This window comes from Antechinus flavipes, chromosome 6, assembly GCF_016432865.1.
Source record: "Antechinus flavipes isolate AdamAnt ecotype Samford, QLD, Australia chromosome 6, AdamAnt_v2, whole genome shotgun sequence".
Classification (NCBI taxonomy): Eukaryota; Metazoa; Chordata; class Mammalia; order Dasyuromorphia; family Dasyuridae; genus Antechinus; species Antechinus flavipes.
This window is the reverse complement of record NC_067403.1, coordinates 39,180,416-39,324,594: the sequence shown is the minus strand read 5'-3', so window position 1 is coordinate 39,324,594 and position 144,179 is coordinate 39,180,416. Positions and strand designations below refer to the sequence as shown.

General features: G+C 37.1%; 1 protein-coding gene across 2 annotated transcripts; it reads right to left on the bottom strand.

The window, feature by feature from the left end:
• Positions 1 to 53,840: 53,840 nt before the first annotated feature.
• On the bottom strand, positions 53,841 to 137,168 carry KIT (KIT proto-oncogene, receptor tyrosine kinase). Of its 2 annotated transcripts, none has more exons than XM_051964306.1 (21): positions 136,975 to 137,168; positions 99,894 to 100,166; positions 96,415 to 96,696; positions 95,143 to 95,279; positions 90,833 to 90,995; positions 85,931 to 86,120; positions 85,215 to 85,330; positions 72,807 to 72,924; positions 70,541 to 70,734; positions 68,131 to 68,237; positions 67,911 to 68,037; positions 67,294 to 67,398; positions 67,098 to 67,208; positions 66,015 to 66,156; positions 63,503 to 63,591; positions 62,645 to 62,772; positions 60,878 to 61,000; positions 58,484 to 58,595; positions 58,199 to 58,298; positions 57,500 to 57,605; positions 53,841 to 56,185 (listed from the first exon to the last, which is right to left on the bottom strand). In XM_051964306.1, exons 1-21 carry the CDS (start codon positions 137,036 to 137,038, stop codon positions 56,060 to 56,062), a joined length of 2,913 nt encoding a protein of 970 aa, XP_051820266.1. In that variant the 5' UTR covers positions 137,039 to 137,168; the 3' UTR covers positions 53,841 to 56,059. The 2 variants fall into 2 exon arrangements, with proteins under 2 accessions (XP_051820266.1, XP_051820267.1); XM_051964307.1 differs by having other exon boundaries at positions 70,553 to 70,734.
• Positions 137,169 to 144,179: the final 7,011 nt, after the last annotated feature.

Here is a 144,179-nt window from a genome sequence, read left to right as displayed (position 1 = left end):
CCAATTTCCAATTGATGGTCATCCCCTCAATTTCCAAGTCCTTACCACCAATAAATGTAAAAAAAATCCCCCTCCTGCTTATGACACCAAGTGACATTAACCTAGATAGGATAATACTATAAATGGCATTTTCTGTCCTTGTCCCCACTTCTCCGCAGAAATCATCCCAAATGAGGGAGAAGACTCTTACTTTAGCATTCTTGTTGCAATCGCTTGAAAACACCCTATTTAAAGCTCTTGTCTGACCCTTCCACCTTTCATTCTTCTCTGTCTTTGGAAATCCAATTCCTACATTTTCTTCATGCTCCTATTTATCCCAAGGGGATAGTGTACCTAAGTAGAGAAGTGGCTAAAACAGGATGGAACAGATAATTCTGCATAGGAAAACACATTTAGGAAATAAATTGATTTTAAAAATCCAAGTGACATTATAACTATGGCTGTCTTACTTTTATTTCTCAAATAATGTTCCATTTATGTAATATACATTTTTTTCACCTGATACTTAGAGCAACAGGATGAGAGCTCAAATACCAGCTCTTCCCTTGATTTTGTCACTTCAGATGAGTCACTTAAACTCCCTGTGCTTTAGTTTCGTCAATTGTGTTGTTATTTGTAGTGCCGTTCAGTAGTTTTCAGACGTGTCTGACTATTTATGACCCCATTTGAGGTTTTCTTGACAAAGAAACTGGAGTGGTTTATCATTTCCTTCTCTAGCTCATTTTACAGATGAGGAAATTGAGGTAAACAAGATTAAGTATATTTGTCCAGGGTCACACAGTATCTGAGGCAGAATTTGAACTCACTTCTTCCTGACTCTGGGTCTGTTATCCATTGGATTGTACATTGTTCTCAGTGATCTTTGAGGGAGGTCCCTTCTAGCTCTAGGTAGGAATTGGGGGGTGTATGTGTGTGTGTGATGTGATCCCTTTGGTATCTGCTAAAACCTATGAACCTTTCTCTGAATGTTTCTGAATAGCTAAAGAAAATACTAAATTTAATTTTGAGATTAGTAAAAACAAAGTTGTATTTTTTCCTTATCCAAGTTTCATCCCCTTTAAATTGATCCACAACCCCATATTAAGGACTCCAGGACCAAAACTATGATACAGAGCCTTGCACTTCAATCAAGTGGTTGACTGATAGTGCTAAAAAATAGAATAATAGGGGAATAGTGGTTAATCTGGCCAATTTCGTCAAAGTAACCTCAACTGACTAGCAAGAGACATTTCTGGCTGGAAACCTTTGTCTAATACAGAAAGAGCATGTGTAGGGCTGCGGTTGATGTTCTCACCGAGGAGGACGAGATAACCATCAAGACCAGTGAGGCTGAGAACCAGCCGGCATCATCTTTACTGGTTGCGAGGTCCAGCCTCTCCGAGGTTGTTATTGGTTACCAAGCCCCAATAGACACAGACACCAAGAGCAACTCTTAACGAAAATAAACTTGCCATATGAGGTTCTAGAACATATTCTGGGTTACAGTATTGTTCCGTCCCTACCCCTAACCTTCATTTCACCCCAAAATAAAAACAATTTTTTAAAAATAGGATGATCGCTCAAATGTATATAGTTCTTTAAATTGACAAAATTGACTTAATTAATTAATTAATTGATGGCTTCTTTTCCATTTCTTTTTGAGATCGGGTCTCCCATTCTTGCTTTGGGTAAAGGTGCCGTAACAACTCGCTGACTTGACCCCACTGACGAAAGACAAGGGAGTTTAGACCTGCTGTTCTGACCCGAAGGGATTTTTCCTTCCTTAGGCAGCTTGGTGGTTCCCCCCTCTTTCCCAGGAGTTCTCCATATTGGTACCAAACTTAATACAGACCCCCCACTCATATGAGCAGGAGCCCCGGTCTCAAGCTCCCTCAGTGGCGGGGGTTTTGAGTCTTTCTCTTTCCTAGAACCCACAGGGATTGCTTGATAGCTAGTTAGGAGTGGGGATTCCTTTCAGGGACAGGTCATACTCCATGGCCACCGAGGTCCCTTCCATCTCTTCAGTTCTGGGCTTTGGGGATACTAAATTATCCCATAGGCAACATATCGTAGCATTGAGAACAGTGAGTTGGAGGTTCTGTCCACATAAAAGCATCCAGGTGGTGTAGACAGAGAGTCTATCCTAAAGTCAGGAAGACAGGTTTAAATCTGGTCTCAGGTACTAGTTGTGTGACTGTAGGTGAACCACCTAACTTTTGTTCTGCCTCAGTTTACTCAATTGTAAAATGAGGATAATAATGGCACCTGTTTAGCAAAAGGTCTGGCACACGGTAGGTACTACAATAATAATTATTTCTTCCTCCTTCCCTTCCTTCTTCATTCTCTTTCTTTCTCTCTTTCTTCCTTCCTTCCTCCCTCCCTTCTTCCTTCCTCCATTTCTCCCTTCCTTTCTTTTTTCCTTCCTCCCTGAATCACATAGAACTTTGGGCTATCCACTCTGCTCTGCTCCTCTGTTGGTCTGGGGTTACTCATTTGCAAATTGTAGCTCCAGCTATTACTCCCACGTGTAGAATCTATGTTTATTTGATGTCAGCAGATTGCCTAGTGCCCACAAATACTCCGTACTCAGTGGGAGGATGCAGTGTGCTTTGGAAAAGGACCTAGAAGGAATACATGCATATCAATGTAAGGAGGGCCTGCTGCTGCCAGAGTGTGTGTGTGTGTGGGGGGGGAGACAATCAGCGATTCACGCCTCATACTTCTGCGCAGCCTCCCTGAGTTCAAGGCTTTCCTGTCCCTTCTTCCACTTTCTTTAGAGGGGACAGCCCTGATAGGGCTGTCTTCTGCACCGACCCGTGGCCGGCTTCTACAGGAAGGGGGGCAGGGACAGGCAAGGGGCCAGGCTTTTGTGTGAGTGAATATGGGCTTTGAGCATCCTCTGATCGTGGTCCCTCCGTGAGCCGCCTGGGCCCTTACAGGAAACACAGAACAGGGTGACAAGTGGAACTCCAAAAGATTTGTGGGTAACAGAATGAAAAGGGATGACCTTCTGGAGAGCCTTGGGCAGCCAGGAGCACGGAGGCAGAAGGCCAGTCAGGATGATCATCCCCCTAAGTGCAAATCTCGCCTCGGAGACTGCCTAGTGTGTGACCCTGGGCAAGTCACTTAACCCTGCCTGCCTCAGTTTCCTCATCTGTACAATGATCTGGAAAAGGAAATGGCAAACTTGTATCTTTGCCAAGAAAACCCACATGGGATCACAAAGAGGTGGCCATAATTGCAATAACTCAACTACTACATAGCATCCCTGATTGGAAAGGGGAACGTCCCAAACTGTCCGTTCCTCTGCCAATGGAGTTAGGCAACTATAAGAAGTGTGTGTATATAATGGGGGACAAGAGACAAACAAAACTATACAGATGCTCCATCTATCCAGAAAGCCATTCTCCTAGGGGAGAAACCCTGGGATAGCGCTTCATGAATAACGCACTTATGATGCTTCTGGGGAGACAAGTACCAAGGGAAAGGGCAGGATGTGGCTCCTTCCTAGCTCATCCGTGGGCAGCTGCCAGCCCGGCAAAGGAGGCTTCAAGCTCCTACTGAGTGTCTTCTCTAACTGGTACTCTGGGATAAACCTCCCGCCCTTGTTTTATATATATATATATATCCATGTACAACTATGTGGAGAGAGACAGAGACAGAGACAGAGACAGAGAGAGAAGAGAAAGATGAGAGAGAGAAAGACAAACAGAAAGAGAGAGAGACAGAGAGACAGAGACAGAGACAAAGAGAGAGAGAGAGAGAGAGAGAGAAGAGAGAGAAGAGAAAGATGAGAGAGAGAAGAGAGAGAGACAGAGAGAGAGACAGACAGACAGAGAGAGAAGACAGAGAGACAGACAGAGACAGAGAGAGAGAAAGACAGAGACAGAGAGAGAGAAGAGAAAGACAGAGACAAAGATAGAAGAGAGAGACAGACAGAGACAGAGAGAGAGACAGAGACAGAGAGAGGAGATACAGAAGTGGAGACAGAGAGACAAAGAGAGAAGAGACAGACAGACAGAAACAGAGACAGAGAGAGATGCACAGAGAGGCAAAGACAGAGAGAGACACAGAGACAGAGACAGAGACAGAAACAGAGAGACAGACAAAGATACAGAGTTGGAGACAGAGACAAAGAGAGAAGAGAGAGAGAGAGAGACAAAGACAAAGAGAAACAGAGAGGCAGAAACAGAGGGAAAAGAGACAGAGAGGAGACTAAGATAGAGAGAAACAGAGAGAGACAGAGACAAAGACAGAAACAGAGATAGAGAGAGACAGACAGACAGAGAGAAAGACAGAGAGACAGACAGAGAAAGAGAAAGACAGAGACAAAGATAGAAGAGAGAGACAGACAGAGACAGAGAGAGAGACAGAGACAGAGAGAGGAGATACAGAAGTGGAGACAGAGAGACAAAGAGAGAAGAGACAGACAGACAGAAACAGAGACAGAGAGAGATGCACAGAGAGGCAAAGACAGAGAGAGACACAGAGACAGAGACAGAGACAGAAACAGAGAGACAGACAAAGATACAGAGTTGGAGACAGAGACAAAGAGAGAAGAGAGAGAGAGAGAGACAAAGACAAAGAGAAACAGAGAGGCAGAAACAGAGGGAAAAGAGACAGAGAGGAGACTAAGATAGAGAGAAACAGAGAGAGACAGAGACAAAGACAGAAACAGAGACAGAGAGAGGCAGACAGACAGAGAGAAAGACAGAGAGACAGACAGAGAAAGAGAAAGACAGAGACAAAGATAGAAGAGAGAGACAGACAGAGACAGAGAGAGAGACAGAGACAGAGAGAGGAGATACAGAAGTGGAGACAGAGAGACAAAGAGAGAAGAGACAGACAGACAGAAACAGAGACAGAGAGAGATGCACAGAGAGGCAAAGACAGAGAGAGACACAGAGACAGACAGAGACAGAGACAGAAACAGAGAGACAGACAAAGATACAGAGTTGGAGACAGAGACAAAGAGAGAGAGAGAGAAAGACAAAGAGAAACAGAGAGGCAGAAACAGAGGGAAAAGAGACAGAGATAGAGACAAAGCCAGAAAAAGAGAAGAGACAGAGGTGGAGAAAGACAGAGAGACAAAGAATGAAGAGACAACGAAAGAGACAGACAGAGAGGAGACTAAGATAGAGAGAAACAGAGAAAGACAGAGAGACAAAGACAGAAACAGAGACAGAGAGAGGCAGAGACAGAGAAACAGGGAGACAAAGAAAAGAGACAAAGATACAAAGAGAGAAGAGGCAGAGAGACAGAGAGAGAGAGACAAAGACAGAAAGAAACAGAGAAAGAGATACAGAGACAGAGAGACAGAGAAAAACAGACAGAGAGAGAGAAGGACAGAGACAAAGACAGAGACAGAGAGAGACAAAAATCACTTCAGTGACAGAACATTTGGGGGCCAATTCTCTTATTATAAAATGAGGTTCTTCTAAAGATTGAAAGCAATTCTTGCTTAAATTATCGTGGGCTTTCTGGGCCACAGCAAATAGATGAACATCTGCTCTTCTAAAATTCATACACAACATAGTCATCATGCAAAAATCAAACCTCTTCAAATCTGAATATTTGGACTACAAAGCTGTGTATCAACAAATCCATTATCTGTTACTTCTGGCTGTAAATTATTAATACATTTTCAGAGAAAAGGTTTTGGTAAATGAGTTCGATATACTTGACATTGAGCAAAAACCCTTTCGAGTTGTTCCATGTTTAGTTTTCTGTTTGACTTGTTTTGGCAAGCAAGAGACAGGGAGTGGTCCAAGATAGAGATAAGCAACAAAAAATACTTTTTTCAGAATTTCCAGGCAATTATTGTAGGATGTTACTGAAATCTAGTACAAATAAGGGTCACATCCTTCTCTTTTGAGAAATGTTACAGTTCCCCAGTAAGTCTCTGGACAGATGTAAATTTTTTATTTCAAATGAAATGCTCTGCAAAACTCCAAGTCCTATATAAATATCTGCCCACCAGTCATTCATCCTAGCCCTATGGAATTACAGTAATTCTTCCACATCGGGGGGCTGGGGGCATGGTACCCTGTGATCTGGGAAATCTACATCAAATTTTTTGACCCTCCTTTGTACCAGAAAAGTCTCAATGTTTACGATATTAAAAGAAAACATATATTGATATTATATTATATTATACATATATTTTATGCATTTCCGAGTTTCTAAACCTTTTTTGTGTCATCTGCTGACCTTCACATATCATCTGCTGCTTCTGCAAAACTCCCCCCAATTCCCTTTCTTTTGTCAACTTGCGATATATCAAAACCATGATGGGGAAAATCACAACATGGAAGAGATTAGCTCCAATTTTGTTCTATATTCACCCACGTCTAGATACTAGTACAAGCTCTTCCCCAGACTTAGTAGGTGCTCCTCCCTCATCTTTTCCCTCCTTCTCCTAGGCCCGAATTTGTGTTACCTCTTTCATAAGTTTTATCAAATTTTAATTTTTTAAAGACTAAATGATGGTCTGTATTAGAAGCTACATAAGCTCCGACATCCCCCTATCTCTGAGATGCTGTGATTCTGATCCTCACTCTACAACACAGAGCAATCTCTCCTCCCTCCAATTTTCTTATTTTCCTCACAATTTTCCTCTGTCCCTTTCACATTTTACCTATAAAATGTATGGCATATTAGACTGTTAAGTAGGAGCTGAAATTGTCATTTTTCACCTTTATATTTCTAATATTCCGTACTTTCCCAAGGTCATAATCCATCATAAGGGGGATTTGAACCTACAACCTCTGGTTCCCTTATACATAGTAGGCACACTCTATGGATATTCAAGAAGGTGAGAGCTTGCTGAATCTGCTCATCAACTACTGGTGTCTACCTGGCACTCAACTCTCTCTCACCTGTGATTCCATCTGTGTAGTTTGCCCAGTGGCCATGCCCCAGGAAGCTATGTTGGCTTAAAGGGTCACAAACCCTCTAAGGATGTAGATCACCCCAAAGGTGTGAAGACTTGCCCAGATGGGAAATGAATGTGAACTATTAGCATTTTTGTTTTTCCTCCCGGGTTATTTTTACCTTCTGAATCCAATTCTCCCTGTGCAATAAGAGAACTGTTCAGTTCTGCAACATATATTGTATCTAGGATATACTGCAACATATTTAACATGTAAAGGATTGCTTGCCATCTGGGGGAGGGGGGGGAAGGAGGGAGGGGAAAAATCGGAACAGAAGCGAATGCAAGGGATAATGTTGTAAAAAAAATTACCCTGGCATGGATTCTGTCAATATAAAGTTATTATAAAATAAAATCAAATATATTAAAAAAAAAAAAAAAGACTTGCCCAGATGTAAATAATTTGTTCCAAGATGAAGTCCAGGAAAGGACCCTGGTGGAGTGCTTAGAGTTTGGTTAAGGTCTAAGATGCTGAGGTCATCCCTTGCATCCAGGGTCCTTATCAGCAGACCTGATTTCTGTTCTGCCATTGACTCTGGAAGAGACCATAAGGCTGATGACTTAAATCCAATTCATGTACAAGGCAAGACATTCCCCTGTAATGTCACCGTTCCTCTTTGAAAATGAAAAACAACAAAGTAAGCACATAATATATGGTTTGTCAGTTTATTTAAATTTAAGTTGTTTTAAATTAAATTAGTTAAATTTAAATTGTTTAAATTCAATTTTTTAAATTAAATTGGAGTGAGTCGGTCATAGGAAGGTGAGGTACTCATGTAGTTCCCACAGGGTTCTCCTACCACAGGGGACTGTCCCACCACTTTGTAGAGACAGTCAAGGATCAAAGGATAAGATAATTACATGGTGGTCTAGAGTGAGAGCTCAGAATTAGGGAACTGCTCTCAAATTCCACATGATAAAATTGACTGGAAAATTGTCATTTCTGCTCCTTAAATAGATATGTGACCTAAGAGGTCACTGCTAAAGATATAATAAATATCCTCAGAATGATAGCAGGTGACAAACTTTTTTTTTTATTTTCATGGGATATCTATTCAGAAAAAAAGTGCATTTATATTGTAGCAACATTCATTTTATTAAAAAAAAAAAAACTAATTGTAACATCAGTGAAACACTGAAATATTTACTGAAAGAAGCCCCAAACTCTTCTTCTAGACCTGTGGCTAACATAGCTATAATTTGTCTTGATACTCTTGTCCAAAGCTAATCTGGAATATTAGGGGTTGATTTCTGACTTATAAGTTATATTCATATAGGCCTGGAATATAGTTTTTAGGTTTGAAGGTGAAAAGTAAATTTATCTGGAAATTTATAATATAGCATGATAATATATCCTCAGTTTATTCTGTGCATTTCAACTAAAAATACTAGACCAAGGACTAATCTATATTTTTCCTCCATATGACATTGTTAAAAGTTAAGAACTTCCCCTTCCTTGAGAGAAAAAATGAATAAAAATCATAATAATGATAATTTAATAATAATAAATAGCATTTATAGAGTACCTTAAGTTTTACAAAATCTTTGCATAATTATCCTATTTGATGCTTACAGCAACCCTGTGAGATAAAGGCTATTATTAGCTTCATTTTAGAGATGATGAAGAAACTGGAGCTAAGTGAGATTAAATGGATTTCCCCAAATCAAACAGTTAATAAATGTCTAAAACTGGAGTCCATTCTAGGTCTTCCTGACTCCAAGTTCAGTAGTCTATCCACCATGCTATTTAACCACTCTAGTATGATATTATTACAACATCTTTCACATCATTTAATTAGCTTGTGCTTAGAGGGAAAAGGGAAGACTAGAAAAGAAGTTGGGGCTAATGGTATGATGGTTGAATAAAAGGATTTATTAAACACTCTATTTGCTGGACATTAAGCACTAAACCAAGAAAAACAGATAAGGGAGACACAGAGGCAGAGACAGAAATAGAGACAGAAAAGCAGAGATAAAGACAGATGCAGCACTATGTATGTATAAGAAAGTGATGATTCTAAAAAGATTGTTTTGGTTTGAGAAATCACAGAGATATTGTAAAAGAATAAAACCTCCTATGGGGAGGAAAGTTAATATTAATTAGCTCATTAAGCATGAACACTCAGTACTTGCAGTTACCTTTCACCTACTTGTTTTTGAGTGATTTTTATCAATTTATCATTTCAGCAGCTCAATATCTTGTTTTGTACAACTAACTTGGTAAGTTAACCAGACTTTTGTCCCCATATGGAAATACAACTCTACAGATTGATTATAAAAAAGAAATGTATATAGTTTTTTATGCTAAATGAAGTGAGTAGAACCAAGAGAACATTGTACACAGCAACAGCAAGATTATGTGATGATCAATACTGATGGACGTGGCTCTTCTCAGCAATGTAGTGATTCAAGGAAATTCCAATAAACTTGGAATGGAAAATGCCATCTGTACCAGGAAAAGCACTGTGGAGACTAAATATGGAGCACGACATAGTATTTTCACCTTTTGTTGTTGCTTGCTTGCTTTTTCCCCCCCTTTTTGATCTGGTTTTTCTTGGGCAACATGATAAATGTAGAAATATGTATAGAAGAACTGTACATATTTAACATACATTGGATTGCTGTCTAGGGAGAGAGGAATAGGAGAAAGGGAGGGAGAAAAATTTGCAAGGGTTAATGTTGAAAACTATTTTTGCATGTATTTTGAAAATAAAAAGCTATTATTAAACAGAGATGACTATTTTAAAAAGAATGCATATCGTTTTAAAGATATTAAGATAGCTCACAACAGTTTATTTTAGAGACAATGGATTATTCATTTTATGATTCATCTCTTTGTTAGAAATACACTATATCAGACCATTCATTCATTTAGTCATTATACATTCATTCAATTTATCCATTTATCCCTTTTGTAGCTTTTTGTATTTAGTTGTTTGCACGTTCTTTTATTAGACTCCTTAAAAGCCTTTTTTTTTTTTTTTGCTTTTCTTTGTATCCTCAGCACTTAGCAAAGTGCCTACACATAATAAGGGCTTAATATCTATTTATTTATTGACTGATTGACTTTGAAGGCCCATTGACAAGCTAACTGACAATGTGCTATGATATCTTCTACTAAAGATAATATTTCATCCTTCCCCTTCCTAAAACAAACTCCAAATAGTTGACAGTTATCACCAGCTCCTACTTGAATGCCTATTGATTGCACTTAGGAAAAGAAAACTGAACTTCCTTTTCAATAACATTCTCAAGTCATACAGATGTTTTAAAGCAATTCATCAAAAATGAAGATACTTTTTCAAAAATCATATCTCAAAGAGTATGAAGACAAATCAAATGTTTTGTCAAGATGCATAGAATCATGCATTCAGCCTATACTGGGTACTTGTAGATATTAAAGTGATCTGCTTCTCTGGACACTAAGAAATGCTTTCATGAGATACTGGGGGTTGGAGAGCAGGGGATTGGGAAGAGAAGCCCTTTCCAAAAGGAACAGGAACTCAAAGAAATGGAATACCATCCTTAAAAGAAGAAGCTACTGGGCCATTTTTTTAAAAAGCTCATTTATGATTTTCCCTTTTTATGCATTTTGCTTGCCAATATTCATTACAGGGCTAATCTCCATGAGGCAAAGAGGTTAAATAGAAAATATTAAAGAAACTTTAGCTAATGAATCAGCCCAAATATGCAGCCAGGTGATTCTTGGTGGATAAATTGAGACCAGGAGAAGGTCAGATTTCTTAGGAGAAGTTGGGAATATGAATCTCAAATTGGAATTTAAAAAAGAGCTCTTAATAGCTAGCTCAGTTTATCCTCTACTAAAATCCAAAATAAGGTGAAAGGCTATAGTGAAAAGGCTCAGGAGTTATTTTTCATCTTATGATTACCTCAGTTTCTCCATCTTTATAGACGAGGGAGTTGGAGTAATTGGGCTCTGAAGTCCTTTGGTCTCTGTTTGCTTTCCCCATCTCCCCTAGCTATAAAATGGAGATTCTAACACTTATCTAGAAATGTGTTGTAAGAATTAAATGAAATAAAATTTATAAGGCACTGATCGCAATATCTGGTTCATACTGTTGCTACATAAATGTAATATAATAAAAGCACCATATACATTCCTTCCCCCCCCTCTTTTCAGTCTAGCTCTATTCCCATCATTTAAAAGCTTGGGCTGATGAGAAGATGACCCTTAGTTGCTATGCAAACAGGGCACAAGCTTTGGTAGCTCTAATTTGGAAAGTCGGTGTGGTGCTATTGACATCCCGGCAGAAGACTGGCCTGCAAAGTGGTAAATGGTTTTATTTTTGCTTTTGTTTGGCCCATACCAAGTCCTGGTTCACTATCTACAATGTCGTGCAAATTATCTGGGACAGAGTACAACAATTTAAATTCATTGACATACAACCTGCCTGGAAACTATTTCATCTTTTTAAAAAATGATGTCATTAAAATATGACCTTCTTTTGCCACAGATCTTTGTATTACAAAGTTCAGAATTATGTTAGCAAGATTTTTACACAGATTCTTTAATATTTTATCTTGTAACCATGCTTTTATTACCATAAATATTAAATCGATCTTTTATGAACAATCAGTTTTTCCAACCCATTCTGGCTATGTTCCCCCATCACCTTAGCCACTGGGGACTAAAGACTCTAGGGCTTTCAACCAATTAACATAGATAAGCATTTACAAAGGGACGTTTACTTTGAAGTAGAACAGAAAGAGTAATTACAAGTCTCTCCCAAGCTTTAGGAGCACAACTTTCCCTAGAATACTTTTCCTGGTCTCTTAGGAGAGTGAGATCAGTCCCCACCTTTTCTCTATAGGTCCCACCAAGTTCACATCCACTGTTGAGTCACTGTTGAGTGTAAGTAGCTGTTCAGATTTATTTAATCTTTTCTCTGCTTTGGGGAGCTATAAAAATATAGATATAAATATACATAAATATATATATATATATATATATATACATTTTTCAACTGAAGCTCTAAATTAGTAGAAATCTTAGCAATTTGAAAGAGAATCTTACTCTGGGTCTCTGCATCCTTGGGTAGCAATAATCCTCCCCCCTACACACACACACACACACACACACACACACACACAAAATCTTGGAGAAACTGATTTTTTTTTTTGAGAAATATAACAATTATAAAAAGCAAACAGACCCTTAAAGAAATGAGGTGTGAAATCTAAAGCAAGATGAAGGACTGGGAGGAAGGTAGACGTTTCAGCCATTTTATTTTTGTTATCAGTTATGAAAAGGTATCTTAATATTGTTTAATTTCCATCTTGATGGAAATAATTAGTTTTGAGTTTAAAAGGACCTTAGGATCATTTGTTTTCATTCTACCATTTTGTGGATGAGTAAACTGAGGCTCAGAAAGGTGACTTGTTCAAAGAGCATAAAGAGCAGATCTCAAATACAGAGGTCTTTCTTTCATACAGCTATGACACTTTGTGGGTATGAAAGAACGGTGATCTCTAGGACCTGAATTGGTAGGCTTAGCCCAGAATACCCAACAATGCTCTTTCTTTGGGTGTTTTCACGGGGAAAGGATCTGAGAAATACTCCTTTATGTCAGGAAAAGAAAATCTCTGAACTGAAAATCAGAACTCAGACATGTGGACTCCCACTCCATGCCCTTGCATGACAGTCTTGAAAGCTAGGAGGAACCTTAAAGGTCTTTATTTTACAGGAAAAACCATTGAAGCCCAAAGGGGAGGGGAGGCAACCTTCCCAAGGAGCTCTTTCTAATATACTGTGATGCTGAACAAAAGCACATTATGGGAGAGCAGAAAGAGAGCTAGCTCAGAAGTTGGGAAAATCTGGATTCAGGTTTCTGCTTCTGCCCTGGCTGTCTCATTGTGGACAAATCACTTCATATCCTCCAAGTTACAGAAATCTCCAAATTATAGAAAAATTGGTGATCTGAATTAGGGAAGGATGCCTCCATACTGGGATCTTTCCAACACCAATGAAATCATAACCACACTCTGTCAAAAAACCATTACCAATGACAAAGCCTGTTGCCATTCTGTTCTGTTTGTTAGCTTTTTCTCCATCACTCCCCCTAATTATTTATGTTAATATATAACAGCCAGCTCAAACAGTCTAATCTCTTCAGAGTGTAAATAAATGAAGACTCAAGAAAACATTTCCCTGTCTGTTTTTCCTATCACTTCACAGTAAGATCTTTGACTTACCAAAGCATCTAAGCATGAAGAACATGCTGCTCTTGGTAAGCTAAGACTCACTCACACTTGTTTTCCCAGTAGCCACAAGCACTAGTGACAAATACTCCAACAGCAAAAAGCAAATCCAGAAGCCACGGGAGCCAAGGAAAGTGAGTAAGAGCAGAGCGGGGCCCCTGGCATCTGGGAAAGGGAACTCAAAAGCCGAGGAAAATAATGGAGCAAGCGCCGAGAGAACCCAGCACATCTGCAAACATCCCCGAGACAAGGAGGAACAAGCAGCTGGGCACACACCCAAATGGTTGAGGCAAATGTGCTGGCGCTTGTGCGTGATGGGCGGATGCAGGGAGGCAGCAGATGCAGCACAGCTGGACCAGGGAGCTTGTGGAGCCCTGACTTGCAAACCATGCTTGAAAAATGCATTCATCTCATCTTGGGTGGGAACAGTCACACGGACCCCAAGTCAGCGAAAAGATCAGAGAAGCAAGCAAAGGATTCTGGAGCCAGTTGTCTTGCATCTCCTTCTGGTTGGACCATTAGCTTTCATTGATGAAAACACACAGGAAGTGTGCTAAAATTGGAAGGGATGCTAAATTAAGATAACACTAGAAAAGATGGAAAGAAGCAAATCCTGGCTAAGTGATGCTCCAGTCCAGAGACCCTGATCTCCAGTGACTCGGAACCCTATTCCCTATCTCTTTCGTAGTGTTTGAAATCAAAGCAACAGATATTTAATAATTCCTTTTCTAATTTAAGGTTTTTTAGAAGTGCTTTCTTCCCTCTCAATCCCACAACTGCAGGAAATGAGGAGTCAGATCATTAGTCAGTTGACATGCATTTGTTAAATGTTTCCTATGTGCCAGGCTGCAGATACAAAGGAGGGGAAAACAGTCTTTAAAGAGAGAGAAAGTAAGGTTAAATTCCATGGAAAGGGGGGAAAATGTTTTCTTCCAGCCAATCTGAAATCTAAAAGCAGAATCCTAAATTCAAAGAATCATAGATCTAGAGCTGAAATGACCTTGAAAGTATCCAGTCCAATTACAAATTACCAGATGAGCAAATGGAGAGCCAAAGAGTTGAAGGGAAGGCCATCCAGGTAATGGAAGGCAGAGGAAGAGACAAATTTGGCTCAAAAGAAGGAGAATTGCTGATTTCTTATACTGGAGTGGATTTTGAATCTGGGGACCTTTGTGTGAATCTCAATCATTCTATTTACTCCCAAATCATTGAACCAGTCGCCAGTTTCTTCATCTGTAAAAAAGAAGCATTTGGACCTGATGTCAAAGCCCTAAATCCTACAGACCTTTGAGCTCGACTCTGGCAAAGAGATAAAGCCAAGAATTTGCCACATCACGCTCTGATTTAATGTTTGCTGATACTGAGCTTCCACAAGTCAATGATTCTCAAGCTGCAAACAGTCTTAGAGAGGTCAAGAGCAATTGGGGCTGGGCAGGAAGGAGGAGAAAATAGCCACTGGAATTTCAATGAAATCCCAGTGCTGGGGACGCTTTGGAATATCGCTGTGGATTGGCTTCTTGCTTTATTTCTGCAACATTTCCTTGCTTGTGGATATTTGGCCACTTATGGTCCAACCCCAATAAACCAGCGATAAGACCCCCTTGGGGGCTCAAGGCAAGCCTTCCAGAGCCCAATTCAGGTCAGATCACATCATGGGAACCGACTGAGGTTGTCAAGAGTTTGGCTCCGGCCTGCTTTTGACTTGCCAATACTGCAACTTTTGTTCTAGCTGTGAAATAATTAATTCACAATATGTATTTATTTAACATATAGACTGTAGCCAATTCATCCTGACAGCTACCGGGGTCTCTACCCATTTGAAAGTGCTGGGTGCCCTGTCTATGGCTGTGGGGTCATCTTCAGACTATCTGGCTCACTTCCATATTTCTGAACACCTTTTCCCTCACTTCAGACAATAAATCAAACCTCAGAGTGTGACCCAAAAGCAACATTTCCTTCAAGATCCAAACGCTGTCTGGGCTATTCTGAAATTAGGTAAAGTCTTAGAAAAGGGGGAAGGGATGGCAAACATCTACAATAATGCCTTTATTATAATTTAAATTTTATTTCACATTTTCAGTGGACAAAGCACCTAATATATGTTGAGCATTTTAAAAAAAACCCTTCAAAAATGTTACACAAAGTTTATGCATTATCTCACTTAATCCTCATGATGACCCTCTGTACTATAAGCAGTACAAGTGTTATCAAGGCATAAAGAATTTGAAACCCAAAGAGGGAAAGTCCCAAGTTCAAGGTATCCAAAGTCAGAGGGTGTGACAAGAGTTAATTAAGTGGGTCTTGTGATTCCAAAGCTTTTTTCCCTATGACATATATCACGACTGCAAGTTTCCTTATTTTTCATTGTTTTCCTTTAACAAATCTAATTTTACTTAATAAATACAATATGTCCCAAAAGTTTTAATAATTTAGAATTCAAGACTACACTGAGAATTTTGGAACATCTGTAAATATGTGAGTAGATAGTTCAGAGCAAGTAGGAGAAAATGGGAGTGGGGAATTCATATAGGAAGAAAAAGAATAAGAGAAAAATAAAGAGCTAAACAATAATGTTTGGAATGGCAGGAGGGGTTTCTATCCTCTCAGGATGATGATGAAATCCTAACTTTGCTTAACATTCTTTCTCTGCTGTATCATTGCACATCCTCCATTTCTCTCTTTTCACCATCCCCTAAAAAAGAAAGACAGAGACAGAAACACAGAGACAGATGAAGACAAAAAGATAGAGAAGAGAAGAAAAGAAAAAGAAAGGAAGAGACAGAGAAAAACAAAGAAGGAGAAGGAGGAGAAGAAGAAAAAGAAGGAGGAGGAGGAGGAGGAGAAGAATAAGAAAAGGAGAAGGAGGAGGGAAAAGAAGGAGGAGGAGGAGGAAGAGAAAGAGGATGAAGAGGAGGAGGAAAAAGAGGAAGAGGAGGAAGAGGAGGAGGAAGAAGAAGAGGAAGAGGAGGAGGAGGATGAGAAAAAGAGAATGAAGAGAGAGCAGAGAGAAACAGAGACAGAGACAGACAGACAGAGAAAGAAATTAGGTTGTAATATGTCCAAACTCCAGAAGTATGGCCTGAACTTGCAATGTGCAGACCAGAAGACCAATATGTACCTTCCAAGGCACTATGAGTAACAGAGTAGGTGGTTGCCTGTGTGCTGTGACTTAAGGAAAATTAGGAAGAATATGGCAGGGTGAGTTGATATAAATCCTACCTTTACCACTTACTACTTGTGTGACATTGATTAAGTCATTTCTCATTTCTTTGTGCCTTTCTCCAGCTATAAAATAAAAAAGTTGGACAAGATGACTTTTAAAATCTTTCCCAATTTTCATATCTATTATCTATATCCTATAAAAAGCTCAAAAAAAAGAAACCAAAACATTTGACAGAAATATGAAGGAAAATGAACCAGTATTATCCAGTGAAAAAAGAGTTCTATTCCTTTCCCAGGGATCATGGAATAAGAAACTTTGAAATTGTTCAAAAGAGAAATAAAACTCTTAAAAGAGAAAAAAAAGATTATGCCAGAAATCAGAACTTTTGATGCATGATTTAAATAAACAAACAGTTTTTTAAAAGCACATGAATGATGGAAAATCTCTTCAAAATATTGTAGAAGCTAGAAAATGACATATTTGGAACACAAAGAATACTGACAGAAGATTTGGAAGAAGACAAGCAATAGGCAACAACATTGAAAGAACACAAGGACTCTTTACAAGCCAGATGATAGATAGACCTTGAAGACATAATGTACATACATTGAGACAGAAAGTCTCTGAGAAGACAAGGGGAGAGGGGAAAATAACATAATACAGGAAATAATATAAGGAAATTGTCCGGAACCTCTGAATACAGAAAATGCACTTTTTTTATTTGAGTTTAGTTTAATTTTTTTTAAGCTTTTTATTTTCAAAACGTATGCATGGATAATTTTTTAACATTGACCCTTGCATAACCTTGTATTTCAAATTTTTCACTCTTTCCCTCCACCCCCTCCCTTAGATGGCAAACAATCCAATATATGTGATACATGTTAAAATATATGTTAAATCCAATATATGTAAACATATTTATATAATTCTTTTGTTGCACAAAAAAATCAGATCAAAGAGGAAAGTAAATGAGAAAAAAAAATGCAAGTGAACAACAACAAAAAGAGTAAGAATGCTGTACTGTGATACATTCTCAGTTCCCACAGTCCTCTCTCTGTGTGCAGATGGGTTTCTTCATGACAAGAACATTGGAATTGGTCTGAATCATCTCATTGTTGAAGAGTCATGTCTGTCAGAATTGATCCTCATACAGTATCGTTGTTGAAGTATATAATGATCTCCTGGTTCTGATCATTTCACTTATCATCAGTTCATGTAAGTCTCTCCAAGCCTCTCTGTATTCATCCTGCTGGTCATTTCTTACAGAACAATAATATTCCATAACATTCATATACCACAATTGATCCAACCATTCTCCAATGGATGGACATCCTTTCATTTTCCAGTTTCTGGCCACTACAAGCAGGGCTGCCACAAACATTTTGGCACATACAGGTCCCTTTCCCTTCTTTAGTATCTCTTTGGGATATAAGCCCTGTAGTAGCACTGCTGGATCAAAGAGTACGCACAGTTTGAGAGCCTTTTGGGCACAGTTCCAAATCACTCTCCAGAATGGTTGGAATCGTTCACAACTCCACCAACAATGCATCAGTGTCCCTGTTTTCCCACATCCCCTCCAACATTTATCATTATCTTTTCCTGCCATCTTAGCCAATCTGACAGGTGTGTAGTGGCAGACAATGTTTTTGATGGGAAAAAAGTCTATAAAACCTGAAAAAAAAGATATAGACTTTAAATTGCAAGGCATGTAGGGGTTAAATTGAATAGTTTCTATAATTATAAACATTTTTGCTCCAAATCACTATTGATCAGAGAAATGCAAATTAAGGCAACTCTGAGATATCACTACACACCTGTCAGATTGGCTAAGATGACAGGAAAAAATAATGATGAATGTTGGAGGGGATGCGGGAAAACGGGGACACTGATGCATTGTTGGTGGAGTTGTGAACGAATCCAACCATTCTGGAGAACAATCTGGAATTATGCTCAAAAAGTTATCACACTGTACATACCCTTTGATCCAGCAGTGTTTCTATTGGGCTTATACCCCAAAGAGATACTAAAGAAGGGAAAGGGACCTGTATGTGCCAAAATGTTTGTAGCAGCCCTGTTTGTAGTGGCCAGAAACTGGAAAATGAATGGATGCCCATCAATTGGAGAATGGCTGGGTAAATTGTGGTATATGAATGTTATGGAATATTATTGTTCTGTAAGGAATGACCAACAGGAGGATTTCAGAGAGTCCTGGAAAGACTTACACAAACTGATGCTGAATGAAATGAGCAGGGCCAGGAGATCATTATATACTTCAGCAACAATACTATATGAGGATCAATTGTGATGGACATGGCTCTTTCCAACAATGAGATGATTCAAACCAGTTCCAATTGTTCAGTGACGAAGAGAGTCATCTACAGCCAGAGAGAGAACTAAGGGAACAGAGCGGGGAATGCAACATAGCATTCTCACTCTCTCTGTTGTTGTTTGCTTGCATTTTTGTTTTCCCTCCCAGGTTTTTTTTTTTTTTTCCTTTCTAGACCCGATTTTTCTTGTGTATCGAGATAACTGTATGTATATGTATAATATATTGGATTTAACATATATTTTAACATATTTAACATGTATTGGACTACCTGCCAGCTAGAGGAGGAGGTGGGGGGGAAGAGGGGAAAATTTGGAACAGAAGGTTTTGCAAGGGTCAATGTTGAAAAATTACCCATGCTTATAATTATAAATAAAAAGCTATAATAAAATTTTTAAAAATTAGCAACATTTTTAAGCAGATGAGAGAAAGAGCTTCAAATACAAAGGAAAGGCAATTTGAATAATGTGGGATTATTCCACATTCATGAAAAATTGCAGGAAAGAACAGAATAGCATTTTCCAAAAAGCAAAGGAAATTCAAAGTAACCCAAAATAACATATCCTGTGATCTAGAACCTATTTATCAGTGGAAAATAGAAACTCAACCCCCAAAAAATCAATTTAATCACTTCTAAAAAAACATAGGCAGATGGTTCAAATTGCACACAATACATAGAGCAGAGGACAAAAAAGATAATTACCATTACAAACAAAAAAAGTAATGAAATAAATTCATGTGTACAGATTATTTTTAGTTGTTTCCTTTATAGGGTAAAAGAAAGTATGAGTAGGAACCGGCAGAAGATGAAAGAGTCCTAAGAGCTAAAAATTTAATAAGAATTTAAAGAATTGAGGAAGCAGACATAGGAGGCTTGAATTAATCCATGGATGGAATCCCCTGACATCCTGTAAGTGAATCCTTTTCTTATGCAGAAAGACATGATAGTGTGGATAGTTGTGTGAATGAAGAGTAGGGTCTCTGATTTGAGAATAGTTTTTCTTTAGCTTCAGACTCCGCCCCCTCTTCTAACTTCCCATTTCTGGTGTGAAATATTCTTCTGGTTCTTAGCTCATCTGTAGAGTTGAAATGACTAATAAATAGATCTAGGAACTGAGAATATATCACAACATAGCATTTTCACTCTTTTTGTTGTTGTTTGCTTGCATTTTTGTTTTCTTTATAATTTTTTCCCTTTTTGATTTGATTTTTCTTGTGCAGCAAGATAATTGTATAAATATGTGCCCATATATTGGATTTAACATATATTTTAACATATTTAACATATATTGAATTTCTTGCCATCTAGGGGAGGGAGTGGGAGAAGGAGAAGAAAATTTGGAACAGAAGATTTTGCAAGGGTCAATGTTGAAAAATTATCCATGTATGTTTTGAAAATAAAACGCTTTCATTAAAAAAAAAAAGAAAAGAAAAAAGAAAAGAAGGGGTGGAGTCAAGATAAATAGATCACATAGGTTATAAAATTTGATAAAAGATCAAGGACAGATGTATATAGCTTCACTTACTTCCCGGGCATTCTTTGATGAACTCTCTCTCAAATCACCTTTTCTCACTCTGATTCAGGAATGACCTTTTTCTGTCACTACAGATTTATGATGAGAAAAAATACAATATACAACAAAATCAGACAATTTCTACCAAGGGAAGGGTCATTCTGTGATAATTTCCCACAAGATGTCTCTGTGAATCCCCAACCAATGATGATGAAGATGAATTTTTATGGGATTTTAACGGGTACAAACCACTTCCCTCAAAGCAACCCTGTAAAGTAGAGATTGCAGGTATGAGACTTAGGGAAGTGAGATAGCTTACCCATGCTATTACCTGCCATTATGGAACTACCCACTATTACACTAGTAAAGGGCAGAGTCAATCCTAGAAAACAAGTTTCCTGATTCCAAGTGTGAGTTTTAGAGCTCCGGTGTAGAATGATGGAGTAATTTTTCGGGAAGTATTTTTCCAGACTTTAAAATCAAAGACCATTTGTCAACTGCTAAAGTCATTGAAAACAATGTCAGGAAGATGCTGACCCGTGTCTTTGGGGGATTTGGGAATCTTCCTTGATTTAGGAATCCCACCTTTGAGTGGACAGATAATTCCATTTTCTCCCTTAGACTTTCTCACAAATAACACAGCCACGCTACAAGGAATGTTTTACAACCGTGAGGTGTCATGGAAATTATTCCAGGCTTAGCTGGAATGGATGAAGTGTTTCCACCTGCATGAAGTGGGATTTTAAAATGTGAAACAGTCCTTTTGGCCAACTCGAGCTCTCAGAATTGGTGTTTTCCTTTAAGAAGTTTAGAAAATAGAGCTATAGTAGCAAATCCAATCAGAAATGCTGCTTTACTGAATCCCTTGGAGCCCGGGAAAAGTAACTTGGAGCAGTCAGCCAGCTAGGCAGGAAGGAGTCGAAGCATAAGAACATTTTGATATCTTACTGAATCACAACTTCTTTGTTCTGTCCCAGAACCAGCAAGCTTCTGAAAAATTGGACTGGTCCCAACTCAGTTCCTTTGGCTTCCTATATTTATTGGGGACAGGATACAATCAAAACAAGATTCATTTTTTGGTAGTCAGATTTATAATTACATATCTTAGTGCCTGGTTCCATCAAATGAAGAGGAGGACCCCCCCCCCGCTCTACCTTTCCTTTGAATTTCCTTTGGTGCAGGAGAAATGGAGAGAGAATCATCCTCCCTCCACTTCAGTAGCCCCACTTCTCTCATAGCTTCCAGATTTTTTCATCCCCTGGAAGAGAGAGCCAGCCACGCTTCAAACAGTATGAGGGAAGATGCACCCCACCAGCACAAATGTCAGTCACTGTACAAGGTACCAAGGTGTCCCGCCCTAGTTACAGCTCTTAACAGCATTAATATATTTTCTTCTTGAATTTTCAGTTTCAATGCAGAAGTTTCTATGAAAAGGATTATTCCTAGGTGTCATTGTATTACTGTATAGAAAAAAGCCCAAGGTTCAGCTAAGAACTAAGAAAAGAACTAGAGGTGGAAGGAAAGAAAATAGATGAAAAAAAATGGAAATTGTGAGCAAGTAGAAACTTCTGTTTAGAAAGAGCTGTGGAGAGTAATAATAATTGGTATTTATAAAGCACAGAAAGGTTTGCAAAATGTTTGACATAAATGACGTCATTGAGATGAGGGAGGGAGGAAAAACTGGAACACAAAAGTCTTACCAAAATGAATGTTGCACAGTATTTTCATTTTTGCTGTTGTTTGCCTACATTTTTTCCATTTAGCTCTGATTTTTCTTGTGCAGCATGATCATTGTGGAAATATGTATAGAAGAATTGCATGTGTTTAACATATGGGATTCCTTGCCATCTAGGGGTTGGGGGGAAGAGAGGGAGAAAAAAATTAAAACATGAGATTTTGCAAAGGTGAATGTTAAAAACTATCTATATATGTTTTGAAAATAAACATTTAAAAAATAAAAATCAATGTTCAAAACTCTTTATGTGTATTTTGAAAAAAATGTTAATGTGGATGATATACCAAAATAAATTAATAAATTATTTCATTGATCTGATCTCAAGGCAGACATTTTACTAATGCTAAGTATTATGGAGGTTAAATGTAGCAAAACTACTGGTCACAGAACATCAAAATGGGAAAAAACTTTAGGTTTCATCTAGTCTGACTCCCTCTCTCTACAGATAAAGAAACTGAGACCTTGAAGGGATAAAATTACTTTCCCAAAGTCCCACAGGTAATATTCATTAATGCTGAAGTTTAAACCTAAGTCTGATTCCCAGAATTCTGTGGTCCTCTTGTCATCAGTCATTTTATGAGCCCAGAATGTTCTATAAAATTGGATGTTCTTTATAATTTTTCATACCCAGAAGGCCCAGATGAGCACAGGGGCTGCAAATCTCTCTTTTCTCCAATGCCGTCCTTCACCCAGCTCCCAAACTGATATTCCTAAAGCGCCCTTCTCCATGTCACTCACCTGCTGAAGAGGATCCAGTGATTTAGAGCTGGGAGAGCTCTAGGGGTCACTCAGTGACCAATAATCACATTATCTAGCCCAATAAACTGATACCCAGAGAAACAGACTGAGTTGTCCCATTTTTTTGCTTCTTGGATGAATCACAGACTCCTCTCTTTCTCATTTAAACCCCAAATCGGCTCATCTTTCAGTCTATATTCCTCCCATTTATGCCCTCTGAATTCCTGCCATTTATCTCCTGTACATGTTCCATCTCCCATCATTTTGCACAGAGATTCCTCCGTTCCTAGAACACCTCCCCTTCTCACTTCTGCCTTTCACTCTCATCAAGACACAGCTCAGGTGCCATCACCTACAAACACACATGTTCAAGTATAGCTTGGATCCAATATTCTCTGAGAATCCTTCCAACTTCAAGAGTGTCCTACTATTCCTGCAGACCAAACCCTCCATTCTAAAAGCATGTTCCCCTCCTGTGATTTTTGCAAAAATTTCTGCTCCCCAAAACTGGAACACAAGATTTTGCAAGGGCTAATGTTGCAGAATTATATATGCATATGTTTTCAAAAATAAAAAGCTTTAATAAAAAATTAAAATAAATTCTTAAAAATTAAAAAAATAATTAAAAAAAATTTCTGCCCTATCCACTTGCACAGCTTTCTAAGGAGGCAGATATTTGATTTTGTATCCACAAGCATGAAAAAGAATCTCATACAGAACTGGAAAGAGATAAAGGACAGCCCTGCATTTGTGATTCAATGCATACTCTGGCATTGAGCAGGCTAATGCTTTGGTTACAGGCATACCTAAAGCCATCAGGAGAATATCAAAGACTTGTAAACCTCAAAATGCTATGTTGGACTAGAAGAAAGTGTGTTTTTAGAGCTAGATGGGAAATTGTCTCTCTCAGTAGTTCAAATAACATTCAGAAATTCAATTAATGTTGGGCTCTTTAAGCAGAATCTGTAATTACATTACTTCCTTTTCAATACCCCAAATTGTACACTTTGGTAATAAAGCAGACTTACTCAAGAGACAGACTGGAGCCATTAGGGAAAAGCTAGCTTTGCTGGATAAACTTCATCTTTGAAAAAGTAATACTTACTACTTGGAGAGTGTATTTCATTCAAAAATCTGAAAGAATTTTTTAAGAGTGTTCAATGACCATATTACATCTTATTATAGGACAATACATCTTCCATACTTCTCTTCTGGAAGATCTAGCTAATTCCCAATTTCAGTGTGAGGTGTTTTTTGTAATCAGTTGTGTGATCTTAGCTCTATCAATGTAACACTCCAAGTCACAGACTAGTCAAGAGCCACAGATCAAATCATTAAGACAGAATAGCATAGTAACTCACACAGAAAAAAATCCTTAGTAACTGTCTTTCTAAAATCTCTCTTGCCTCCTTTTATAAGGAGCTATAACCTCTTATATCTGTCCAGTTGATTCTGGAGAAAATAATTAGCTCCTTAGAATAAATCCCCCCATTTATAAGTGGATATAACCTCTTATATCTGTCCAGTTGATTCTAGAGAAAATAATTAGCCCCTTAGAATAAATCCCCCCATTTATAAGTGGATATAACCTCTTATATCTATCCAGTTGATTCTAGAGAAAATAATTAGCCCCTTAGAATAAATCCCCCCATTTATAAGTGGATATAACCTCATATCTATCCAGTTGATTCTAGAGAAAATAATTAGCCCCTTAGAATAAATCCTCCCATTTATAAGTGGATATAACCTCTTATATCTATCCAATTGATTCTAGAGAAAATAATTAGTTCCTTAGACTAAATCGATTAGTAGTCAATTTCAGTTATGATTCAGAAATATTCTATTGGCTTTACCTCAGATCTGCCTCTGGGATTTATTCAGTAAGCAAAGAATCTCTTATTTGCCAATCATTGTACTGGGTACTGGATATACAAATATCAAAAAATCAAAGCAATCCCTACCCTAAAGGAGTTTACATTACAACATGTATATTTGTGATTACATTCTCAATAAACAAAGTAAAAAGCTAAGTACTTTGAGAAGGGAAGGAAGAGCACCTTAGGGAATGAAGGACTAGGGAAAGGCCTCTTGTAGAAAGTGACATTTGAATTCAGCCTTGAAGGGAGCCAGGGATCTGAAAAGTCATTTGAGGAGGAAGTGCATTCCAGATATAAAGATAGCCTAAACAAAGACAGAGAGACAATATAGGGAACGCTATGTTTGAGGAGCCACGGGTAGGACGGTTTGGCTGGAATACAGAAAGCATGAAGGGAAATAATTTGAAATATAGGCTGGAGTCAGGTTAGAAAGGAATTTAAATGCCAAAGGGAATTTGTATTATTTTTAGAGGCAATCTGGAGTCACTGAATCTTCTTGAGTAAGGGAGAGACATGGTCATCTGTACATTAGGAATATTCAGTCTGGTAGTTTTTTGAAAGATGCTTTAGCAAAGAAAGAGACTGGAGGTGGAGAAATCAATTAGGAGACTTACAATAGTCGAGCTAAAAGTGAGGACCTCAACTGAGGTGGTGGCTATATAAGTGGAGAGAAGAGTACAAATCATGAAAGGAGAATAGGCAAGACTGGCCAATCGAATGTGGGCAAGTAAGAGAGAGGGAAGAATTTAAGCTAAATGTAAGGTTGCAGACCTGGTTACCTGGAAATATGGGAGCATCCTCAACAGAAAGAGAGAGGCTGGAAAGAGAAGAAGGTTTGGTTTGGTTTGGTTTGCTTGGGGAGTGAGGTGAGATGAGATCGAGATTTCTATGGGATGTTCATTTCAAAATGTCTAAAAAGCAGTTGTAGATGCAAGGCTGTAGCTCAGGAGAGACATAGGGGCTAGATCTTTAGGTTTGGGAGATAATAACTGATAAGATTTCTAAGAGAGTAAATGCAAGAGAGGGAAGAAAATAGAGCCCAGTCCAGAGTATTCTGTGACACTCTGTAATTAGAAAGGGAGACTTGGGACAATGATCCAGCAAAAAGGGACAGAAAAGTATGAAAGTGCCATGAAAATCCAAAGGGCAGAGTGTGTCCAAAAGAGAAAGGGATAGTCAACAATGTCGAATGCTGTGGGGAAGGATGAAGACCGAGAAAAGATCGTTTTCTTCCCCATGGAGTTGAGTTCTTGAGTTCCTTTCTCTGTAATTTTTGGAAACTGAAAGCATCCAATACAGGACATGATGCTAGAATCTCCTACTCAGTACATTATATCACAAATGGCCATTTGGAAACATCTCCAAAGATACCCCAGATAAACATCTACCAATAATATATAGTTGTCCCTCCTGTAACATGCATCTCTTGAAATCCATGCCTCCTGGTGCAATCCCAGTAAAATATAGTCCAAACATTACTATTATCTCTAACCAATACATGGAAATATTGCAAGAGAAGTACTAAAAATGATTGGTTTTCGATAGAATATTGGATCTGGAATCAGGAAGACCCAAATTCAAATCCAGCCTCAGATGCTTCCTAAGTTGAATAATTCTGGGCAAGTCACTTAACTTTGGTTTTCCTCAGTTTACTCAACAAGGTTTTTTGTGAGGATCAAATGAGATAATATTTGCAAAGAGTTTGTAAACCCCAAGTTGCTACTAAAATAGTAATTATTCTTATTCGTTAATTTTACATAATATAGCTCTCGTTGGAGGAAAGATAAGGTGATAAAAATTTGGAAGGCTGGTTGATTTGTTTTAATGAATTTGCAGGGTATAAAAAATGAGACTGATTGCATTCAGGACTAGTTAAATGTCCATAGCCCAAAAAAATCATTGATGATCATGGGTCAGACTTTGGGAAAAAATTATACAGATAGATGGGATCTTGGAGGACATCCAGCTCAACCCTGTCATTTTACAGCTAAATGGTACAGGATGGTCCCATGGAAGACATATTAAAATCCAGCCTCAGACACTTACTAGCTGTGTGTCCCTGGGCAAGTCACTTAACCCTGTTTACCTCAATTTCCTCATCTTCAAAATGATCTGGAGAAGGAAATTGCAAATCACTCCAGTATCTTTGATATGGACTGAAAATTGAATAATAACATCTGACACTGGGAGACACTAACTGACTTGCTCAGGGACACACAGTAAGTGTTTGAAGCAGGATTTAAATCCTACCTCCTTAAATCTTCTCTAGTCTAATGTCCTAGATATTCATATAGTATTTATTAATTTTTAGGAAAACGCATAGATACAGACATGTGTGGATTACTTGGGAAAATAAATCATTTTGCTATGGCTTAATTCTGTGACAGCAATGATTATATTGTGCACTTCTATTAACTCCAGGCTGACTCAGAACCTCTCATCTTGAGAGCTGACAACTTACCTTTAGCTAATTCTCTGGATGGGATGTAAATTGTACGCCATATAGTTGTCCCATTGCTCTCTTTTGTTGTGTTTTTAGTTCTATAATTTTTAAGGACAGAAATTGCTCCAAGGAAATGTGCAGAAGGGGGAGACCCTAAAAAACACTCTTCCAGGACTGTTAGAGACATTGCAGCAGCTGTTGGAATGGTCAAGGCAAACATTTCAAACATCATTCAGATGAGATCCATCCCAAAAGGGAAGCACACGAGCTGCTTGGAGTCTAAGTAATCCTCAGAACTCAAGCAAAGACACTCAGAAGGCTCTGGCAACTGGAAAGGTTGCTATTGACTTCTCTGAGATATGGCATAGACTTCCTGAAGTGGAAAGAACAATGGGAACAACTTTTCACTGTTGAATGTAGAAAAGTGCTTATTATGGTCGAGACAATAGAAAAACTAGAAGACTGAAGATTGAAAAAAATAATTTTACTAATGAAATTCATATTTATATTCAAGACTATACTAAGACTGCTGTTAGAAGAGATCTAGCTAAACCTGTAACACTGGGGGATTTTTTTTTTAATTTCCAATTGGCTTGAAAATCTTGTCCCACTTGATGGAATGATGAACTCTGATGAAAGAATTGATTTATTGTGAAGCATACTTGTTTGATAATTACAAAAATATCTAATTGGAAATAGAATACTGGAACACAAGATCGCACCATGCTACATGTCATGAAAAGTGAAGAAATTTTCCAAGAGACAGAGATAAACATGCTTCAATGTCCTGGGAACACCTTTAATCTAAATCCCATTGATAACCTATGGACTATAATTAAGGCTTTTTGGGGTGGAGAAGGATATTAAATAATTTAATAATAATAGATAATTTAAATAATAAAAGAACTGTTAAGGAGGAAAGACAATAATGGAGAGAAAGAGAAAAAAGTCGGGGGGGGGCAGGAAGAGAGAGAAGGAGATAGAGGCAGAAAAGAGTAGGGAAGAGACAGGCAAACAGAGATAGGAAGACAGAGACAGAAAAAAGAGACAACGACAAAGAGATATAAATCGAGAGAGACTGAGATAGAGAGAGAAAGACACACAGAGAAAAGACAAAGAGACAGAAAGGAGAGACAGACAGACAGACAGACAGACATAGAGACAGCAAGAGAGAGACAGAGACAGAGAAAAGAGACAGAGACAGAGAGAGAAAGACACACAGAGAAAAGCCAGAGAAAGGGAGAGTGGAAGAGAGTGAGGGGGAGACAAAAAGAGACAGACAGAGATAGAGACAGAGATAGATAGAGGCAGAGACAGAGAGACAGAGACAAAGAGACACACACAGAGAAAGAAACAGAAAAGACAGAGAGAGAGGGAGAATGAAAGAGAGTGAGGGAGAGACAGACAGACAGTGAAACAGAGAGAGAGAGAGAGAGAGAGAGGGGCAGGGGGGGTGGTAAGAGAGGGAAAGAGAGAAAGAAAGAGAGGGAGGGAAGGAGGGAGAGAGAGAGACTGATTTTACATGGATACTTTAGCCAGAAAGTCTGCAACTCAGCAGAAAACTAAGGGGCCAGCTAATTCCCTGGAGAGCAAGTGTAAGCTTTACATAACTTGCATTTTTTTTTAATTACTGTTGTAAGCTTACTACATTCTCTTGCCTTTATGGCCTTTATTCCTCTTTCCTAACTTTCTCTGAGTTAGGAGTGGGGGTGGGGGGAGGGAGATAAAAAAGAAGAAAAAAATAGAAATATCAGCTCCTGTTTTACAAGCTGAAAAAACACAAATAAAGACAGCTTAGGTCAGTGACTATTTTTAAAGTGCAAAAAGCCATAGGGCAATGGGTCACATGATTGTCATATGTCTGTAAGTCCGGCTCTGCAAAGGTCTGAAAGGAACATTTGTTCCTAATATATCCCAGGGACTCCAGAGAACACTTCTCATTAACATTAACATGTTTGTTTGATTTTTTTTTTTAAAGCCATCTCATTAATAACAATAGTAGGAAGTGAAATGAGTTTAGATAATTGCTTTAGGACTATACTACCAAAAAATTTAGGCCTCTATCAGCCATTTTCTTTTAAATGTCTACTTCTCACTGATAGGCTGGTCTTGAATGTTATTGTCAGACTAACTGGATCCTTCTCGAAAGAGTCTTATGGATATCACTGAGACAGTGTGGTGTAATGGGTAGATTAGTAGGTAGGCCTGAGTTCAAATCCGATCTATGATACTTCATAGATATGGGACAATGAACAAGTCATTTAACCTCTCTGACCCTTGGCTTATTCATCTAAAAAGCGATTATACCCACCGAAACAACCTCACAAGACTGTTGTGAAGATCAATGAGAAAATATTAGTGGGGAGGAAGGGACTGCTTTGGGAACTCAGTATTGGCCAGTGTCACACACAAACATATATTTTACTTTACATGTCACAATAATCTCCAAATGGAGATTTTTTTACTCAAACATCATAAACAAATTAGAAGGGCAAGAGAAAAAAAACATTACATGTCAGATCTAGGGCAAGGGGGAGATCATGATCAAACAAGAGTTAAGGAGGATCAAAGGAGGCAAAATGGACAATTCTAATTATGTAAAATTCAAAAATTTTCACACAATCAAAATCAATGCAGCTAAAATGAAAAGAGAATCAGGTAAATGAGGGGAACCTCATTTTTCTGATAAGTTTTTCTGATAAAAGTAGCATTTCTAACATATTTATATTTTATATTTAAATTTATAAGAACAACAGTTATACTTTAATGGTTAAATGGTTAAAGAATATGACCAGGAATTCTTCACGAGAAAAAAATACAAGACATCAATATGCATAAAAATTATCTGTCACTAATTATTAAAAATGCTCATTAAACAATGCTAAAGTTCCACCTCACTTTAATTGACAAAGTATCCCAAAAAAGCAAAATGATAAATGCTGAGGGGTTGTGGGAAAATAAACATGTTAATTCATTGTTGGCAGAAATGTAAACTGGTCTAGTCATTTTGGAAAGCAATTTGGAGCTATGCCCTCCAAAATTATTAAACTATTCACAATAGTCTTCAACACAGTGATATAAATGTTGGATCCATATTTCAAAGAGATCAAAGATGGAAAAGGCCCATTTGTATAAAAATACTTATATCCTATTTTTGGGGGGCAAAAAATTGGGCATTGGAGGGAGGTCCCACCAGTTGGGGAATGCTTATCAAGTTATGGTAAATGGTATATATACCACATGAATGGAATGTGCTATAAGAAACAATGAAGGGTACTGTTTCAGAGAAATCTGTGAAAACTTGTATGAACTGACACAGAGTGAAGTGAGCAGAACCACTAGAACGATTTATATAATAATAACATTTTGTAAAGATAAACTTTGAAAGACTTTAGAATTCTGATCACTGCAAAGACATATGAAGAAACATTCTCCTCACCTCCTGACAGAAAGGTGATAGTCTCAGAGGGCAAATTAAGACATATATTTTAGGAATATGACCAATGAGGAAATTTGTTTATTTGACTATATACGCTTGCAACAAGATTTGTTGTCTTTGCTTTTTTCTATCATTTTCAATCAGAATAAAATGGAGGAAAAAAAGATGAATTTTTAGTTTTTAAAAAATTAAAATTCAATAGGAAAAAATTAGAAACTAAAATGCTATGTATTGGATATATAAAAAATTATATATAAAATATATATTATTGCATATAAAAATGCTATGTAAATGTCCATTGAGAAATAGTGTATAGTGGTCTCAGAACTGGGAAATTGGAATTCAGAAACTTGGATTCAATATATTATATATATTATGATATCATATATGATTATATATAATATAATATGTGATATATAGTAGCTGAGTCACGGTAACCTCTCAATGCTCAGGCAACCTTCTAAGACTGAAATTTCAGGGAACCTGCTGACCTAAATTGATAAAGGAAGTTTCCTCATCTGCAAACTGTATACCAATTAAATCACAGATCAAGTCCCTTTTACTCTATCTCTCTGAATGCCAGTTATTGCTAACAATGAATATGTGAGAAGCCCATGATTTTGCAAGGTTAACTGGACCTCTCCAGCCTTTGGTTTACTGAATTGTGGTCGTTTAAGTATGTTGGGAAACTTCCATATTGGCAGGATGTTACAGAGAGAGGCTGTTTGGGATGCCCAACTGGGAGTTAATGTTTGAAATGCTGGGAAAAACAAGACTGGTTAAGGCCTATACAAAACCCCAAAGTATTCCATTGTACTCAGCTCTTGCCAGAGGCAAGAAATGGACCCTCTCCTCTCTGATGAGTTTGCCTAACAGTTTCAGCATCTCTCAGAAAGAAAAGAAAAAAAAAAAAAAGCTGAATTCACCTTCTCAGTTCTTTATAAACTTTTTTCAATACAGGAGCCAAAAAGAAAAGAAGAAAAAAATATTTCTCTACTTGGACTCCACCTGGAAACAGATTCTTGGAACTAAAAATATGAAAAACTCTGTGTTTTGCCCAGAGAAAAATGTGCTGAAACAGATATTGCCCAGGTTGGTGGTCTGTTCCCACTGTGAGCTCAACAGCAATTTATTTAGAAGATGATGTTAGTGCACTGTGCACTGGGGTTTTCAAAAGGCATTCAGAGCGAGTGACTGACAGTAGGCAACAGAGCCAATCCCCAAAGCTTAGTCCTGTCACTCCTTCCAAGGAAGATTCTGCTTTTTCAAGGCTTCTACCTTGAATTGGAAACTCATCTTCCCACCCCATCTACCCAGGAAATAGCTAAGTGCCAAGATACATCAAAGGGTACAGATGAGACTAAGATAACTACAGCAATTTTTAATAGCTCCCAAAGAGTGGATATAGTATATTTAGATAAAAGACACTAATTATCCATTTACCCAATGAAACATGTTTTAAGAGGCCCATAAAGGCCTTTTTACCAAATGTGCAATGTGCAATTATGAACAATCTATTGAGCAATCAATATTTATTTTAACTGTTATTTAAACTTCCTTGGGAAGAGAGAGAAAGAGAATGAGAAAGAGAGAGAAAGAGAAAGAGAGAGAGAGAGAGAGAGAGAGAGAGAGAGAGAGAGAGAGAGAGAGAGAGAGAGAGAGAGAGAGAGAGCAGTGAGCTATCAGAGAAAAGGCCCTCTGGATTTAGGATCAATTGACCCTAGTTGGAAAATTGGCTAATTCTGCTACTATGTGTGACTTGGGGAAAGTCAAGTAACTTTGCTGAGTTGCATTTGCTTCACCTGCCAAACGAAGGGGTTGGATTAATCAGTCTCCGAGGACCTTTTTAAGTCCTAATCCCAAGATCCTGTGAGATATTTGTTATATAGATAATTAAAAATGAAAAAATGTACAAAGGATTTTCAATGAACCAATTTTCTAACTCAATAATTTCTGCAATATGGTCAAGACTAGTGAAGTATGAAGGCATACAGGTATCCAGAAAAAAATGAATCATGTTCTTAAAAAGTGAGTGAAACTGTGTGAACTTAAAAAAAAAAAAACCCTTCCATTCATCTATTAACTATCTTGACTATTTTTTATTAAAGCTTTTTATTTACAAAACATATGCATGGGTAATTTTTCATCACTGACCCTTCTAATTTTCCCCTCCTTCCCCATCCTCCTCTAGATGGCAGGTAGTCCAGTACATGTTACATATGTTAAAATATATGTTAAATCCAATATATGTATACATATGTATACAGTTATCTCGCTGAATAAGAAAAATCAAATCAAGAAGGAAGAAAAAGAAAAACTGAGAAAGAAAACAAAATGCAAGCAAACAATAGAGAGAGTGAGAATGCTAGGTTGTGTTTCACACTCTGTTCCCACAGTTCTCTCGATGGGTGTAGATGGCTTTCTTCATCACTGAGCAAGTAGACCTGGTTTGAATCCTCTCATTGTTGAAATGAGTTGCGTCCATCGGAATTGATTGTCATATAGTCTTGTTGTTGCCATGTACGGTGATCTCCTGGTTCTGCTCATTTCACTCAGCATCAGTTCATGTAAGCCTTTCCAAGCCTTTCTGTCATTTCTTACCGAACAATAATATTCCATAACATTCATATACCACAATTTATTCAGCCATTCTCCAATTGATGGGCATCCACTCAGTTTCCAGCTCTTGCCACTAAAAAAGGGCTGCCACAAACATTTTTGCACATATGGGTCCCTTTCCCTTCTTTAAAATCTCTTTGGGATATAGGCCTATTAGAATCACTTCTGGATCAAAAGGTATGCACAGTTTGAAAACTTTTTGAGCATAATTCCAAATTGCTCTCTAGAATGGCTGGATGTATTCACAATTCCACTAACCATGTATCAGTGTCCCAGTTTTCCCACATCCCCTCCAACATTCACCATTATCTTTTCCTGTCTTCCTAGCCAATTTGAGATGTGTACAGTGGTATCTCAGAGTTGTCTTAATTTGCATTTTTCTGATTAATAATGTGGCTAGAAATAGCTTCAATTTCTTTATCTGAAAATTGTCTGTTCATAGCCTTTGACCATTTATCAATTGGAGAATGACTTGAGCTATAATAAATTTGAGTCAATTCTCTCTATATTTTGGGAATGAGGCCTTTATCAGACCCTTTGAATGTAAAAATGTTTTCCCAGTTTATTGCTTCCCTTGTAATCTTGTCTGCATTAGTTTTGTTTGTACAAAAATTTTTAACTTAATATAATCAAAATTTTCTATTTTGTGATCAATAATGATCTCTAGTTCTTTGGTCACAAATTCCTTCCTCCTCCACAGATCTGAGAAGTCAACTATCCTATGTTCTTCTAATTTATCTATAATATCATTCTTTATGCCTAAACCATGAACCCATTTTGATCTTATCTTGGTGTATGGTGTTAAGTATGGCTCAATGCCTAGTTTCTGCCATACTAATTTCCAGTTTTCCCAGCAGTTTTTGTCAAATAGTGAATTCTTATCTCCAAAGCTGGGGTCTTTGGGTTTGTCAAACACTAGATTGCTATAGTTATTGACTAGTTTGTCCTTTGAACCTAATGTATTCCACTGATTAACTAGTCTATTTCTTAGCCAGTACCAAATGGTTTTGATAACAATTGCTTTATAATATAGTTTTAGATCAGGTACAGCTAGACCACTTTCATTTGATTTTTTTCATTAGTTCCCTTGAAATTCTTAACCTTTTGTTCTTCCAGATGAATTTTGTTGTTATTTTTTTCTACGTCATTAAAATAGTTTCTTGGGAGTCTGATTGGTATAGCACTAAATAAATAGATTAGTTTAGGGAGTATTGTCATCTTTATTATATCCACTCGACCTATCCAAGGGCATTTGATATTTTTCCAATTATTTAAATCTGACTTTATTTGTATGAAAAGTGTTTTGTAGTTTTGCTCATATAATTCCTGACTTTTCCTTGATAGATAGATTCCCAAATATTTTATACTATCAACAGTTATTTTAAATGGAATTTCTCTTTGTATCTTTTGCTGTTGGATTTTGTTAGTGATGTATGAAAATTCTGATGATTTATGTGGATTTATTTTGTATCCTGAAACTTTGCTAAAGTTGTGGATTACTTCTAATAATTTTAGTTGATTCTCTAGGGTTCTCTAAGTATACCATTATATCATCTGCAAAGAATGATAATTTGTTTTTCTCATTACCTACTCTAATTCCTTTAATCTCTTTTTCTTCTCTTATTGCTAAAGCTAGCATTTCTAATACTATAATGATTAGTAATTGTGATAGTGGGCAATCTTGCTTCACCCCTGATCTTATTGGGAATGGTTCCAGTTTATCTCCATTACATATGATGCTTGCTGATGGTTTTAAATAGATATTACTATTTTAAGGAAAAGTCCATTTATTCCTATATTTTCTATTGTTTTTAATAGGAATGGTTATTGGATTTTATCAAATGCTTTTTCTGCATCTATTGAGATAATTATATGGTTTTTGTTAGTTTGGTTATTGATATAGTCAATTATGCTAATAGTTTTTCTAATATTGAACCAGCCCTGCATTCCTGGTATAAATCCTACTTGGTCATGGTATATCATCCTGGGGATGATTTTCTGTAATCTCTTTGCTAATATTTTATTTAAGATTTTAGCATCAATATTCATTAGGGAGATTGGTCTATAATTTTCTTTCTCTGTTTTCATCCTACCTGGATTAAGTATCAGTACCATGTCTGTGTCATAAAAGGAATATGATAGGAGTCCTTCATTCCCTATTTTTTCAAATAGTTTATATAGCATTGGGGCTAATTGTTCTTTAAATGTTTGGTAGAATTTACATGTAAATCTACCTGGTCCTGGGGATTTTTTCTTAGGGAATTGATTAATAGCTTGTTCTATTTCTTTTTCTAAAATGGGACTATTTAAGTAATTTATTTCCTCTTCTGTTAATTGAGGCAATTTATATTTTTGTAGATATTTCTCCATTTCACTTAGGTTATCAAATGTATTGGCATCAAGTTGGGCAAAGTAACTCCTAATTATTGCTCTAATTTCTTCTTCATTAGTGGAAAGTTCTCCCTTTTGATTTTTGAGACTAACAGTTTGATTTTCCTCTTTCCTTTTTCTAATCAAATTAACTAAAGGATTTTTTTTCATAACACCAACTCTTAGTTTTATTTATTAATTCAATAATTTTTTAACTTTCAATTTTATTGATCTCTCCTTTTATTTTTAGAATTTCAAGTTTGATATTTGATTGGGAGTTTTTAATTTGTTCTTTTTCTAGCATTTTTAGTTGCAAGCCAAATTTATTGATCTTCTGTTTCTCTCTTTTATTCAAGTAAGCATCTGGAGATTTTCCCCTTATTGCTGCTTTGGCTGCATCCCACAAATTTTGGTATGTTGTCTCACTAACGATCTTGATCATTAAACTAGGAATTATATAATAGAGCATTAGATTTAAAGTCAGGAAATTCTGGGTTCAAATTTTATCTCATTACTATACTGATCTGAAAAACAAGGGAGTTTGAGTACCCACTTGGGTACTTCCTTATGATCTCTAAATGAAAAATGACCCGAGTTCTAGTTTTTGTTCTAGTGCTAATTTGCCTCTGAAATATTGGTGAAATTTCTTAACTTTTCCATGCCATAAGTTCCAGAGCTACAAAGTAAGGTTGATAATAATATATCATTTATTATGTCTATATTATTATTTTGTGTTTATAATTATATTGGTCTACATTGTATAAGCAATTGTGTTAAATTCTGAGGCCACTAAGACAAAAATGAAACTCTCTGCCCTGGAGAAATTTACAGTCTATAATGGGAGGCTATAAGAAAAGAGGAGAGCTATCTTTAGACTGTAGTTTTAGAAATGTTACTATTCAGCATTGGATAAGGAAGTTCTCATCCACAGTTCCCAACATCAGTTTCAATAATATTAATAATGATAAGGCAGCAAAGTGGTACCATGGATAGAGCTCTGGGCCTGGAGTCAGGGAGACCTGACTTCAATTCCAGCCTCAAATGCTTACTACTATGATCCTGAGCTAGTGACTTATTTGCTCTCTCAGTTTCCATATCTGCAAAATGGAAAAATAATAACACCTATCTCCTAGGGTTGTTATAAAGAACAATGAGATAAAATTTGTAAAGCACTTTATAAGGCTTAAAGTGCTATATGAATACTATCTATTAATAATAATAACTAATAATAATAGAAATGGGAAATAGAATGTAAGTCCTGGAACAGCAACTAGTCCATTTTATTTGTTTTTATTTATTTATTTTAAACTTAAAAAGAAAATAGGGAAAGGGGAAAAAAAACACATTACCATATGCACAGCAGAATATGTGCTGGAGGATTCAAAATATAAAGCAATAAATTTCCATTTCAAGAAAGCCTAAATAATAAATAATGAATTATATTCAGAGCTGTCCATCTTTTTTTTTTCTTTTTTTGGCTTCCTTGTAGGTTTTCTTTTGTTCTCTGCTGGGAACTTTTTACCTTTATTCGTTCCCCCCTTTCTTTCTCCCCCTAGAAGGCTATATCTAATCTTGGATATACACACATAACACACGAATATATGTATCTGTGTGTATATATATATACACATATAGATACACATAGACATAAGCATACAAACATGTACATGCATAAACACATACAGACACAGACGTGCATAGATATTTGTAATCGTACACACATATATATTACATGTACATTGATATCTATCTCTGTAAGATTGTACTAGACTTGTTTATCCTCTGTTTCTCTGAAGGACGATAGCATCATCCTTCCTAAGTCCAAGTCTTTTTATATTTTTTTAAATCCACCAACTCATCATTTTCTACACTGCAGTAATTGTCTAGTTACTTTAATAGTCTAAAATAATATTGGCTAATATAGCTGATATACATTTTTTCTCTTTTGAATAAATCTATTTTAGCTTTAACTTTGAGATCATGATTACTATATTTTTATATAATAAATTCTATTTCTGGTCTTTATTATTATGCTTGTGTTTTATATCTCTTATTTCCTCTCCCTCCTGACTCCTCTGCTACCTTGATCTCCTATTACTTGACCTATCTCCTTCAAAGGACCTCTCTTTTATTCTCCCATCCCCCTTACCCTCTTATTTCTTTATAAATTTAGAAATTTTTATACCTTTCTAGGTATGTACATGCATTATTCCCTCTTTGATTCTTTCCTGATATGGGTAGGATTCCAGAACTACTAGCCCTCCTCCCCCAAATAATTCCTCTGTGTCAGTTTTTCCTCTTGCACTTCATTTGTAGAAGATAATTTCTCTTTTTACCTTTTCTTACACAGTTTTGCTTTTTAGAATCACATGATACTCAGCTTTATCCCAATCTTTCTTTTGAGCCAATTACCAAAGACAATCTTTATATTTCCACATGTAAAACATAAAAAGTATGTCCTTATTGACTCCCTTGGAATTAGTCTTTGATATTTACCTTATATTTCTCTTGGATCTTTTATGTCAAATTTTCCAATAAGTTCAGATCTTTTTGCACAAAAGTCTGAAAGTCTGGCAATTAATTAAATATTCATTTTTCCATTTAGGATTATGCTTAACTTTGCCAGATATGATATTTTAGGCCAAAATCCCAGTTCTTTTGTAATTTGATGTATAGCAATCAAGATCCATGGATTTTAATGTGTCCACTGCTAAATCTTGTGTGATTCTAATTGTGACTCTGTCGTATTTGAATTAGTTTTTGCTTGTTGCTCAAAATATTTTTATTTTGATTTGTGGGTTTCATAATTTAGCTATGATGTTCTTGTAGGCTTTCTTCAAAGGATCTCTTTCAGATAGAGATTGGTGGATTTTTTCTATTTCTATTTTCCCCTCTTGTTCTAACACTTCAAAATAATTCTCCTTATTTCTTGTATTATAATATTGTATTTTTTTATCATAGCTTTAAAACAGTCCAATTGTTCTTATCTTTTCTCTGTAACAGCATTGTAAGGGCAACAATAAGACTATATGATGATCAATTTTGACAGATGTGGCTCTCTTCAGTAATGAAATAATTCAGACCAATTCCAATTGTTCAGTGATGGATAGAGCCATCTCTATCCAGAAGGAGGATTGTGGGGACTGAATGTGGATCACAACATAGCATTTTCACTTTTTTGTTGTCATTTGCTTGTTTTTTTTTTCTTTTCTCCTTTTTTCTTTTTGATCTAATTTTTATTGTGCAGCATGATAAATGTGGAACTATATATACAGAAGGATTAGACATCTTTAACCTGTATTAGATTTTTGTTGTTTAAGGTTGGGGAGAGGAAGAAGGGAGAGAGAAAAAAAATTTTGGAACACAAAGTTTTATAAGGGTGAATGTTGAAAATTATTTATGCATATGTTTTGAAAATAAAAAGCTATTATTTAAAAAAAACAAATAAAGCTTTTTAAAAGCTATTTTTTAATAATAGCTTTTTATTTTTTTATTTTTTTTTTAAAGTCAAGGGAGAGCTTAGAATTGGATGCACTGTTTGAGAAAATTCATGGAAACACATACAATCACCAACAGAGAGTATAACTAGAGATAAGAAAAGGGGAAGACCAGGACTGAGAGAACAATGAAGGGGAGATGGATGTTGATCTAGCAATGGAGAGTTCAAAAGCATTATCGCTGAGGTACAAGGAGAGAGGAATGTTATAGAAGACAAAGAAGGAAAGAATGGGCAGAAGGAAGAGGAAGGGGAAAAACAGAGGAACAATTCAAAAATGGTCATTCAATCAAGAGACATAAGACAAAATTAAGAACAATTCCAGTAGAGAAATCAGATTCTGAGGAAGTAAAGGAAAAAAGAATGGACATCCAATGTAGCGAACTAGTATGGCATTAAAATGGAGAAGAGATATGGAATGATAGTTTGAGGGGATGGTAAGATTAAAAAAGGGCAGCTAGATGGCACGGTGGATAAAGTCCAGGACCTGACGTCAGGAAGACCTAGTCATACCTTGCAGTTATGTTCATCTATACTTCTCCCATTATGAGATATTCTGAATAAATTTTCAGATGGTTATTAACAACCCATTGAGTCAATCAGTGAAGAAGCATTTATTAAACACCTATAAAATGGAAGCTAGGTGCAATAATGGATCCACAGTTGGACTTGGAGTGAGAAATACCTGAGTTCAAATCCTATCGCAGATATTTACTAACTATATGATGTTAAACATCTTTTAGCCCCTGTTTCTTTTTTGTTCTTGTTCAATCAATAATAGGTATCCTTTTCAGAGAATTTTCTTATTATTAAGAAAAAGAAAGCAAATTAAACTATATTCAATAAATAAATTAGAAATGACGGCTAACAAAAACATTTTTATTATATTTGTCTACACTTCATACTGAGAAACTGTGGAGTTATTTTTATTATTGATTTTATCTTATTAAGTAAATTTCCATGTTTAAGAATTAACAATGAACTAATCTCTAAGACCTCATTCCTTCTTTTTCTAATGTTATATTCATATATATAGATATATTTCAAGTAATACACATTTACAGAATTTATTTATCCCCTCCCACTATCATCCCATAGAAATTTAAAAAAAATTCATCAATACATATCTACATAGAAGAGCAACTCTCACATTAGCCATATCAAAAAATGTGTCTCTTTGTACATCACTTCTTTGTTAGGTAGTAAATAGTGTGTTTCTTTTTCATTTTTTGTACTTATGGTTTATCATTATGTTGACCAAGTTTCTAAATTTTTTCAAAGTTTTTTTCTTAAAATATTATTATTATATAAATTATTCTCCTAGTTCTGATCAATTCACTCTGTATTCATTTACAAAGGTTTTCCCACTTTCTTCTGAAATTGTCTATTTCATCATTTCTTATGACACAATAACATTCCATTACTATCCTATATGTTGTTGTTTGTCCTTTGTTCTGGAAAATAACCAATGACATCAGGAGGGTCATGTCTAAACTTGTAAGTGAATTGAATTTAAATGAAGCATCCTCACCTTTTCCCTGAGTCATCAGAGTCCCACTGGTTAAGACATAGGTCAGGGTGAATGGCAGTGGCCCCCAATCATATATCACAATTTGTTTAGCTTTTTCCCAACAGAAAGCCATCTCCTTGGTTTCCGAATTTTGATTACCACAAAAGAAGTATTATAAATATCTTTGTATATATTGAATCTTTTCCTCTCTGATTTCTATGGGGTATAATAGTAGCAAGGGTAAGTTAAAGGGTATATTCAGTTTTATAACTTTCTAAGCATACTTCTAGATCGTCTTCCAGAATGGTTGGACCAATTAACTAAACCAATAGTGATCCAGTATATCTGTTTTCTCATACTCTTTCTAATATTTGCTACCAATTTTGTATTTCTATCATTTTTGTGTGTCTTACAGGTTTGCCAATCTCCTAGGTCTCAGAGGTTCCAAAGTTGCTTTTATTTGAATGTCTCTAATTATTTGTGATATAATATTTTCAGCTTGGCTATTTCAGCTTGGATTTCTTCCTCTGGAAAATGCTTGTTCATATTCTTTGATTTCCATTTCTTGGTTCCAAGCATTTCCTTTGGTTACTTCCCTTCTGGAATATCACCCCTTATCTCCAATTACTGGCTTTCTTTAAAGCTCAACTTAAATCCCAACTTTTACAGGAAGTTCTTCCCAATCCTTCTTAATTTTAATGTTTTTCCTCTCTTATGATTTCCTATTTATATAGCTTATTTGTACTTATTTGTTTGCTTGTTATCTTTCTTATTAAACTGTAACTAATCTTTACTTCTTTTTTTGTTTCCCCAGTGCTTACACAGTGCCTGCCATATAGTAGATACTCAATAAATATTTATTGACTCGCTGATTTATCTTTTGAGCAATGATTGTTAGTCATAAATTTGAATCACCTCCTTATCTATATTGGAAATAGGATTTTTTCAGAAATATTTGGTGCAGAGGCTTTTTTCCCTTGTTCCCTGTTTTCCTTCTAACTTTTACTAAACTAGGTTTATGGGAAAACATTTTGATTTTATGCAATAAAAATTGTCCATTTTAACTCTTGTGGTCACATTACTTGTTTAGTCATAAATTCTTTTCCTATCCATAGATCTAAAAGATAATTTCTTTCTTGCTCCTATAATTTGTTCATGATGTAACTTTTTATGTTTAAGTCATATATCCATTTGGAACTTATGTTCAGATATAGTGTGATCAATATTAGTCTAAACCTAACTTCTGCCAGATTGCTGTCCAATTTTTCCAGTTGTTTTTTTTTTAATAATGAGTCCTCTCCCTACCTCATAACTATGTTTTTCCAAGTTATAACAAACACTGTGCCCATGTATTTATTTCTACATGTATTATGCCTAGATTAGGTACCACTGATCAACCTTTCTTTAGAAACCAATACTAAATTGTTTTCAATGATTATTACTTTGCAGAATAATTTGAGATCTTGTACTACAAAAAAAGCCTATGGGCTTTTTTTTTTTCACTTTTTTCTCATTATTACCTTAATTCCTAACTTTTTGTTCTTCCATATGAATTTTTTTCCTAGCTTTATCTGATTTGCTTGAATAAGAAGCATACAAGTAGGGCCTCAGAAGCTGCATTTGTGAGTAAGAGATATATAACTTCCCTAGGGCTTCCTGAGAATAAATTATAACACTCTGGCTATTCCTTCTGGGAAAGTTCTTGTGCCTTGAGATTAAATAAGATAAATTTTAAAGAAAAGAATTTATATTGACTATAAGGGATGGACACCTTAGATTATGGAGACTTGTTCAGAAGATATAATATGTTAATATTACATATAATATGGATATGTTTTGTATATTACATATGGGATATTATTTTGTTCTAAAAAATGATAAGAGATGATTTCAGAAAATCCTGGAAAGTATGAACTAATGCAGAGTAAAGAGAGCAGAATTAGAAGAATGGTTTATACAAGGATAGTAAACGTTGTAAAGAAAAAGTCAAGAACTCAGATCAAAAACCAACCATGTCTCCAGAGAGCCTATGATGAAGCATCTTCTCACTCCTGATAGAGAAGTAATTCAAGTGAGGTGCTGGAAGAGAAACACATTTTTGGCCACTGTGTAATTTTTTTTGGCTTAACTATATTTATTTGATTAAAAAAAACTTTTTTTATTTTCTTTTTTATTTCTTTTTTTCTCTCTGCTTTAATGGGAACAAGTTTGGGAATCTACTGAAATGTTTTTTAATGCACAGAATAGACCAGAAGGAAGTTAGAAGGAAACACAGATAAGTAGAACAGATTTGAGAATAATACGTTGAATTTATTATATACTTTCTTTAAAAACTAGTGGTATAAAATGGAGAGTCATCGTTTCATATAAAGTACTCTTTTTTGTCTTTTGTTCTATGCATAAAATTATCTTGTTTTGTGGTGTTTAATTTTAGAATAACAAGAAAGAAAATCCAACCTGCTAATAATAGTATAGTAGTATATGCTGCTCTCTTATATCAACTAAAAGGGTTTTTTAACAAGAAGTCTTTTCTTACCTCTCTAATTCCCCTTGTCTTTGAGGTTATCTCCAGTGTAGCGTATGTTTATCCTGTTTTTAGATAGTTGTTTGACCATTTCTCCCCATTAGATTTTGACATTCTTAAGCGCAAGTTTTTATTAGTATTATTATTGCCTTTCCTAATCCCAGGATTTAGCATAGTTCCTGACACAAAGTTTACACTTACCAAATGCTTATCAACATGACTTTATTTTCCTTGATACCATAATAATTTGAAACATTTGAAGAATTGGCATATTTATACTGAGCTTTAAAGAGGGAATTGTTAATTGAATAAATCAGTAAATCACCCCTACTTCACTTAGCTCCGATATTTTTCATCTGCTGAGAATACATTTGGCTTGAATTCATCAAATCAGAAGTATAAATACAGCCTAAAGGTTTCTATTGAATCTATGAGTAAACCATAGGTTTTTAACCTATTGCAAAAAAAAAAAAATCCTTCATTAATTTAGAAGGAAGAATAGCCCAAAGACCAGTGTCTATGCATTATAAAGTATATGGAGGGAAGTAATGTCACTGGGTAAAGTGAAAGGATGCCATACATAATGTCTATTGGTGTATTGGGCTATGGAGTCTTAATCTATCCAAAATTCTCTTTGAATTTTGTGTATAGAGTAGCATCAACCATTTCAGAGCTCAGGACTGTCAAATAAGAGACTGAAGTACCCAGAAGCTTGTTTGACATAACTTTACTTGTGAGGAGAGGGAAGAAGGAAGAGAACCCGGAATTCAAAATTTTAAAAACAAATATTTAAATTGTTTTATATGTAATTGGGAGAAAATAAAATATTAAGCTTAAAAAAAGATTTGTTTGGGAAGTGAGTGGGAAAGGAGAGGAGCAAGCCTGAATCTCTGACCCACCCCAGTTTGACCAGAAGAGGAACTTGCAAAATTAGAAGGGGCTGAAGGGTTTGGGATTTCTCTTTTTCCCATTGACATCCTAGCATCATCTCTTGACCAGCTTAGGGCAATATCTCTTTCAGAGGTGAAGACAGACTGGACATGATGAGGAAAGGTGGATCTGAGGCTCTACAAGAGCAGAAAAGCTATACCACGTGAAAGGAGAACTTTATAAGTACCTCCATAAAAGGGAAAAAGTACTTCTAGTATCCAGGAGCTGAAACTTACCCTTTGGACGCTGTATGTACTGATGGGAAAGAATGTCACAGATTTGGGGGAAAAGAGGGATGTTCTGAATCGATTTTTTTTACTATACCATAGAAAACTATCCCCTTCATAAAAAATAATTAAGTCTGGCTATCTACTGATAGCCAAGGAAGGAAACCCATATAGCATTATAAAAATGGCCCCAATCTCTCTGAGCTACCCCTAAACTCCAAGAGGAGAGAGAGAAGGTTTGAAATGAGGATCTAATTTACCAATATCAGTGGGGATGAGAATGTAGCCAGAGTCTACCTGTAAATATTTTCCTGGGGCCAGAATTGTCATCATATTGTAAATAAAGTCTATATGACAACATATAAGATCTCATGACTACTAAATGGCATCTGGTTGGGAGCAAGATGAGGTTGGATGATGGGGAGAGTTAGTGATATCTCTACTGGGAAGTATTTATTATTTAAAGTATTTGTTATATGGGCATATAATTTTAAAAATCCCATAGTTATATACAAATTGAACCAAAAAAAACTTATTTTATAAATCTTTGTAGAACTGAGTAATGCAGCCAAATGACAGAGACTGACCTTCACAAATTCAAGAGTTCCCCCAACCCTCATCCCCCTCTCCCCCGACCAGAAAACATTTGCTACAATCAGTCCATCATGAACACCAGGTGGGGAGAGAGTAGAAAGAATTCTTGCTGCCTGATTTCACAGTACTTTATGCCAGATTTCCATGAAAACTTTCCTGATTTCTTTTAGTTCCTGGCCAGGACTTCTCTTAAGGACTGAGCTGGCCATTAATCTCTCATTTCAGTGAGTCAGGGATTCTTTTCTGGGTATCCCAGCTTGATCCATCCAGCGGCTCGCCAGGGGAGACCATTTGGCTGCTTTTCTCTGCACTGCTGCTGAAGCAAAAGCCTTGCCAACGTGAATCCATTACACCAAAAATTACATACGGCACCATTTTTTTTTAATGCCAACTGAAGAAAAGAGCACTTGCGGGACTCAAGATGGCTCCTTTGCCCTTTGGACTCCATTTCCTTAGGCAAGGGCTGATCAACAGGGCGGTTGGTCTTATTCTGTGCTGTGTGTGACTTCCTGGGGTCTTGATATTCAGTCCCATAAGCATTTCTACCTTCACATCTCTTGTATTTCTTTTCTTTCCACTCACAGCTAGGGTAAGTCCTCACCATCTCTTCCTTAAACTATTGTACTAAGCCATCTGATTGACCTCTCTGCCTAAAGTCCCTCTCCATTCAAGTCCGTTGGACAATGGACTTTTATTGGGTTTTTAAAATTTGTTTTGTTCTGCTTTGTTTTTAAGTAGAGACTCATCTGTAAATATAATTTCTTAAAATGTAGACCTGATCATGATACCCTCCTGCCCTAGTGATTCCAAGATCACCTCCAAAATCAAATATAAAATGTCCTCGTTGGCTTCCAAAGCCCTTCACAGTTGGGTATCTTCCTATATTTTCAGTATTCATACACTATTCTCCTCCATGTAGTTGACAATCCAACCAATCTTCCTCTCTCTCTTTATCTAATAGCTTCCCTGCCTTCCTTCAAGACTCAGTTACATCTTAAAATATTGGCTTCTGATTTGTGTTTGTAGATACTGACAGGTGGTATAGGTGATGGTCTAATAAAAGGTTCCAAAAGTTTTGAGCTAACTTTCAAAATCTTGTATGTTAGTAAATTGTTTTGAGATCAATTTTGTAGAAAAATTCTACCAGTGACCAAAGCTGGAGAAGAACAGACCAGAGCCACAGGACTACATCGGATACATCTAGAGCAAGGGAGACATCTATTTTTCCTTTGGGTCTTTTATCTGTAATATCTACTTATCAAAAGGGACTGCCCTCCTGAATTTTGTCAATATTATCAAAAGGGATTGACCCCTTTGCTTTAACATTTTCCTTTTTACATTGTCACCCCTCATAAGTTCCAAGAAATGCTTGATAAAGTGTTTGTCTTTGGTATAAAAGAGACAGCCAAATGACTAATCTTTTTAATACTCTCTTGGCCTTGTTAAACACAGTTAAACTCTTACCTTCTAAAGGAGACCTTTCCTGATTCTCTCTATTGCTCTGAGATTAATTTCCATCTTTTTGGTAGATATTTTACATACATATAATAGATGCACATATATATAATGTGATATATATAGTACATATATACACATGCCAGAGTATTTTTTACTTGGTCTAAGGCATGATACTGGAGTTGATTTATCATGTGTGTTGGGCGTGACGTGATTGGACCTCTGCATTAGGAAAATTAGTTTAATGACTGAATGGAGGATGGATTGGAATAAAGAAAGACTTGTGGCAGACAACATTGAGAAGAGAAGAGGGCATAATGAAGAGTTCTTGCAATGGTGATTATTCTCTATAAACTGTACATACCCTTTGATCCAACAATGTTACTACTGGGCTTATATCCCAAAGAGATCTTAAAGGAGGGAAAAGGACAATCTTAATCTTGATCCACCTTGATCCACCAGATCACATGTGCAGAAATGTTTGTGGCAGCCCTCTTTGTAGTGGCCAGAAACTGGAAACTGAGGGGATGCCCATCAATTGGAGAATGGCTGAATAAATTATGGTTTATGAATGTTAAGGAATATTATTGTTCAGTAAGAAATGACCAGCAGGATGATTTTAGAAAGGCCTGGAGAGATTTACAGGAACTGATGCTGAGTGCAATGAGCAGAACCAGGAGATCATTATACACAGCAACAGCAACATTATATGATCATTGATTCTAATGGACATAGCCCTCTTCAACAATGAGATGATTCAAACCAGTTACAATTGTTCAATAATGAAGAGAATCATCTATACCCAGGGAGAGAACCATGGCCACTGAGTACGGATCACAACATAGTATTTTCCCTCTTCTTCTTGTTGGTTGCATTGTTTTCTGTCTCATTTTCTTTTTTTAATCTGATTTTTCTTGTTCAGCATGATGATTGTGGAAATATGTATAGAAGAATTGCACATTTTTACATATACTTGATGTCTAGGGAAGGGGCAGGGGGAAGGGAAGAAGAAAAAAAAATTGAACACAAGGTTTTGAAAAGGTAAATGTTGATAACTATCTATGCATATGTTTTGAAAATAAAAGGCTTTTTAAAAAAAGAAAATGCTATCCATCCCTAGAGAGAGAACTATGGAGACTGAATATGGATTAAAGCATAGTATTTTCACCTTTTTTGGTTCATTTTTTCTTCCTCATGGTTTTCCCTTTTGTACTGATTTTTCCTTCACAACATGAATAATATGGAAATATGTTTAAAATGATTATACGCACGTAACCTATATTAGATTGCTTGCTGTCTTGAAGAGGAGGAAAGTAGGCGAGGGAGAGAGGAAAAATTTGGAACTCAAAATCTTCTCTAAATGAATGTTGAAAACTATATTTACATGTAATTGGAAAAATAAAATACTCCTAAAAAGCAAAAAAAGGTGAGTATTCTCACTACTATTCATGACTATGAATCATGTAACCCTGATCTTAAAAGAATCATAAGTATAGATGGCTCTTTTGCCAATGGAAAAAGGCAAGATAGGTGTAATGAATTACAATATTCTACCAATAATGATATGCTTGTAAAAAATTGAGAGTTAGCATGATACAGTGAGAAAAGAAACATTTTAAAAGTCAGAAGATTTGGGCTTATTCTTTCCTTTCTTGCTGCTTACTATTTGGGGGATGTTAAGCAAAGACCAACAGAGAAAATGAAAATGAGTAATATCCATAATCCAGGTGTGCAAACAAGCAGAAATTGGTAGGAGGAGTAGGAATCATTTGGACCCTCTTTTTTTGGCTGAGGCAATTGGGGTTAAATGACTTGCCCAGGGTCACACAGCTAGGAAGTATTGAACCCTCTTTTTGAGCTGATCAAGGGAGGTAGAATGAACATTTAGTTGGGCATGGAAATATATTCAACTCAGGCAAATAAGAGAAATGAAGAAGATATTAGTTATAAGCAAAATAAAACTAGCTTTGGAGAATAGATCATGAAAGGAATCATAAAAGAAAAGAAAGGAAGAACTAGTGATTGATATAAGGATGAGGGAAGGAATTATAGAAGTAAGATACATTAGTAGATTACATCAAGTAGAGATAACCATTCTATGCATTTTCTTCTCTCACTATTTTTTTCTTCTTTGTAAATGGGGAAGGATGTCAAAAAGAAAAATAATAGGAAAATAGATGTATATAATTAATAGTCAGAAATGTTAACATTAGTGTTTTGAATTTACCCATGAAATGGAAGAGGATAATATAATAGGTTAGAAATTAAGGTTTTTATTTTGGGGAGAGGCAAATTGGGTTGACTTGCTCAGAGTTAAATTTGGACTGGCATCCTCCTGATTCCAGTGTGCCACCTAGCTGTCCCAGAAATTAAAGGGTTTTTTGTTCTTTTTTAATGAGATACCAAACTTAACAAGGTTGATCTTTACATATTATCAAGCCTAAATACTAAAAGTATTTCCAGGTCGTTGGGGCTTAAGATAGCATGCTCCACTGGAATAGTCTTTGACAACTCATGCCCTCCTGAGGGAACAGAGTAAGGCTTTTATGAAGGATTGTCATCTACGCTTTTTGAAGATCCATTTCTATAAACTCAACTGCAATTGTCTTAACATCTCAGCTTCCATTGGCTGTTGGCAATCTTGATCTTGATGCACCTTGATTCACCAGAATACATGAGTGCACTCAGATGAGTCAAAGGAAACTATTGCTCAGATGTGTTCTTAACAAACACTGAGTCCTGCCTAGAACATGAGAAATGGCCAGAGCCCGAGACACCAATTTTACAAATGGGGGCACTGCACTCCTATTTAGCAGGAATGAATATCTCCCTAAAGCAGATCTGGTTCTAAGTTTTTTGTATCATTAGTGATTCATTATCAAACATTGTAAATTCATCTTCTTAGTTACCTAAAGATAGGATTCATTTTTTAGTGGTAACACATTAAACCTCAGTTAATTTGTTTATTACAGAAACTAATTAGGAATCCATTAGAGAACCAGCCTGTAATATGACTTGAATGCTAAACTTGGGAATTGGATTACATAGAGTTGGTATTGGATTGAGAGAAGTTTTGAGGGGTTCAACATGCAGTAAAACTTGACTATCTGGAATTCTTAGGGAATAAATCATTCTGGACATTTTAATTTTCCAGAGAACTAGAGATTTGCCCTCTTAATCAACAACATTTTTCTTTAATTAAAAAAAAAGATTAGATAGTATTCTTCATAAAATTCATTGCCAACTTTTTGTGGTAGTAAAAAGAAAATTAGGGGGGAAATGGGTGGCTATCAGTTGGGAAATGATTAACAACTTGAAGTTTAAGGGGTTGGAAGTTTTAACCCCACCTCAATCAATACAATTATAGGCTAGCCATTTCAGTTGAATCAATCAATAGAATAAATTAGGAATGAAGACATTTTCCTAAAACCTCATAAAAATATGAATAAGTCAATAATTAATTTGAGAGGATTGTGGGACTCTGACTACTGGATGAAAGTAAATGATGCTAGATAGGAAATACACAAAGATTACCTGAAAGAACCATCTCTCTAGATCTAAATATAAAAAGAACAGTCAATCTAATGGTGAACCAGTTAAAAAATGAACCAGTCAATAATGAAATATATTTCATTACCTGAGAATTTCATTTCCAGAGTTGGACCTAAGTCCCCACAAAGGAATCAATCTTGAAAGAAGAGATTTCTCTGTTTCTCCTCTTCCTCCCAAATGATCTGAAGGACTAGTGTAAAGGCTAGTATATACAGCTGGGATCAGAGAGACTAGAATAATAGCTTAATTGAGAACTGAGTGACACACTGAGGGCAAATGAATTTAGAAAAGCAGTCAGTTAAGGAAGGCAACAATTTCTGAAGCATGACTCTTTTCACCAAAGAATGCTACCCATAGACTTAATAAAGAACGAGTTAATCCTTCGTCACACATGTCTTAGACTTGTGCCTGTCATTGTACTCTAAATTTAAACTCATATTTGCTATGTGTTCTTGAATGTGTTTTAGGCTTTTTGGCAGAGGGGGAAAATTTTTGCTGCAACTGCATTTATTATATCTTAATAAATGCCTTTGTCAAAAGCTAATTGAAACTAAATCTGATTATTAATGAAAAACATACAGATGGGGGCTCAGGAGTCACATTTGGAGAAAACCATTTCTTCTACATTCTCTCCCTAAAAACCTGAGAGAATATATAGTCAAATGGCCAAATGAGAATCTCAAAGCCTAAGTACAAGTACTAGTTTGGGGAATGAGACCAGTGGATATGATAAAATAGCATTATAAGAGTAGTGTTCAAGTCTCAGACTATCTGGGTTTGTCTCCCATCTCACTCTTATTGTGTTATCATTGACAAACTGTTTAAACTTTTAAAAAATTTTCCGAAATTGAAAAAAATGGAGATTATATTTGTGCTATTTACCTATTTCAAGATGTCCTAAAGAAAGCATCATGTAAACTTAAAACAGGATAAAAAGAATGTAAAGAATTCAGCTTGTAGAGATGGTCATGGGGTTTCTGTGTGTGTTAGCCATAGGGGGAGAGAAGATTTCAGCTTAGAGAATGGCTTCAGTGAAGGCACTAAATCAGAAACGAGAGGGACAAACCTGTCATATTCATGGAAATGGTGCAGTGGGGTACCAGGAGGCATCAATCCCATAATGCATTTTACCTCTTTAAAGCGATTTCTTAATGTAAACATATGAAATATAAAGAGCATGGATCTAAAAATTCTGTGGCTCTAGAATTACCTTAAGTGGTGGAATTTCAAGCACTGTGGCACCTGGATGAAAGGGATTTAGGGCCTTGGGGAGGACACAAACACTCCAATCACTTAAGTAAGCTACATCTTGCTAATTAAGTTGGCTCTAACTAGGAAAGAGCTGCCAATTAGAACAACCAAAACCTGTGTTGATTCCTGATAGTCCAAGGTTTTATTTGACTCAAGGTATCCAGGGAGCTTTTCCCACTATTTTATGTTAGCTTTTGTCTTTAAATCAGTCTGAGACTAAGGGAACGTCCATACTACATGTGCTTACCTCTATTCCATGATGATAGGTTTTTTTTCTAACTGGACAGTTCCCTTGGACTTTTGTCAATCAATTAAAAAACATTTATTAAACACCTACTATATGCCAGGGGCTGTATAAAAAAAATCAAACTTTTAATATTCTATAAATAAAAATGTCCACATTTAAAGTTAACATATTATCCGGGAGGAAGTATTGGCAACCAGGGGGGTCAGTAAGCAAATAGATGCCTCATATAAGATGTAGAACCCAAAAGGACCTTCTTAGGATGCTCCAGATTTGAGAGACAGAAGGAAGGGAATAAGCCAGATAAAAATGCAAGAGAAGGAAATGAGATATGCTTTGTGAAGTCCATTTTGGCTGGACCTTAAAATATCCAATAAATATTATAGATCCTATCAATAAACCTTAAAGCTTACTGCATGCAGGTTGTAGGGATTAAAGGCTCAACAAGTGTTTGTATTGGATCCTAGGAGAAACAAAAGCTACAGCAAGATATTGAGTGACAAGGTGAGACTTGTGCTTTGGAGATATAATCTTGGCAACTGAATGGAGGAAGGGTGGAGAGGAGATCCAAACCTGGATGGCCAATTAGTCCATTTCTAATTCAAGGCAAAAATGCTGAGACCTTGAACTAAGGGACAAGTGGCTCGATGGACACCGGCAGCATCATGGAGGCAGAATTCCCAGGACTTTGCAATTGATTGATTGGAATTTTATTCTTGGGAAGATGAGGGTTTGGAATGAAAGGATCCTCCTACTCACCCTTTCTATTCCTGCGTTCGGAGAACACTCGACAAACGTTGAACCAAAAAAACTCCAATATGTTCATAAAGGATGGTGCTCTTTGTGTATAAAACATTCTAAATAGAACCAAAGTTAAGTAGGATTCATAGTTTAAGCTTGGTAGAAAAAATTCTACTGCATCATTTCCAGTTCTTGGATAGTAATTCTGGTCACAGGATGTCAGTCTCAAAATAATGAGGAAATAACAGCCCTAACAGTCTAAAGTTCAGTTGGAAGACTTAATTACACACAGAAAGGTAAAATGAATCAAGAGGGCATGAAAAGAGAGAGGAAAAAAATTGTTTTCAAGTCACCAACGACCCGGTGGCAGAAAGTTGCCCATCATGTTCCTGATATCTAGCTTTCTGTTTCTTTCACTGATAGCAAACTCCTAGACCTGCCCATAGTAGTTGGTTATGTGATGGTGAAGAAGAATTTCACCTGGGTGAGTCTGAAAGATGAAAAGGCGGGACCAGGTGAATTATTTTTCATCTATTTGCTTCTAATTATCCAGACCCAACATCCCCTGACTAGATGGCAGGTCACTAGCTACCTTGTCATGTTTCCTAGACTAACCTACCAAAAAAGTACTGAATGTATCAAAAACCAATGTTTCCAAAGTTTAAAAATTCAGTTTATTGTTCCCCATTAATGGGTGAACTTTGGTGAAATTCTACGAAAAATAGGAGTAAGTCTTGTAAAAGAGATCAACAGAGGACATTTGCAAAAAGCCTTGGTCTGGCCACAACCAGCCATTATCCATCCCAGTGCTAATGGCATTAAGTACTTTTTAAAAATACCTACTTAAAATCCTAGCAAGAGTAAATTAGATGACCCAGTGATTTTGGGGATGAACATCCTTCTCAAAATTGTCATGGGACCCCTTTTACAACTCTTAAAATAGTGAAAAACCCAAAAAAGCTTTTATGTATTTTTAATGTCAGAAATAAAACTCAATATTTAAAAACACCATTACATACTAATAGTTTTATTAATAACAATATCTTAATAAAAAATAATTAATGAGATAAGTGAACTTGAGCTATTTTGGGTAAACTTTTTAACATCTGGTTTTCTAGAAGACAGACAGATTCTCCTCTTTCTGCTTCCAGTTTGTTGAGATGTATTTTGGTGGCAATATAGGAAGAAAATCTGCTGTGTATTTAGAGACAGGCACGTGACACCTTAGTATTATTAGGAAAATATTTTGGACCCCCAAAGTTCCGAAGACTATACTTTGACAAGTGTTCTTCCCATCATTGCTGAGAACATCACTTGAAGGAAAAGGGGATGAATGCTTATCCTGGAGAACAGAGAGAAGAGATGGATTTTGTGCCTTCAATTATTTGAAAGTTCTACTTAGCCCCACTGGGTGAAATTTTGAACAATGGGCAGATCTGGCAAGTGACAGATTTTAGCTAATATAAGTTATATATAAGGAATATATATTAAATTTATATCTATATTATAGATATATAAAATATGTTATATATATATATATTAAAATTATATAATAATAATATAAAGACCATTTCCTGGCTGTGTGATCCTGGGCAAGTCACTTAACCCCAACTGCCTCAGAAAGAAAAATAAATAAGTTAAAGACTGCATTGTCCAAAAATGAAATAGGCTACAGTGCAAAGTGGCAGTTGGTTCCCACTTCACTACAAATTCTTCCAGCAAATTCTGTCTGATCATTTCTTGGGTATAAAATAAAGAGAATTTGCGTTCTAAGTCTAGTTCAGACAAGATGTCCTCCAAAGTCATCGTCAATTCTTGAGGTTTTAAATGATATCTGATTATATAATTACAGTGTATATGTGCAATTTTTTCCTAACTTTTCTGGCTTCCTAATTCTTTGTGTTGGATATCCACAGGTAACTCCCTCTTCGCCACCCCCCCAAAAAAAATCACAATTGACTGATTTATATATTTACACCTTTTTATTAGAATTCTTTAGAACTGTCGACAATTGGGCAACATAAACAAAATAAAAAGAACAAAAACAAAAACACATAGAACAAATATCCTTTAAACTTGCACCACTTACATATTTATACATACTGTATTTATATTTATATATAATATATATAAAAATATTTTCAAGGACTTAAGGATTTGGGAATATTCAAAAGACATTATTGCTACATCTCAATATTTACATAAAACACCACAAAACAATTTTAAACATCCAGCCACTGCAAAGTAACTTTCGATTTAAAAATTAAAAAAAAATTATAAAAATATAACCTTTCAAGGATATCTGAGACAAAACTTTCAGTGAAGTGCCCCTGAAGTACCTAGATATCTACAATTAGCAACTGCTTTTTTTTTTTCTACCATAACTAATATAATAAAAGCCGATGCTATGGGAAAGGAAGGTTCTGGTGATGAAGATAAGCTCCAGGATAAACTGTCTGCATAACAATTACCCCCCTCCCCAAGAAGTCACCCATGTGCAGAAACGGCATAGGCAAGTACAGTGCAAATGGTGATCTTCCTATCGCGAACAGAGATCCGCCTTTGTGGTGGAAGGAAAACGATGGAGACAACAGGGAATCCTCGCTTAAAGCGTGTCACATATTCAATTTAATAGTTACTCAATTTGGAGTTTATGGAAATGGGGACTATCGCAAAATCTATTACTTTGTGCCAGAGACCAAAAGGGTCGATTTAAAGAACTCTCCTCATTTCTTTGGGCCCCAAAGCAGAAAAGGGGGCTACAGTATGTTGAATCCATAAATAACATGGCGCCTCAAGTGCAGGGGGGGTGTAAATAGGTACTTTAGATTCTCTTCTCTCCTGCTCTGGGTCATCAATCTATCGGAACGGATAGAAGCAAGAAAGCAAAGGCGGTTCTTGGGAGGGAGCAAAGGCTGCTTGACGGGCACCCGGCTACCTGCTCTTGGACTCAGGACTAGGTTCCCCTCAAAATAGATTATCTCTACATAGACACACGCACATACATAAACTTTTATATATAATATATACTGGCCCAAGGTCCAGGGCATGCCCGTAAATGAGGCTGAATCTAAATTTTTCTTCCTGCTACATTAAGGATCCATATGAAATAGCTCGCGCTCTCATGCCCGCAGACATCATGCACTAGATAGGTAGGTAGATATTGCAAATGGCATCCAAAGTATCAGCTAAAGGCCATTCTAGGATTTGCAGGCTGTTTATGGGAAATCTGTACAGCAAGTCAACGGGTTTAAAGAGACTCTTAAGACTGTGCTTTCTTTATAAAAGACAAAAAAAAAAGTGACGACTAACTGCTTATGTGGTTTCTACTCTGAACAGACAGCCCTTTCCCCTTGGGGAGGCTCCTGGTTGTGCATGAAAGCAAACGTGGGAAGTTCTTCCTCTAAAATACACGGGCAATTTCTTTAGGAACTCCGCTACGTGCCAGCCGGACATGCACACGGCCAATCCCCCCCCATTTTCTCCCTTGCTGGAGCTGCTACTTGTAAAACAGACCTCAAGTACAGGAGAAGGCTAATGCAGTGGCCGGGATGCCCTTTTTCAGGTTCCCCACGGGAAACTTGCGGTGCTTTTTTCCAGGGCTCTCGAACCTGAACTTGAAAAATCTCGTTTTCATGCAAGCAAGTGGATGTTTTAGAAAATTACCTTAACATAATATGCCTTCCTTCCTTCCCACTCTCCTTTTCTTATAACCTGACATTTTATACAGAAATGCTTGGCTACAATGTCTCTTAGAAGTACTCATGGGGCAGGAAAAATGGGACACTACAACCAGGGGTTGCTCTTGTACCCCAACTGCTAACGTGACTAAAAAAGGTCAAAAGTGATTAGCTACTCCTACTTATTATCTGACAAAGGAAAAAAGGATCAAACAGCAAGTTCCCTTCTCAGGCCAGATGAGGAAGGGGAATGGGCTCAAACCCCGTCTCCTTAAAGTCAGGGCCCTGTGGGGGTTTTCCCGGGCTAGCTCCTTACTGAGAATATGTACAACTTCCGCCCCTGCTCCATGATGATGGCTGCGACTATGGTGAGTGATATCATTCAGGCTATGATAGTGTATTCACAAAGGACAGAATTACAGCCGGCAAGCGGACGACAAAACAAAAGCCATGGAAACCAAAAGGACCGGCCCGTTCTCCTCTGGGCCCACGGCCACCTCCTTCAGGCATCTTCATGTACAAGCAGGGGTTGAGTGGACGAAGCACTGCTGCCCACAGAATTAATTCTCACAGAATGGTCAACAGGACTCTCGTGGCTGGGGCTGCTGGTTGTGATGTTGGAATAAACCTGAGGAGAACAAAATCAGCATAAACAAACTCAGGAGAGCAGATACACTGAGCACTGGGCTATCTCAGCCCTCCTCAGGACAGCGAATACATTGTGCACTGGGTTATCTCAGGCCCTCCTCAGGAAGGTGAATACACTGAGTCCTGGGCTATCTCAGGCCCTCCTCAGAAGGGTGAATACACTAAGCACTGGGCTTTTGCAGACCCTCCTCAGGAGGATGGATACACTGAGCACTGGGCTATCTCAGATCCTCCGCAGGAGCATGGACACACACAGCTGGGCCATCTCGGTCCCTCATCAGGAGCACAGATATACCTAATTGGGCTATTTCAGCTTTTCAGATACAACCTGGCCACAAGTTTCTAAGGACATGGATTGTGTCAATATGAACTCCTCATATGGGAACCCTCTCTCACTAATGAAGATCACAACCTGCCTAAGACTGATAAATTCTAGCATTGCCTCTAAGGTTTATGAGACTAAGTGATTTTTCTGGTGTTACTTAATAAATCCAAGTAGAATTTGAACCTATGGCTTCTAGACTTAAAAGCACACAAATATCTATCACTTCCAGTAGGATGACTTTATTTTCAGGGTTATCAAAACACAAATGACATCATGAAACACTTTGGGCCAATCTTTAATTTTCTAATACTTTTTCTAAGTCTAATTTTAAAATTCGAATAAGTTTCTAATTTCTAATCATTTCTTTTTGAATTATTAAGAGCCATCGGCAGAAAAAATGGCCAAGTTTGCCAATAAAAAAATAATTGGGAGGGAGAACAATCAATGACTTCAGGGGGGAAAGTCAGCAAGCATTACCATCAACAAATTAAGAATATCCTAATTATAAAAACCTGGCTTAGTGAATTGGAGGGATAAGGAAGGGAAGAGAAGACAAGGCCCAAGATTTCACTCCTGCCATCCATGAAGGCAGTTATTTGCTTTCGAACTCTTTAAGCGAGGTTTCCACATCGCTTTGTGCATTTTACCCCAGCTTAGGCGATCCCATCACTCAAAAAGTTAAGAGACATTGAGTTAGGATTTGGAAAACCAGGGACCATTTGTGCAGTGCTTATGGCTTTGGCTCAATGTCTCATTTCTTCCATTGTCCAAAAAAAAAAAAAGCAGCAGCAGCAGCAGCAGCAGCAGCTAAACGGAAGATCTCTAGGTCCCTTTCAGTGCTAACACTCTACACCACAGACCACTAAGATGACAAGACTCACTGGTGGTGATGGAGAAGGAAGAACAAGTCCCCTGAACTCTGAATGGGGCCTACCTTAGACCAGGAGAGAAAAAAGTCAGAATACTCACGTGGTTTGTACTGTCCATGAGCTGCTGCTCGATGAGCTGCACGATAAGTTTGAACGTTGGTCTCTGCAAAGGATCTGCATTCCAGCAGCTTTTCATAATCTCATACCTAAAGAAACACAACCCTTAAAGATGGCGACCCAGCTTCTTCTCTTACCTTGCCTTCCAGTGTGAATAATACATTGCTGCTCCCTGCTCTGTCCCTCCACCAATGCCTGGCACATTATAGCTACTTAATAAATGCTTATATATGGCCCGATTGATGTGCTAGTTTAAAAAGTATTATCAAACAAATTGGATCCTATCTGTCTAAAATTAGACATGCTGGATGTTTTAAATGACTGGGGAATTTGTCTCACCTTTGAAAACACCTTGTTATGGGGAGAAAAAGTGCCACAAAAGTTAACATTTGGCCAGCAGTAATAAAATGACTCACAGAGCTCTGGGTCTGGAGTCAGATCAGAATTCAAACCCAAACTAATGTGCAAGTCACTTAACTATTTATGGATCATAATTCACTGAAGAAAGAAATGGCAAATCCTGGATGGTACTGATAGGCTATCCTAGGATCCACGGAGTCACAGAAGATTGGACACAACTGAACCACTCAACAATAACAAAACGGAACCCGGGTGTGTGCTAGCCAAACCACTAAAACCATTTAAAACCCCCTCCCTTCTCCTTGTCCAAAAAGGGGCTCACATTTCAGGAGGTGCACATTCCGGGCTGAGCATTCGGAAACCTTCCTTAATCATCTTGTAGAACTTGGAATCGACGGGCATTCCAGGATATGGGCTGCTTCCTAAAGTGCAAACATGACCCAAGTCAGAATGAATCTGATTGCTGAAAACCACCCCAAAACAGTCTCAGGGAGACATCAGAAGCTGATTCAGTCTGATATAACTATCTCTTGCTTCTTAACTCTCAAATATGGTGTTAGACTTTATAGTATAATGGTATAGTATAAAAAATTCTATTCTTCTTTACCTAGAGAGAAGAGCTCCCAGAGAAATATTCCATATGACCAGACATCACTTTCAAAAGTGTAAACACAGTTGAAAATACTTTCAGGTGCCATCCATTTCACAGGTAGCCGGGCCTGTGAGGGAAGACAGGATAATACTTTGAGAAACTCACAAGACTAGTTAACAAATACCACTCCAGCTGCAGATGGTGGAAAGAGGGAAAGGAAATGTTCTCAGTCCTCCCGGGATTCCTCCTCCCAAAAGGATCAAACAATCTTCCAAATGCAAACTTTCCATCAATTGTCACCATGACTTACTCTTTTATTAATATTAAACTCTTCAACCTTTCTTTTTTCATTTAAGGCATAATATAGTAGACAGACAACTGGCCTCAAGATCAAGAAAATCTGAGTTCAAATCCTCCCTGGGCTAAGTCACTTAACTACATCAATTCTGCTGCATAAAATGACAGTAGTGAGGCAGCTAGTTGGTGTAGTGGATAGAGCACCAGCTTGAAGTCAGGAAGACCCAAATTCAAATCTGGCCTTAGATACTTAACACTTCTTAGCTGTTTGACCCTGGGGAAGTCACTTAATCCCAACTGCCCCAGCAAATAAATGAATGAATGAGTAAGTAAGTAAACAAAAAAATGAAAAATAAAAGGAAATAAAATTACAGCATTAACAATAGTACTACTGCAACAGAATTGTTATGAAAATAAAATAAGTAGGATTAAACATTTTGCAAAGCCTACCATGCTGTAATAAATAAGAGCTACCTTTTGGCTGTCTGATAATTAAAGCAAACAAATGTTTAATGGTTCCTAATTCTAATAACCTTTCAAATGGTCTAAACCACAGCTCATAGAAGATGCCAGCTGAAACTCCTACCAAAGGGATCACATACCCTAAATTTAAATCTTAATTTTAATTTAATTCTTAACAAGTCTAGACAGACACAAGAAGGTTAATAGGGAAATATTTTGCACGATCACACATGTATAATCTATATCAAATTGCTTGCCTTTTAAAGAAGAGACTTTGGAAATAAGAATTCTAAAATATGTGCAAAAGAAACGAACAAGATGCTCTCAGAAAAACCTGAAAAGACTTCTTTGAACTGATGCAAAATGAAACATATTGTATACAAAATAACAGCAACATTTGTAAGATGATCAGCTGTGAATGCCCTACCTAGTCAGCAATACAATGATCCAAGACAATTCTGAAGGATTTATTATAAAAAATGTTATATACCCAGAGAAAGAACTGATGGCATCTGAATACGGATTGAAGCATACTTTTTAAAAAAACAACTCATTATTTTTGAGAATTTTTTTAATCATGTTTTCTTTCACAGCATGGCTATTATAGAAATATTTTGCATTATTATTTATGTATAACTTCTATCAAATTCCTTGTCTTCTCAGCAGAGTAGAGTAGGGAGAAAGAGAGAGTACTTGGAACTCAACATTTTAAGAACAAATGCTAAAAATTGTTTTTACATGTAACTGGGAAAAAATGAAATATCAAATAAAGGGGGAATAAATTGAAAAAAAAACTTCTCCATGCAGAAGCTGGTGCTGGAGTTTAGTTTTGAAGACATCAGGGATTCTAAGAAGTGGAGGATAGGAAGGAAACATCCCAGATTTGGGGGACAACAATGTCCTGATAATGACCACAAGGTGACATGGGTGGGAAAGGGCAGATGAAGCTGATGCAGCTGAAGTTGATCACTCAGGAATTCCTAGGAACTTCCAGCTAAAACACAGGGTCACCTCCATACCTCAATGTTCCTCCAGTACAAAGGAGAAAGAACTTGAAAGGTTCACCGACAATGTTGGTCATCAGGCAGTACCAGGTGCTTTAAATGACCAATTAAGGAAGACACTTAATTCATTTTGGACCTCAGGTATTTGCCATTTCTGAAAGCACTTTTGAAATAGATTCTCTGCAAACTATCAACACTAATCACCATTTCTTTATTGACTAAAATGGGAGCTCTAAAACACTGGATTTATCATCTTCTAGATTTGGGGGATTTTCTTTCACATAATGAGCATTTTCAACTGGGAGGAAAAAAATATCCCCCACTTCTGTGACCTTCAGGTCTACATTTGTTACACTTCAGCAAAATCAAATTCTTTGCTATTCTCAGTCTACAATGAAAATTAAGCCTATTTCTGTTTCCTTCATGAGCCCCATAATTACACAATTAGCATTAGGAATTCTATTATCGGAGTGTTAGTTGTAGTAATGCTCACCACACCATGCAAACTCTGTTTGGGATGCACTTACCTTGACTACTAAATGGTACAAGAGATCCAAGATGGATTCATTCCCCCAAAACTTTTCATTTTCATCTAAGAATCTTAAGTATTTCAACTGTTTCTCAAAAAGAGGCCATATATACTCACATTTCCTTTAACCACATAATTAGAATCATTCTTGATGTCTCTAGCCAAGCCAAAATCACAGATTTTTGTTATTCGACCATGGGTAAGGAGAATATTTCTGGCTGCCAAGTCTCGATGAATACACTATATCAGGGCAAAAGAGAAAGAAAGGGAAAAAATAATATTAAGCATTTTAGTTCCCAAATCTTTAACAAGAGTTTTCATATACTGATGAGCTATAAGGATACAAAAGTCAAGCATTTATATTTTTCTTATGTTGCACTCAAAATAATATTTTGAGTGAGATAATACTCACACAAAACAATTACTAGAAATCATGTATTCCTCAAAATGAACAATAACTGCTCTGGACTTTTTCCCCCTGGACTTTTCTCATTTGATGTTATCAAAAAAGGTAGAGAATACAATGCAAATCCCACTTTTAAAAATTATTTATTTATTTTGCAGCTCACTTTTTAAAGTTTTTTTTTTTTAATGAAAAATGGAAAGCTAATTGTGTCTCAAATGTTTGTTATGAATTCCTAAAGGAAAAGCTTAGCCAATGATGTAAAATTTTAAAATCTGGTGAATCTGAGGCTCTGAGAAAGATGTTTCTTTCTTTGCATCACCTTGAGTCCATCCTCCTTTTAGTCTGTTATTTTGTTTGCAGATACCATAGATGATGATTTAGATAGGGCTTTCAAACATACTTAACAATAAATTAACTCTTAAAATGTATTATATTATTGTTTCCATAATAAAATGTGATTAAGGTGTTCAAGAAACATGCATTCAGATACTTTTAATGCTAAACTTTCCCACTGATCTCTGAATTAATTTTGACCGACAAATAATATCAGCGTGGCACACCAATTGTGGATAGGTACCTAGTTTTGATAAGCTCAACAATTCAATGGTATATGTGAAAATTCAATTCTGTTAATTTCTAGGCAGTGACCTTCCCGTTCAAGATATGATTAGGCACATCCCCTGGAATGTCAATCATCAAGAAATCTCCATGACAATTTAAAAATCATATTAAAATATAAGCAGGTACTTGTTTACTAGCATTATATTTAACACTCCAAAAACAGCACCATTCAAAAGGAAAAGATGCCTGATTTGGAATAAAAAGATAAGTTTAAAGCCTGCCTTGCTACTTATTGCCTATGACTAACCAGTGACTTTAAATAAGTTCATCTCTTTGGGTCTCAGTTCCTTTTCTGTAGAATGAAGAACAACTTCACTTTCAGCAGAAGGTAGAAATTAAACCTAAATGACTTTCATGTAATGGCAAAGGGAGTTTCAGTCCAAGTCCTGTACCTTGACAAATGATATTTTAATTTCTTGCATATGGAGATTCTTTATTCTAAACACTAAGGGAAAAAATTAATCTGTTCATCTCTTGTAAACGCTCAGGGAAAAGTGACCTGAACAGGGTTGTACAAACTGCAAAATTATTTGCAAAAAGATAGCAGCTAAAACATGAGCGAATAATAAATTCTTGACTGCTCTGGGTTACCATCTTTCCAAACAACTTTGTCATTATATTGTGGCTTAAGATCAGGACTTTACTTAGAGCTCATAACCTTTTTTAAAAATGTGTTTGTGTATATAAATATGTAGAAAACAACATTTCAGAATAACTGGCCTCCTTCATGATCCCACATGTTTTTATTTTATGCATTTAAAAGCACTATTTTGACAAAATCATAGGCTTTGCCAGACACTCCAAAGGGTTGATAAATGAAAAAAAAATTGGCTTTTCTGGAGCTAACATTTACTTACATTCTTAGAAGCAAGGAAACTCATGCCTTTTGCAACCTGGTAAGAGAAACTCAACAGGTCTTCAATGTCCAAAGCCAATTCATCATCTTCCATGATGGCAGTTGTCACATCTCTCTCTATGTAGGAGCCTATTCAATTAGAAGAACTTTCAAGATCTCTTCAAAAAGTTAAATTACTGAAACCCAAAATAAGGACAGTACAGGAGGGGAGACCTCCTGGTCTCTACTTTGAATGAATGAAAACTTGGGATTTATTTAGCTTTTCCCTAAGATCTCACTACTAAAATACTAAATACCAAAAAGGCGGAGGAAGAACTAAGGGTCCAAAAAATCATCAGCCAAACACCGTATTTGGGTAGTGGTGGGAAAACTCAACAAGATATGCTTCTAAATACTATTTTTAAGCAAAGCAAATTATGTTAACATCAGAAAAAATCCAACATCTGAGAGTTCCTTTTCAATATAAGGGGTTAACAAAGGAGAAACAAGGATATCAGAAGTCCCGAATCCATAGATGCGCAGTTAGAGAGTTAACTCCAGACACTAATCTACCTTTTCTGGACGGATCTAACTTTCATCCATCTTGAGCCCATTCCAGTTGTCAGGGATTACATTCGGCAACTGAGATAATTTAATATTAAAATCCTCCTTGCCAACAAGTTGCTCCCATTAGTGACTATGCTCTCTTGGTAGAGAAGGGACTGGACTTGCAGTCAGAGGATCTGTTTTCCAAGTCATGTAGCCTATTTGACTTGACCTTCCTCATCTCTAAAACGAGGGGATCGGAGACAAGAGTCTTTCCCAAGATTCCTTCCAGCTCCCATTACAAAGAAATTGCCTTTGCCAGTTATTTACCCACCTACTCTTGTAGATCTCCGTTTGTCAGCTTTTGTCGGGACGACATAAGAAACGCCAGGTTTCATGTCCATATATTCATTAGCACCATCACTGTGTGCAAAAAAGCAAAGTTAGCATCTGATAGACAAGTGGTTCAGAGGATGTGACTGAGGGCCCCCTTCCCAGTTATAAGATAGTTTAACAATAAAGAGCTAAACTTAGAAGTATTTCTTTTCTAAATGGTACGTATTTCAAAGAACTAATTACAAACATCAAATCTAAAACTAGATTACAAAGAAAGAAAAAAAGAGAATGGGAGTTTATGAACCGTGACGTGAGGAAATATAGAAATTGTTAACATACAGATATTGATGAAAGAGCCTAAAATTGAGTTTGGTTTAGATAAACACCAATAATTTGGATGATTTTCTGAACCATCTGGACCTCTTGAATCTGCAACATTTGGCTGGAGACTCTTCAAGATTTCTAGTACTTCCTGCTTCTGATTTGCATGGAAACACCATGACAACCGTCTTCTGCACGGTATTCTGGTGCTTCCAGTCCCATATGGGATCCCAAAGCACAAAGTACATTAGAAAGGAGCAAAAAAATTTAGGCTCTATTAGATTTTCTCTCTCTGTCCTTCAACTTAACAAACCATGTAAATTATATATATATATATATATATATATATATATATATATATATATATATATATATATATATATATCTATACAAACACACACCAGTTTCAGAAATTAGCAAATATTCACCCTTTCACACAAATAACATGTACTCTAGAAACAAGGTTGGAGGGTAAGTTTATACTTTACTTTTATTTCATGTTGGGGGAACTTTGTTATTTTGTTAAAGGAAATTTCACTTGGAATGCAATATTAGTTGTCAATTTTAGTTTGAAGCAATTTACGGGTGCATTTCTTAAATGTCTTAAAGCAAAATAAAGTATCAACAGACATTGTTAAGAGTGCTCACTGTACTAGCAACATGCCAAAAGTGGATTTTTTGAATACATGAGCACTTGAGAATGTAAGCTCATTGGGAGCTTAACAGCTTTTTCATTTTTTTGTCTATATCACCGGAGTCTCGAATAACTGGGGAAAATTTAGTCGTTGGACTGGACTGAAGAAATTACCTAAGAATTAGGAGGATGGGCCTGCCTTCGTGAACATTATGTCCAAATATGTCATGGACACTATGGAAGATGACACAATTAGAGAGTCCTGCTGATATTCCACTAGAATTACTGGAACAACTGAAATCAAGCTGATTATGGAAAAGCTTCATGTGTGTGCTAAGTGGTGAATATTAAGAGTTGCATATGGAAGAAAAAAAATGACACTGTAAAGAAAGAAGTTTGGCAGTAAAGCACATGAGCCTCCCTTGGGAGGAATGGGAGCATTTTACTATAAATGTATGACAGTCAAAAATTAACTGGGACTACATGGTGTTAACAGTAATAATGGCCATTTATAGGATTGACTCATCTTCATAGTCTATAGTCAACATGGAAGTAGGGTAGCTAGCTATTTTCAAGATACATTAGGAATAAAGAAAAATGGGTGTTTCTATGGTACCTAAGCAAAGAGGCACAATATATAAAATAATAACAAATTTCAGGGTTGCAGAACAAAATCCAGGGCTTTTGACATTTTTGACATGAGATTTTTAAGGAATTTGTTGTAACAACTGACAAATCTCAGGACACAGGGAAGATTTTGCCTTTACAAAATTAGTAATAAAGAAACTCATGGTTAACAGAAAACATTATGGAAAGGAACAGTGTCAGAAAGAGACCAAAAAACCTATTCAATCTAAAGTTTAGGAAAGACTCATCTTAATAGTCTATAGTCATCATGAAAGCAGGGTAGTTATTTTCAAGATACATTAGGCATGAATAAAAATGGATGTTTCTATGGTATCCAAGCAAAGAGGCATAATACATAAAATAATAACAAATTTCAGGGTTGCAGAACAAAATCCAGGGCTTCTGACTTTTGACATAAGCTTTTCAAGGAATTTGTTGTGACAACTGACAAATCTCAGGAAAGCAGGAAAAATTTGATTTTATAAAATTAGTAATGAAACTCGGGGTAACAGAAATAACATTATGGAAAGGAACAATGTAAGAAAGAGACAAAATTCATTCAAACAGTCTAAAGTTTAGGAAATCTCTGAATGCAGGGGAAAAAAACACCAAACAATTTTAAAGAAGGCTGTGTGTGTGTGTGTGTGTGTGTGTGTGTATACATATATGTCAATATATCTATACAAATATATCTTTATGGCTTATGGATATGGATGTAGATTTAAATAAAGAGACAGAAACATCAAACAATTTGGATTACTTTCCAGGCTCACTTAAATCCCATTTAAGTGATTTATTAGTTTAGGTTCTGCATCTTAAGTCTCCCTTGGCTCATTTTTCAAAAAATAAAAAGTAAAAATCAACCTTGATTGCCAGCTCTCATGACCTCTTATGTCTCCTATGTACTATTTATGTAAATCAGCCTTACCATGAAGGCTCCTTTGACTGAAGAAGGTTCTTATAAAGAGCTGTTTCTTCATGTTTTGAGCAAATAAATGAATCCCGCTTTCTTCTCAAAAAATTCAAAAGATCGCCATAGCAACAATATTCTGTAATGACTAATGTGGGCCCTGCAGGGAGAGAGAAAGAGTTAGAAGGGGCCAAGTTTGTAGAGTAGCCACCCTATAACCAACTAAGTCAGATATGGATGCAGGACTCAAGCCTTCTGATAGCAAAGAATTTGATTTTTCATGCTCCTCATCCAAACAAAATAACAAACATGTTTTTATTGAACTGCTAGATAAGGAATGAAACAACTGAGTCTTTTTTGCCTTAATTTTCTTATTGGAAAATCCACATCCGGGGCCCAATGCATCTGGTTGGTTTTGCCCATATCCTGTCGGAAGTTCTTTCTTTCAAATATTATAGTATTAACGGGCTTCCAGCATCAATTCCTTTGATTCACTTCTGTTTACCACAGAATGTGACACTCTCCCCGTAATGTGATTGAAATGATGAAGGGCACATCTTCTGTGGTGTAATAATGAAAGCCGCTCGCGTGGAACAGCCTGCTGTGACATGAAGTTGGATGGGATTTTAAGAAATCTAATGGAAATATGGAAGTGGAGGAGCAGGACAATTGTTACCTGGTCAATTGAGTGTTCCTATTTTATAATTTTGTCACTCCGGCTCTAAATTAATAAATTAAGATTAAAATTTACTATTTTTTTAAAACCCACTTTCCTATGAATCTGACCTTAAGTATGCTTTGTTTTATATGTCTTACAGTCCATGAGGTATATATTTTCTCAACCATGGGGGCTGACTTTGTTGGTGTCTAAGCCCTTTCCAGCTCTGTCAGAATAAAGAAAGTATATATCCAAAGACCCCTCCAAAGTCATCAAGCTAAGATTCTTTTAAAAGAAAGATTATTTTGAAATTCCCCAAAGCAAAGCTTTAATGAGATAAAAGAATAGCGTAATGTCTCACGGGGAACTTTCATCAAATGTTCTGGTCACAAAGTTCCCTTCCTTTGCTAATTAGGCAATGAGGAAAGGATTCTAAATGTTACCTCCAATAGTGCATGCTCCAAGAAGATTCACTATATTCATGTGGTTACCGAGGTAACTCAGGACCTTCAGTTCAGACATTAGAGCCTCGCGCTCGGTCAAATGGGCGCTTGCTGGAATTAAAAACATCTTAGTTAGCAAGTTATATGTACAGCGGGACAATGACGCTACAACTCATCTGGTACCCAGGACACTTACGCTTCAGCATCTTCACAGCCACGGTCATCGCCGCATCTGACTTAAACAAGCCATAGGCAGTCGCCTCCACCACTTTCCCAAAAGCTCCTGCACCAAGTGTTTTCCCTGTAACAGACCCAACAGAGAAGGTGTTCTTGTTCTAAAATGCATGGTAAGCATGTCTTTAAAGTGATGGAGGCAAAGAAAGAAGGGATAAGAACAAGGTTTTGCAAGGGTGAAACTATCTTTGTATGTGTTGTGAAAATAAAATGTGATCCTGGGCAAGTCACTTAACCCCAATAGCCTCATCAATCAATCAATTAATCAACAGATATATAGATAAGTAACAAATAAATACAAAACTTTATAAAAAAAAGAAAGTGATGAAAGGAAGGAAAAGAAAAAGGCAATTTTGAATCCCACCCCCCTCTAGTTAAGGCAAAGAAAGAAAAGGAAGCCATTTAGAATATAATTTTCCCCCTTATAAACATCCATTTCAAATCAGCCTTCTTTCATGAGAAAAACAGAGCCATGATTTCAGGTAGACTGAAACAAAGGAAGTTGTTAGAATGATTTCCCCAAATTCACTCTGAGGCGTCCACAGAAAGGTTACATGGAAAACCCCGTTTCTCACTGACCAAAACTCAGCCTGTTTCTGGGAAACTCCCATTTGTGATCATAAGGAAGTTGTGTTGGGTCGATGTAAACATAGTTGTTTCCATTTATCTCCTCCACCACTTTCCACTGGACTTCATACATGGGTTTCTGTGGGTAAAGGAAGAGGAGGAAGGTATTATCCAGAGAGAAACCTCCCTCTCCGGGAAAAGCACTTCAGCCCTGTCCTTAAATCAAAGTTACCTGGAAGTACTTGTAGGTTAGAACTATGAGGATGATGCACATCAGTACCGCTGCGACCACAAAGCCAATCAGTAAGGGTGTGAACAGGGTATGCGAGGTGATTTGTTCTAAAAAGGAGAAAGAACACGGTGGGATTACAGCCCAGAAGCAACCATCCAATCACCTCTTCCCCCATGGAGTACTGCAAGTGACAACAGATCTAAATCTTCGGTCAATTCAACAAACATTTATCACTGGGAGCAAAGCACTGAGCTAGGTGCTGGGAGACATGGACAGAGGAACAAGCTAGGTGCTGGGAGATATGGACAGAGGAACACGGACTTAGCTCCCACCTGCCTGCAGAAGGCGATTCCCAGGAGAGGAGAAATGGGGGGCAACAGCACAGCCAATACTAGGGCAAGATCCCTTGCAGATGGAGGGATGGAGAGGGAGAAGGGAGCGACTTGGGAAAAAGGCAAAGGCAGGAGGTGGAGGGGGGCCCGATCCATTAGGTCCAGGTATGAGAGCTGTCTGTCCTTCCTTCTCAAGGAGAGACACAGAAGGGCTAAGGTAAAGCAGTTCTCTCCCTGCATCCCTGCGGACCGAGGAGGCTGACTAGTAAAGACACAGCATGAGATAAAAGAGGGAACGGACCGAACAAGATCCATTGACAAACAAGTTAAACACGTATTAAGTGCCAGCAGGATTCAAAAGCAAATAATGTCTTCCCTCAAAGAGTAACATGCTACCCTGTTCAAGATGCAAATATATTAAAGAGCACTACACATCCTAAGAGGCAGTCACACAAAAGGTTGTGTTAGGCAAAGACTGGAGATTTAGAGACTTGAAGAGGGAAAAGTTTCAGAACAGCCAATATTTAAGTGGAATAGTCAATAAGAGAGGATACAAAGATGGGGAGGAGCCTTTTGAGATGGAATAAATGTGTGGTAGATCAAATCAATATTGTTTCTCGGTTTCCTCCAACGACCAACCTTTCAATCCTGGTATTTACTCAAAGTTCCCTTTCTAGATTTCAAAAATCTTACTACTGTGTGAGAAAAGTTGTGTTCTCTAGTACTCTGCAGGAGGAAGGGGATATCCTGAATTACTTGAAGAGTTCTTTCCATTTCCATGAAGTTTGGATCTTTGTGAAATCCTTTTCAAGTTTTTCAAGGTCTTGGTCAAGAATTAGCAATGCAGAATAGTATAAGAATCTTTTCCCTCATTACTCAAAGACAAAGCTTTTTTTTTTTTTTAAATGGGGGGGGGGGGCGGGGGAAGGAAGCACCCTACTTACTAGTCCTTTGCCAAAACAAGGAACTAGAAGGGAAAACATTTTCAAGTCTCCTTTGTAAAACTCCTGAGGTTTTAATATTCTTTCTTCTGGGCTTAGCAACCTTGTGATCTGGTGTTCTTTCCAATAATGCCCTAGATGAGCTCCTTTGAAAAGAACATTTCCTCTTCTCTCATGATGACCAAGTAAGGGTCATTACAGAGTTTCCATTGTAGAGTACAATTCCATTACAGATAAAAAGAGACTGCCATGAACTACATCTTATATTTTTCTAAAGTGGTTAACATGACAACATTTTAAAAAATAGAAATATTTTTACAATCTAATGATTAAAATGAATAGAACTATCACCTAATCTCTTTCTCTATAATTGGAACATCAAGTCTCTCTCAACTACCTCCATTACCGGAAGGTCTCATGCTAAAATACCACTGGTTCAATAATCTTTGCAATCACCTCCTACCCCAGGTCAAAAATGATTTTTCCTCCTATCTTCTTCTTAGAGCATAATGTGACGCTGGATTTGCATATGTGCCATTCTATTCATCTTGTATGACTTTTAAAACTATACATATTATGTCATATCTTCCTTATTAAGCTAAGTTCCATGAAGTTCCATGTCATTAAAAAAAAAAAATCTTTGTATTTCTCCCAGCACCTAAAAGAGCTCTGCAAACATCAGGTGCTTAATAAATGTTTGTTGTAATTGAAAAACAACAGAGCAGAATTATGGAACTATTCATGTTTGCATAACCATGATTATATGGGGTGTCCAATAATTTGGTGACAATTTATATTTCTCCATTCTTTCCTCCCTCCACTAAAAGTCTTGCTAGGTAGGGAAACAAGATACAATTTTACTCAGATGTACAGAAAGGAAAATGGACAAAGTCAACATCAATCTTCAAATTCCCAATGATATGGTGACATTTCATGAAAAACACAAAATGAGTTAAAACTGTTTATGAAATGAAGTTTTAATACTGTTTGGGTCATTCAATACAATATGGTAAAAAAAAAAAAAAAAAAAAAAAACCAAAGCAAAACCAAAAAAAAAAGATGAGATGCGCTTAAATCATGATGGACATGGTGGAAGAGACTAAATATCCCCTTAAATTGCATTAAAAAGAAATATACCTTTAATGTTACCTTTAATAGCAAAGTTAAAAAAGGCTGAACTCTTGCCAACATCATTGGAAGCCTTACACTCAACAGTGCCATTGTTTTTAAATGTACTGGAATCAATGGTGCTTTCAACCACTATTTTTCCAAAGGGTGACAACATGGAAGAATTTATCTTCACATCCAATGGCAGAACGGATGCTGAACACCTAGAAGCAATTGACAATGATTCTTAGCGCATAAAAAAGATCTAGCATATATCCCTCTTTAAAGAATATTTCTAATCTATATTAGACTTCATATCTTATCATAAGCTTTTTTCTCTATTCTTTCCCCCCAAAAGCAACTAATTTTGAAATCAACATTTATTCCATAGAGGACGTTGCATAATTATTTGTATCTGTTCATGGGGCACCTACTAGGAGCACTTTCAATTTATCATTTTTAAAATTTAATACTCAAAAGATAGAAGGGTTTAGGAACCCTGTGATCTGATCTGGTCTACCAGATGGGAACCCACTGAAAAGAACACCTTCCCTTCCCTCATGATGATGACCAAGTGAGGGTCATTGGAAGATTTCCTTTGTAGGTTCTATTGTGGGGTATAACAATTCTGGTATAATCAATAGCCACCAAGTAGATCTCTTCGATAAAGAGAGCCTTAATTGATCAAAGATGGACAGAAGCAGCTACACCCAGAGAAAGAACACTGGGAGATGAATATAAACTGCTTGCATTTTTGTTTTTCTTCCCGGGTTATTTCTACCTTCTGAATTCAATTCTCCCTGTGCAACAAGAAAACTGTCCGGTTTTCTGCACAAATATATTGTATCCAGGATATACTGTAACCTATTCAACATGTAAAGGACTGCTTGCCATCTGGGGGAAGGGGTGGAGGGAGGGAGGGGAAAAATCGGAACAGAAATGAATGCAAGGGATAATGCTGTAAAAAAATTACCCTGGCATGTGTTCTATCAATAAAAAGATATTAAAAAATTAAAAAAAAAATCAATAGCCACCTGAGCGAGCATAGTTATCTCTAAAATATTAAAATTCTGCTAAATCATGCTAATACGCCCAAGATAGGTGAAGGGGAGAAGAATAAGAGAGAGACCCCCCAAATACAATATGGAACTATAAAAACTCAGTACCTAGATTAAAAAATGTCTCACATCTACACTAAATGTCCAAGACTACCTTTCTCATAGTCTTCACCATAAAATACAATGATTGGACTAGCCAATATAATACATTTTTGTCTCCCCCAATTTCAATTCTGAAATTGTGATTTTTGAATCACAAAATTATTATTTTTGCTGACAAATTATGTTTTGAATCTAATCATAATAATTGTTATTATTAGCACATAATTAATATTATTATAATAAAACAATATGCACCAATTCATGTTTTAGCCTTTAGATAATAAAAAAGTCAATTTAAGTTACAAGTGGTTTTGCTGTAGCTCAGTTTTGTTATAGCTGACTCTTTCTAGGACTCTATAGTTGGGGTTTTCTCAGGAAAGATACTGAGGTGGTTCGCCATTTCCTTCTCCAGTTTATTTCACAGAGGGGGAAACTAAGGCAAACAGAGTTAAGCAACCTGGCCAGGGTGATACAACTACTGTCTGAGGCTGAATTTGAAATTAGAAAGATATGAGTTCCTAATTTCCCAGTCCGGTGCCCTATCCACTAATTCTGATGCTTTAAGTGTGGAATGAAGCAAATAGAACCTCTAAATAGGAACCCCCAAATAAGTACAAAAAAATACTAGATGTGTTCTGTTTATGTTCTATGTAACCATTCAAGGAGAGGAGTCTTTTTAATACCCAGCTTACAAATAGCGTCTGTACGCTTGTAATTGCATGATCATTATTTTTTGGCAACTTGGTAATTAACTTCTGAAGTAATTTTTTCATGATCACTTCAGCCACATTTCCCACATATATTACCCCCTGTGTATAAAATGGAAATCTAATTACTGTGTCCTGGAAAATTGCTTTATCTACCTGCAGGCTAGAAATTGCATGATAAATCCAAAAAGATAACCACCAAAATAGAGAAGTCATTCAGTAATCATTTTTCTGGAAACAAAATTGCAAAAATTAGTATCTACCAAGGAAAACACAGCAATTATCCACCCCCTCCACTCCAATCAAAAAGCTACGCCAATAAAAAGAAAAATCAAAGATTTGTGTGTGTGTGTGAATGTACTCAGAATTCAACTGAACAGAAGTTGCTCCTTTTGAATTTAAAGTAGTGCCAAAAATAAATCATCTCACCTCTGAGGCTCAGTTCCTGGACAAAAATACCAATCTATTGTAGGTTCGGGATACCCCGTTGCCACGCACTGGAGTAGACCATTCATGAGTCTGTCAGAGGTAAGAATCTCTGGCTTTGCTGAAAGAGAAGAGAAATAAGCACAATTCAGTCTGCTTCAAATGTTCACTTGCTCAAAAGTCCCCTTCCTTCTTTATCACAGGTTCTCAGTGCTAGAAAATATCTTGGCAAGGGAGGAACTTCAGTAGACAATGAAAGAAGGGCAGAAGGCCTGAGCGAGAGCGAAGAATGGGTATATGACTGTGGGTAATATGTTACATATATCTCTCTGGGTCTCAATTTCTCCATTTATAAAATAGGGCTAAAAACTACCTAAGCAGAGTTGTAATTGTGAGTGCCATACAAACATCAACATTATTGTTCCAAAGTACAAAAGCAGACCTAATAGATGGAAGTTTAAGGGAGGCAGTTTGTAGCTCAATAAAAGATAGGATTTGCTAAAAAAAAAAAAAAAAAATAATAATAATAATAAATAATTAGGGCTATCCAACTTGCCTGATGAGGTAGTGAGGTCCCCTTCATTGGGAATGTTCAAGTAGAGACTGGATAAAATTCTGGCATAAATGCCATAGAGGAAATTCCTACTTTGATTGAGAAACTAGACTAAATTACCACAAAGATCTTCAAATCATAAATGAGCAAAGCCCTCATAGAGGCTATCTCCTTGATATTTTCCAGATAAGCAAATAAATTAAGGGACCTCCCCAAATCCTTTCCAAATCTCTCTTTTGGATTAAAAAGGTGTTCATCTTCAGGGCAGGATTCCTAAATTCCCACAGGAATTAAAAAAGACTGAAGAGAGGCAGATGAGAAAATCTTTGAATCATTAGAGATATTTTTTTCCCACAAACACAGGATGGCCTCTAAGGTCCCTTTCCTAGCACTACTATTTTCAACATAAAAATATTCAAATAATTACCATAATGGAGAAGAAGGTATAGGGGAATTTCTTATCTCATATTTTATTCCAAATATAGATAGGTTCTTAACCAAGAGATAAGCAGATCAAGTAAAAAGTAAGTTTGTGCTACCAAGAAGACCCTGAAATGACACCTTTTAACAATGACAAAGAAACCTGGAAAAATGCTCAATTTCCTCAAAGATTCAATATGGTGTTCTTCTCAGAAGTCATTGCTGGTCTAGGTTTTGCTTGTTGGTTAGTTTTGCCCATCCCTGTTATTTAATTTAAACAAAGAATAATTTACACGGAAACTCCCTCCCCCTCTACAGAAAGGCTATTGACTTAGGAAGGACCCACTAGATGTGCTTAAATATTGGAATGTCATCTTGGGAAAAGATAGATTAAACTTGGTTCTTTTCGCTCCTAAATAGAGCAATGAGATGTAACATCAAGATAAATTTAGATTTAATGTCAAGGGAAAGCAAAGCAAAAGCAAAATCAACTTCCTATCAATTAGAATTCTTCAGGAATATAATTCAATCCATGAGGATTTTCAAGCAAAGGCTGGATGATCCCTTGAGTAAAGAGATTCCTTTCTCAATTCCAATCTCCCTGGCTACAAAACCTGCTCTTTTAACCTCAATGTTAACAATATTTGCCCTGCAATCATTATATTTTCAGATGAGTTGTTGGTTTGCATAAGTTGCTCCTCACCAACAAACAACATAAAAATTTAACATTATCAGCACTTTATAGAGCTTCAAACAATATTTATATGGGGACTAGCTTAATGATGATTTTTCACACGCCTACATCCACAAAGCCAGCCATTTCTTAGGTGACTTGAAATCCTATTTTTCAGCATCTGAAAGCTGTTATTTTAAAGAGGGCAGGTATGTCATTTTAGTTCCACACATTACGGGTGGCCGCGGCAATATTATTTAAACAAACAGCCTATCCTGGATTTGCAATATTACAATGTTGCTAGCAACTGATAGAAAAATGTGACAAAAGAAAAAGGATTGAGATTTTAATCTTTGGAAATTTATTTCCTGAAAGGGCGGACACACTAAGAAAATGACAATTTCTTTGTAGGAGGATTCCAGCGACTCGCCTCCCCCCAAGCAATATGTCTTGGCACATGGATAGCATACCACCCGATCGTTTAAGCCTGGTGCTGTTGGGGGGCAGCCCATGAAATCACACACACACACACACACACACACACACACACACACAATCGGGTTCTCCAGCAATCCGAAGGTGGGCACTCTCAAGCACTGGAAGCCCATGCCAGCTTTCACAAATAGAGCAAGGAGACAAAGCAACATACCATGCATGCATCCATCTGGCAAGTTTCATTTAATTATCCCAGCCAACAATGTAATTGGGCTGAAAGTAGGGCATGGTGCTAGCATACTGGAACCTGGGGAGCACATTACATTCCCTCCAGTTTGGGGTATGGCTGCTCCAGCTCCGGTCCCATCCCGAGTGACAATCATTCAAGTCCCCAAGAAAGACCAGCATAATGGTGTGGAATAAAGTATACAAGTGCCCAGTATGGACCAGGCTGTGGATGGAAAACTCTGTATGAAATAAACGTCTCACGTAATCAGAATGAACCAAGGATAAGTCTTTAAAAATGAAAAGCTAAGTTTCTCTGCAGACCATAAGTCTTCTCTCAATGCATTATAACCCATTAAATATGCATTTCTTTTTTAAAGACATATGATCTATATTGGACTGCTTGCCATGTAAGGGAGGTGGAAGAAAAACTGGAACACAAGGTTTTGCAAAGGTTAATGTTGAAGAATTACCCATGTATGTGTTTTGAAAAATAAGAAGCTTTAATAAAGAAAAAAAATGTCATCAAAAAGAAAAAAACAAAAACATATGATCATTTGAAAAGACTACCAAGATCTGATTTCCTAAGTATTCTCTAATGTGCAAGGGTACAAGAGGCACTTTAATTCTAACAAGGATAAAGAGAGTTGGAAATGTAGACAAGGTGTTTAAGTAGCTCCTTGAAAGCAGGGACTGTTTCAATTGTTGTCTTTGTTTTCCAGCAGACAGAAAATAAATTTCATATGTCCATGCTGATTGATATTTTTCCTACGCAAATAAAAATGGCACTGTAGAAAATCAGGGTATATTGCTCTCTTCAGCACTTCCAGTGACCATGTCATCCTACTGCCAATCAACTACCGATCAACTTTTGCAGGTATTTTTCAATATTCTCTTGGTTAATAAATTAGTAATATTATTAATAATATTAATAAATAAATCCCTTCTTAAGCTGCAAAACTGACCACATTACCATGAAGACTGATGCTACAAACATTTCTCTTGACTAAGAGGAAAAGATGGGATTCTGATAAATGTTCAGAGTAAAAATCAGAGGAAAAAATTTAAAATCAAATTGGAGCCCCAATATCTAATGGTCAAAGTATAGGAATAAATAGTTCTTAGAAATTAAAAAATATTCTCAAATTTCAAAGGCATCTCCAATTCACTAGTAATAAGAAATACTAATCAAAGAGAATTGGAGAATAACTACTTTATTTTCAGTTCTTGTCTACTGCAAAAAGTTCTGCCATTTATACTTTGGTATTTTTATTTCTGACTTTATTTCTACGTTTTGTCAAAAATGACTAATCGGGGTATGGCAAAAATCACTGTACTAGAAGGAATGATTAATAAAATGAATTCAGAGGAATACAGGAAAACTTCTATCAACTGATACAGTGTAAAGTAAGCAGAACTCCAAATACACAGTATACACACTAAATTGCTATCAACTGATACAGTGTAAAACAAGCAAAACTCAAAAATATATGTATATATACATATATACACACACACATATATACACATATACCAATTTCTATTAACTTTGGCAGTGTAAAGTAAGCAAAGCCAAGAAAATACAACACACACAGTGACTACAACATTCAGCAGGGAGAACAAAAAACCCCAAATTTTACAATAACCAAACTTGGTCTGGGAGAAGAGATGAGAAAATCTCTTTTCTGTGAAGATATGAGGACTCAATGTAGAATACTCTGTACATTATAAGTTCCAGTTGATGTTTTGATTTTTTTTAATCACACCACTATTTTCTCATCTTTCTTATTTAAGACAATAGTTGGATCAGTGGTGGAGATAGGATGGAAGAAGAGGGGCACATTTAGGCATGACAATCATATAAAAATAATTAAATTAGAGCTAATCAACCAATAGGTCCCCGGAGGATCTGAAAGGCCTTTAGGTCACTAAAATCTTCCTAACCATACACATAACCACTTTCTCTTAGCCAAAGCTGATGAGAGTACCACTTCTTATCTTAGCCAATCACTGATATATCAAAGATCCTCTACCAAAAAAAGGAGTTCAAAGAACACAGAATTATAGATTTCAAGTAGGAAGAGATCTCAACCTCAGCTTATTTTACAAATAAAGAATCTGAAGGCAACAAAGTGCTTTCACCCAGGATCACATAAATAGTGGGGAAGGATTTAAAACTAACCAGTCTTTTGAATCTGTTCTCCAAATAATAATTAAGAAAAAACTTTCATTATTACTTGAACTTCAACTTACTCACAATTAGTAAAAATTGACAGTGCTCAGATCAGATAAATAATATAGTTATTAAAAATAACATTTTTAGAAAAATTAGTTTGGGCAATAATTCTTTCTATACATTGTAAATTAGAATGATATGATAATTTACCTTCAAATTCCAGTAAGTGATTTTTTTTAATTCATGCAAAAATATACCTCAAACCTTAATTCATTTCCTGAGTAGTAAGGGTGCTTCCCAGAATTCAGGTCATCTTAAAAAAAAAAAAAAAAGCATCACCTCCTAATTGAGGTGACTGTTCTAATAGGAGCTGAAGAAGCTCCTCTAGTCCCCAGGTGAAATGGAAGATGGATGTGGTTACATGGGACAAGATGTCCCCAGAGTGCCACAGTGAGGTATTTGTGGTACCAAAGTAGCTGAGATGGGCACATACTGATAAATTTCCGACAGACACAATATCATGCAATTACTGCTGTGGCCAATGAGCATGAACTTGTAATGAAAAAGTCATTAGTTGGCGATTCCCCTCCCACCCTCAGGAAATGAAGTTGTGATGTGAAATACTCAAAACCAAAGTTATTACACACTTGATGATCTTATACTAAAACTTCTACTTAAATTTCAACTAGGCACTTCTGTGAATGGTGGAGGGGAAGGAGTTTGAATGAAAAGGAAAGTCTGGGTTCTGATTCCTGCCTTGCCACTTGAATAAAATGAAATGTATAAAGTGCTATGTTTAATCCATATGGGGTTATTTTTCTTGGGAGGAGAAGGAATAGGTAAAGAAAGGAGGGAGAAAAATTCGGAACATAAAAGTCCTTACAAAAATGAACAACAAAAACTATTCTTTTCATGTATTTAGAAAAATAAAATACTACTATTGGGGGAAAAAAGAAATTTATAAAGTGCTGACTAGGCATAAAGCAGTAGTAAGTATTAAGCATTCAAATAGAAATTATGAACCCCGTTCTCACAGAGGATATATTCTAATAGGGGAAAACCACCCATAAAGAGATTTTAGGTCAGACAGAAAAGCCCCGTGGTCTTTAAGAGGGCAAAGATATTGTAGACGCTAATGCGTCATCTTTAATGTTATTTTCCACCGAAAAAAGCACATCATGAACCATTTAACAGTCCAGAATCTTTAAGAACTTTCTTTTCCAAGCAGGATGAGCTACTAAGGTCAAATCACCACCAGAGCCGCCATCGCCATCACCTCCCTTTCACTCCAAGGTTTTGAATGACTACAAGACGATTAAGTAGTCATTTGTTGTTGGATAAAACACTGATTTTCTCTGGGTCTCACTCAGTTTCTGTAAAATTAAGGGGAAAAGGGGATTGGAAGAGATCATTCTTACACTCTCTTCTCGCACTAGAATTCTTGTAGATGGCCAACTGCTTCGAAATGCTCTTTTATTTTCTTGTCACTTCTTTGGTTATCCCAGTAATTACAGGAGCTGCTTGCCACTTCAGTCTCAATAGTGAGTTCTCCACACACTCCCAGACCCATATCTGAATCTCAGGCTCTTTGCCAAAGGGATAATAAGGATGGCTGGTGGACAGATTGAAATCTTATACATGACTTTCTACAGTATCAAAGAACGGGATAGAAATAGAGTGGTGATGATCAATTGCTGGGAAAGCTGAATAAACTTTAGTAGACGAAGGAAGGGAATGCTATTATGAAGTAAATTGGTAAAAAACTGATGGGAGGATAAAATAAGCAGAAACTAAAAAACACTACACACAATTACTAAAAGGATGTCAAATCGCAAGACTACTAGAAGGAAGGGAACTTAAGTAAATTAAAAACTATTAAGAGAAATCAAAAACAAATAATGAAACACAATCCCTTCTCTCAGCAAAGAAAAAGGACAGATTACACAGATTGTCAGACAGTGTTATTCAATGTTTTTGCTGAAAATTTTATTACAAGAAAGGAAAGGAAGTGTGCACTCTTTGAAGGGAGAGTAATATTTCCAAAAATTTCTAATGAAATTGAAATGAAAAAGGCACCTTTGACTAGGCTTAAAATAAGTCACAGGTCTATTTTACTTATGGGTCTATAGATGTCTTGCAGTGCATGAATGGGAAACTCTATTAGGAGGTCTTAACCTAGAGCTAGAAGAGGAAGGGGATAGGGAGTTTTTAAAAAATATTTTAATAAGTACATTTCAATATAATATTCTCAGTGCTAGGTCTAAATGATATTGTATACATTCTATAAGAAGTAGAATTTGCATTTTTATAGAAGCAAATCCGGATTTCGTTTGGGTGAGCCACAAGCTATCTCAAGAATCTTGGAAAAGGAGATACAAATAAAATAAAATCCTCTATAATTCTATGTATTATATTTTATAAATTCTAAAACATCATTCTGAGAATGGATCCCTGGGCATCATCAAATTGCTAAAGAATCTCTAATATAGAAAAGATTAAGAATGTTTGATTTGTACTTTGAACCATTCTTGGGGTAATATATTCAGTGAATTTACCTTGAATATCTTCTCCCCTTAAATTATTTATACCATCCTTTACCTGGATTTACCTTTGGCAAAAATAAGCAAAAGCAGATCAGGTTATGTGAGGGGCTTAAGGGGCATAGGAAATTTTCTCATCAAATGGCCTCATTCTGGGCAATTTATTGCTTTGGCTGCTTCAGTATACTTTATGATCTATAAATAATCACTAACACCAGACAGGATGTTAATTATATGGTGTAGTGATTCAGAAATAATACATTATTTAGCATTTCCTCAAATTGTTTCGAAAGCCTCTCTAACAGCTAGCCATAAACGGAACGAAATCAGTGGTTTTAGGAAACGTTAATTTAATACCATTTTGGAATCCAATCTAACTCAACATTTATGATGTCTTATGTGACCCCAAGGATGGGTGTACGGTTCATTAGTTCTCAAGTTCTTCATCATCTTGCCCTACTTCCACTGTTAAAGAGTTAAGTATGAGAAAATGGGGTACTACAAAAATGAAGAGAAATTCAATTATGACTTCAAAATAACGTAAAACTATGAATTTGCCCCATATGATTTAATTAAGGCTTTTAAACCCAAAGTGATCTATGACCTCAAAGTGGCATCAACAAGATACCAAAAGCACTATTCAGTCCTATTTCTTTAATAGTAGGAGCTCAGTTATATAGATCTTAAAAGTTATGAAACACTTTCTTCACTACGACCTTGTAAAGTAGATATTATAAGGGTTCTTATTCAAATTTTATGGTGAAAATCAAAGCTAGGGAAAAATCTTAACTCAACTAAGCTCTTAAATGCCAGAAGAGAAAAAATAATCTTAGATTTCCTAAGCCCAAAGGGGTTCGGCCGACCTTACTATGTGTTCTTTTAAAGCAGGTGTTCTTACACCTGGGGTTTTGTGTATAGATAAAGGGGCCCATGAATTTGGGTGGAAAAATTAATCCTTAATTACCTCTGAAATTCAGTATTTCCTAATTATCTGAAATGTTATTTATTTGAATTATCTGAAAATGTTATTCTGAGAAGGGTTCCATAGACTTTGCCAGCCAATAGGGATCCATGACACAAAAATGGTCAAGAAACCCTATTTCAAGAAAGTTGCACATTCTCAAGGGGAACAGTCACTGAATTTTAAATGTTAGTTTTCAAAATGCTCAAAGTATAAATATGATTCAAAATATAAATGATACCAAGAGATAAATTCGAAACAAAATATTTTGTTTATGGAGGTAGCATTAAAACATTAAAGCTGATTGAGCTATGAAAAAGGTAGAAATGAGCTTTTCATTCCACTCTTAGGACTAGATCAAAAGGATATTCTATATTTAGGAAGCAGAATTTGCATTTCTATAGAGGAAAATCAGGTATGGTATGGAGAAGGCATTAATTCACCTAAGGGTCACTTTTTCCTTACCTGTAAAAAGGAGATGCAAATGGAATAAAATCATTCATAACAAAATCTGGGATGAAATCACTTCCTTTAGAGCTTACTTTTTATAAGTGTATTGGCCCTTATGATGAAACTACAAGCAATTCCAGGTGATCCAAAGCTAAGCCAGTGGGATGCAAGTCCTTGACAGGATCTTCCAAATTAGAAAGGCTTCAGCACCTAGAAAGCTTCTGAGAATTAGCCCAGGACAATCTGGCTTGTTAGTCAAGTCTAAAAGATAATGATTTCTTTTTTCATGTCACAGCAGCTCCTAGATATTATCTACTAATTGAGGTAGCATGGCATAGTAAAAATAGCCACTGAACTTAAGAGTCAAGCAAAGACCCAAGACCTCAGAGCATTATTAAGCTGGGCAACATTGGGCAAGCATTGTACTAGTATGAAGGCCAGTTCCCTCAGGAACCGGGAACAAAGGAAAATGTGCATTTCAAACCTTAAAGTGCTCCGTATCAGCTATTTTGAAAGATCATGTCATAATTCAAAGCATGTTGGGTCTTAAAGTCAATGGAAAGTCTGAATTCTGTCAATTACCTAACAAAGACTTACAAATCAAACCGTGGCTGGAGGGCTGACACATTTTGCTAATAACTAAGCAAATTCAAGAGAGCCTGGATTTTGAGCACAAAGGGGCAATACGGTCCATCTAATAAAACTTGCTAATTTTATAAATGACAAAGCCAAAGTTCAAAGAGCAGATTTCATTTAAAGCTCATAAATGACTTGTAAAGTTTCCTCAAAAACTTATATATGGCTTCCCAAACATAAACTGGATTTTCAATAATCTAACTACTACTCCAAATTAGATTTACCTGTAAGAAATCTAGTGAAAGTAGAAAATGAATATGAATATGTACTCAACACCAAATATTAGGAGTTTAGAATTCAACATAAATGTTGCCATTTAATCATCATCATTTAAAAAGTGGGCTTTTCTCTTTAGAGTAGCAAAGAAGGGAAGGGAATGCAGGATGGCCAATTATGGCTATTATAATGATGTTAACAATTTCAAGTTCTTTTATTTTGAAAAACAAATGGAAAAGGCAAGGAGATGCCAATTAGTGGGGAATGGGTAAATGAAATTTGGTTGAGAGGAGAAAAGAAATCTGATTGATATGAAACACTTCAAACTGAAGCAAGCAGAACAAAAAATTGATACATACAGTATCTATACCAACACAATTGGAAGTAAATCACCAATAAAAAATCCCCCAAACTAGTGATACTGTAATGATAATAGTTAAGGTTGGCCATCATGCGTTCTCCTCCCTTTTTTTCAGAAAGGGAGACCTGGAGGTGTGGAATATAGCATATACTACCACTATTGGTTGATGTGATGATTTTAACAAACTGCTTTTTCTCTTAATTTTTGTTGCAAGGTGATGGTTCTCTGGAGAAGAAGGGAAAGATAGAGGAAGCTATTTTAAAAGGAATATTTTACAAAAATCAGAAATAAACATTTTTAAATTTACATTATTTTTTCCTCTCTCCCCACCCATTATTAGAACCCTGGAGACAACTGACTTGACCCTTCTGTTAATGTCTCCCCTTGCATAAAAAGAAAAATTAAGCACAATCATATATATATATATATATATATATATATATATATACATATACATACATACACACACACGCACACACACACATATATAGATAGATAGATATATATATATATATATATATATATATATATATATCATATGTCCAACCCTTTAAAGTGATATCATTCTTAACTGGGCTCCTTTATACTTAAACTTTAAACTAAATGTAACAAAAATTATTCTTCATGATTAATATATTCAGATGAAAACCATGAGACTGGACAAAAACATCTTGAACTTAAAAAAAAAAAAAGCCTCATCTCTAAGGCAATGTTCTTAACTCAAGTAAAAATATCTTTCCAATTAAAAAACAAAACACTTTACATACTTTGTAAAGAACTGGGAAACATTCCAGGATGGAGAAAGTTCTCAATTTCCTACAGTACTGATACTTCTAGGAACAAAACTCAGCTCTTGAATACTATAGCTCTGGACAATGCTCAGGTTCAGTGTTCTTTTCAAATCAGAATCAGAAAGTTAATGGGTTCTCAGTCTGGGTGGGAGCTGGCATCTTGAAAGGAATTTCTCTTCTACTTCCCCTGATAACAGCTTTTATTCTTGTTCTTCCAAGTTCCTCATTGGTTTTAGTTGCAGTCTGCCGACATCCACAATAAGCCTTGTCATTTCCTACTCTGTTAACCTTCATTTTCAATTCTTAGAGGCTTGTCAAGTCCTACATCTTACAACCTTATACAGCAATGCCAGAGGAGTTTGGGTTTGAAGGAGATAGGCTTGTTTTTTGGAAAACTATGGGATTATTTCAGAAGCTTTGAGGTTTCCTAATGGCAATCTAGGGCTTCTTAAACTCTTTCCACTTATGATTCCATTCTTTTTGTTCAAGACATTTTTATGTGATTCTGGGCTATAGGTGTATAAAATAGGTATATAACTCAAAACATTTACTGATAATAAATCATAATTTCATGACCACCACATTCAGTTATAAGACCCCATATGGGACTGTGACCCATAGCTTTGATCTAGCCTGTTCTCCTATTTCTGTTTATTTCCTGTTGTCCATTTGTGCCATCTGTCCCAAGAAGGGGGATAAATCAATTTCGCGACCACCACCTTCAGTCATAAGACCCCATATGGGATTGTGATCCAGTGTACCAAGCTTTGATCTAGCCCGTTCTCCTATTCCTGTTTATTTCCTGTTGTCCGTTTGTACCATCTGTCCCAAGAAGGAAGGCTGATGAATAAAGCCCTGGGAACTGTCCATCCAAACACAAGTGCTGGTCTGGCTACAGATACTTTTCATCCATACATTTTTCCAGCTCTTTTGGATGGGTACCAAGCTCTTTTCTACTGAACCAGCATAATGTCATTAACACAGAAAACACATGAACAACTTTATTAAGTCTACCATCTTCTTCTTGGACTTTGTAACGCGTCTATTCCATCACAGTAGCCAAGACCTTTAGCTCTCAATTCCTTATTTTATATCTCACCCTAATGTTTATGATAAAGGAAGTCATTGAAAATCAAGGTTATTTCAGATATAAAGGAATATCAGGATTATTTCAAATATAAAGGAATATCAAGGTTCTTTCAGATATAAAGGAATATCAGGGTTCTTTCAAATATAAAGACGGTATGAAGGTATGAAAAGGATAATCTCCATTGGTATGAGAAGGAACCAAACTGATAACAAAGATGCTTGATACCTCAAGATTAAAATGAGGTTATAAAACCCCAAATAGACAAAGATTTGGCAACCAAAACCAAAGCTTTCACACACAGGCTTTCAAAAACAAAGTCCAGTGGCTTTTAGATTTCTTGACTAGAATTGTACGTGCAGATTCCCCGCAAAGAACTCCAATCACATAAATTCCTCCTATCCCAGAATGACTTAAGGAGTCAAAGACATTAAGAGGTTAAGTTACTAGCCCAGGGCAGAACTGAATCAATGACCAACAGTCCTCCATCCATTATCCCATTTACCTTACAGAAGGTTATGATATACATCAAAATGTCAGACTGAAATAGATACTATTTAAAGGATAAAGAAGTTAACTTCAACTTCTTTCTCGATGTCTGAATTTCCATTTTATATAACAATACATGAAAGTTTTGTTTTTTTTTTTTAATTTCTACACACAGTAATCTTAAGAAAGGGGGAAATAATTTAGAAGAACACCTCCAAGGTCACCCGGTAATAAGCAGCAGCAGCAAAAGATGAACTCCCAGGTGCTGGGTTCTCACCACCAGTCCACCCTATTTTTCTATTGGTCATATATTTACAGAACACATATTCTATTCTTCACCTGTTACAAAGACAAATCCCTTAAGAAAAAAATGACAAAGAACCACGCGTTTTACTTACTCTTTACATAAACATTAAATGTTACAGAAGCGCTGACATCCTCATTAGACACTGAAAAAGTGTAAGGACCTCCTTCAGTTCCCTTTAATCTGTTAAGGTGAAGCTCACTTATATACCTACAAAAATAAAATAAAAATAAATGGTCACAGACCTGGGGAATCATGCATTTTTCATTATCTCCGATTGGAAACATGCCATTTTAGTCACCTGGAGAAAATACTCAAAGAATGTTTAGAGAGGCTTCTCACAGCTTGGGATGATGAATTCTATCATATGGGATTTTATACTTCTGATCTTGAAATCAGACAAAATCCTGGGAAAGTCAATTTTGTACTTCAGAGGGTATATCAAATTTTTATGGGTATGGTTAGAATAAACTTTAAAATCAAAAGTGTAGTGGAACGAGGCACAAAAATAGAAAATGATTTCCTAAATTTTAAGTGATTTTATATACATACATATGTATATAAAATCCACATAAAATATATATGCATATCCACATACATACACACATATGATAAATAAAATCATATATATGGATATATAAAATTCATAATTTATGCCTTGCTCATATATCTTTGCATAAATGAATGGGAAAGTTTTATCATGTTGTAAATACAGACAACATCCTTAAAGAAACAAAGATCAAAGAATATTCCAAGATTTGTCTCAAATATTTCAAGTCCCAAGTATCAGATCTGCCATCTTTGCTTTACCTGATAGTACTCAGACTTCCCGGCTTGGTATAATCATCCCATTTGTCACTCACTGTTCCATTCATATATATCCACTGAAGCTGTTCAGGTTTGGGAAATGCTTCATATTCGACCACTAAGTCTATGTTTTCTCCATCATTTATAAAAATTGTGGTATTCGTCTTGGGGAAAATGTTAATGAATCCTTTTTCTAATAATAACAGAGAAAAAAGCAAAGGGGAAAAGTTAACAATGGCATTTCCCAAAGCCTTCACTTATCAGACAGAATTTTTACTCTAAATGGATTAAATACAATATTAAAAGATTAAATATAGAATAAATTCATTTGTAGTATGGAAATGAAGTCAAAGCACTTCATCCATTCATCGAATAATTATTAAAATTCTATTTTGGACAAAATACTGTATAAGTTGCTCAGTATATAGAGGGGGTGATATCCCATTAAAGAAATGTAAGGAAAAAAGAAACCCATAATTATACATACAAAATTTATGAGGAGCTTTCTTAATGCCATATAACCAAGAAAATCATGTTACCTTTGGCCCGTCAAGATCAACAATTAGGTGAGTTACCTGAGATTTACTTGGATAAGAACCAAAATGACAATAGAGAATACCAAGTATAATTATGTTAAGTCAGTAAAGATATCTATCATCACCAATGTCTGGAAAAAATATACTAAAAGGGAAAAGCAGGGGGGGGGGGGTTTGAGAAGGGGACATTGAAAAAATTTAATTATCCTGTTAATATAGACATTTTGGAAAACAAAACTGTAAATAACTAAGTTTGCAGTTCCATATTCAAGAATTTTTTTTAATTTCCAAATATACTGAGCTGAGAGGTATCAAATATATAGCAAAAGGGGGAGGGAGGATATTTTACTGTATTTGAAATTTGCTGTTATACACAACATTCAGTGTTAATGTACAAAAATCAATTTACAAATCTAATCCAGAGAACCTTAAATTTCTACTTCCTATTATTTAAATACTGTTAATTTATGATGTGAAGTTCAATAAATATGTACTTCTAAGGTTTGTCTTAAGATTTATTTGCTTAAAAATACTCATCAGTTTTCACTTTATCGCATTAAAGAAATAAAAGTTGTTGGTGAATTTTTTAATTCCCCTCCCTTTTCCTTTTTAAAAAAATGTTTATACTATGAATAGCTCTTTTATATATTGATAAATAAAGGTAATGAAAGAGCAAATATTATCAATAAATAGCAAAATTTCATAGGAAATAGTTTTTTTCCTAATATAGCCAACTCCTTCACCCATATCAATTTTGTAGAAATTAAAGAACTAAAACACAAAACAAAACAACAACCAAAAAAACTCTGTCCATGTACTATTTAGACCTTTTATAAATTGACTTAAGGAACAGTCGGCTCCTAATAAATCATCTAGATGCTTCCCTTTACTTCCCAGTTTTCATTATAAACTACTGTGGAAGCTACAAAGGAGTTGAAAACATTCTAGTCAACTACTGGACAATGACTTCCTAAATTAATTTAGGTTAATTTCTAACGTAACAATACTCTCTTGAATATGGCTAATTCCTCATGTTCTCAAGCTCATAACTCAAAGTGCTACTTGGCAAAATGTCCAGAAATGTTTGCCAAAAAATATTTGCATTTAAAAGATTTTTCTCAGGTTCTCTCTCTGTGTTACAGCCTTATCTTAAATCCCCTGTGGTTTTTTCCCCTGCTATCTTTTTTTCACATGCTCAGTGTAATTTTTTTGTCCAGTAGCTACATCACATCTCTTGCCCAGGAAATGAAAATATTAACAGAAATACATGATTCCTTATGGTCCACCGTTATAAAGATGCATACCCTAGGATCTCTGTATTGAGAATTAGATGATATCATTTTTATACCCAGCTAATTAAGTGATCGACGACTTTCCTCCTTTTCCAACCCAGAGCTCCCTTTGCCCCAACCACACCCCACCAAAACCACCCACCAAACATACAAACCCAGATCAGGTTTCAGAGCGGCTCTTCCAGTTATACATCATTGTATTCTTGGAAATAGATGAATGGATTAGGGGAAAAAAATCCGATTACATACCAAGATGCGCTTATAACAGTTTTACTAATTGCTTTCTGAGGCTGATATCATACCAACATGCTCCCTAATCAACTTAGCTAATTAGCACTTATGGAGTTTAATATTTAAAAAGCATGGCCTTCTATTCAAATTAATAAAAGGGCTTGCAATCGCATTTGGGGCCAAAAGAGTCTCCCGTCTCTCTATCCTGGCACCATAATTGTTAGCAAAGTATCTCTTCCATGTTCAATCGGATGAAGTATTTTCCATTATGACATTGGAAGAGATGCCAAACTATAAAACAGCAATTGAACTAGAAAAGTGCACAAATCTCCAATGCTGTTAGAGAAAACATTTGTGGAATAAACTTAAAAATGAAAACCAAAGGAAACCCAAGACCACATCCAATGGGGGACTACTATTCTCCACAAAGCAGTGATGGAGGGAGGGATGCTGAAACAAGGTGCCTATTACACATTTCATTGCTATAGAAAATGTCACAGAAAAGGAAATCCCTTCTATGCATGTTGGTTGTTACTTTCTCTACAATTAAAGAATTGCTAGAACCTTAAAGGGCTGATTAAGCTCAAGATCTCATAGCCTTTTTTCCACGATAAGAGTTGGAACATGAATTTTCTTGATAGTGAAAATGACAGAAAAGTTTTGGCTTTTGGAGGGATTGTTGCTATTTTAAACTACTTTATGCCTTTCTCATTGAGGTGAATTATGTGAAACATCATTCACCTAACACTAAAATATCAGTTACCTGCAAATATTCATGCAGAAGGACTAGCTGGTCTTAACACCTCACCTACATATAAAAAGTATAAAGATGATTTCAGCTAAAGCTTGTAGGGAAGATGGAGGAAAGTAGTAGTAATACCAGTGACTAACAATTTTAAATTGAATTGTGCTTCTTATTTTCTCCTCACTGGTCCCCTCTACACTCTTTAAGAGCAGTGACTGATTTTCCAATGGCTTTTCCACCAAAGAAAAGAAATGCAATGTATCAGTCTAGAAGCTGAAAGTGATCCAATAATATGATCTCTAACTTGATGGAGAAAAGGGTTGGTGGGAGGATGTTTGCGCAAAGGATCCGGTATCATACGAGCTAAAAGCAGATCTCTGCTAATTAGAAGAGAACATTAAAGAGAATCCAAGTGCCTTGTTTCATGGAGGAGGAAACAGATCCAGAGATTAATTACTACCCAAATCACATTGCTAGTGATGAGATGAGAACTAAATTTTCTGATTATGCAAGTCTATTCTCTTTCCACTACAGACCACAGAGTAAATGGGAGCTAAGTGAGTTCATGATGAAGTAAGATAGGAGACCAATTTCACCATGTAACTTATTTCCCCAAATCCTAAGAAGTCTTTAAATGTATTTCTTTATGTTTCTAACTCATCCTGGGCAGGTAGGTGACTCATTGGATAAAGCTCTGGGCCTGGAGTCAGGAGTCTCAAATACTTACTAGCTATATGTGTGATCCTGGGCAAGTCACTTAAAACTAGTTTGCCTCAGTTTCCCCATCTGTAAAATGAGCCAGAGAAGAGAAATGGCAAAACCATTCCAGTATCCTTGCCACAGAAACCCCAAATGGGATCAGACAACTGAAAAGAATGAACACATCCTATGTTCTACCACTGCTTAAGTAGACCACACATCCAAATTGAAGATGACAAGTGCCTTGAAAACCTATATGGCATTTCCAAGTTTAAGAAATCAGGGCATTTACCCAAATTAAATATGATTCATTAAATCATTAGCGACAACTTATATTCTGTATAGAAGATAATGGTAATTTAAAATCCAGCCACTGTCCTAGAGATTGATGTTAAAAGGTAAGAGAGAAAAATCTAAAAATACTAGACAATATTGAGAGGCAGCGTGGTTTAGCTAACGGAGAGCTAGATATGTCAGGAAGTCCTTCCTCTGAAAAATACTAGCAGTGCAAATGTGGTTAAATCACTTAACCTTTCCGTGTCCTAGGGAAAGCAAGTTAGAAATGGGCTATCCATCTGCATTCGTTGTGAACTCACAGGTCCAATTTCCCCCTGACTCTAGCCCTCCCCCTTCAGACATCCCCAAAACTATCCTCCACCACTTTGAGACCCTTAGTTTCAATTATTCTTCTACCCTCTTCAAACTTAGGAGGTCTCCTAGAAACATTAATCTATCACAGTGATGTCAGACAAATAGAAACCATATTAAATTATGAAGGTCCCTGTGAGCTACACATTGATTTAGAAAACCATATGTCAACATTATCTATGTTCAACTGTATATTCATTTTGTTAAATATATTTCAATTATATTTTCCCAATTAATTCTGGTCTTCAAAGTATCAGTCTTCTTGAGAGTTCTGGAGGCAAGCTACAGCTACCATGTTAATATATTTAATAAAAAGTGCTGATGGTCATAAGGGTGGGGAAAACAGAAAAGATTAATGATCAAGATTTATTACATTAGGTTTTTCCAGTAGAGAAATTCTCTTCCTTTTTTCTCAAAGCAGAGTTACAGAAGGACAACAAGATTTTTCTAAATTGCAAGCTTAAGTTTACGTTGGCAAACTGGGTTGAGACTTGTATGAGGAAAAAAAAATTAATAAAGAAAGAAAAAACCACAGGTCTCACCTGAAACAATCTTATTTATGTCTTCACACACCCTCTTAAAAAATTTTAAAAGGAATAATTTGGTCTCTGTTACAAAAATATGGCAGGCCCATGATGTCTATTACAAAGAAAAAGCTCAACATTTCATTACAGTGAAGAAAAAAGAATACCCATCACCCAATTTCATTTCCAACCAAGACAATAATTTATATATTCCCACACAAGATATTTACCTACTACTTTTAAGGTTGCTGTGACATTTGCAGGTGCATAAGTATTATTGGCAAAACACATGAAGATTCCAGAATCATTAACTCTTACTGAACCGATTCTCAATATGTGCTGACGTTCGTAAGCGTAATCACCAAAATGCCGGCTTTGAGTACTGGTGCTGATCTGTGGGTTACAGGAGAGACGAAAGGGGGGGAAAAAATCAAAGATTAACATCTAAAAGAGATGCAAAATCTTTCTCAGATAAATTAAAAATAGCAGCAATTAACTTCATCATATTAATATTCATGTCCTACGTTGCTTAAGAAGGAATAATAAGGCATCATGACAAATCTGTCACTGGAACCTCTCTTCATATTACAATACCATATTGAAAGTATGTCATTATAGGGAAAAGAAAAGAAAATGCGCGTGAATACATTTCTTACAAATAAATATGGAATCCAAAACTCCAAATGCCACAAAGATCCAATTTATAGCCTTCACGAGAGGGAATCAGTCCTCCACAGAATATGAAATAGATCTATGGCCATCTTCTGCAATGGAATGGAGACTCCATGCGGGCAATTTACCTTTGCATCCTAAAGCACCTGATCGGCACAGCGTCTGATGCACACCTTGACAAATGCTAGTCGACTGCTTGATTGATAGGTTAATGCTAATAAAGCCTCTAAATTACATGGGTTAAGAAGGAGAATGACATATTCAAATAAAGTTAAGAGAAAGCTACAAAGGCATTCGGCTGGGTTTTCAATACCTCCCATTAAGTGATGTCTGCTCTGCTTTGAAATAACTGATAGCTCGAGGTCTTATTCAGCAGAAAATTACCCAAAGTTGGAGAATTCCCATGATACAAGTGAAAATATGTTGGACCTCCTAGTCTGGAGAGCTAGATTTGACTCCTACATCAGAGGAGTGGCCATAGGTCCACCCCTCTCTTTCTGAATCTCAATAAAATGGTAGCAATATTTTCTTTGTTATTAAAGCTTTTTGTTTACAAAACATACGCATGGATAATTTTTCAACATTAACCCTTGCAAAACCTTATATTCCAATTTTCCCTTCCCTTTCCCCAACTCCTCCCCTTAGATGGCAAGTAATCCAGTATGCTAATCCAACATATGCAGGCAATAATTATGCAATAATCTTGGGTAGCAATATTTTCTACTCCATTGTTTATTTGTGACTGTTCTAAGAAAAATTTGAGGAACTACAGAAGTGTGGATTTTTAAAAATGTTACTTAACATGACATTACTACAATAGCTGCTTTCGAGAATAAGTATGGACTTTATTATTATTATTTTAAGATACACCAACCAGACAAGGTAAGACAATATCCCAAATTATCTGAAAATTGGCTAAGGAGGATTAGCAGTGAAATTACCTCAGAGGTGCCTAACGGGCAGGCATTGGGAGGATTCTTCATTTAAAAAAGAGGGAAAGGGGAGCAGCTAAGAGGCACAGTGGATAGAGCAACAGCCCTGAAGTCGGGAGGTCCTGAGTTCAAATCTGGCCTCAGATACTTAAACTTCCTGGCTGTGTGATCCTGGGCAAATCACTTAACCCAATTGCCTCAGCAAATATAAATAAATAAAATGAATAAATAGAAAAATAAATAAAAGGGGAAAAAATTAACACTAGCTACAATCCTTTTTCTAGTAGAAGAAATTAAACTACTAAAATGTAATTTATGATTTGCATCAAGAATAAGATTAGTACAGTTACAAATAAAGGAGCTAAGAATAGTTAATATATATTTTCCCAAATGAAGAGACATTTGTTTGGCCACTAACTACTGAGTAACCACAGACAAGTCCCTTCCCTAAATGGGCCTCCTGTTCCTTATCTGTAAAATGAGCAAGTCGGGTTAGGGGACCTTAAAGGTATCCCTTTCTAGCTCCATGATTCTGTGAAATCAGCCTTTGCCATATCATGGGGTAGAGTTTAGAATCACCGGCAGTAATCGACTACTGAGAATTCAGGCCTTAAAAACAAGGTTTGCAAGCGGAGATAGTAAGGTCAAGTGACATTTTCACATTAGCCTTTATCCAGTTCAGCGCTTGACAGACATTTCCTGTGGCTAAGTTAATGTCACCGAGCAGAGAACAGAACAACTCTGGAGCTGCCTTCTGCTATCTACTTCTATTTCCTACAACAAGCAGCCCCAACCATTTCCATGATCGGTAAATTAAGTCATTCAGGGATATTCAAGAAGTCGTTGCTAGAAATAAATAATTCCTCTCTGTAGAGGATCTAAAAATTACTACAGACCCAAACGTCATCGGGAAGGGCCCAGTCTGAAGTAATTTTAAAAGGACAAATGAGAATAAACAATGTGATTTTCCAGGGTGACAACTCATCGGGATTTAATGAGTTTTAAATGACGTCCAAGACTTCTTTGGTTAAAAAAGAACATTCCGTGTTAAATCTAATCAGATCAATTTGATTCCAAATTGTTTATACAATCAAAAAGCATATATTAAAACAACAACAACAACCTGCAAAGTCTACTGACTTTCCTATAAAGAAAAATATAAAAAAATAAGAGGACTAAGATTATTCCTGAATGTGGTCACTCTCACTTAAGGAGCCACAATTAAGCAAAATGAAGCCAATAAATGATTTATAGGTGACCCTGGCACAAAGCCAGAAGCCCCATCTGCAAGTCACATACTGTCTGCATATGATTCAGTTTTTCTTTAACCCTTGCTGCTACAGATCAGGATTTCCCCAAAGAGCTCCCACTGCTAAGTGCTTATCAACCAGCACCAGTGGATTAATTGGGAATGGCATGCAGGGCTCTGGGGAAACAGCATTCAGAACAAATTTGCCAGAGGCAATTTGATTTGACCGTCTCAAAATGGCTAATTTTCTCTATACACAAAAGGCTAAAATACACATATAATTTCAATTTTTCCCCAGTTGAAGCAAGGGATTATAGAAAGCCAATTAATATGGGATTGTATTCTGTAAGATTAGTAGAAAATCCATATATATGTTTTTGCTTGATTAAATTATATGATATGGAAACTAAACTTGCTTCCCCTGCTAATTCAAACCAATGCCACAGGCCATGGTTCACACCATCATCTTAGTCAATAGCAGGCTTCATTTAGCAAGGTATCATTACAAGTCTACATGAATACCATTATAATGACTTTGTATTGTGTTAATCACCATGGTTACCTGTCTGGTAAAGAGTTCTTAAAACAAGCATAAAACATCCTATGGCACATAGTGCACGGGGAGGGGGAGGGGGACATAAAAAGATCTCTTTCCCTTGCTCTCCTTCTCTCTCTTTCTCTACTTTTCCCCTACTCACACTTTATTTTTTTTTTTAAGAATGTTTACTTACTTGGGCCATGAACAGTATAAATTTTGACAGTTGTGACATTATCCTCAAAATTATTAAGAAAATTCTTATAGAAAGAGTTTAAAGAAAGTGTTTATTAAAGACAAAGGAGATATTAATGAATTTTAATGAAAGGGGAAAAAATGAGCTGGTGTTAATAATGTGTCTCCTAAAAAGAAGCCTACCTAGGTAACCTGAAGTATAGAAAGATTCCTAGAAAGATAATCAACCATTTTATTACCAGAAATTAAGTCAACTAAAAGGTTAGTTAATAGTGTTCGGGTACCCAGTTAAACAGCAGGAAAACCTCCAGCAAAATTGCTAAGGAATATCTGGCAATTAAATGTCAGTTGGTTCTTAATGGATGGACCATTCCTTACATAGGGGAACTGCAGGACAATTCTTTAACTATGAAAGAAGAAATTCGGTATATCTCTTCCTATCACTTTAATAATAAAAATACAAATGAGATGAATAAGCAAATCTGCATAGTGATGAGCATAACATCAAAATAATGAGTCATTTGTACTTTAATCATTTCCCCCAAAAATCTCACATCAAGTTCATCACACGAGATACTCCTGACATTCAGCTTCACTCTCAAAAGTTGCTTTAAAAAATTAAAATACAATAAAAAATAAAAACTGGAGGATGTCATCTTTGTAGTTTTATAAATTTGTACAGTTCTCTTCTTTGGAAGGTAATGGGGGAAGGAGGAATGCTGAGACTAACAAAATAGCTTCATAGTTCTGTTCTACTCATTTTGCCTAATCAGCTGAAAACTTGTAGGCAGACAGTAACATCCCTAGAATCTCTCATTTTAGAATTTCTTTTAGAGAAAAGAAAATAAACATGAAGAAACTCACATTTTGGGGGATGAAAGCCTGGTATATATTTTTTAATTCTCTTTAAAAAAGAAACCAAGACAGTGCAGAAGCCAAATACCATCATGAACATACCCTGTTATTCTCCGTTATCCACATGGACACCACGGTGCTAGCCACATCTTTAATGGTGCACACGATCTCAAAGCTCTCTCCCTCCCTGAGAAGGTGGTTCGTTTTGGACAAGCTGACTTCTGGCGGACTCTGAGGGGCTGTAAGAAAAGGGCGGATGTTTTGATCAACAATTTCCTGGAAAGGATTGATTCCTCTGATAAAATTTCACCATTTAAATACCCTACATTTATCAAATCATGGGACAACCCATGTCCAAATTTTAATTTTTATCACCACTTAGGAAAACATAAGCCAAATCATGTTAGGGCTTTATCGCCTGTTCGCTCAATTCTTTTTCTTAAGATTTCAATAGTCAAAATATTATGTCAAATAATGTTATTAATATTGGTCTGGAAAGTTTAGGAATATATCTGGAAACAGTCTTTTAAAAAAATATATTGAGAAGCTAACTCAAATTTGGAAAAGACCTAATCTTTAGTCCCAGATAACTGTTAGGGTACTCCAAGTTCATGGACTAGTATGATTAAGCTCTTTTAATCAAATAAAAGATATCCTTCCCGCCCCCATATGTGTTTTCTTAGACAATGCTTTGCTTCCTTGTGATTTTAAATTATTTGAGAATATTACACCTTCCAGCATGATCCTGCATCTCCAAGAAGGAGGATACCATTCGGTGCTTCTTGGTTTAACTTTTTATCCAATAAAAAAGTGCTTTTCAGGACTGGATTTCAGGAGTGTTGAAAGGCATCTCTAGAGTTTTGCTATTTAGTTTTTTTTGGTAGGAAAGACAATTTGTTTATTTCACTCATTTATTACCTCTTCCCAAGGATCATTTGAATGGATGTCACCAAAGGAGTTCATATCTTTCAAGTCAACCTACTTTATAAAGTCTGATTCAAAATTAAAAAAAAAAAATCTTTTATAAGCTTGGACATATTTAAGCACTAGACAAATTGTTTAAATAAATAAAATGTTAAATAAATCCTGACCCAAATGCTCCATTAAATTTCAAAATACTCCCCTATTGCTGATTAAACAGATTTTAATAGCGTGATGAGTAATATAAACTTCCACTAAAGTGGAGTTGAGTAAACTCTTGAACTTTTTTCCAGCTTAAAAAACTGATTCCATGACCATCCTCTTAATCCAGATTAAAGTGAACTTCCCACCTCTTTTACCTAGGGCCAGTTTTATAACCAGTGATATTCTACAAGGCTAAAACTCCAGCCCCAGAGACATCCTCCAGCTCCCATGTTTGAGGGCTCCATTTACCTGGTCTCACTTTCAAGGTCAATCTTTCAGATAGCTTCAACTCCCCACCTAGGTAGGCAGAGCACTGGACGCAGATCTTATTGTGACTTCTCTTCACATTTTTAATCACGATGCCTTTCTGGATGTCAGGAATAAGGATCATGTCTTTGGGAGGCGGCTTTCCGTCACATAATCTCAAGGTAAAATTGGACACCTCCGGGTCTGTTACAGTGCAATTGACTACAGCATCATTGCCTTCTTTTCCATAGAGAAGAGGATCCAAAAGGAAGGGAATTTGGGGATCTATAAAAAATCAAGAAACAAGGAAAAAAATAATCAGAGAATTACAAGTTTGGATTTTAATATTCCCTATGTAAGGGGCCCTGAGTTCAAACCTCTAGGTTTATAGATGAGCAAACTAAATTTAATGGTGGCCCAAAAAATTGCAAGGGTCAAAATTGTTAGAAACAAAATTTGAACACAGGTGTTAATGCCCAAAAGTCCTATTCATCCTGATTCTCACTTTTCAGGCAGCAGAAAATGTATTAACTCAGTTTACATTCTGCCCTAATCCCAAAATCAAAGAATTAGGAAAATGAACATATCTATTTGACATATTCCAATGTATCACCATCCATATTATATTTCTCTATTCTTTTTCCCTGTAGGGCAGCTTCTTTTCCTCTGATTTTCTTGACAATGGACCTTTCTCCTATTTGCAGGAAAGAAGGAAATGTATAATCTCATGAGAAAGGAGGAAAAGACTGTCAAAATTCTCCCTTTCTTGACCATATCATCCTCCAGTTCTTTGATCTCCCAGAGTTTCCCGTTGTGGGGAGGAAGGGGGAGCAGATGCATCTAGGATGGAGTTAATGCTAGAGTTTTACTTTGTTTACTTTGTCTCTAAATACTAGAATATTTCAAGAGTAAATACTGAAATTCTGCATTTCCAAAACAAAGTATCAACCCTGAGCCACAATTTCTTTGTTCAGAAGAACCAGGACTCTTGGATATGTTTAAAAAAAAAAAAAACCCTCATTCTTTTTCCAATTGTTGCTGAGTAGCTTTTAGTCATATCTGATTCTTCATGAGCCCATTTTGAGGTTTTTCTTGGCAAAGATATAGAGACTGATTTGCCATTTCCTTTTCCATCTCCTTTCACAGATGAAGAAACTGAGGCAAAATGGGTGATGTGACTTATTAGTAAATGTCTGAGTCTGGATACGAACTCATGAAGAGGAAAGTCTCTATGATTCCAAGCCCATTACACTATTCACTGTGCAATTCAGCTGCCCATAGTCTTCCCTTTACATATGACCTTAAAAAGCAAAACAAAACACCTTTATCACGTCAGCTATGTATAGGAAATGGATTTATTCTATATACCAAGACACATCATTGTACCCAACCATGAGGCTGAATGTATTAATTAAATATTTAAATATCAGCTAATTTTGTATGGCTTTGCATCTGTTTTACATTAACCAACTTAAGTTGCACATAAAATTATCCATGGATGGATAGATGAAAGAGATAAAAATAACAAATCTGAAACAAGCCAGCAAATAGTTCCCAAAAGCGAGAAACCCTTTGTCTTTTTTTTCTATCAGAATATCCTTTATTAAAACATTCATGCATAATTTCAGGATTCTTTAGTCTTTCAAAGTCTGATCTGATAGGAGAGAGAGATTAAATCACTCAAGCCCAAATACAATGATTTATATAATTCCCTGATAAAAGCCCTGGCACAAATTAGGAAAGAAGCTTATCTGATGGAGAACACTTAGAAAATGTCTTCTCAAATGAGATGCTTCTAGACTGTAAGATCCTCAAGGACACAGACTGCCCTTAATTTCCTGGACATCCCATCTTGTGTCATATGACAAATCTGACAAACATTTCTGAAGAAGAGCTAAATGTCATAGAAAATTGAAATTATTCCAGATAGTGGCGAGTTTAATAGGATTTTTTCCCCTTAACTGGAGGATGTGTTTTCTGAAACTGTCTAGACTGGGATAGGAAAACCTTTCAGGAAGTTAGTTTCAAGGATTTCTTAGTAACTACATTTGTTTATTCACATTAAACACTCTTAGTTAGATGTGAAAGCATGTTTTTGTGCTTTTCCCCCAATTCAAGTACTTTAATTTTCTGATTTGCCAAACTTTGCAAACACAAAAAGCTTCAGAAGAGGAGGTCACACTGAAAACTTTGGGAAAGAAACTACTTGTTTAATAGTATTCTTCTGACCTTCTAGCGAAATATGCTTTCTATTCAATTACTCTAACATCAGATTTTAATTATGTTTTAGAAGAGAACATAAGTCTACTATAGTAATGAGCTTAAAAAACAATTATTCCAAGTGTCAGGTATAGAAATAAATGTAAGTGCTAGATGAGACCAAAAAAAAAGCTCCATTTGATTTTACAAGTGGCAAAGGTAAGCTAGGTAACATGGGCTACAAGTGAGTCTCATCCATCTAATCACAAACCGGGTCCTTCTGTCAATGGAACATCCTAGCAAATGTAGGGTGTATAGCTCTTCCTTTTAACCTTTACAAAGTCCCTTTGTACTTGTTTCTAAATCTACAAAACAGAGTCTACATATTCTGGGACAACTCATGAAATCTTTTGAGCACTTCATGAAATGTGAAATACACATTAACTATTTCCCGGTAAGGGGCGGGGGGGAGGCGGTCCAAGATTCCTAAACAAATCAAATATTTATTCAACACTTAGACTGCCCAAGGAAAAGTGTTTTATTTTACTATGGACTAAAAAACACTCCCCTGCCTGTTCTGCTGACCAGTAAGCACCTCCTTTCTTAAACACAAATATCTGTATGGGTTTATGGGTAAATTAGAGCTGAGTTGGATTTTGCTCAATAGTTAAAATAGTTTTCTGGCAAAAGGATCTAAGTCTTTTTAAGTCTAGATTTGAGGGTCTAGGCTGACATCACAGAATATGTCAGAGTATTTTTACCTTGATCATTAGATGAAAAAACTCACTGATGTTATTTGAGTATGTGAAAACTGCCACTTCTCAGAAAAAGTCTCCAGTCAGTTTCTGAAAGGTACATTTGTTTAAGCTTTTAAGGAACTATGGTAGTCTTTAAAAAGGGGGGGGGTGTGATTTTCTAAGTGGAAAGATGAATATTTAAAGGGAAATGTTATTTCTGAAAGGAATTTAATTTACAATCCAAGAAATATGTTTAACATGATGGGAAAATCTGATTAAACAGACAAGATCATCATCATCGTCAACAACAGTGGACATTCACATACTATTTTCAGGGCTGCAAAGCGCTTTCTACACTAATAAAGGAGGTCTTTATTAATACTTCTAGATTGGGCTCTGGCCATGAGGAAGAAAGTTTGCAAAACAGATGAGTCGTGGGCTATGTTCCTTCTCAAAGCCAATGACCATTTCCTTCAGGGTTAAAGATTTCTGTACTCTCTCAGACCCAGACCCATAGATCCAGAACAGGAAAGCCAACATATTTACCTTTAACGAATACATAAATGGAACTGCTCAAGCCTTTCTCATTAGTACAGGTATATCTGCCCGTATCTTGGGCCTTCGCATTGGTCGTGACCCACGTTGTCGCATTTTTGCTCGATTCAAGATGGATGACATTCTCAAAAGTCCAGTTTACCGAGAGAGGATCAATACAGGACAACTTAATCTCACTTCCAGAATTCACCGTTAACTGGGATCCAGGTGGAAAGATGGATGGTGGAGAATAACTAGCTGAACTACTAGTAGGTTGAAGATAACCTGCAAAGAGAAAAAAAAATTTGTAAGTCATGATCAAGAAAAAATATGGAACACAAGGTTTTGCAAGAGTTAATGTTGAAAATTACCTTTGCGTATATTTTGGAAAATAAAAGGCTATTATTAGAAAAAGAAAATTTTTTGAAAATCATGGTCAAATGGGGAATTTTTGACACTTCTGATTCCCATATCTTATATCAAAATACAAAAAGGAAAATTATTCTATGGGTTTATCATTAAACAGTTGGCTTTGTCTAAAGTTCTAATAAAGTACATTCAAAAAATAACTTTCTTTTGCAAAAATAATGGAATGATGAGGGTATATTTCAGATAATATACAGGCCTGAGCTTGGTCAGTGCTAAGGGCTTTCTCCAGGTTAAACACAGCTGCAGGTGACTTTGGACCCATGCCATCACTGAGTATCTGACACGTTGAGTCTAGACTAGGTGGTGAGGGGGCGAGCCTGATTTTGCCAAAATACTCAGCATTTTGGGGTTTTTCCATAATTTCTCTTAATTCAAATTACTTCAGCAGGTAGGTACCTGGATGTTGTTATCATTACTATTAATGATGATGAGCAGGGCCATCATTAACCAGAGATGGAAAAAATAAATAAATCTCTTCAATAGGGTGATAGGCTACAGATTACATTTACAAAAGGAGAAGATATTTCCATGTTTGTAGGTAGAAAAGAATGAACTGAGATGCTCCAAGTCATTATTAATCAGAGAAATGGAACTTAAGACAACGCTGAGATACCACTACACACCTGTCAGATTGGCTAGAATGACAGGGAAAGACAAGGACAAATGTTGGAGGGGATGTGGGAAAACTGGGACACTGATACATTGTTGGTGGAGATGTGAACTGACCCAAGTATTCTGGAGTCTAATCTTTTGTCTCTATATGTTATTGGAACTATGTTCAAAAAGCTAAAAAAGTGCACACTCTTTGATTTAGCAGTGCTACTACTGGGCTTATACCCCACAGAGATACTAAAGAAGGGAAAGGGACCTGTATGTGCCAAAATGTTTGTGGCAGCCCTGTTTGTAGTGGCTAGAAGCTGGAAAATGAATGGATGCCCATCCATTGGAGAATGGCTGGGTAAATTGTGGTACATGAATGTTATGGAATATTATTGTTTGGTAAGAAATGACCAGTGGGATAATTTCAGAAAGGCCTGAAGAGACTTACATGAGCTGATGCTGAGTGAAACGAGCAGGGCCAGGAGATCATTATATACTTCAACAACAATACTATATGATGATCAATTCTGACGGACCTGGCCATCCTCAGCAATGAGATGAACCAAATCAGTTCCAATGGAGCAATAATGAACTGAACCAGCTACACCCAGCCAAAGAACTCTGGGGGATGACTATGAACCACTACACAGAATTCCTAATTCCTCTATTTTTGTCCACCTACATTTTTTTATTTCCTTCACAGGCTAATAGTACACTATTTCAAAGTCTGATTCTTTTTGTACAGCAAAATAACTGTTTGGACAGGTATACTTATATTGTATTTAATTTATACTTTAATATATTTAACATGTATTGGTTAACCTGTCATCTGGGGGAGGGGATGGGGGAAGGAGGGGAAAAATTGGAACAAAAGGTTTGGCAATTGTCAATGCTGTAAAATTACCCATGCATATAACTTGTAAATAAAAAGCTATAATAATAATAAAAAAAAAAAAAAGAATGAACTAGTAGCAAGAAGGAACATCATCGTGTTAACATGAAGTAACTGATCAGACCCAAACATGGTGGGTACAAGGGGAAGAGTCAACAATATATCCCAGCTGCATCCATCCAGGCAACTTTCCAATTGAACATCAAACCATAATGCTAATGTTTGAGGCAAAATGCAAATAAAAATATTCCCAGGAAGGACATATCCAAATATGGAATACAATCATTTCAGTAAACAAAAATAAAGACAAAGACAAATAGATTAAAAATAAAGACAAATAAAGCCAGATAAATAGATAAGGACAAATAAATAGATAAATAAAGATGTGTGTGTGTATATGTATATATATATATATATATATATATATATGTAAAATATATATAATTTGTAAAATAAAGGGGGAAGCCAACATGAAGCATGCCCCTCAATCTCTTGGCAGAGAAGCCACTGACTACAGAATTTGACCAAGGCGTATTTTCTAAGACATGATCAGTGTGCTCATTGGTTGTGCCTGATTACTTGTTATAGGGAAAAGATTTCTACTGGAGTAGATAGATAAAAAACAAAAAAGGAATCAACAAAATGCTCAAAAGGAAAAAGTCACTTCAGAAGCACTAAGAATGTGTCATATGCTAAATAAAACACCATCATTAGGCACTATCTAAATTTCATGGCTGAAATTCTATTGCATCCTATTCATAATTTGATCCCTTTCCTTAAAATATTACATTGCTCTGTATAATGGTTTTATTGTATTATTAAAAACTTTTGTAATGTAGTTGTATTAATAATAAAAACACAAAATTGCTTAAAAAATGAATTTGATAGCCAAAATGCCTAAAGAGAGCTTTTATATTCATTTAGGTCATATAGCAGTGAAGAAAATAAAGACAGAGATAGTAAATAAATAACGATAATTCAATTTATTCTTCCCCGTTTGAGGGGGAAAAAATCAAGTGTCTTCTGTAAAGGAACATGGTCGTTGATCTGGACAGGGCTAAATTCAATACAGGGACTCTTCTAAATAGCTTGAGCCGGTATATATTCCAGGCAATTCAATTACCTCTTTGCTGAGAGACACTTAAAAGTACATAAATGCATTAAGATTCAGTCAGGTAAATGTGTCTGTTGCTGTAAAGTTCCAAATCAAAAAGTCAACACGTCTGATAGAAAACTCAGCATCATTCCTTCATAAACGGGGGCTGCCAACAATAATTTCCCCAGTTAATTCTGCCCCAAATCCAATACTCTCCTGCTTTTTCTTCCCTTCCAAGACCCACCTGAGTCTACGACATGGTGCCATGGTGCAGTTAAAGGCAATGGGCGGCCTTGGTCTTGACAAGGGTTCTACTCACACTGTCCTTCGGATCATCCCTGTTCCTTCCCACATGGCCGTGCCTTTATTTCCCCAACTGGCAATGTCCTTCAACTATACCCAGCCCCATCTTCAAAGCTCAAGTCATGGACCACTCCATCTGTGAGCCTTTCCTTCCATCCCTCAGGCCACAATGACCTTCTCTCCTCCCCCATCCTCCCCGCTTCTGCCAGACTTTCAACACCCACTATCCATAGGATTCCTTTAGCACTTTAATCAACACTCTCACTCGACTAATTTTTGCCGCCTGACTGTTGCACCTGTGCCTCATCTTATTGGCTGTCAAATACCCAAAGGCAAAAACCAGGGGTCACACTACTCTGCGGACCCCAGTGTGTGGACGGTGATCCATCCCAAATAGCAGGTGCTTGAAATTTTCTTGTTTAATGAATAAATAATGAGAAAGGGCAGGCAGCAAAGAAAGGCCTCTAAATGCTAGCTAGCTGCTCTTATTATTATTGGTGACCTATCACCAGAATAATATGAATATTCCATGAATAATCTTAGGCACTTGAAACTGGTGGGCTAGAAAGAAAATGAAAATACAGAGTGACTGCATGATGAAATCTTTATAGAGTCCACTACAGAATTAAAAGGTGGTCCTACATTAGCAATTTAAACTTTCAGTTTTGTTTGGGAAAAATCAATCATGTCTAACACATTCTCAGTTTCCCATGCTAACAGATGAGACGCTTCTTCACTGGATTACACTTTTTAATGGATTCTGATGTTTGAGTGACAGAAGCCTTTGAGGATAGGGAAGCAGTTCTTACGTGTTACATATCCCACATAACAAAATTCTCTTTTAAAGGGTCCTTTCGGATCCTGATTTAATGAAATACATGTGCATGAACTCCATTAAGCCAAGTAAATATGGTTTTATGAAGAAGTGACCAGCAAAGAGAGAGAATTTCATATATCTTTGTCTTCAACTTTGGTTTTGTGTTTTTATCTTATTAAGGGGGAGGGGGCAGAAGCACAAAAACCATGCTATTATATAAAGACAACTTTAGAGAGCAATAGGACTGGGGTCAGATACACTGGAGCCAATTTATTAAACTCAGAGCAAAACTGTTTCTCTTCCTGTCAACAAACTAGTCAAGTGTTACCGCCTAGAGCATCAACTCCAATCCCTCAGTTTATTTAATTTAGTTCTGGGTTGTCTTGTTTTTTCTTAACACTTTTTCCAAATTATACTTTACAGACATGGGAAAGTCATGCTAAATTAGGAATTTGATGAGATCTATAGGTAAACTGTCTTGAAACAAACTTTACGAATGATCTTTTTAAACTTGTCTGTATGTCACTCATTTTTTGTGACCTCTCCCCCTTCAATTTTTCAAAGTACAAGTTGAATCGTGTATTTTTCAAACAATAATACTGATGACAGAATGATCAGTGATAAGTGATGTCTCTTAAAGGCATAGATTTTAGTATTTCTTTAGGTACTTGCAGTAGCTGGCAAGGAGCCAGGGCCCATAGATGGTACCTCGGTAAACAGTGGTTTAATGTAAAAAAGGTAGGAGCACATTGCTAAAATATTTGTAGTAGATCTTTCTGGGGTGGCAAGGAATTGGAAATTAAGTGAATACCCATCAACTGGGAAATGGCTGGGTAAGTTGCAGCACTTCAATGTAATGGCATACTACTGTCTATGAGAAATGATGAGAAATCTATTTCAGAAAAGCCTTACATGAACTGATGCTGAGTGGAATGAGCAGAACCAGAACACTATACATAGTAACAACAATATCGTACAATAATCAGCTCCGACAGAATTAGCTCTTCTCAGCAATACAGTGATCCAAGACAATTCCAATAGACTCGGGATGGAAAATGGTATTCACATCCAGAGAAAAAACTATGGAGCCTGAATATGAATCAAGGAACATTAGTTTCACTTTTTTTGTGTTTTCTCCTCTCATGCTTTTCCCCTTTTGTTTTGATTTTTTTCCCACAACATACCTGATATGGAAATATATTTAAAGTGCTTATTTATATATACATAATTTGTATCAGATTGCTTGCTGTCTTGGGAGAAGGGAGGTAAGGAAAGGAGAAAAAAATGGAACTCAATCTCACAAAAGTATATGTTTAAAATTATCCTTACTTTTAGTTAGAAAAAAATAAAATGTTATTAATTGGGGGGTGGGAAATAATAGTGTATAAGATATTTAATTTTCCCCAGGTTAAGCATACAGCTGAAACTGACTTTTGGATACATGCCATCAGTGAATAATTGTCATTTGGGGGCAGACTAGATTGGTGGGGAATGAATGGTTCAATTTTGCTGAAATATACAGCATTTGGGATTTTTTTCCACAATACCTCTCAATTCCAACTTTTTTCCCACTTAAAATATTTTTATCCAAATAAAATCAAGTATCATAGAAGCATTTAATTTAAATGGAGAAGCAGTTTACATGGAGAGGAAACAATGTACAACAATGAAGAAAAAACCTACACAGAGATAGCTAGTGTAATTTGGGGAAGTGAAGAAGGAAGAACTGATTAGATGTGTTGTTGTAACTAAGGGAACCAACTTAATCTTAAGTTATCTGGTTCACCTACTCTTCAGTTCCCATATTGTTCATAGACTGAGACATGGAAGGCCCTTTAAACCACAAGGCAAAAGAAAAAGCGCATAAGGTCTTAGGTATACTTTCACATCCCCAGAGGGATGAACCAAACCAATGTAAATTTGGAAAATTTCTCACCAATAGGGGACAATTCATACCCTTATGAGTAAAAACCAAGGGATGGCTCTAACTGTAGAACCAATTAAAAGTTGATGGATTCCAGTTTACATCAAGTCACTGTCCATCATCTTTAAAAGCCAATCAATAAAAGCATCTACAAATCACACAATGCAGAAATAAGCCAAATTGAGTTTAGATTCTACTTTGAAAATACATTCTTACCAATAGGTAAGACTTCATACTTATACAAACCAGTTTGATATTCCTAGAGGAAAAAACGTAACTTATTAGTGGGAAGAACAATGGCTCATGTTCTTAAGACTTTTAATTGATTCTTCTTATAATTTGGATGTCAAAACTTAACTTTCACGTTCATACACATATCTTTCCTGTTTTCTGTATATTGGAATGCTGATGTTTGTTAATGACTGTTAAATTAAGTTTTAAAATAATTTCAAATATGTTTAAAAGGTAACAAGAAAACTACTGCATCAAAAACTTACTCCATTTATGTTTTTTCTTGGGAATACATTTTTCAGGGACTCAGATGACATAATGTATACAGAATTGGACAATGTGACACTAAATCACTCCAAGTCACTGAATCTCATGGATCCTTGTTCCATTTGTAAAATGGGTGGGGAATAGATTTCAATACAAGTCTAAATCGATGATGTCTCCATCCTAAATCTAATTCAAATGCCTCTTATGATGTTTAATTAAATTTCTGACACCCCCTTAACCACCTCAACTTCATTTTTTATTCTCTTTCCATCATTTTATAGCCAAATTAGACTGCACCATCCTTCAAATACTTTGTAATTTCCTCCCTCCCTGTCTTTGTTCATACCATGCCCAATGTGACATCCCACTGAACAACAGATTAGATGGGAGCTGAGGAATTTTTCCCTGCTCTGGATCTAGTATTTGCTTTTTTGAAAACTCAGAATTTATCTCCTAGTAAAAACCATCTCCCTCTTCTCCCCAATGCCTGAAATGATCTCCCTTCTTAATCTCTTCTTGAAATCTCTAAAACTGAGCTCAATTTCAGTCCTCCATAAGACCTTTTCTCATCCCCCATCCGAGTATTTGATGCTATCTCCTAAACGTACCTTGTAAATCATTTTATACTTTGTCTACTAACTTACCCATTACACGTTTTTCCCCTTTGTTGATTTTAAGGCAGGAATAATTTTCCATTTTGTCATTGTGTGTGTAGCTCAACACCTAGGACAGTTCCCTACACACAGTAGGCACTTAATCAGAAAATATAAATAACTAATAGAAGGGAAGGATTCATCTCATTTGTGCTCATATTGCCTGGCACATAAGGCTCTCAATAACTTTCATTACCTAACTCGGGAGAGTTGTAAGGAAAGTATTTTGCAAACCATAAAGCATCTACACGAACTATTTATTATTCCTATAATCCAGAGTTGGTAGTTTGATAGTTTTGCTATGCCTAAGCAGTTCTGAACTCCGCGCCGCTGCAAATAGGAATTTCTGGGCAAAATAGCATATGACAGAACCTTCATTATACAGATTAAAGTCCTTATCTGGTCCAAACACAACATCATTAAAACACACACAAGCCCATGAGACGAGGCCAGTAATAAATGTAGGTCTGTTATACTGATGCTATCTCATCTTCTTCTTAATCTTGTTTATGGGGCCATTCATTTTTTTTATATATACAAGGGAAAAAACCCTCTTTATTCGATACCATTTCCCATGCATCCCAAAGCAAACACAAATCAGAGAACTGAGGTTATCCAAACAGAATCATGGCAAGAGCGTTTGCATCAATTTCCCAGTCAAGAAAGACTATCTGGACCTCTGATCTCCAGCCCCATTTTTAGCACGCCGTTCGAGCTGAAGTTCCATCACAGCCTTCTAAACTTTATGGAATTAGACCCTGGCTCTTTAAAGCTTTATAAATGCCTTCTCACAGTTAAATGTGAGAACCTACAGGATCATAAAGGAACACTTCAAAAGGGGAAGGGGAGAAAATGGGCTGGTCAACACATTCCTGGTTAAACAAAAACATAAAAGAATGATCCAATTTGATCAATCCAAGGAGCATTTATTAAGCACCTACTATATGCCAGAAACTGGGGCGGGTACCTTCATTAATAACTTACTATATGCCAGAGACTAAGATAGATACTTGGCAAATACAAAAATTAAGAGATTAAGATTGAGATTAATAATTGCTAACAGCTTTTTTCTAAATTTTCAAAGGCTTTTTGCACCAGATACCTCTTATTTCCTGATTCATCTGCTACCCCCGCCTATATGTACACTTATTCTCCATAAATATCTTGCTTTTATTACAAATGAATTTACATGTGCATACTGTATCTCCCAATTAAAACCAAGCTTCTTACAGAGAGGACTGGCGAGACTTACATGAACTGATGCTAAGTGAAATGAGCAGAACCAGGAGATCATTATACACTTCAACAACGATATTGTATGAGGACATATTTTGATGGAAGGGGATTTCTTTGACAAAGAGACCTGAGTTTCAATTGATAAATGACGGACAAAAGCAGCTACACCCAAAGAAAGAACACTGGGAAACGAATGTGAACTATCTGCATTTTTGTTTTTCTTCCCGGGTTATTTATACCTTCTGAATCCAATTCTCCCTATGCAACAAGAGAACTGTTCGGTTCTGCAAACATATATTGTATCTAGGATATACTGCAACATATCCAACATATAAAGGACTGCTTGCCATCTAGGGGAGGGGGTGGAGGGAGGGAGGGAAAAAAAATTGGAACAGAAACGAGTGTCAATATAAAGTAATTATTAAATAAAAATTTAAAAAAAAAAACCAAGCTTCTTAAGGGAAAGAATGGTTTAATTTTTGTCTCTTTGTCCAGGATAAAGCATAACAGTAGGCACTTAATAAATGCTTTCTATACTTCAATTACATTTCTCAGCTTAAATTAACTGCAGTTGATGGATATGATAACTTAAAAGCAGGGATTGCTTTGAGGGCTGTTTCATAGCTCAGCCGTTAAGTCTATCAAATAAAAGTGAGGAAAAAGGAAAAACAAAAACTAAATTAAAAAAAATTCATTTGCTTTGAGAAGTGAAAGTGTCTTAGTTTCTTAAGTATAACATTGATTTGAGAAGCCATGTTCCAAACTAGCAAAAATCCAACAAGGATTTTTTTTGCTTTTGCCCATGAACACTCGACTCATGATTATGAAGGGGGAGATGGGGCTTGGGTTCAAAGACCTGAAAGGATCCCCAACCATCCAAGCAAGGAGGGACTGACTTCTTTAACAGAGCAACCAGGACTCAATGCAAGCAAGATTGAAAAAAATCAGTTTCTTATATTCTATACAGTTTGCTACATGGGAAGATGCAGCTCTTCCAGCTAAAAGACATTTCATTTCCTCTTTTTTTTGTCTGTCTTCTAAGCTACATTTGTACCACTTGTAGGATGTATTTTCTTGGATTTCAGAGGTATCCAAGGCCCTGAGTCTTGCAAGACACCTACTTAAGAAGGGAGGGGGAAAAAAGAATGGAAAAGGAGGAGGAGACAGTTGAAAGGAAGTACAACTTCCCCTTTCAATGTTCTGATCTCAAAGGCAGATATATGGTGGGAAAAGCTCTCACTCATTATGAAACGATTCTTTCACGGTCCAGAAAAGGTACATTTATGATCACATGAAATCCAATTCACCTGGACACCAAAGGGACTCTCAATGTGGCAGAGTGGATCCATCCCTAGAAGTGGAAACGTATGTTTCTAATGTCTTTCCTCCAAATAGTCCCCCCCTGGAGAACTTAGATATTTAAATTTCTGAGTTTTTTTTTTAATTTGTGGAAAGCATTTATTGAAAACCTAATAGGACAAGAAAGGATGGCTATGGATCTGAGACACCTGAATAAGAAGTCCTCCTCACCTGGGATAGCAGGTTGTAGACATGTTTAAATGTTTATTCCCCTGAATTAAAAACCCAATGAAAGGCACCTCAGGGAGAGCACTAGGGGAGGCTACCTCTGGACACAAAAGTGCTGACAGAGACTGACTTTGTCTATCCAGACACACAAACAAGAGGAGCATTCATTTAAAGGGCCTTTTCTCCCGAGATCCCCACAGCCTGACTGCCTCAGAAAGTGTGTCTTTGGCTGCTGCTTTCCAGGAACAGATGGATTTCCGCAAGATCCTGCAACGGACCCAGTGAACATAAACTGCTTTCTTGATGGCATTTTCCAGAGCACATGTGGCACTCATTGGGAAGCAAATCATGGGAGGAGGAGAGCATTTGTAAATTAATCGACCACCAGGCCCGTTTTCTTTCCAACATAAAAATCAACCTTAAGCAAAAGCAGAAATGAAGATTCTCCATGAGCTCCAGAGCCTGAAATCACTTTGATTAAGAATAAGCTTCCCTAAACTTGAATTCTTTTGTTTACAGATTTAAAATCAAATAGAAAAGAGCTACTAAAACTTACATTAAAATGCTTGCAAATTGCATATTGACTTAGAAAACCACAAATTGACATTACCTATGTGTAATTGTATTTTCCTCTACTTAAATATTTCCCAATTATATCTTAATCTGGTTTGGGCCACAGTTTTGGCTTGAAGGGCTGAAAATCCCTATAGACCAAGTACTTTTTTTAAAACAAGAAAAATCAACTGGCAACTCAAAAGCAAATTTCTATTCTAGGACCTAAGATGATCCATGTTTTAGAAATGAGCAAAAAAAAAAAATCTGAGGCTCCCATTCTTCACCAAAAATAATGACTCCGACTTCCCTGCAAAATAGCTCCTGGGTTTACCTTAAGCTGGGGTACCTTTATCAGTGCTATCTTGCACCTCAATGGCTAAGCCAGTAACTTACATTAGGGAAAATCCTTAAAATCCAGGCCTGACATTATGAAAATGGTTATTTTTCCCTATCTCCTATTTTTTGGGTAGACAGTACACTTTTTCCATTCTATGTCATTTTCAAAATGACATCGTTTTTGCAGCAATAATGCAGCTGTTCACAGGGAAAATAAAAACAAAAGCAGAGAGGACATGTTTTATTGGGGAGGCTAGGTATTTTCTAAGTTGTAAGCAGCTATTTTTGCCCTTCATCGCTCTCTCCCTCTGGACAACCCCCAACACTCCCCCAGCTAAAGGAACGTAATCAGGTCTGCCGTATCTGCTGCTCCAGGTTGTTGTAACAATCACATAAGAAGCAAAGGTCTATCTACACCCAAGAAGGGGATTCTTGGGCCAAAATTGCCCCTTACTCAAGGTCCAGCATTGAGCAGGTCAATTTCGAGTTGGAAAAGCCTCTTAAAGGTCATCCATTCCAACTGCCTCTTGACTGAGGGGAAACTGAGGCCCAAAGACTTGGCTAAAGTCACCTGGATGCCAACTTCAGTGGCACTCTCTGCAGTGCCTCCAAAATACTCAGGTATGAGACAAATATCCAGAATGTGCTGCATGTTACAGAGAGAAATTACATATGAATCAAATTCCAAAGGTAAAATTAAAATTTTAATTAAAGGTTAAAGGGAGCACTGGTAAAAATTACCTTGTCATATACATAAAAGTACATATGCCTTTAAAAAAAAAACTTTATTTTCAAAACACATGCGTAATTTTCAAAATTCATCCTTGCAAAATCTTATATTTGAATTTTTCCCTCCCTTTCCTCTGCTCTCTCCTCTAGAAGGCAAGTAATCCAATCTTGAACACTAGTAGGTTATTCTTCCATTGACAGTTTTAAATATGATTGATTTTTTTTTAACTTAATAGCTAGCTGTTATATTCTTTAGGGACCAGTAGTATTATCTTCTAGTTAGTTTTGTTCTTAACTGGCTAAAATATGCCTCTCTCAAAAAAATTACTGTTAAGGAAAATGATAAAATATTGCAGATGTGGGAAAATTGGAATACTAATCCACTGTTGGAGTTGTGAACTGATCCAATCATTATGGAGAATAATTTAGAACCATGCCCAAAGGGCACTAAAAATCTGTAACCCCAAGATCATAAAAAAGGACTCACCAAAAAATTATCTATAGCAGTTCTTTTTATGGTGGCAAAGAACTGGAAATTGAGGAGAATAACCATTCATTGGGGAATGGCTGGACAAGTTATGGTGACTGAAGGTAGCGGAATAGTATGTGCTTGTGAGAAATGATAAAGGTAAATTTTAGAAAAAACTACAAAGACTTAGAATTGATGCTAGATGAAATGAGCAGAATCAGGAGAACATTGTACACAGCTGTGCTAATAACCAACCATTTTTGATACTCGGTTCTTCTCAGCAGTACAGTGATCCAAAGAAATTTCAAGACTCGGTGATAGAAAATGCTGACCACATCTAAAGAAAGAACTATGGCATTTGAATGTAGATCCAAGAAGATGACTTCCACATTTTATGTTAGTTTTTCTTTCTTGTGACTTTTCCCTTTTGTTCCATTTCTTCTTTCACAACATGACTAACATGAAAATGTATTTTGAGAACCCATGTGTGCTCTATCAGATTTGTTTGCTGTCCTGAGAAGGAGTGCGGGGGAAAGAAGGGGTGGAGAAAAAATGTATAAAATCTTACAAAAATGAATGTTGAAAACTAACCTTTACATGTAATTAGGAAAAAATAAAATACTATTAAGTATCCAAAAATTTTTTTGAGAATAATAAGTGTCAAATAGACACGGCCTTGCTAAGAGCAACTTTATCTAACACCATGCAAAACTTAGCGAAATTTGTTCAATGATCCTAATCTGAAAGACCAAATTTTGTCTCTGCTTCTTCACCTGTGAGGAAAGCTTGATGACAGTCTGGGTTAGAGGGAGGTCAGCTATAGAAAGCAAGCTGACAGTGGGCTGTGTCATACTTATGTGACCTTGACCTATGGTCATTTCACCTTTCTGGACCTTCCTTCATCCATAAAATGATTGCCGTGCATAAATGCTGACAAGAGCTCACTATTCCCTTCCAGATCTTGTTTGGATATGATATCCAAAACAAGGAATTGCCACTGGATAGAAGTCGCTTTCAATACCAAGTGGCTGATTCGTGTTTTAGAGGTGACACAGTGCTATCACTGAATTTGGAGAAAGAGGTTCAAAATACTACATGGCTAAACAGGCTGATTCCTTATATTGGCTTTGGATGGCTCCCTTTGCTCTCCTTCAGTTCACAATTTACTTTCACATTTACTTCCTTGCCAAATTTCATGGGCCCCCAAATGGTGATGGTAACAATAACAATTTATATGAGTTGGGGGGAGATGGAAGAGTCAAGAGCAAGGTAGCCAAGGGGCGTCTTGAATTTCAGACTCAGAGGGGACCATCTAATGCAAACCATACTCAAAAAATAAACTCCAATACAATAAGACAAGTCGTCAACCTTTACTTGAAAATCCTTCAATGAGGGAAAACTCAGCACCCCAAGCATCTCCTTCCATTTGGGCAGTGGTCCTCAAAGTGAGTCCAAAGAAGTGTTGGGGCCTCTGAAACCCTTTCAGAGGGTCTACAAATTCAAAATTATTTTTTATTTCTAATGTAGCAATTAGCTATAAATATAACCCATGTGAACAAAAACTCTTTGAACAGATCCTCGATAGTTTTTTAACAACATGTAGATACTGAGAACAAAGGTTTGAGAACCGCTGCATTTGGGGATCTCTTTAGATATACATTTTTCTTCTTGAATCAAGTCTAAATCTTCTCCTTTGCAATTTCCACCCACTGTGCCTAGTTTCCTTTGCCCATCTACATTAAGCTAAACAAATCGAATCCCTCTTCCATGACAGTGTTTCAAGTACTCAAAAACACTATTCCATCTTCCCCCAAGGCTTAGCTTCTTCTGGCTAAAGATCCCCGATCCCTTCCATACATTCTCATGGCACAGTCTCAGATGGCAGGAGACACCAACTGTCACAAGAACATGGAAGGGGTATACTGGTGATAGCTAGCCAACGTACCGCTGAAAATCTCGCCACGTGCCAACTTTAAGCAAGCAAGACATCAGCTGCCAACTGGCTGGAGGAATAGCTAATGGTTGGAGAAGGCATTTCTAACTCCCACACTCTGCATCACAGCTGGTTCCAGGCAACAGGACCAATGAATTAACATATATAAAGTGCTTTACAAACTGGAACGAGTTATATAAATGCTAGCTCGCGGTTGTTTGTCCTTTGTTATGGAAAGAGAGCGATGATATTCCAAGATGATGTTTTAACTTGGAAGTAAATTGGATTTAAACGAGGAAAGTTAGTTGTACAAAGTCATTCGCCCCATTCTCTCTTCCAGTCATCAACAAAATCCTGCGGCAAGACAACAGTCCAGTTGACTGGTGGAGAATTCAGAATGCAGCCGATGACCTCGTTCTATAGACTTCACAACGCCTGCTTCAGCCACCTTGGGGCCATTAAAACAAATTCTTGTCATCCACCCATTCCCAGGGGGAGACTCCACAGGGTTATATAGACATTGTCCAAGAATCATCAACAAGGTGGTCAATTACCCTGTCAGTTAACCCTCCACACCAAGACCATTTCCCGGGCAACGGGATAGTGTTGAGCATCCCCCAGTTTCTTGGAGCCACCGGGGAGAATTGACGCCAAAAGTGGATGGATGGGCAGCCTGAAAAGGTCTTAGCAAGCCCTCCCAGAAGAGCTGCTCCTCCTTGAGGAAATCAGTGAATTCAAAATAAAACACTGCTACCTTTGTCCAGTACACTACGGCAGGGGTAGATGCACACTGGAGTCACCTTTAGTTCAGTTATAGCCTTAGATACTGAGACCTGAACAATGCACTTTGTCTGCCTCTGTTTCCTCATCTGTAAAATGGGGGGTTGAAGGAAATGGCAAACTACTTCAGCATTTTTGCCCCTAGCATAAATCCTCAGAGGACACTGGAAGCCCCTCTGTAAGACCCTTGCCTCCACCTCCCTTGGCAATTTTATTTTGTATATTTTTCGATCCAAACTAGCCATCCCTCGCCATCCCATTTCCTGCCTCTGCTTCTGGCCATTGACCATCATTCTCCTATCCTCTCCCAGCATTTCTAGAATGTATTCTTTTCACCTGTGCTGGAGGTATAGACCAATACCTTTATGATATATCCCAAGATAAGCTCCAAATGAGTACATATGAAATGAAATAAACAAGGAAATTACCTGTTATAGCTATAGATAAGGAAAGAGTTCATGATTAAATAGAAATGCTGAATGAAATGTTAAATGAAATGCTGAATGCGTACAATTTAAGCTTTGCACTAACAAAAACAATGCAGCTCAAGTTAAAAGGTCAGCAGATAAACAGAAGAAAAAAAAATCTTTGCCAAAAGTTTCTCTAATAAAGGCCTCATTTCTCAAATAAATAAGGTTCCAATTCAAATCTGTACAAATGACAGCTATTCTTCAGCTGATAAATGGTTAAAGGATGTAAATACTTTTCAGAGGAAGAAATCAAAATTCTGTAGAGCGATCCAAAACAATTATCTCAATCATTAGATATGCAAAGTTGAGGAATAAAGGAAAATGACATGCTATGAAGGGCTGTGGGAAAACAGGTATATTAATGTACTATTGGTATAATTGTGAACTAGTCTGCCCATTCTTAAAGCATTTTATACTAAAAAACTATTAATTTGTGCCTTTTGATGCAGTAATATTGCTAAGTTTCTTTGTTTTATTAAAGCTTTATTTTCAAAACATGAATTTTTCCACATGGATCCTTGCATAGCCTTATGTTCCATATTTTCCCCTTCTTCCCCTAAATGGCAATCCAATAAGTTATATATGTTAAAATATATGTTAAATCCAACATTTGTAAACATTTATGCAATTATCTTGCTGTGTCGCTAAGTCTATACTTCAGAGAACAAAGTTTAAATTCTCTATAGCAATAGCTGATTTTTTGTAACAGTAAAGAATTTAAAATTGAGGAAATGTTCATCAACTGGGAAAAGACTACATAAGTTATTGTATAAGAATGTGATAGAATATTATTGAACTGTACAAAATGTCGAAAGGGATGATTTCAAGAAATCTTGTAAGATTTCTGTAAACTGAATGATGCAAAGTGAACTAAGAAGAACTAGGAGAATGATTTCCACAGTAATAATTATTATAAAGACAAATATAACTTTCAAAGACTTAAGAATTCTGAACACAATACTCAATCACAGCTCTAGTAGACTAAAGATTAAACATGTTACCCATTTCCTAAAAGGGAGGTAATAGATTCAAAGTCAAGAATAGGGATTATTTTTGAAATGAAAATTTACTTATCTTTGTTTTTCTTGCTTTCTCTTTGGCTCAGTAAGGATAGGAAAAGTAGGTAATAAGATAGACAAGATGAATATTCATTTGAAAAGAAATTAATAAAATTATTGAAAACAAGGATATCTAGCTTCCTTTAGAAAGTCAACTTCTTTCTCTGCTCCTTTCCTTTCCCTCAGTTTTAAGTAATCCCTCTCTCCTGAAATCACTTTGTATGTACTTTGTATTTCCATTCTTGGGTATATGTTGTATCATTTCTGCCCCTAGTACATGCAAGCAGACTATAAATTGTTGAAGGAGAGGAATGATCCTGCTATTTTGTATTCCCATCATTTAATATTTGCTGAGGAAGAAGAGAAAGGAAAAAAAAAGGCACACTTGAGGCCATCCAATCCAACTTCCCCATATTTTACAGAGTTAGGGAACTGAAGCCCAAGTGGTTAAGTGATTACTAAATGTTAACCAGGTGGGAGACAGTCAAGATGGCTGAGTAAAGGCAGGAACAAAGGTTACCCAGATGGGAAGCCAAGTCCAGATCTTCTAGCTATCTCCAAAGACAGCACTCTGAAGTGATTGTGATGTAAAGACAAAGGGTATCAATTAAACCTTAAAAATAAAAATAAAAATTGTAGAATAGAATGGGTATGTTCAATATTCTACTGTACTCTCCCTTTTTATGCCCTATAGAATCTGTTTAAAATGCAATTCCAAATACAAGCAGCTCTATTCTCAATATGTCTGTGTGATGCCTTCTTTGTTAAAGAAAAACCAGAAATGAAATCTAAAGACCTTGAAGCCACAGCAAAAAGATGAAAGCAAAGAGGAAGTGGATGATAGAATCGAGTAACAAGAAAAACTGGCCACAGCAGACTTGGGGACCAGCATTGGATATAGCCAGTCTTAAATTAATCTAGCCAGAGGTTTTGTTATTAAGCATTTCAGCTGTTTATTCAACAGATATGAGGCAATTATATTTATCCAAAGGCTTAAGGGGAAAGGGTTTTTGGATTTTCTCTTTTTTCCCCCAAATATGAAGCAATGATCTGGGAGTAGAACAAGAATAAATAACAAAAAAAAAGAAAAAAAAACATATTTGTGATCCTGTCAATCATACTCAAAAATATCATTTTCCCATTTGCTATTTGAAATTATTCTCTTACAATATAGGGATAGAGACTATAATTTTTTTTGGAATTTTCTAAATTAACACATTTTCTAATGATCAAAGGTAGTAAAATTCAGGTAAGAAAACAAACAAACAAAAAAGCCTTATGTTCTCTTAGCGTTGTCACTCCAAAGGCCACAAGAGAGCTAAATGTCTTACTGAATTATTGTGAAGTGCACCTAGTCAGACCTCAAGAGTATTAGGTATTTACTCAAAACCTGAGTTTGTTTTTTTTAAATAATTAAAAATACAAGTACAGCAAAATCATATCACCTAACAGAATATGATTTAGAATCAAGAGGACCCAAGTTCCAAATCTGATTGCAGTATTTGCTTTCTGTGTGACTTTGGATAATTCACTTAAAATTTCTGAAAAAAAAATCACTTGTCAAATGGATTCCATGACCTCTCTAAGGTCCATTCCACCTGCCAATCTATCGTCCAATGAGCCCAATATTCTAGGCCTCCCACCGACCAATGTCCCCTTGCCTACAAGAGTCAGACATCTACTTAATGAAACCCTAATGAGAGAAAGCCAAGAATGAAGTACAAACTTTGCCAGGGTTCTCTATCTTGGAAGTTAATGCAAACCTGCAAAAACAGATTTTCTTTAGTGAGCAAATCTGCCTGGCTTTTACACCTAGAATTTGGCCTAACACTGGGTCTCCCTGACAAACTCTGGCAACCACTCACATGGGCACAGACTTCTCAATTCCCCAGGCTTTCTAAAGTGTAAAATTTTGCAGCGTTCACCAGCCATAGCTACAGTGATTCTAGCAGTGACACTAGATTACAAATGAAACTTCAAGCATATCTGAACAAAATCTGGTTAGATATATATCCCATCTCCTAGAACTCTATTAAAGCTTCTTAGAAGAAACACTCAGGAAATACACCTTTATCATACAAAACACCAAATTAGCTACACTGGCAAGTGTTTTAAACACTAACCACAATAGCAACCTTTTCATTTCTTAAGAGACTAGTCTTATATCTTGTTTGTTTGTTTTTTTTTAACTAGATTTCTAAACTGCTAGTCAGATAATAAATCTCCCACAATTCATTTTGTAGCCATTCTCCATCTAAATAAACAAAATAGAAAATTGAATCAAAACAATTAAATTGGTTTAAAAGCACACTAATGGGCAAGATTAGCTTATTCAAATTTGTTTCTGCATTTATCAGAACCCTTGCTGGTCAATTTGCTTAATAGGTTTTCGCTTTTCTCTTAAATTTTTCTTTGGTGACAATCACTCAAAATAAAATAAAAAACCCAACACATTATAAACCTGCTTCCATTTAAAAAAAAAATCGTTAATGATCGGCATGGTTGGGAAATTGTTTCTTCTCAATCTCTTTGTAGAAAACAAAAATAAGTCATTTCCGTAAGAACTCTATTATCGCCCTCTATTTTCACAGATAAAAAATGTTTCCAATCTATTCCTCAAGAAAGCTTTGCTTTTTTCATTGTATGGCTTTAGAATAATGGGCATTCCTAGGAGGGGGGGGAAGGGCCCATTCCAAAATTGTAGCCTTTTACTATGTAATTTAAATCAATGACCAGTTGGAGGAGACTCAATTGAGGAAGGAAATTTAGTATTTTTGGAAATCTGAATTAATATTATGTCAAGCCCTGGCAGTATTTTTATCAAATGACTATAATTAGAGATATGCAAATTTTTTCTCCCTGACAAAAGCCAAAGGAGGAAAAAAAGCACCTAATTGAGTAATGATATTATCCTCGTTAGGCAATATTAAAAACATACATGTGTGGTTCAATACTTTTAAATCCAGGAAATATCATTATCTTTAACAGAACTTAAGAAACATTACTCTAGAACGATCCCACAGCAGCACAGTCATTTTGAAATCCCCTTAGAGACGACTAATTCCAAATATCTTTTCTGGTGTCTGGACCGATCAATAATTTCTCAATAATAATGACAGTAATAACTTTTGAGACTTGAAAAAATCATTTTTTATTATGAACTTAGGAAATAGGCACCATTATCATGTCCGTTCCAAAATTAAGGAAACTGGGACCCAAGGTTATATAGATGGTAATATCTGGGGTCAGAATTCATACTCAGGACTTCCAGACACTTTCCCACCAACCCCTCCTCCCCACCTCTCATGCACCAGACACTGTGGCTACAAACATCCCTGCCCTCAAAAGGATTATCGTTTTGCACTGGGCATCTAATACGTTCACAGATGAGACAAGAGATGTACAAAATACATAGAAAGTTCTCTTGAACAACACAGCCTAGAAGTTCTGTTAAAGATAATTATATTTCCTGGATTTAAAAGTATTGAACCACACATGTATGTTTTTAATGAGGTTCCCCTCCCCAAAAAAATGGAGGTGACAAAAGCATTCCAGGTAAGAAAGCAACTCTTTTTGAGGGATAATAATAACTGTCCTAGAAATCCAGGGGCAAGTCTGTAAAGGCCTTTAAATATCAAAGGAGAATGCATTTTATCCCAGAGCCAACGGGGCTCCAGAAAAGGTGACAGATGATTATAACAAGCTTAAATAGCTAATAACAGGCAGTTTAAAGAGCTGTGTCTAAGCAGGGGCTGGCAGGCTGTTTTCCCTGCCTGTTTTAACACTTTATCATTTTCAATTTCCTATCATTTCTTCTTTAATTGCTTCTTGGTATAAAACCTGCTATCAATGACCAAGTTTTCAAGCTAGTAGAGAGGGCTAGTCTGGGATCTATCCAGAGAGCTCAGCTCTGGGACCCCAAGGATGTCCTACCTTTTCTTTGCCTCATATTCATATATATATATATATATATATATATATATATATATATATAATATATATATATATTATATATATATATATATATATATATATGTATGTGTGTGTGTGTATGATGATGATGATATATATGTGTATATATATGTTGTGTGTATGTATATACGTGTGTAAATACACATATATTAAATCATTCTTTATTAGCTCATAAATGTTACAAAGATATATACATATATATATATATAGAGAGAGAGAGAGAGAGAGAGAGTGAGAGTGTGTTAGAGTTCTAAAGCTGGGATCTGTAGTGTTTTAAGTATACTTGTGTGTAAATATATAAACATATGATTTTGATATGATAATCAGATAACCAATAACTTATTGTTGTCCTAAACCTGGCATATTTTACCCAGATTCCTTGAGTTTCAGTTCCTATTATCATCATTAGTGAATACAAGTCAACTCCAACTTTTATATGAAGGAGTTGGGGCAAAAAACTTCAGTGATAAGTGTGCAAATGGAGCAATCATTAATGGTATATGGTTTGAGGGATGCTTATCAATTAGAGAATGGCTAAATCAATTATGGCATATGAGTATGATGGATGCTATGAGAATGAAGGGAATGGTTTCAGAGAAAGCTAGAAGATATGTATCAACTGATACAAAATGAAGTGAGCAGAATCAAAAATGTAATTTTTGTAATAACAATACCCTAAAGACAAGCAAGTACTTTTGGAAGAATGATCAATCACCTCTAGGATCAATTGTAAAATCCTGTTTGGTGTTCAAAGCCCTTAATAATCTGCCTCCATTCACCAAGTTTCCAGTCTTCCATGTAGTGACATTAGCTTCCTTGCTGCTTCTCAAACAAGAAACTCCCTATCTCTTGGTCTGGGACATTTTCAATAACTGTTCCCCATGCACCCTCACTCCACATTTTTTCTTATTGACTTCTTTCAACTCCCAAATAAGTTTCCACTTTCTAGAGAAAGCCCTTCCCAAGTGTCTTCCCCTCAGCCAATAATTTCCAATTTATCTTATTGATAATTTATACACAGTGAGATAGTTCCAGGTACAGTATGTCTTACCTGACCACTCATCATCAGCCTTCTCCAAAGCAGGAACCCCATCTTTTGCTCACTGTCACCCCCACTTCTCCACCCTTCAAGTTCAGGAAAGCCTGATCTTTTTAGAAAGTAAAGCAAATGAATTTAGATTCGACTCTGAGAATTCTGCCCACCCCCTCCCTGGGGACACTGGTACACAAACCTGATGCGGGTATCACTTCACCACAGAATGAAGTTTCACTTTGCCCTCTGGTGCCATTGTCTCCTTCCTTCTTCTGAGTCAGGATCCCCCATTAGTCATCCACAGAAGGGTAGGTGCTCAGTGGCTAAAAGAGCACTATCAGTTTTCATTCTTTCCTCCCCATTCTCTGAAGATCTTAGGCAGATACTTATTTTTCTGGTTATTACTTTAATTGCTCAAGATTTTTTTGTGGGAAAAGTCCCCCAGTCTCATCCTTAACCCCCTTGGGAGTGATTCTCTGTAGCTCACTCCATCTACACCTGCAGCCATTCTTGGTCTCAACTCCATGGAACAGGATGCTCTCCTACTGGACACCTTGACGTCCCACCCCTTACCCGCCACACCCCAGCTTCTTGTCTGCTTTTTCACCCCATTAGATCGTAAACTCTTTGAGAGCAGGAACTATCCTCATTTGTATCCTCAATACTTAACAGATGGCCTGGCCCATAGACAGGAGGCATTTAATAGATGCTTATTGAATTAAATCAAATTCTACCTTTCAGAAAGAGAAAAGATTTCAGGCAGCTACATCACTGCAACAAACTTGTACGTCAGAATCCAGCTACTTGAAGCATGATCAAGGTTTTGAAACAATGATTTAAGGCAAACACATTTTGAACAATTCCTTTTTACAAACAACTTTATGCAATAAGAGTCTGAATTTTAGAGAAACAATGAGAAAATGTTACCTCCACCCCAAAAGAAAAATAAGATACGAGGTGCAGAAGGAGGCAAAATATGTCGTTGAATTTTGCTTGAAAATGAATATTGGTTACAAAGGATTTTTTTTTCCTTTTGTGAGAAGAGGGAGGAGGGATGAGATTTTTATTCATTGAAAAAAATTAAATTAAAAAAATAAAAATCTCTTTTCGTGATGGAGCATGCTAACTGGGTTATCATTTTGCTTAAGACTGTAAAAATTGATCCACTGAGAGAAGAATCAAGGTCAGCACAGCTCCAACAGCGGATCCAAATCACCAGTGAGTAGATGAATGAAACGCTCATTCAAGATACTAAAGACATTGCCAACTATCAATGCTAGCAAACCACTGAATAGTAACGTGAATGATCCAAAAGGGAATTTTTAAAAATCATTAGCTGTTCTGTAGAGAAAAAATTCATGTACTTCAAAGCCCAATTTCCCTTCCTTTTTAATTATACTCTACCCAGAATGGCATTAAAATGAGTCTGCAAGCTTCCAGGGCCATGTCAGCTGATGTACCCATAGGAGTGGACTGGTGACTGGTGGGAAGCTAGGCTAAGATCAAAAATAATGTTAATTCAACTGACAGAGAATGACATATATGAAGAACAGACAGCTGTGAGGCAAAGTTTAAAAGAACCCTAAGTATTATATTCTTAATATAGCTACTATAATACAATATATATGTACGTTTATATATTGATATATAAACTGTTATAACGTTAAAATAGCCTAAGGTCATGAAGAAGTTTTGTAATATATATTTCTAAGTTGATGCTGATGTTTACATTGTTTATCATAAAACTACTTAAACAATTTTTTCAAGAGTCATGAATAATTCAGATGAATAAATATCATTCATTCAAGAGCCATTTATTAAGTATACTCATGGATAATAAAGAGATCCCTGAGAGGCGAGGAAATGTTAAACCACAGATTCCATTAAAGGACGTAGTATACCCAACAATACACATATATAACATGTAAAAAGTTAAGGAGCTTAGGTTATTTTTTTGATCAGTTACCTGACTCAAACCCATTTCTATAAGTCTCAAGACAGAGAAGTTTGTTGTTTTTAACTGCAGTTACTATGGGACTGAGCAATAAAGGTTCTCAAATAACTCATAAATCCAAGAACAAACAAACTTTTGGGGATGTAACTCTCTTCTTGAGAAGATCTGCTGAAATCTAGAAAGATCTCCCCATCTATCAACCAGGGCTAAGAGGAGATCACACGTAATAAAAGAGATCATTGTAATTACATGAAATTGGAAAGTTTTACCACAAAGTCAATGCATTTAATACAGCAAACGGACCTGTGGACTGGGAAAAATTATTTGAATAAAATATCTAACAAGAACTCTACCCAAAAATATGTAGGGAATTAACACAAAAATCTAAGACTAAAAGCTAACTCCCAGTGAATTTAAGGGGCCACAGCACATGAACAAATATTTTTTAAAATGAAATGTTAACAAGTATGAAAAAAGGGCATCTAAACCACTTCATAATACACAAAATGCAAATCAAGACTTCTCTAAGGTTTCACCTTGAATTCAGCAAATTAAGAGATAAGATAGGGATGGTCAGTGTCAGAGGGGGTGCGAGAAATTGCATACAATATACAGAATAATACGTAAAATAATCATGGAACTATGGACAATCCAAGTATTTTGAAAAACAATTTGAAATTATGCTTTTCGACGAATCCAAAATGTCTTTATCTTTTGATCCAGAGGTCCTATTCCCTAGGCTTAGAAAACCAAGGTTAAATATAGGGAAAAAAATTTCTTTTTGTACAAAAAATATTTGTAGCAATATTTCTATGATAGTAGAAATTGGATTCAAAGTAGGTAGCCCCCATCAACTTCAGAATGGCCAAGCTGTGCTACATGAATGTGAGGAAATTAAAGGGGTTTAATAAAAAAAAAATCTCATACCACACAGAATAATTAACATATAATAAAAACTCAAGAGAAGCATGGGAAGATGTATATAAACTGATACAGTGAATCAAACAGAAACCAGGATTCATGATAACAATGTAAATGGAAAGAACTATGTAATTCTGTGAAATTATACAAGTTTGGTACCTAAGAGTTGAGAAAATGTACCTTGTTCCCTTAATCCATAAGCAGTAGACTATGGGGATGTGATATTGGATATACTATCAGATGTGGCTGAAGGCCGATTTTACCAATTTTTCCCCCTCCATTTTTTAAACTACAGTCTTTGTTATAAAGAGTAAATGCTTGTAGATTGGACTAGAATACATTCAGAAAGGAATGATATTTAACATTAAAGCAAATTTTTTTAAACCAGGGTTCTCTAGGATCTGTCTCCCCACTACTCATAATTGATTCCCTACAAGTCTCTAATACAACTAACTTGATCCCAGTCATTATTTTCCGCTAAGTCCAAGAAAAAGTTCATTCATCTCTCTATTCCATGTCTTCTCTGCCCCACACTCACTTCTCTCTCCTATATCCAAATTCAGGTTTAAGTTCCAGTTACATCTCTTCCATTAGATTTTTACTTCATTATTCCAGCCCCTACTTTCCTAATTCTTCATGATTCATTATGTAACAACTAATTTCCATTCCCTACACAATATCAGCCCCATTTTTGCCACTTCTAGACCTTAGTTCACACTGTTCCCCTTCACCTAAAACATAGTCCCCTCCTCATTCTGTCCCTCATGATTTACTGATGTGCTCCCTTTCCTCTAATATCCAATACTAACCCTACACCTCAGTCTAGCCCCTCCCCAAGAAGTCTTCCCTAACTTCCTAAAAGTCACAATATCAAAAGTAAATAAACAAAAAAGTCACAGCATGTCAAAGACAGAAGGGTTTTCAAGGACAGCCTAGTCCAGGATTCTTAAGCTTTTTTTGCATCATGGATCCTTTTAAATAGTTAGATGAATTCTAATAAACCCTTCTCAAGATAATGTTTTTACATATATGAACTACTAAGATTACAAAGGAAACCAATTAAGCTAAAAGAAAGATGAAACATCTTCCCATCCAAATACAAAGACCTCTACTCCTGCAGGATTTTCTCCACACCCCCCATCTAGGTCTATGGGATCCTAGATTGAGAAGAATTGATCTCTTCCAACCTTCAACAAAGTTAAGAATCCCCTCTGTAACACAGAGGCCAGTACCTGGCCAGTCTCTGCTTGGAAATCTCCATAGAGGAAGAAAAGCCAATAAACCTCTCCCGCCCAAGCAGCCCATTCCACCATGGGATAACTCTTAACGATGAAAATGCATTCTGTATATTATACTTTTCTTCTTTGTAGAGCTCAACTGGGTCTCTTTGCTTCCACTGAGGTCTTCTTAGTCCCCCCCATAACTAAGATCTTTCTCTTTGAATGCCTTCTAACTACTTTATTTCATCTTTCCTTCTCATCTACAGTCTTAACTTGTGTTATATAGCTCTTTAGTGGTAAAAATCTCTTCCCCTCCGAGATCATAAGCTCTCTGAGGGGAGGGACCATGTAACTTTCCATCCCCTGAACACCGTACACTATGCATATCAGGCACTTGATAAAAACTTGCCCAAAAACAAAACAAAATTACTTTTTTTTTTTTTTTTAACTCTGCAACTTTGGCCCATTGCTTCTGGCTCCCAACTCCCATCCCAGCTCCACTGGGTTCTCCTTTTAGCTGAATTCCTACCTCTTTGTATTCCTCCCACACACACTCTCAATTTTAGTATATTTACCTGTATACAAATTTTAGCAATCCCATGAGCTTATAAATTCCTCGAAAACAGGGCTCATGTACATCCCCCAGTTCCCCGCACAATATAGGCTATTAATAAAAGGTCACATTTTTTACAGTCCTGTATTGTTCACACTGATGTTTTTATGTGAGAGAAGCACATGGGGGGGGGGGGTTGTGATAGTGGTAGATCCCCAATGTTATAAAGGAGGAAACAGAAGTTCAGAAAGAAAGATATTTATCCAAGATCACACAACTGGTAAGCAGCAGAGCCTGAAGTCAAAAGAAAAGGCTTATTTGAATTCCAAGTCCAGCACCCTATTACTCCACAAATCCTTTAGCTACTGAAGAAATATACCTCCTTGTGACATCTTTTATAATAAGTTGTCACTGTATTTTAATCAGAATTTCGAGATTTTAAATTACCTTAGAGATTTTCATCTAGTCCAATCCCCCACCCATGCTCAAGAGTGATACTGGGACTCCAATCACATAAGATGTTACAACCCACACAGGTTTTCTAACCTTGCTCAATTTCCCCTTTGTTCTTTTAACTTTCTATGCATTTATGTATCAGTCACTTGTTTATATTTCTCACAGCCCTTAAGCGATACCCTGTGCTATGCACAGCTAGTAATTATTTGTTCATTTAACTCCTATTAGCCAGTCCCTTGGGTTTTACTGGCTTATGGGCTCCTATAGTCAGTGGGGACTTGTCTTTTGCTTTTTGTATACAATCTTATCACTTAGCACAGTGTCTGGCACACTGTAGCCACTTCAGGGTTTATTAACTTAGCAGTGACCAACCTAGGAGCTGAGCAGATGGAGGCTGTAACAACAGCTAACGTTTACATAAAGCTTTCAGAGTTTTGCAAAAGCACTTTGTCTAGTATCTCATTTGATCTCCAGAACACTGGAGGGAAAAACCACGATTCTCTTATTTGAATGCTGAAACAGAGGGAGCTAAATGGTTCCTGCAGGGTCCCGGTGAGTGACTAGCCAGGACTTTCCCAATCCTGTCCTAGAAAGTCTCTCCAGAATGGTTTATACAACAGTGGCCATAGCCTCCAAGGGCCAAGGCTTTGGAGTGGGGCTGTGGAGGTCAAGTGTGAACTGATGGGCAGACAGAGGTCAGAGATCTCCAGAAGGGGAAAGTATCCAAAGAGTTATTGTGTCCAAATGACCAGGCAAAGACCCAAGGATGAACCTGAACTGAGAAGCGAGTTTTCTGTGCATTCTCGGGACAGGGTTGCTGATTCTGTTGCACACAAATGGGGTAACATCCCCAATCAGAGGGAATGGCAATGCTGGGCTGGCCCCTTTCTGCCCAGACACAGGGGTCAGACCCCTGGGCTCAGCAAGTCCTGCCCATGGGGAGGGTGAGCCCCTGGTGTCTCCCCATTGACATAAGCCAGTAAAACCCAAGGGACTGGCTACTAGGAGTTAAATTAACAAAGCCAGCCAAGGTATTTACCCCTTTTGCCTCAGAATCCCCCTAATTACTGCTGACATTTGTTTAAATTTTGTGTTTATTTTTATAGGGTAAGTGATCAGGTTTATGTTTTGCTTTTGTATGGTATCCTGGAGTTTGGATACATAAGAATTGTTAAAGAAAAGATGAATTGGTGGCATAGAGCAAACAATAAACCATTAATGGGTATGGGAAGAAAGAGGTAAGAAAGGGGCAATTACCCCAAGTCCTGTAGTTATATACAAACCCAAATTTCTTTTCTTGAATAATATCAATTCACATTTATATGTGATTAAAGTTTAATGGCATTAAGGTAATTAAGGCCCTTTCCTCAGAACACCCCTGAAAGGCATGCAAGAATGATTACCCTTATTTTACAAATGAGGAAGCTAAGAATGAGTGCTTGTGTGAATTGCCCAACAACTCCCAGCTCCCAAAGCCAGGTCCTCTTACTCTCAAGACTAGAATCCTTCCCATACATTATCACCACATTGCAATTGAAAGCGATTAATCTATCCCTCGGGCCTTTCTTTGTCCCCTTTCTAGCACCTAATATAGATATACCCTTGGGTCCCCTGGATGTCTGAGCTTCCAATTTCTCAATCTGTAAAATCAGGACAATTGACCCCTTCTCATCCAGATAGAGGGGAAGAAATGGAACTTCTGAGTTCTCTTCCAGAGATGTATCTCATTTGTGATTACAGGACCCTCAAAAGATCCCCATCATCCCTATGGTCTGCCTCTATTGCTAAAGGGAGTAGCTCAACATTTATGAGAATCTCCCACAAATCATTTATGATTAGGATAAGAGGAAAAAGAAAAATTGCTGTTGCTTCCAAATAGTTTGGAAATTATTTGAGGACTAATCGAGATGAACATTTGAGGAAGGAACCATGTAACCCATTCCACCTGGTTTTGGCCTCCCGACTCCCGACTCAAATGATTCCAATAAAGGCCTAAAGAGATGTACAATTTTCCAACCCATAATGGCACTGTTCTCCCCTAAGTTTGAATGTTCTTCTGTCTTCCCAGCTAGCTACACATGTCTTAAACGTGAAACTCATTCCCATCACCTCAATCCCAACTTTTTCATTTCCAGACTCTAAAAACCTAAGTAAGATAATAGAATCTAGGATTGGAACGAACTTTAAAGATCATCTAATATCAAGTTCTTAACTTTTTTAAAGTCATGGACTTTCTTGGAAACCTGGCCAGCCTCTTCTCAGAATATTTTTTGAATGCTAAATTTCAGTTAAAAGTTAGTAAAAATAAAGATGTAACTTCCTCCTAAACTTTCCCATTGTTTTCCTCCTGAAGTCCACCTAAAAACCTCTAGTTAAGGGCCCTAGACTTAGTATTATAGTCTCATGTTAGAGGGGAAAAGAAATCCAAGCTCACCAAAGTAGGTTAAGTGGCAAAGCCTGAATTTATACCTCAAACTTTAGATTCCCAATCCAGTGATCTTCCTTCTGTACCATCTCAATATTTTCCTTCTTCCATTGTCTTTTTGGTTCTGTTCCACTTCCCAAGATATCCATTTCACTTGGAACCCAAACAGAATATGACCATGATGGAACACTATTCTCTATAATGATAAGCAATCCTTACCCAGAGAAAGAACTGAGAGACTTTGAATGTAGCTCAGAGCATAATTTTTCCACTTATCCTATTTGTTAGTGTTTTTCTTTCGATCCGTTTCTTCTTTCACAACTGTGACTAACATGGAAATATGTTTTACACAAATGCACATGTATAAACTAGAGAAGAAAAAAATCAGAAAAATGCTTTCAGAAGAACCTGGAAAAACTCATGAGCTGAGCAAAGTGAAGTGAGGAGGGCAGTATACACAATAACAGCAAGATTGTTCAAGGATCAACTGTGAATAATGACTTTGCCATTCTGGGCAATACAATAATCCAAGACAAATCCAAAAGATGTATGATAAAAAATGCCATCCACCTCCAGAGAAAGTACTGATGGAGCTTGAATGCATATTGAAGCATACTTTTAAAAAAATCTCTTATTCTTATTTTTTGTCTGTTTTCTTTTGCAATGTGGATCATATGGAAATGTTGTGCATGACTTCACATGTATAACCTACATCAAATTGTTTGCCTTTTCGAGGAGGAGGAGAGAGATAAAAGGATAGAATTTAGTAATCAGTTTTTTTCTTGAGGTAATTGGGGTAAAGTTGACTTGCCAGGCTCACATAGCTAGGAAGTATTAAATGTCTGAGGCTGGATTTGAACTCAGATCCCTCTGACTTCTGGGCTGGGCTCTGCTATCCACTGCCACACTTATCTGCCTAGTTATGGACTTTAAAAAAAAAAAAAAGAAGAAGTTTAAAAATTTAACATATAATTGAGAAAAAATTAAATTTTTGAGGGGAATAAAGAAGTCCCATAAAAAAAGGGAGGGAAGGGACTGACTAATGCAAAGAACAGAAAGTCTTATTACTTTTTATGCATGGTATAAGTCTCTGTTCTTTTTTCCAGCCCTTAATAGTATCCTCCAGACTATCCTTTTCCTTCCTCCCCCTCCATTCTTCTCCCAGGGCTCATTTATTCATTCAATTCCACAGCTTCAGGCCTCTATGAAAAGATGAGTTATCTTTCATTTGGATATTCCTATTTCTCTCTGGATATTCCTACCCAACCACCACCTCACCATGAGCCAAACAGCCTTTTTCCCCTCTAAACTCCATTCTGCCATCCCCATTTCTCTCTGAGTCAGCCCCAATCACACAGTATTGCAGTTACAGGAAACAGCTTTCCTTCTCTCTGCTATCAGGGACTGACCATTTAGACCACTGCCATCAGGCCCACCCCGCAGGTTTTTCTAACCTTCCTACCTCCTCCAACCCCATTCTCCACCTTTGCTGGGAAAATCTAAAGGCACTAAGTGTGAACCCGTCCTCAGACTCAGACAGCTGCTCTTGCTCCCTAGAACTGCATCCGGCCCACATCAGGTGCTTGTTGATTGACTAAATCTGATCCTGCTTGTTCTTCATATAAAATGAGGGATTTTTTTTTTCAAATCCATCTCTGTAGTTTATTACCCTAACTTTTCGTTAGGCTTGTGGCCAGTCATGTTCCCCAGATCTTTTACTCATGTGCTCCCAATAAAGACAGAGCCTGTGTCCAGTGTACTTAAGGTTATTTATATGGCATATACTTCTCCCCAAATAAAAACTTCGATAAATCAGTAAGCCTTTATTTATTTACTATGCATCTCTCCACTTCCCAGGCGCTGTGCTGGGCCTACCAAAAGGTAGATTCCCTGCCCTCAAGAACTTTCCATTCTTGTTGGAGGAGACAACATATACAACATATACATATACATCTTTGTGTATACAAAAAATGGAAACAAAGTAAATACAACGTAATTTGGCCAGGGGGGTGCTAGCGGCTTAGGTGAATAAGAGGGTGCTTTGAGCTACAACTTTTCAAAAAACTAAGAGAATTCTAAAGTATTACAGATTTGGGAAAAACAGACTGGGCAAAGGCAAGAAATTGTAGGTTCTCAGCAAGAAAGCTTTACCACAGTATATGAAGGAAGGGGAGCAATAAGCCTGAGAAAGGTAGGTAGGTGGGAGCCAGGTTATAACAAGCTTTCAATGCTAAAGAGAAGGGAGCTTGTATTGGAGCCTAGAGGCAATAGTGAGTCACTGAATACAGGAGTGATGCTAAAAGTAGACCTGTGCTTTAGGAATATTGTTTTGGTAATTTATTTTGGTGTTTGTATGGGAGTCCGTAAAGCCCAACGACAATAATTCAGTGCGAAGCGATGTGAGCCCCCAAACCAGAGTGGTGGCAATTAGGACTGGAAAGAAGGGGAGGATCTGCCTCAAGTCTCCCTTGCCATTTGGATGTTTGCTCCATCACCTCAAATTCAGCCCCTCAAATGGAGGGGCCTTGGAGGCCACTCAGACCAGCCAGCCTGGCTCCCCTATTTCTATTAATAAACCTGCATCACTAATGTCTCATCCAATTAAGTAGAAAAGCACCTTTCCCTTTTCCTTTCTCTCTGGCCCCAGAATCAACTTGTCTCCATTCGCCTTTCCCCATCCTCCCTTTCTAGATTGGAAGTCAAGTGTGGTCCGACTTCATCTAGCTCTACAACTAAAATTGAACTTGAACAAATTATTTCACCAAAGGGATTTTGGATTTGATGTCTCCGAGTCCCCTTTCCACTCAAATTCTATACTTTTATTCTTCATTTCTCAACATCCTTGAGGGTTGGCAGGGCAGTTACTGACAGTTGGCAGTTACTATCAGTTAATTCCCAAACTGTGAAACCTGATTAGGAGACCCGACAATAGCAGCAAAAGGCTTGGAAATACATCAGGTCCGCTACCCATCCACCCCGTGTCCCACGTTTCCCATCGCTCCCCACTGACTGCCTACTGTGTGTCAAATATCAGACACAGAAATGGGAGACAATTTCACTCAGTTCACCAAAATCTGATCACGACAAATGGGAGTTCCACATATCTTTACTTTTAATTCAGAGATTTTTACTTCAGTTCTCTCAAAATTTAGACTATGTTGAAACTATCAAATCTACAATTTGAGTGCCTAATTGTTCAATGCATACGACTCTTAATGACCCTATGGGCTTGTCTTTGGGTTGTTTTTTTCCTGTTTGTTTTTTGGCAAAGATACTAAAATGATTTGTCATTTCCTTTTCCAGCATGTTTACATTTGATAGACCGGGAACTGAGGCAAATAGGGTTAATCAAGTCACTTACCTAGGGTCACCCAGCTAATAAGTGTCTGAAGCCACATTTGAATTCAGATCTTCTTGAGTCCAAGTTTGGTGCACTACCCATTGCACTACCTCTGAATGCCTACTGTAGCATGAACAAAAAGAAATCTGACCATTATAGACAGAGCTGAAAGGGAAATTGGAAGTCATCTGGCTCAACCTTTTACAGTTGAAGAAACCGAGTCATGGAAAGTGATTGGCCAAGGGTCACTTAAGATCATAGAATTAAGAGTCTTCCAGATGGAATTTTGAATCAACTTGGTATGGGTTCCCTCAGTTTGCAAATATAATACAAAGTCATTAAGTGACTTGCCCAAGATCATAAAAGAAGCGAAGAAGAGTTAAGACTCAGAACCTTGGATTTCCTTCAAATCCTCTTTTTCTGTGCAAGCTAGAAATAGTGTCTTATTTGACAATCTCAGATTTGCCATCTTTCCTATGTGATTCTTAGTTAAAGTTACCTTGGGTATTAGCTTACTTACAAAAATGAAAAGACTGACTCCAATTACCTCTAAGGTCTGATTCCAGCTCTAAATCCAAATACTTTTTAAATATATAACATATTACTCATGAAAAAAGTTTGAAGAAAATCATCTACTTGCCAACTCCACTTACTTATCAAGATGGTTTCACCTTTCAAGACTCCTTTCCACTTCCAGCCTCTCTCCCATTCCTCTGCCAAGATTTCTGGTGTTAGCCATTAAAATCATTTAAACCAGAGTTATATTTTTAAACCATCTGACAACATTTGAAATGGATCTGCATTATAAAATAGCTCTTCTTCCTTTAAAATCTGATTTTTTTAATCATTTAAAATCTTGGAACAGGAGAAAAGAGTGCTAAATTTAGAATCAGAAGGACCTAGATTAAAATTCAGCTTTTACAATGTAATGTCTGTTTTGACCTTGGGCAAGGTTTCAGTTTCTCAATCTGTATAATGGACAGGATGGCCTTTGACACCCCTTCCAACTATATAAATCTATTATCCTATGAACAAAATAAGTCAATTTTTAGTCCATAAATCCTAAAAACTAAATTGAAATCACTTTGGAGATTGCTGAAGAACTCTCAGCGATACTTGGAAAGATTTAAAAAAAAAAAAAAAAAAAAAAAGCAAATAAGCCCAAGTGTTGTCCACTATCTTGGCAGCATTTTTCACAACTGAAATCTGGTTCTGTAAGTCTGTGGTGAGAATTCTTTTCAGGATATCAGAGCTCATTTCCTTGTGTCCTTTAATCAACTGGAAGAGACTTAAGGAAATGAGTCAAAATCCTGAAAGAAATTTCTAACTGCAATGAACAAAAAATAAATAGCTCACAACAACATCTGTAAGTATATGGGTGTTTAGACGGGAAGCACAGAATACACGATGGCAGCTCTCCTGAGAATTAGCTTTCAGGGAAGGAAGGCTACAACAGATAATCTCCCCCCACTTAACCCTTTCCCATCTATCATATCTTATAACCTTCATCAAGCTAGTAAAGGTCCCCTCTTAAACAGCATCAGATAGCAACCATGCTTTTCTTTTTCTCTTTAATAAACTCTAGAATTAAATATGAGAATTATAAGAAAAATAGCCCAGATCCCTTAAATAGCAGTCATTAGAGAGAAGGGGGGGGCGGGAGGGAGGGCAGGAGAGAGGAATATACCATTAATATCATTAGCATGTAAAGTGTTTAAAATGCAATTTCATTTGATCTTCACAATATCCACTTTAGACACAGAGATACTGAGGCAGAAAAAAGATCAGACAACTAGTAAGGGAGGATTTGAACTCAGGTCTTCCATGTTTATCCAAGTGGCAAAGTGGATAGAATAACTTGTGGTTTCTCAAAATATGAAAAGCTTCTTTCTAATTGAATTCTACCAATGGACATAAACCAGATTTTCTGAAACACTCAGGGCTATACTGAGGGAGAGAGACCGACAGGATTGGAACTCAGAACTTTTGCTTGCTCCCCTAGACTGAACATGCAAAAAGTAATAATACGAGTGCAAAATAGGAATTCATTCTCTAGCAGGTTTACATTATCATTGTAAAGTACTTCATCTGCATCAAGACTACAATTGAAGCTAAAGCCTTTGGCCCCTCACACCCACTTTAGATACAAATCATTCAAAAGCATTAAGGAAATGTTATTGCAAAACCTTCCTTCAGGGGATCTCTTTCAAAAAAGAGAGGCTCTTAGGTTTGCTCCAAAAAAGCAGGTTCATCCATTGAAGAAGTAAGTCGTTTTGCTTAAATTTCCAAAGAAAAAAGAAAATCTAAGAAATGTACCTTCATATTTCCTATTGTCTCCTCCAGTTTAGATGGGAATTATGAAACAATTTTCATACTTATAAAACAAATACAAAATGATGCACTCAGGCAAAATGAAGTCTTAGGACTTTCTACTTTATAGGTAGACTTTCATTTAAATACATAAATCCAACAGGCATTTGAAGGCCAGGTCGACACAAGGAATAGCCGGGCTACAAAAACAAGAACAAGCCCCGGACCTCAAGAAGCTTACACTCCAGCCGGAGGATCTAAGGGAAATAGGAGGGAAACGGCTCCAGAGTGGTGTTAAGGTAACCAGTCTGCCATGTTTCCAGCAGTCCCAGCATCCTGTCCTCGGGCGTCAGAAAGAAGGCCCTGTGAGTCACTGCTCCTGGCACTTTCATGCTGCTTCTGACATTAATTCGGGGAGAAGGCTGCATGCCCTCGCACACATCTCACAAGGTGAGAGCCAGGGAGAGAGCCCAGAAAGCCTAGAGCAAAGAACGCCGGCAGCGAGCAGGCAGACCCCGCCCCTTAAGGTTCAGAGGCTGCAGAAGATAAGGAGGGAGTTTGGAGCAGCAGGTAAAAAAAAGAGGCAGTGTATACAGCAGGTGTATCAGAGGGCTTGCGTTCGTCCCGGGCTCGGGCGCAGAAGATAGAAGGGGGGAGGGAACCCACTCCACAAGACGTACTGGAAGACGCAGAGCTTTAAGCAGGAAGGGAAATCGACTTCCCAGGACCCGAAATAGACACCGGCCGGGCTTGGCTGGCTGTCAGCAAAGCTCCGCTCAGAGCCGGCCGTGCTCTCCGAGGGCTCCGGACCGCCGAGTGCCGGCCGTCCGGGACGAGCCCCCGAGTCCCGGGCGAGACCCTCCTCCCCCACAGGAAAACAAACGTGTGAGCAGGCGTGCTAAGCTTTTCCACGTTCCGGGGAAACTCCGATGCAGCCTTCTCCAGTGTTTTCATTCATTCCCATAATAGTCGGTTGCTAAATTCCCTTTCCTGACCTCAGTCAGCTTGGAGGGGGCAGCAAAGCTTTCCATTCACCCTTACGCACTGAAATACGCGCTCTCCCCTCTCCCCCCACCCCCAGTCTTTCAGATTGCCGAAAAGGGAAAGGAAGTAAAACTCCCGGGTCTTCAGAAGGTGGAGGAATACAGGTGAGGAACGCCTCCTTTATCAAGGTCAATATGTATTAACTATTACCTTCTTTGTCAGGAGAAGGACGTCAAGGAGATATGGTTTAAAAAGCCCTGATTTTTTTTTTAAATGATATCCTTAAGGAGAAGGGATGATTTAATCCCCAGACTGCCAACAAACTGGGGAGAAGATGGGATATTTGCAGCATCAGTGGATCAATCGGCTCTCCGAGTTCCAAAGAGCTGCCCCGTCTGTGTGTGAGGAGGCTTTTAAAACTCAACTTTCATAGAACCCACTTTAGGAATAAATAAAAACGTGCTTTTTGTGCCTCCTCACGCTATCCCACCGGCTCCAGACACGGTGCTTCGGTTTTCCTAAAGCTCGCCTTTCGGGAACCCTTAAAGACGCCAAGTACTAACAACAGCAGGTCCCCACCGAACCCCGCGCCGGTCCCTCCTTCTTCCACTGGGAGCGCGCGCTGCTTTAAGTTAGGGAGCGCACCGGGGAAATCGCGCAGCCCCTTCCTCCTCCTCTGGCGCGGGAGGCAGGGCGCAAGCCTCGGGAGCCCCCTCCTCGCCCCCTCCCACCGCGCCTGGAAGCCTGGAAAGCGGGAGGGATGAGTGAGATTGCAGCCATTCCCCCCCCCCCCCCGCCCCCAGCAAGGGCCAAGTGGTCAGCCTGGATTTTTTAAGTCTGCAACCTTTGGAAGAGAGCAGCTGTAGTTATGGACAACGCTAGCCCCAGAGCAGCACGCCGCGGGTTCCCCGTGTGGAACACAAAACGAGCGTGCTGTTCATTTCAGAGGGAGGACGGTCCGGCCGTACGCCGGCCACCTCGCGGGGTGACTGCGGGGACCAGAAGGGGTCTGGCTCCGTCCCCTCTCTTTCCACACCCGCGCTCTCCGAGCACAAAGGGTGTGCAAGTGCAGCCAGAGGCGACTGCAGACGAGCAGAGAGCCAGGCTTGCAAACTTTCCCTCTCCGTGGCAACCAAAACCTGCTCGTCCGCGGACGCGCCAGCCGCGGACAACTTTCAACAAAAGGAAGCTGCGGCCGAACGCCTTCCAACGTGGAGAGCTCCGGCTTCGCGACCCGTGCCCTGGCCCTCCGCACCCACGAGCTCAGCACAAAAGAAATCCGAAGGCATACCCGCACCCACCCACCCCCAGCCCATCCCCAAAGCCCCCTCTCTTTCCCAGACTCACTCCCAGTTGCTCTCTCAGCTCCACCCGGCCAAAACGCTTTGTTTCTGCACAAGGGAGCAGGTACACGGTCCTAAACGCAAGTAAAAAGCTAGGAAAACCTAAGGGAAAGTCTCGTGAGTGCCCACCCCCTCTAAAGCCCTGAGACCGGGGGGGCGCACCAGAACTGGAAGGACCTTCCAACGCTTCCCCCGGAGCAAAGGCTGTGCAAGGTGGAGAACATTCCCAGGGAAAATGCGAGCGGGCAAGAAGGTGTGTAGGTAGCAGCTAACCCACCTGTGTGGAGGCTCAGCAGGATCAGGAGGCAGAGAAAATCCCAGGTGCCGCGGGCCCCGCTCATCTTGGAGCTGCTCCGGGGTGGGAGCTCAGCCCCGCGTCCCTCCTGTAGCCAGAATGCACCCAGCGCGGCAAAGAAGCCGAAGCCCCCAGAGCTGGGAGCGAGGAGACTAGAGGATAGCAAAGGAGAGCAGCCCCTCCTCCCAGCGCCCTCCCCCTGCCGCGCCGGCCACGCCCCTCCTCGGCTCCCCTCCCCTCCCCTCCCTCTGTCTCTTTCCCTCTCCCTGTCTCCCTTCCTCAGGCTCCCTGCTCGTTCTCACCCCGGCGAGCCCCCCCGCTCAGATCCCCCTCCTTAGACGTGCAAGCTCCAGATCCCGGAGGAGGTAACGAGCAGACGCCTCTCTGTTCCCTGCCAATCTGCCCTTCACAGTTCCTGGGATGTGCTCCGGCAGCCGGAGGTGTTTACCGGACTAGCGCTGCGTAGCCCGAGAGCTTTATGGAGCCGTTTGCCCTGCCCAGTACCACCTGCTAATTGGCAATCGGGACGGCCGTTTTTGTGGGGCGGGCGTCTCCACCTGCCAGGTGCTCCCTCTCAGAGGAAGGAGGCCAGCCTCCCAGGCCAGGGCGAGCGCCCCGGGAGCATGGGGATAGGGAGCTGTTCTGGGCTCAGCCTCTCACCAGAATCCCAAACTGACCATTGCAGTTCTCTGCCAGCTAAGTCATCTGAGGAGGAGGAGAAGGGGGGCAGGGGGGAGGGAAGGAGGAGGAAGACAAAAATGTATCCAGGGACTAACCCTTATCTAGCCTTCCAGGGCCAAGCACAAGGCAAGGCGCTTGATTTAAATTTTTTTTAAAAATGGATGTTAATTTTCTCTAGTTATATTGTTGGAGGGAAAACGTTTGCTTCTTAACTCTGTAGCCCTGGAAGCCCCTGCGCTATACAGAGGGCGACGTTGCCCGAGTCCAGAGCGGGAGAAGGGATTCTGGAAAGCTTGTTTTGGTGAGGATGAGGTAAACGTCTGCTCCGGGCCAGGCGGAACCCCTTCTTTCTCCGTTTTCTGGCTTCCTAATCCCTTAACAATGGTCACCGGGATAGGGTAACTGACGAGGAGGACCCTGCCCATTTCGGCTGCCTTTTCAGCCTTTTCTCCCGCCTTCTTTCAGACTCGAAGGCACAGAACTGTGGAATAGTACAGTAATAATGCGGAGAGGGGCTAGTGCCCCCCACAGCGACTGCGGGGCTTCCGGCCCCTTCCTATCTACGGTCCTACCCATTCGGGCAAAAACGAGTCCCCGTCCTAGGTCCACCGTCTCCGGGAATACCCGGAGAGTGCGATTGAACCGCCCAGAAAGGTGTTACATACAATGCCTTGATATTCAAATGGGTCCCTGATCTCCCTCTAGTGAGGTGCAAAAATCGACTCTCCTGCCAGGCTCAACTCTGGCTTTCCCATCAATTTGCTACAAAAGTCCAGCCCAGACGCTTGGGGTTAGGGCTAAGGTTAGGTTAAGGCTAAATATTTGCTGGAGCTGGTCTTATAATATTTGCATACGTATATTTGCTACTTTAACAAGGACAGAAAGAAAAAGCCCATTTATAACATAGGGGTATCTAGAATTGTCCCAACTGTAAGTACCCAGATTTCAAAACAGTGCATTTGGGGACCTAGAATGAGTTTTTACCGATGATCATTATTATGTCGATCAATCAAAAAAATCCTTACAGGATTTGAACTGTAAGATTCAAAGGTCATCTAGTCCCTCCTCCCTCCCCCTCCATTTAGATGAAGAAACTGTTTTTCCCATAAAGGCAAAGATTGGAAAGACAGTCAAGTTAATAACATTAATTAAGATCCTACTATGTACCAGGCACCTAGGATCTCCTGCTATAAATAAGCAAACAGACCTAGGATCCACATTTGAAGAAGCGGCAAAAATAAAATAAGAACCTTTTCTTTTTTGTACATTTTTTTTTCTCCTCAAGATGACAGAAAAGCTCAAAGCAATCATGAGTTTCTGGGACCTTGATTTATTTTTTTTTTCTAAATCCTTCCAATTTAGGTACGGGGTGGAATGGGAGAGGAGAGATAGATACAAGTTAAAATATCAATATTATGCCTGAGATAGAAGAAATAAGTTGCAATTTTCTTTCTCCATCAGCTGATGCTGGAGGGAGAGTGAGTAAGTAGGCGAGACATTGCAATCAAGTTCCTGGCAGGACCCTTCCAGCAGAAAAATCCTGAAGTGGGCATTATGCAAGGCTGAACTGCTGCCTATCTGACTCACTTTTAATTTGTCCTTTTTATCTACTTAGCTGAGTGAGGATTTCTGAAGCATGATCACAACAGATTATAATGGCTTCTGTACACCTGCACCGGGAAATTTGCTAGAATATGCAAATGCTTAGAAGAACACACATATATAAACTTGGGAAAGAGAAAATTCTGAGCAAATTACAGAAAAATGAGAAACATGGAGGCATTCGTGTATAGGGTGATGTTAAGAATGATCTGAATAATTTTAAAATCCAGACTTTCATATCTGCCTATTCTTGGAAACCCAGAGGAGTAATAAAATACTTAAGTAATGATTCATTAATTAATAGAAATAAAATGATAAAAATAAATAAATTATAAGACATCTTAAAATTTGCAACAACAACAAAAAAAAGTGTACAGCCATTATCTCATCTGAGCTTTATATACCCCTATGAAGTATTTGGATGTTGTTATTATTATTGGGAAGGAGGGAACAGAGAAATAACTTTCCCATGATCCCCTGAGGTGTAACAGAAAATTAATCTATTACAAATGAATTCAGATTAAATATGATGCTGGATAACCCAAAATATATAATCTGAATGATTCAAGGTAATAATCAAATTATCAAGTAATGACACTGATATGTATTCTTTCACAGACATATCTTTCCCTGAGTGTTTTCTGTCACAGGTAATAGAATCAGAGATTTACATCTGGAAGAAATTTTAGATCACTGATCACTTCTGTGCTTTACTTAGTGATAGATCTGGTCACTTTTATAAATTATATTTCAGTATATTTCCCTCACAAAGCTGAAATGAAGGGAGGTATTCTTTGTATTTTATAACATATCCCATGAAGTCAACTTAATTGGATTTGGGGAGATCAGTTAGTTGTGTCTGACTCTTTGTGACCCCACTTGGGGTTTTCTTAACAAAGATAATAGAGGGGCTTGCCATTTCCTTCTCCAGTTCATTTTGCAGATGAGGAACACAGGATTAAGGGACTTGCCCAGGGTCACACAGCTATTAAGTGTCCGAGGCTGACTTTGAATTCAGGTTCTCCTCATTGCAGAGCTGACAACAGATAGATAGATAGATAGATAGATAGATAGATAGATAGATAGATAGATAGATAGATAGATAGATAGATAGATGTGTGTATATGTATATATATCATATATGTATGTATTCATAGATTAAAGAATCATAAAAAGCTAAAAGTGACTTTAAAGGCCATCCAGTAAAACCCCCTTAATTTACTGGGGAGGGAAAAGGTAAAGTGACTTTCACCTACTATGGACAAGATATTTGGCACTACTTGGCTATTATAAATAATAAGGATTAATTTCACAACCTCAATGAGTCCTGATGACATGATCATAGACATAGACTTGAAAGGAACCTCGATTAACCCAGTCCAGCCCCCCTCATTTAACAGATAAAAAAAAAAAATTCACAATCACACAGGTGCTAAATGGCAAAGCAAGATTCAGAATCCTGGTTAACCAGGTTAACTCCAAACACAACATGTTTACCTTCCGTTGACACAGACTACTATCTTGCCAGTCTCCTTCGTGGATTTTTGTGGCCAAAGCAAACTTATCCCTCGTGGCCAGGGATGTTCTGCTCAGCTCTGGGCTAAGTTCTAGGCCATTACTAGGCCCAGACCTGCCTGGGCTTGTGGTCCATCACAATAACCTTTAATGATCCATGGTTCCCTCTGAACCACAATGGAGTTTTGAAATAAGACCTAAGTCAAAGGTCAGAGCTTTTTCACCTGGGAGTAGGGGGTGGGGTGGTCATGAGCCCATCTGGCAGTCTACTAACACCTAGAAATGCTTCAGAATAATGTTTTTGACTAATTGAAGAAAATATTAAATTTCAGTTAGAAGTTAATAAAAATAAAGATGATTTTTTTCCCCATCCAATTTTATAGACCCCCTAAATGTATCCTCAGATGCTCATTATCTGCAAGTCTCAGACTAAGATTCCCCATCTTAACCGTAGAGTTTATAAAGGTAGAGCTTATAAAAGCACGTGCATTATATATAGTCCCTTACAAGCCCTCCCCACCACAGAGCAAAGGAGTAGAAGGATCCCTGCTTCAATTAACCCCCAATTAATCCATCCTCAGGCAATTATTTAAATGCCTACACAAGCACCTACTAAGTATCTGGCATTATGTTGAGTGCAGGGGATACAGAAAGAGGTAAAATTCTGTCAATCCCTGCCCTCAGGGATGGGTTTCCAATGGAGGGCCTTCTGAATGCTGGTGATCCTCCTGGGCTAAAACAGATGCAAAATGGGATTGCAATGATTATAAATGTGAATTGTGATTATTATGAGTCTCCAGCCTACAGGTAGGAGCTTATAATGGAGAGAGCCATTGTATTTAGAAATCTGAGAGATTTGAGTTAACTCTAACCTCTACCATTTAATTCTCTCTGTCAGTATGTAAATAGTCTGTCAGACAATTTACTTAATCTTTCTAAATCTCATCTTGCTTCTAGGAAAAAGAGAGTAGATGATACTGAAAGACTCCATTTTACAAGGTTGCATGGAGGATCAAATGTAATAATGTATATATTGTTTTATATAATTTTAAATTGTTAAATTCGTTAATTTGTGGAACATTATTGGTGTGATGGACTGATCCAACCATTCTGGAGAGCAATTTATAATCCAAAGGGCTATAAAACTGAGCATGCTCTTCGATCCAGCAATACCAGTCTGCATCCCAAAAAGATCATAAAAAATTGGAAAAGGACCCCCATTTACAAAAATGTTTTATAGCAGCTCTTTGTGGTGACAAAGAATTGGAAACCAATTGGAGACTGACTGAACAAATTGTGGTGAATGGATGTAATAGAATTCCTTTGTTCTATAAGACATGAGCAGGCAGATTTCAGAAAAACCTGAAAAGATTTACATGAACTGATTCTGAATGATGTGAACAGAACCAGGAAAACACTGTATACAGTGATAGCAACACTGTATGGAAGATCAACTTGGATAGACTTTATTTTCAGCAATACAATGATCTAAGATAATTCCAAAAGGTTCATCATGGAAAGTGCCATTCACAAAGAGTAAGAAGTATGGAGTCTGAATACAGATCAAAGAGTTCCATTTTCACTTTTTTATTGTAGTTTTTTTTTTCTTTCTCTCTCTTTTTTTAATTTGTTCTGATTTTTCTTTCACAACATGACCATTGTGGAAATATGTTTAATATGACTGTACATATGTAAAAATCAGATTAATTGCCATCTTGGGGGAGGGGAGAGCAGCAAGAAGGCAGGAGAAAAAGTGGAAATCAAAATATTATAAAAGTAAAAGTCAAAGGGGCAGCTAGATGGTGTAGTGGATAGAGCACCAGCCCTGAAGTCAGGAGGATCTGAGTTCAAATGTGACCTCAGACACTAGCTATGTGACCCTAGGCAAGTCACTTAACCCCAACAGCCTCAGCAAAAAAGGAAGAAAGGAAAAAAGTAAATGTTGAAAACTAATAAATAAATTTTTAAAAAAAGAAATAATAAAGAATTGTTCTTGGACCATTTCTAATTAGAGAAATAAATAAGTTCATTAATTTTAATGTTAAAATTGAATTGATATATTCTATTATAATGTTAAATTTGTTAATTGTAAGAATGTTAATTTTAAATATGCATATATAAAGCATTACATAAATATTGACTATTAGCACTTGGAGAAGGAAGGGACAAGGTTGGATGGTATCCTGCCATTCATAATAAGGGCATAGTAAAGATTAGAGCAGCTAGTGGCTAGATGGCATAGGGGTTAGAGTTCTGGGTATTTACCCTCTCTCCCCCACCCAGGATTGTTGTGAGGATTTAACGGGATAATATTTGCAAAACGCTTAGCACAGACACTGGCACATAATCAGAGCTTAATAAATGCTTATTTCTACTACGCTAAAAGTAATAATATAGCAGGCAAATTTCAGAAAAACCTGGAAAGACTGACATGAACTGATGCTGAATGAAGTGAGCAGAACCTGGAGAACAGTGTATACAATTACAGCAATATTATGTGATTGATCAACTGTGATAGACTTAATTCTTCTCAGCAATACATCCAAGACAATTCCAAAAGACTCATGATGGAAAATGCTGACCGACATTCACAGAAAGAACTATGGAGTCTGAATGCAGATTGAAACATATTATTTTCACTTTTTGGGTATTTTTTATCCTTTGCTCTGATTTTTCCCTTTTGTTCTGATTTTCCTTTCCCAGCATGATTCATATGAAAATATGCTAAAAATGATTGTATATGTATAACCTATATCAAACTGCTTGCTGTCTTGGGGAGGGAGGGAGGTTAAATCTTACAAAAATGAATGTTGAAATGAATAGTTTGTGTAATCAGAAAAATAATATACTATTAATTTTTTTTAATTTAAAAGAATTTTTTTTAATGCTTTCTCCCAGCAGGAGTGAGCCTAGAGGTGATGGTTTTGCAAAAGATGGGTGGATAAAAAAATCCTCACTGGTGACCATGGAATGGAGGCCTAAAACCATCCCTTCAGGTAGACAATTAGAAGATTTTCTTTTTTAATTTTTAACATTTTTTATTAAGATTTTTTCTTTTCAAAACATATGCATAGGAAATTTTCAATATTTACCCTTGCAAAAACCAATTAGATATGAAATAAGAAAACAAAATTCCCTGCTCTTATAACAGGAGAATAGGAAAGGGATTTGGGGAGAGGGAGGGACAGGGAATGTGAGCTAGAAGTAAAGATACAGGAACTGCTTAACTTACACTTGTCACTTTGCCATTTTTATAAGCATCTCCTGTTTACAGGATACAGAAAGGCGGAAAGGCCCTCCCATATATCCTCCGTGACCCAAATTCCCACCGACACATAGAAGACTCACAGAGCAATTCTGCGGCTTCCTCGCTTGAAATTCCATCCAAT

Excerpts from the sequence above, each read along its gene's own strand:
- KIT (XM_051964306.1), bottom strand. The coding sequence starts at position 137,038 with ATGAGCGGGGCCCGCGGCACCTGGGATTTTCTCTGCCTCCTGATCCTG. Across the intron at positions 63,592-66,014 it reads CAGTCAAAGGAGCCTTCATG|TGATGGTGCTAATGAATATA; the intron begins GTAAGGCTGATT and ends TTTTGCACACAG. Across the intron at positions 56,186-57,499 it reads TCATGGACAGTACAAACCAC|GTTTATTCCAACATCACAAC; the intron begins GTGAGTATTCTG and ends TGTTCTCCTCAG.